Source organism: Eschscholzia californica, unplaced genomic scaffold (assembly GCF_041429995.1).
Source record: "Eschscholzia californica isolate CP2 unplaced genomic scaffold, dmEscCali1.0.p SCAF_1, whole genome shotgun sequence".
Classification (NCBI taxonomy): domain Eukaryota; kingdom Viridiplantae; phylum Streptophyta; class Magnoliopsida; order Ranunculales; family Papaveraceae; genus Eschscholzia; species Eschscholzia californica.
The window spans coordinates 697,272-834,562 of record NW_028238198.1 but is presented as its reverse complement, the minus strand read 5'-3'; the positions used below and the strand labels follow the sequence as shown (position 1 = coordinate 834,562).

Below are 137,291 nucleotides of genomic sequence, written 5' to 3'. Positions count from 1 at the left end.
TTATACTTCTACAACATTATATGAAATTATCGATTGAATTCCTTGTTGGCTTGATTCCGTTGAGATAGGTTGGCAAGGACGGGTTTATCTCTTGATTTAAAAGGAGTAGTGTATGGCAAGAAGAATCTAAAAGACATTTTTTTTGAAGAAGTGTATCTAATCATGTATGTCTCATTATTATAATGAATTTGCGTATAAGATATCATTCTTAAGTTTATCTTAGTCTCAAATATAACAGTTCAAGATTACAACGGTTGGACTTGTTTACAACATTAACTTAAATTCCACATATATTCAGAACAAAAATCAAACGAAATCATTAAAATTTTGAGTCAAGGGTTTATATGGCATGCGTTCAAGTATTCAATAAAGAGAAATTATATTCACCACTCCATTTTGGTCTTTCCGGACAGGGACGGATCCATAGGAGTGCGAGGGGGTGCGACCGCACCTCATGGATCTTCTAAAAAAAAATAGAAATAGTAGTGGTAGCAATTTTTTTTTATATACGTTTCAACGTTTGTATAACTATATACAATATATGTCTAGTAATGTACAATTATGATGTCAAGAAATGTTTGGCTTAGTGGTGAGGGCTTGGGTAGAGTTTGGCCATGAGTGTGTGAGGTAATGGGATCGAAACCTTTTACAAGCATTTTATGTAATTTTTTTTTTGTATATATGTGTGTATTACTATATGGGAAGTTTTATAAGGCCTCCCAATTTTGTTAAAAGGCCTCCCCATGAACCATTTTACTTGCTAAATTATCACTGAGAAAGCCTTTTAACAAAAATGAGGGGGCCCTATAAAATCTCCTATATATATCTAAGGGACGTTTTATAGGGCCTCCCCATGAACCATTTCACTTGAGAAATAATCATTGAGGGGGGCCTTTTAACAAAAATGAGAGGGCCCTATAAAATCTCCCTATATCTAATCATGCGTACGAATGATAGTAAGTAGAGCTTGGCTTAGCGGCTTAACTATTTTATGTTAGTGAAATTGATAATGAGTCGGTTATGCGAATATTTCGAAACATAAACTCTCTTAGAAGTCAATTGAGTTTGTAATCGTTGATGTATTAATATAACTAGGTTCCCACCGCGCCCTACGGGCACGGTAGATTCCTTTTGGCGAACGCCGTCGAGATAGATCCCGTGATCTGACTTCCCGTGTCGAGCATTCATCTACACGTGCATGTTCCAATATGTCTATTTTCACACCTTTTGGCGACATGTGAATATCTGTGATTTGAAATTAGTACACGATTTCATCGGTACATAATTTCAGATAACCGATACTCGCTTGACCCCACATGATGTGAAAATAAACATATTGGAACATGCACGTGTAGATGAATGCTCGACACGAGAAGTCAGATCACGTGATCTATCTCGACGGCGTTAGCCAAAAGGGATCTACCGCGCCCGTAGGGCGCGGTGGGAATCTAGTTAATTATACATTGGTGTCGTCAGTTTGATTTGGTTTGTGTTAATCTAGCCACTTCGATGGGGTTTCACCTTTTTACATTCTAAATCCAATGGAAAATTTTTTAGGTTTGTCTAATCTTTGTGTTAGCTGTGTACACTAGATAACAGTCATATATTAGCTGTCTAATTGTTTCCTAGTTATATAGATTCCTAAGATATATTGCTAGATATGTTTCCTAAGAGATATAATCCTAGCTGTATATATATATGTGTATATTGCTCGATAATGAATAAGATCAATTACAGAAATGTGTTTCAACATGGTATTAGAGCATTGAGTTTTCTTCTTTTTTCATTTTTTTTTTTTTCTCAAAACATCAAGTTTATTTTCAGAGCATTAGGGTTTACAAATATTTCATTAAGTAATTTTCAGAGTAAGGGTCTTCTTTCAGAACATTAGAGGATACATTGCTGCTACGGGTTATTTTTCACTGTTGTCCTATCGTTGATCTGTCATTTGCTGCCTCGTTGAGGTTTTGTTCGTATCATCCCTCTTTCATTCTCTGTTTTGTTGGTTTTCCTCTCACTTTATTTCACTGTTATGGATACAAATAAGTGTTCTACTGTAACGGACGTAGTGCCGGTGCTTTCTAAAATCACAGACCACAAGCTAAATGGATCCAACTATATGGATTGGAGTAAAACTGTTCGTCTTTATCTTCGTAGTATAGACAAAGACAATCATTTGATTGATGATCCTCCAAGAGAGGATTCGATGGAGAAAGGGAGTTCAGGACAAACATGGCTCCGAGAGGATGCTCGTTTGTTCCTTCAAATTCGAAATTCCATTGATAGTGAGGTAATTGGCCTAATCAATCATTGTGAATTTGTTAAAGAACTAATGGACTATTTGGAATTTTTGTACTCCGGCAAAGGGAATCTCTCCCGTACGTATGAGGTCTGTAAAGCCTTTTACCGTGCAGAGAAACAAGATCAGTCCCTTATAAACTATTTTATGGCATTCAAGAAGACATACGAGGAACTTAATGTGTTGCTGCCTTTTAGCCCTGATGTGAAGGTTCAACAAAGACAACGTGAGAAGATGGCTATCATGAGTTTTCTTGCTGGTCTTTCTTCTGATTTTGAGTCTGCTAAGTCACAAATTCTCTCTGGTTCCGAGATGACATCTTTACAAGATGTTTTTAGCCGTGTTCTTCGCACGGAAAGTACTCCACCTGCTCCGCTCAGTAGTGCTTTGGTAAGTAAAAACAGTAACTATGCACCTGTGAGATCGAATAATTATAATGAAACCAAAGGAGGGGGCTCACAAGGATCTGGAAACATCGTTTGCAACTATTGCCGCAAACCAGGCCATACTAAATTTGAATGTCGAAAGCTTCAGTATAAAAATCAGCAAAAACACATGGCTAACGTTGCATTCACCAATGATAACTCTGAAAAATCTATTCTTGTCTCAAGTGATGAATTTGCGAGGTTCACCGAATATCAAGAGTCACTCAAGTCTTCATCTCCTTCCGTCACTGCTATTGCTGATTCAGGTAAACCCAACACGTGTCTTCTTTCTTCATCCTCCAAATGGGTCATTGATTCTGGTGCCACAGATCATATGACAGGTAATTCTAATCTCTTTTCTACTTTTCAACCACACGCTTCCACTTCAATGGTTACTTTAGCTGATGGTTCATTATCTTGTGTTCGTGGGTCTGGCACCATCAATCCTACCCCTTTGCTCCCCTTGTCATCTGTCTTACATCTACCACATTTATCCTTTAATCTGCTATCAGTCAGTCAACTTACTCGTAAACTCAATTGTTTCATCTCATTTTTTCCTGATCATTGTTTGTTTCAGGATCTTATGACGAAGAAGATTATTGGTAAAGGACATGAATCTGGAGGTCTCTACATTCTCGGTACATCGCTACCAAAATCAGTTGCTTGCTCAAGTATAACTTCTCCGTTTGAGGCTCATTGTCGGTTGGGTCATCCTTCTCTTCCTTTACTCAAGAAACTTTGTCCGCAATACAGTAAGGTGTCTTCATTAGATTGTGAGTCGTGTCAGTTTGCAAAACATCATCGTCTTAGTTCGTATCCTAGAGTCAATAAACGAGCAACAACTCCATTTGAGTTAGTTCATTCTGATATTTGGGGTCCTTCTCCTATTTTGTCAAAACCTGGATTTCGTTATTTTGTTACCTTTGTGGATGATTATTCTCGTGTAACTTGGCTATATTTAATGAAAAATCGTTCAGAATTATTTTCTGTGTTTTGTGCATTTTGTGCTGAAATTAAAACTCAGTTTAATGTTTCCTTCGTACTTTGCGGAGTGATAATGCAAAAGAATATACATCCACTTTGTTTAACTGTTATATGCTTCAGAATGGAATCCTTCATGAAACTTCTTGTGTTGATACTCCATCCCAGAATGGTGTAGCAGAGCGTAAAAATAGACATCTTCTAGAAACTGCCCGAGCTCTTCTATTTCAAATGAACGTTCCTAAACCATTTTGGGGTGATGCTGTTTCTGCGGCATGTTTTCTTATCAATCGCATGCCATCTTCTGTTCTTAATGGTGAGATCCCTTATACGACTCTTTTCCCTGATAAACCATTGTTTCCTGTTCACCCACGCATATTTGGCAGCACTTGTTATGTTAGGGATGTTCGTCCATCCGTCACTAAGTTAGACCCAAAATCATTAAAGTGTGTTTTTCTTGGTTATTCTCGTCTTCAGAAAGGTTATCGTTGTTATTGTCCTAGCCTTAACAAGTATCTTGTTTCAATTGATGTTACCTTTAAGGAAGACACACCTTACTTCCCGCCTTCACCTACTCCCATTCGCCAAGAGGATGATGATGATTTGTTAGTCTACACCATTAAGTCCTCCACATCTGTTCAGGAACAAGTGCATGCTAAGCCTCCTATTATACAAGTTTACTCCAGACGAGAACCTTCTGATTCATGTCCTGCACCTGCTCCTTCGTCAACAGATCCCGTTGTAAGTGATGATCTCCCTATCGCCCTGCGTAAAGGTAAACGCCAATGCACCTATCCTATTTCTTCTTTTGTTTCATATAATAATTTGTCATCTTCCTCGTGTTCTTTCATTGCCTCCCTTGATTCTATTACCATTCCCAAAACTGTTAAAGAAGCCATATCTCATCCTGGTTGGCATAATGCAATGATGGAGGAAATGAATGCTTTAAATGACAATGGTACTTGGGACTTGGTAGATTTACCATCAGGGAAACGACCTATAGGTTGCAAATGGGTATTCGCAATCAAGGTCAATCCTGATGGGTCCATTGCACGATTAAAAGCTCGTCTTGTGGCAAAGGGTTATGCCCAAACCTATGGAGTGGACTACTCAGAAACCTTTTCTCCTGTTGCGAAATTGACATCTGTTCGTTTGTTTATTTCTATGGCGGCTACGTATAATTGGCCTTTGCATCAATTGGATATCAAGAATGCATTCCTTCATGGTGATCTTCAAGAAGAAGTGTATATGGAGCAACCTCCTGGTTTTGTTGCTCAGGGGGAGTATGGACGAGTTTGTCATCTTCGAAAATCTCTTTACGGTTTGAAACAGAGTCCTCGTGCTTGGTTTGGAAAATTTAGTTCTGCTGTTGAGACTTTTGGTTTGAAGAAATGCATGTCTGATCATTCAGTATTTTATAAACAATCTGAAGTTGGTATCATTTTGTTAGTTGTATATGTGGATGACATTGTTATAACCGGAAGTGATATGATAGGAATCTCATCTCTCAAGTCTTTTCTTCATACACAGTTTCACACGAAAGACTTGGGGATGCTGAAATATTTCTTGGGCGTCGAAGTTACAAGGAGTAAAAAGGGTATATTTCTATCTCAAAGAAAATATGTCCTTGACTTATTAACTGAGACAGGAAAATTAGGAGCAAAACCTAGTTGCACTCCAATGACTCCGACTGTGCACCTTACGAGAGATGGAGAACCGTTTGAAGATCCTGAGAGATATCGAAGGTTGGTTGGAAAGTTGAATTATCTTACAGTAACTCTTCCAGATATTGCATATTCAGTCAGTATTGTTAGTCAGTTTATGTCATCTCCAACAATTCATCATTGGGCAGCACTAGAACAAATATTGTGTTACTTGAAAGGGGCACCCGGACGTGGAATCGTGTATGCAAATCATGGCCACTCTCATATTGAATGTTTTACAGATGCTGATTGGGCAGGTTCTAAAATAGATAGGAGATCAACTTCAGGTTATTGTATTTTTGTGGGAGGAAACTTGGTCGCATGGAAGAGCAAGAAGCAAAATGTTGTGTCACGATCTAGTACAGAATCAGAGTATAGGGCTATGGCACAATCAACTTGTGAGATAATGTGGATATATCAGCTTTTGACTGAAGTAGGTCTCAAAATTTCTGTACCAGCAAAATTATGGTGTGATAATCAAGCTGCTCTTCATATTTCCTCTAATCCAGTGTTTCATGAGCGAACTAAGCACATTGAAGTTGACTGTCATTTTGTTCGTGAGAAAATTGAACAAGGATTGATTTCTACAGGATATGTAAACACTGGAGAACAACTAGGTGATATCTTTACGAAAGCCTTAAACAGGGTTCGAGTCGATTATCTTTGTAACAAGTTGGGCATGATTAATATATATGCTCCAACTTGAGGGGGAGTGTTAGCTGTGTACACTAGATAACAGTCATATATTAGCTGTCTAATTGTTTCCTAGTTATATAGATTCCTAAGATATATTGCTAGATATGTTTCCTAAGAGATATAATCCTAGCTGTATATATATATATATGTGTATATTGCTTGATAATGAATAAGATCAATTACAGAAATGTGTTTCAACACTTTGAAAGATTAATGAGAAATAGAAAAAAAACACCTAAAGAGAGAGAAAAAAACTATAAACCATCGAACTTAATATGATTAAACTCTTCAACATATAACACAAACAAATACATTATTGTCATAAAAAATGCATTAAACTCATCAACATTTATCCAGAAAAGAATTACTAACTAATAAAGAGAGAAAGAAAGAAAACTATAAACCATCGCACTTCATATGATCAAACTCTCCAATATATAACATAACACAAAGCCACAAAAAAACAAATACGTTAAACTCATCAACATTTATGCAAAAAAGAATTAGTAATTACTCTTCTCAATATTTTCACCAAACACATTTAGTAACGTATTTTATCGTAAACATACATTAAAAAAATAATGAAGTTAAAAAGAAAAACAAAAATCATTTTATATATTAGTAAACTTAAACATGCTTTTACAACCTCAAGCTTTACAACCAAAGACTTTAGTGAGCATTTCTTCAAACACTTCTTGACCAAAATTTCACAAAAATATCAGCGTTTCTTCAAATACCTCCCTGCAATGACAAATACAACTAAGGGGATATACTAAGATTAAAGTCAAAGCTTATCATATCCTAGCAAGATGATCAAATCTCACAACACAAACATCCTAAGCTTTAACAAAAAAACCCACAACAGGAACCAAAACTCGTTAAGATCAAAAGTGAATCAGTTTAACAAATAATTAAAAGAGAGAGAGAGAGAGGTTTATACTTACATCTGCATGTGTTTCATTTCTTTCTGTTGGTAGACTCGGTTGTTCACGATACAAAGCCATTCACTTAAGACTTTATTCCACTTAAAACATAAAATATGGTAAAATCAGTCAATATTTTGTTTGATTTCTAGTCGACCAAACTTCATTAACCAAGTCTGGTCGACCACAATCACTATACAGTAACTGCAAAAACTCATAATACAGTTAATATCTCAAATTTAACTTAATTCCTCTTACCTTCATTTCTTCAAGAAGAGATATAGCTTTCACTGCCTCCCTATTTCTTCAAGATCGAATCCGAGAGTTACCATTAGGTTTAAATGATTAGAAGCTTCATTCGATCTTCCAACAATACAGTAACCTTTCGATAAACTTGTATGGGTAGCTAAATTATCTTTCAACCATTTAATCTCATTTGACTCTTTAATCTTTCGCTTCGTCGATCTTTCCTTTTAAACAAAACCCATTAACCAATGCATTATAAGTAACTATATTTGGTCTAATACAATGCATTATAAGTAACAAAACCCATTAACCAATGCATTGTAAGTAGCAAAACCCATTAACTAATGCATTGTAAGTAACCAATCCATCTTTCAACCATACAATTCTCTGCTTTTTTCAGTTCACCATTTTTACAATACCCATGAAATAAAGTTGTAAATGTTACTTGATCAGGTAAACAATCTAGGGGTTTTTCTAACATTCCATTGAAAACCTTTTTTCTAGCATTAGGTCTAACGGACATTTCATCAAACACTTTTAGTGCATCATTGATCGTACCCAATTTGCAAAAACCTCTAACCATAATAGTATATACGTAGAAACATCAGGTTCGATAAATATACCTAGAAACATCAGCATTAGGTCTAACAAACATTTCATCAAACACCTTTAGTGCATCATTGATCATACCCAATTTGCAAACACCTCTAACCATAATAGTATATGCGTAGAAACATCAGGTTCGATAAATATAAACACCAACCTGATTCAATAATTCTTGCACGGTTAAGACCGGATTGAAAGTCCATATAATTTAACCTTTAAAAGAACTTCTGAAACTCGAAGTATTGTCTTCTATAATACCAACCTGCATTCTTTAAGCATATAACATAACTACAGCTTGGTTCACAACCAAATAAGCATATAACATTATTAGCCTATGAGATGATTATTCACTTAAGAAAACAAAATAAGCATATAACATTTCAAATCCACATACAACCAAACAATATTTAACAACATAAACTACAAAACTAAAAGAGATTGTACCATTGCCCCATGGTAGTCCTGAAGAACATTTTTTGTTTTTTAAACAGTGGCCCCATAAAAATAAGATGCAGAAATTAAAAGAGATACTACCATTATCAGGATCCTTCACAAAAAAAACTGATTTCTCACATACGGGAGACGTAGAAACTGATATCTCAAATACGGGAGAGGAAGCAAAAAAAATAAACGTGGGAAGGAGAAAACGTGAGAGGAAAAAAAGGATTTGTTTGATAATTGACTAAAATAACCTCTGCCACGAATCTTAATTACACAAACTTTTAAACCTTATAAATTTTAAAATATTTCCATTCGTCAGATTCAAAAACCATACAACGAATGGACGGTCAGACTTATACCTTGAGTAACCGACCGAGCTATTTTAATATAATAGATTAATGAATACAAGTAGTTTGTTAGTTATTGTGTTTGCAAAAAAAAAAAATTAAGTATACAAGTTTGCACCCCTAAGTGAAAATTCTGGATCCGTCCCTGCTTCCGGAACCTCCCCCATGATATATATATATATATATATTTTTTTAGAATTCATGATTAGATATATAGTAATACACACATATATACAAAAAAAATTCGAAACATAAACTCTCTTAGAAGTCAATTGAGTTTGTAATCGTTGATGTATTAATATAATTAATAAATACAAGTAGTTTGTTAGTTATTGTGTTTGCATAAAACAAAAAAACAAAAAATATTAAGTATACAAGTTTGCACCCCCTGAGTGAAAATTCTGGATCCGTCCCTGCTTCCGGACCCTCCCCCAGTCCTCCATTGATATAGCGACATATTACCAAACAAAATCTTTTATAAAAATATTTGTCCTAAATCAATAGTATAAAAATATCTATAAATATTATTTCTAAAAATGAATCACTACTTTTTAGTGATGAATATGAATATACTTAGCATAAATTTATGTCATATTAATTTTTTTCTAGTTAATCATTTTCTAATGGGCCTTACATATGACCATTCAAAAGACATTCCCTATTTACTCTTACCTTTATTTGCATAAAAAAAAAAATCTGTCTCAACGATGGTTTACAATTTTTACCTTTTTTTATTTGTTCTGAATAAGTTTTGTTTGCAATTTCAGACAAGTTTTAGTTAGTTATTTTTGTCTGATAGTTTTATCGAGCAAAAATAAAATTAATTTTGTATGGGACATCCAATTTGAATTAGAAAATATGCATGAGGCACGAGAGGGAAAGCCATTTCTTTTCTTTTCTTTTTTTGTGAAGCATAGAAAAGCCTTTTCAATAGGCCTTTCAATATCCATAAATACGGGGTAGTAGTTGCTTAACAAACTTTTCTTTTTTGTTGAAAGAGTTGCTTAATATAAACAAGAAATTGGGCCGAATACCCAATTTTCGGATTTTTTTTGGTTAAAAAGACATCTCATCTTTTTAAAGAGCTAGGCCCCAAATAACTTTTCAAAATGTTCTTGGAGGACAATCTTGTAGGCACTCACATTTTTAAGGTCAGAAATACCCTATTGTCTAATGAAAAATACCAAAAAAACAAATTTCTAATAAACTAGGAAGTTGTTTTCTACCAATGAAAAAAATCAAACGAGCGTGGTTGATTGGACCATTTTTCCGAGTTGATTCTATAAGGTCGAAAACGATTTCCTGATTTTTTTTTTTTTATCATCAATATATTTTAGGTTTTTGTAATTGGATCTCTTTAATTGTTGTTTGAAGATGATTTTGAAGGTTTTGAGTTAGTTTTTTGTGAAGAATTCTAGAGAGAGAAAGTTGCAATTTTCAAGTTCTCAATCTTTAGGATTGAAGTAATTTTTTGCTATGTTAGTTATGATGTTTTGATGTTTATGTTCAAACTTATTTGTTGGATTTATATAGAAGTTGTGGAAGTATAGTTGATGCAAAGAATGTGTTTGATAAAATGCTTGATATTTATCTTCAAACTTATTTGTTAGGTTTATATAGAAGTTGTGGAAGTATAGTTGATGCAAGGAATGTGTTTGATAAAATGCTTGAAAGAGATCTTGTTGCTTGGAATGCAATGTTAGTTAGTTATACATGATTTGGGTTGGTTGAAATAGCTATAAAGTTGTTTGATGAAATGCCCGTGAGAATGTTTGTTCTTAAACAATCATGATAAGTGCTTATGTTCAAATTGAAAATTTTATGAAAGCTTTGGAAGTTTTTCGAAGATATATAAAAAGATGGTGCTAGAGCTTATAAAGTGACTATTATGATTTTGTAGGGGTTTTAGCTAGTATTTTGATACAACATTCTATTAGACAAAATATAATGATTTGTAACAAAGTCAATGTTAAATCAATTCAAAAATTAATTTGCAAACTATTTGCAAGGTGTTTGCAAGGTTGTGCAAGTTGTTTGCAAGGCACTGCAAGCTCATTGCAAGGTTGTGCAAGTTGTTTGCAAGGCACTGCAAGCTCATTGCAAGGCTCTGCAAGGTGTTTGCAAGGTTATCCAAGGTGTTTGCAAAAATCATGCAAGGTGTTTGCAAGGCTCTGCAAGGTGTTTGCAAGGTTATGCAAGGTGTTTGCAAAAATCATGCAAGGTGTTCGCAAGACTCTGTAAAGTGTTTGCAAGGCTCTGCAAGGTGTTTGCAAGGTCATCCAAGGTGTTTGCAAGGCTCTGCAAGGTTATGCAAGGTGTTTGCAAAAGTCATGCAAGGTGTTCGCAAGGCTCTGCAAAGTGTTTGCAAGGTTATCCAAGGTGTTTGCAAAAACCATTCAAGGCGTTTGCAAGGTTCTGCAAGGTATTTGCAAGGCAGTGCAAAGTGTTTGCAAGGCAGTGCAAGGTGTTTGCAGGTATTTTCTTAGACTAGGGTTAGGTTGGTCTTTTCACTGAAATAGAAAATTACATAATTGCCACCAGAGAGGTGAAGCCTAAAAAACTTTGATGTATCTTTTTTAACTAAAGTCATAATTTCTTAAGAAGTTCTAGCCAAATTCTAAACAGACTTATGAATTAATAATCCAAATTTGTCCTTAAAATTCAATATTTGACTTAATTAAATTCTGTCTTTGATTGCAATTATTAATTTATATTTTCTTTACTATAAAAATGATTGTATTAGCGAAGAAAGTAAGAAACTAATTTATTTCCTTATGCCCTTCTTTTCACCTAATTCATAAAACACATTTTGAAACCAAATGATTGCTTAGAGTATTTGATTGTCAAAATTTTGTCTTTGCTAAATGTTGAAAGAACAAGTTCCACGCTCGAGCAATTAACGTCTTAGTGGGACTAATGTCGATATCAATCCACTTATATATTTATATAATTTCCTTTTGTACTAAGATGTAATCATATTAGTATACTTTCTCCGTTTCTCGATCCTTATTACAAGGATTTTTTTGGATTATCTCTACGTGAACCCATATCTTTTTGGGTGGATATATAGATTCATCTATATATTGTTCTGTTATACATAAATTAAACCCGTATCTATCATGTTCTTGTTATTGTTTTATTATAATGTACATACAATAAATACGATGGTAATGTTTGCTAAAAATAACATTTTCTTGTGTTTTACATTTTTTTGACTGTTCCGTCTCTTTGTCAAACAATTTCTTTTTCGGTAGACTTGTAGTGAGTGCAGACCAGATCTTCCGATATGTCCTATCTGCAGGTTTCCTATACAGACCAGAATAAAACTATATTAAAAGCGGTTTCTTTATCTCATACTTGCTCTCTGTTCACCGACTTCTTGTGTAGTAAATATTGCTTCTAATTTTTCGCGTACGTGTTTCCATTGGGCTTATGTAACCTTGCTTGATCCATACACATTAAGAACATACTGTTCTTCTCTATGTTTGTGGATGGGTCATAAAATGTTCCTTTCGTTTGATCATCTATTGTTCATTATTAATTATAGAGTTTTTTGCTAGATTTCGAACAGACAGCCTCAAGAACTTGAATATCACACTTAGATATTAGTAACTTTCTGTAATTAGTTCCAAATAAGACAAAAATTTCATTAAGAGTTTATTTCATTTTAACCCCCAATTTGTGACTAACTTAAGTTTTGTCAGTTTTGATCCTCCCAAGTGTCTGGGTAAATGCATGACATGTGATGGATGAGTAGCCAGACCACATAATATTAAGAGAGGGTTGAATACAGATTGGTCACGAAACAAACTGCAAACTAGTACGCATATAGCAGTCTCATCTGAGATAACTATACGTACAAATATAAGTCATTTCCTTTACACATATAGGCACTTCCGTATCCAAGACCTTTACAACAGACAGGGGCGGACCCATGTGTAGTCCAGACTGGGCAGTGGCCCAGCCTGGAATTTCTACAATTTGATGTAAAGATTAAACAGAAATGAAGGACGACCCTTTTTCGAATTTCTACTTTTTGATGTAAGGATTGAACATAAATGAAGGAGTAGCTTAGTGGTTGGTTACTTAACTAACGCAGTGAATGTCACGGGTTCGAATCCTTGGAAACGCAACTTGGCCCAATTATTGCTCATTTTCTTCTTTGTTTTGTCTCAATTCTCAAAAATGAGTCATATATTTTTACCAATTTCGAAAATAAGCCCTAAAGAAAACTTTTTTTTATTATCTTTTCTCTTTTGTTAGTGATTAAGTATTATCTTAAACCTTTTACCTTAAAATTTTTAATAGTATTATGGAAGATAAAGGTTATTATAAGGGAGAACAAAAGATTTGGTACTTTTACCACTCTCATTTTTGCCTCATATTTAAGGTCAATGTCTCTTCTTTTCATCTTCCTCTTGGAGAAGACAGAATTTTTTTGTAGAGAGGGACTAGTCCTCCGTTGGCGAGCCTCGTTCTCCATCTTTTCTCTTTCTCTCCTTCTTCAAACTAATATCTACTTAGTTTCAGATAACAAAATATCAGGATTTGTACATATATGCATAATAATTTGTGAAATTCGTACACATGTACATAATATTTACATGCTTGATTTATAGTACTTTAAGCTTGCCCAGGCTAACTGGAAATCTTGGTTCCGCCCCTGACAACAGAACCAATTTAGTTCCTAATTTCCAAATTAGTTCCAATTATTTTTTAACTACTTCATCTGTTGCCTTGTAGGAGTATTTCATCCCTTGATTGTCACATATTTTGTCAAATTATTTCATCCTCTCCAATATACTATTTAACCATAAATAGGCGAGCAAATGACGTAGAAGAAATCTAGTGAATATAATGGTCACTAGATGCGTCCTTATGACAAATTCCCACTTACAAAAATCAAAATGATCACTACCTACTCATCTCTCTTTCTCTCTAGATATATGTATATATTTATATATATGATTGGGGAGTTCTCGTGTACTCCGGCACACTCCATAGTTGAGGTGGCTAATAAGAGAAGGGATATTTTGATATTTTTACAATCAAACAAAGATTATGGAAAGACCAAAATACTCCTTATGGTATTAGGGGATGGGTGTGTGTATAAAAGGATGTGCACATAGTAGTTGCAACTCCTTCATAGAATCATAGTACCTCAAAACACAAGAAAGATGGATGAGGTATTAACATGGCTTGACCAACAATGGACTACAATATCGCTACTTTTCAATGACCCATCCTTCATCTTTTCTCTCTTCTTCATCTTGCTTGTGTTCATCTTGTCTGGGTTCAATTTTAAACAGCTCAAAACCAACAAGAAGCACTACAAACTACCTCCATCGCCATGGAAGCTCCCGATTATAGGTAACCTCCACCAAATTAGGTCTTCCCTACCTCACCATTCTCTTCAATCTCTAGCAAAAAAGTATGGGTCACTTATGTTCATACACTTGGGTCAAGTACCAACTTTAGTAGTATCTTCTGCAACTATGGCTGAAGTTATCATGAAGACCCATGATCTTGTTTGTGCAAGTCGACCCCAATCGAAGGTACCCGAACAATTACTATATGGAAAGGACATGGCTTCTGCACCTTATGGTGAATATTGGAGACAAACGCGCAAGATTTGTATATTACAACTTTTAAGTGTGAAGAAAGTTCAGTCGTATCGAGTTGTAAGGGAAGAAGAAATAGCTCTTATGATCAAGAACATCAATCAAAGCTCTTCTTCATCATTGGGAGGTTTGGTGAATTTGAGTGAGTTGTTTCCTCTGCTCACAAGTGACATAGTTTGCAGGGTAGCTTATGGGAAGAAGTATAATGGAGATGGAAAGTGGGAGAGGTTCAAAGAGATGATGGATGAGTTTGCTTCTATAGTGGGTACTCCTTACATTGGGGATTTGATTCCTTCACTTAGTTGGGTGACCTATTTTAATGGTTTAGATGCAAGAATAAAGAAGAATTTTAGACATTTTGATACATTTCTTGAACAAGTAATTGAAGATCATATACCCCACAAAAAGAATAACAATATGATGAGGGAAAATGGTACTAGTTTTGATGGGGAGGGAGAAGAAGAAGATTTTGTGGATATTTTGCTTAGGATTGAAGAAGAATGCAACTTAGGTATTCCTTTCTCTAGAGATAACATCAAAGCCATCATCATGGTATGTTTACTAAAATTCTATTTCCTATTTCCATATCCCAAGTAACCAAGTACAAAAACATAGCCTTAGAGTCTTATTCAGAGTTTATATCTTCGCTTGTGTTTAAGCATTTTTATTAGTTTTAATTTTTCCAATTACTACTTATAATTTATTTATTTTTTATCGTGTAGGACATGTTTATTGGTGGAACTGATACGACATCCGCAGCCATAGAATGGACAATGGCTGAACTAATAAGACATCCCGATATAATGAAAGAAGTGCAAGAAGAAGTGAGAAATACCGCGAGAGGTAAATCTAAATTCAGAGAAGAAGATATAAGTCAAATGCACTACTTAAAATCAGTAATCAAGGAGGCCTTACGACTACATCCTCCAGTTCCTTTATTGGCTCCTCACGAATCAACAGAAGACATTGAAATAAATGATTACCGTATTCCCGCTAAAACTAGGATTATTGTTAATTTTTGGGCAATTGGACGAGACCCAAAATCTTGGGAAGAGCCCACTACATTCAAACCTCAAAGGTTCTTAAATGAAAGTCGAAAAATAGATTTTAGAGGTCATGATTTTCAGTTGATACCATTTGGGGCTGGAAGAAGAGGATGCCCTGGCATTGAATTTGCCATGGCTACCATTGAACTTGCACTTGCTAATCTTCTAAATGAATTTTCTTGGGAAATGCCGGATGGTATTAAGAATGAGGATTTGGATATGGAGGAAGGAATTGGAGTGACAGTTCATAAGAAATCCCCACTCATTCTTAAACCAACACCATATTTATAAATGAATCACTTATTTAAGATTCATCTATATGTTGTTTTATTATACATAAATTAAACCCATATCTATCGTGTTCTTGTTAAGGTTTTATTATAGTGTACTTGCAATAAATACGATGCAAATGTTTGCTAAAAAATAACATTTTCTTGTGTCGTACATTGGGTTTGCAGCAGTGGCGTGGCTGAGATTTTGGGGGCCCGGTGCGAACTTTAAACCGGGACCCTTCATATAATGTAAGAACCAAAAAATATTTACAAGCGATATATTAGTATATAGCTAAAATTAACTGAAGAAAAAAATTATCATGACGAAAATACATTATGTAAAAATATTAATGTATTGCATAACACTAGTAAGAATATTTAAATTATATTTAATGTACGTAAATAAGTCCAAGAACACAATATGAATATTTGAAAGATGCAATTATGAATATTTGAAAGATGCAATTAAAGAAGAATATAGCAAATAAGTATGACTTGGAGAACCCAATTCAACACATAAAGCCAATACCTTTTGCTTAAGAAATTATAGAAAAAGACATACAATCCTATTGTATTTTTAAAAAGAGAGAAAGAGAAACAAAGAAAAATAATGACAATAGGAGAGAGTGAAAAGAAATGAGAAACATAGATTCATAGAGATAAGATAAAGTTAGATAAAATATTAAAGCCCAAATAGAGAAAGAGATTGGAGATGCCTTTAGAATAGTTAAAATGTAATAATATGGGCCATATATATTGGGTTGGGTGCCCTTAAGTATCATATCCTATAAAAACATGTGAGAAAAATGATTTTAGCTTGTGTACGAGGGGACTCGAACACGAGACCTCGCGGGCGCGTGATTATGTTCCAACCATCTGAGCTACTGACGTTTCCTTCCACGTTTCCAACGCTCTATATTTTATATCAAAAAAGCTTTGAGATAATTAAAATGGGGCCCTTAGATGGAGAGGGGCCCTGTGCGACCGCACCGGTCGCACCCCCTCTCTCACGCCCCTGGTTTGCAGTTGTTGCTATGTTTTACATTTTTTTTTTACAAGAAGTCCACATGACCCGCCTTCTTGAACTCTCACTTCAACCGTCTGTGAGAGAAACAAAGATTTCTCTATCCAAGTGACTGAACATGTGAGTGGAGAGAGAAACCTTGTTTCTCTCACAGGCGGTTCAAGTGGGAGTCCCAAGAGGCGGGTTGAGTATACTTTTTATTTTTTCTATTGTTTGGTTTCTCTTTGTCTTTTTTCGGCAGACTTGATGTGAGTGCGGACCAACTCTTCTTATATGCCCTATCTGCAGAACTCCTATACAGACCAGAATAAAACTATATTAAAAGTGGTTTCGTTTTCTCATACTTGCTCTGTGTTCACCGACTTCTTGTGTAGTAAGATATTGCTTCTCATTTTTAGCGTACGTGTTTCCATTGGGCTTGTGTAACCTTGCTTGATCCATACACATTATGAACATAGTGTTCTTCTCTATATTTGTGGATTGCTCATAAAATGCTCATTTTGTTTGATCATTATTGTTCATTATTATAAAGTTTTTGCTAAATTTCAAACAGACCACCCAAGAACTTGATATTCTAATTAATTAGTTCGAAGATAAGGTAGTACTTTCATTAATCTAACTAATTTGAAAATTGTTAGAAAATTATAAAATTTGTAAAAGGATTTACTAGAGAAGGTAGTCAAATCAATCACATAAGCTTCTGAAGAAGGCAACAAGTATATTTTAAATGACATAATTATTTCTCTTTTTTCTTCTACGATGAAGTTCAAATATATAAATCGGTCCATAATTAACTTGATTTTACTTTACTCATTTCATCTAAAGCCTCGATTTCAATTGGCAACCCTTTTTCAAACGCCACATAAGGATGAGATATTGGATAGTCCACTTCTAGTGAGTTCCATCTGCACGTAAATATCACCAAAATCATAGTCAGAAAGACATTATTGTTCTTTCACTTTCACCAAACAAACAATGATAAAATGAATCATTTTCAATTTGTGACATTTACTTGGTAAAAAGCTTTTAGGTTATGAATTAAAAATGTAATCAAATAAAGGATGAGGAAAGTGCAAGTACCTAAAATTAAGAAGAAGATGATGAAGAAATATTGCAGCTTCAACTTTACCAAGATCTGCACCAGGACACAATCTCAGCCCTCCACTAAATGGTGTATAAGCTTTCCCCTTCACTTGTTTCTGTCAAGTCAAATCACAACCAATCAACCATAATCCACTTACAATCCTAAGAGTTCCCGGGCCGGGCTCTCATTTTGGCTCTGAAGCCCAAGCCCATCTCATTAATTTGAACTACCCGGGCTTGTGCTTTGCTCTAATAGCCTGTGAAGATGTCAAATTATGAATTTAGAAGCACAATTTAGGTTTTAAGGTTTAGAGAATATTGTATTATTACATTCCATCTCCATGGATTGAACTCTGTAGCATTTTCATGAAAAGATGAATTTAAATGCACAGCGGCAAACATCGGAAGAACCTTCCATCCAGCCGGAATGAGATATCCTGCAAGAAATTATATAATATATAATTAAATTACTTAACTTCTCGAAAAATTATATTAAAAATCTCAAATTAAAATTTTTGAGAATATAATCACCTTTGAAATCAACATCCTTGATAGCTTTTCTGTGCACAAATTTGACTATATTTCCACATCTTAGAGTTTCATCTATGACCTAATAAATTCAAAATAGAGTTGGAAATCTTATTGAAGAAAAAAAAAATTATATAAAGATATTTAAAGTAATAATACATTTTTGGTGAATTCCATTTGTTTGTAATCTTCCCAATCTAAGGCTCCTTCTGTCTTTCTTTGCCTTACAGCTTGGTGCTCTTCCTGTGTATTCATGAAGGACCCATTAGAGAAAAGAAATGGGATTCTGTCCAGTTACTATCCCAGTTGAATTCGGGTCGTGGTTCGTGGTCAAAAAGGATTTAGAAAAAAATTGTTGTACTTTCTTTCTCTAAATCTTTTCCGGTCAAGTACTCTGACTGAGACTCAGTTGGGATAGTAGCAAGACAGACGGTCACTCGTGTTACAGAAAAAATAATTTTAGAGAGAAAGAGGGGATGGGTAACCTTTAGTTTTTGAAGAGCAAGAGGAGAGTGACCAAGAAAGTAGATAATCATGGATATTAATAGTGTGGTGGTTTCATAACCTCCAAGGAGAAGATCTAAAATAACATAGACTTTCTCTTCATCATTTAAGCTTGAATTGTAAAGAATAAAATCAAAATAATCTCCTCTCTTCACATTCTCTTTTGTCCTTTCTGATATTATGCCTTTTATGGTTGAGTGAATCCTTTTCCTAGCCTGTTTTCATTCACAAATTCAAACACAAGTTAAATAAAGATATTAAAAAGTGAAGATCGTCGTTAGTCGTTCATCTACGGACAGCTATAACGTGATGGCAGCGATGGCAGCCGTGGAAGGAGGATAGAGGAGAAGATAAATAAAGATAGTAAAAAAATGAAAAGTTGTTGGTCGTTCATCTACGGACAGGGGAAGAAGAAAAAAAGAGAAATGATATAGAGGAAAAATATTTTGCATAAAGGTAAGTAAAAAAGAAAGAGAAACTTATGCTAAAATTGACCGACAGAATAATAATACAAAAAAATGTCACGTTACAAACTGTCATCTTTAGGAGAACATTTTGCAGTTATTTATTTTTGGAGAGATAAACAAAATTAACTAAAAAAGATTTAATTTCACGGGTAGTTAGGTTAATATTAATTTAATATAAATATAATTGAGTAAAAACAATACAAATGAACTTATCTATGGTGGATTTGACTAATAAATATGCCCATTAATTTCTAGTGAACAAGTCAACTTTTGATATGAGAAAGACTAATATACTAGTTCAACAAAAAAAAAAAAAAAAAGACTAATATACTTATACTAATAAAAATATACATTTAAATGATATTTGTTAATATAAAATGAAAAGGTAATTTAACTTCTAACCTAAAATAAGCAAAATTAAAAAAATAATCAAAATTAAAATCAGAATGGAAATTTTAAAAAAATAAGTACCTTTACTGCCTTGGCATAGGGGGTTCCAGGGATATATATAGGAGGAGAAATCAACCCTTTCATAAATGTAAGAAAATCTTCTTTGATTTGTGTTAATCTAGCCTCCTCTAATTCCAAACTTAGAACTTGTTTAACAATTATATTGAAAGTGAACTACAATAAAATATTTAAGAATTAGAGAAATACCCTTAATTAAAATCATTATTCATGAAAGTATTGATTTAATTAATGTAGGTACCTTTGTCACTTCCTCGCAAAAAAACAATTCTTTTTTGTTCTTCCAAGATTTGAGAGTCCATAATGTCATGTTTTCCACGTCGTTAATATATTCAATTTTGGACTTACATGTATTAGCTAAGTTAATAGCAAAATTCCTTATCCTTTTATGATGATCTCCAACGATACACAATAGAGAAAGATTTCCAAGTACTCCAGGAATGGAATTTGGGTAGCTGCATTCAAACAGTTTATCTTCGTTTTGAAGAATGAACATATTAAGCTCAGGATCACACGAGACTATAGTGGGATGACCGAATAAATGTGATTTGAAAATGTTCCCATACCTAATTATGATTAAAACAAAAACAAGTAATACCCATATCAAAATTTGAATCAAAAATAAAATTGAAACATATAACTAAGAAAATGAATTGAGTGGCATATATATATATATATATATATATATATGTACTAACCTAGAACAATGATCTTGTAAAAAGCTGCCAATAGTATCTGATCTGTGTGGCTTGAGGAAGCTAAGTGTTTCACCAATAATGGGCCAACCCATGTTGCCTTTTGGTAAATTTTGGGGGGTTTCTTTCACAAACAAGAGAGGTAAGAATATGAAGGCTGAAACTAGTCCTACCAAGAGAACAAATATGACTGACAAGAGAAGTATTCCTCCAACCATTTTTCACCTCTCTCTTTCTCTCTCTCTCTTTCTCTCTCTCTATGGATTCCTCTCTTCTCTTTCTAGTTTTCTCTCTATCAATATGTATTTAAGCATTCCCAAGATTTGCCTTTTATCATAGAAAAAATATTAGTACTACTTTTCTACCACAATCCTTATTTAAGGATACAAACCATATAGAAAGGAAAAAAAAGGCAAATGAATAATATTTTGCAATTAAAAGACAAGATACTTGACCCGATGAGTAATTTTCACTAAAAAACAAAGACCATTCTTTTAACCGTGTGGTCCGTTGTGTCAACAATTTTCACTTACCTAATATTTAATTATCACAACGGTTCGATAGTATTTTAAATAACTTCTACAATGGTTGAGATAGATTGGGAAGGACTGGTTTATCTCTTGATTTAAAAAGAGTGTATGGCAAGAATAATCTAAAGGATTTTTTTTTCTTTTTTGAAGAAGTGTATCTAAACATGTATATCTCATTATTATAATGACGATCATAATAATAATTCTATTTTGCGTGTAAGGTATCATTCTTAAATTTATCTTAGACTGGATATAACAGTTTGAGATACATCCATTGAATTTGCTTAGAACATTAACTTAAATTTCATATATATTCCGAATAAAAATCAAACATATATACTGTAGTTTGTAAAATTTTGAGTCAGGGGTTTATATGGCAGGCATTCAACAATTACCAAACAAAATCTTTTATGAAAATATTTGTCCTAATATAAAAAATCCATAAGTATTATTTTAAAAAAAAAAAAATTGAATCACTACTTTTTAATGATGATCAATATGAATATACTTGGCATAAATTTATGTGATATTAAAAAAGAAAAAATTCTAATTAATCATTTTCTAATGGGCCTTACATATGACCATTCAAACGGCATTCCCTATTTAGTCTACCTTTATTATCTCTATTAAAAAAAATCGTCTCGACAATGGTTTACATTTTTTTACCTTTTTTGTGCGTTTTGTACAAGTGTTGTTAGCAATTTAAGACAAGTTGTAGTTAGTTATTTTTGTCGGATAGTTTTATCGAGCAAAAATAAAGTTAATTTTGTATAGCAACATCCAATTTGAATTAGGAAATATGCATGAGACACGAGGAGGAAAGCCTTGTCAATATCCATAAATACCGGGTAGTAGTTGCTTAATAAAAATTTTTTTTGTTGAAAGAGTTGCTTAATAAACTTACAAATTAATAACCCAAATCTTCCCCTAAAAATTCAATATTCGACTTAATCAAATTCGTCTTTGATTACAAACATCATCCAGATAATGCTTATAGGTTTTTTTTAGTATAACAATGATTTTATTAGAGAAGAAAGTAAGAAACTAATTTATTTCCTTATGCCCTTCTTTTTACCTAATTCATAGAACACATTTTGAAACCAAATGATTGCTCAAAGTATTTGATTGACAAAATTTTGTCTTTGTTAGATGTTGAAAGAACAAGTTCCACGCTCGAGTAATTAACGTCTTGGTGGGACTAATGTCGATATCAATCCACTTATACACTTAAATAATTGCCTTTTGTCCTAAGATGCAATCATATTATTATACTTTCTCGATCCATATTACAAGGATTTTTTGGATTTCCTAGGTAAACCCATGTCTTTTTGGGTGGACTTTGAAAAAGATCAACCTATGGATATATAGCTTCTTATTCAACCTAGGGAGATATTAGTCCAATCGAACCAAAATGCTCCATTTTGATGGCCTTAGAGCAGGCATTCTAGGAAGTATAGCTAACATAAATTGGAAAAAATCTTTACAGAAGGGGGTAAGCTTAATTACCAATTACTGAAGGGGGTAAACTCAATTACCAATTAATTTTGAAGGGATAAGCTCAAAATACCCTTATATTTTTCTTTTGTTTTATTTCATGTTATATATACTACTTTTTGTGTATAGTTTTCTTATTTATTTGTTTTTCCATCAGATAATCGTGCGGAAGGAGAGGGAGTGGAGCATAAATTTATTAACAAATAAGAAGAATACATGAGCATTACCCATACAAACTAAAGTTTAAGTATCTTGGATTAAACTCTACTAGTTCACACCAAAAATATAAATTCTTTTCTAAAGAGAAAATTCACGTTCATTCTTATAATTTTCTTCATGACTAAAAATGACTTTATAATCACATCTCGGATTATGTTGAAAATATCAGAGTACTACCTAAGTTTTTATTGTAACATCTATTACAGTACAAAATTATATCTACTAAGAAAGGCGAAAAATTATTTTCAACAGTATAACAACATGTTAAACACGTGTCACAATCATAAAATTGTTAGTGTTTTCTATTTTATAAGTTCTTTGTAATATCTACATGCACAAAGATATATTATTTTCAAAATCAACAACTCTCTTTTTCATTAAATTTAGTAGATTGTTTACTAACATAGCACTAACCACTACCCATGGCCATGACTATGGGGGTAGAAGACAAAGGTCAATGCATGCATGCATGCGTCATGTGTTCTTATGAACTAGACAAGATGGACCCATTGTTCCCCTGGTTGGAATTTAGCATCAAAACCCTAATTAACTCAAACCCTAAATAATTGTAATCCTAACTATACTAGTAGAGAATCATGTGGGATGCTAAGTTAATGTTTCTCTTTTTGAGGTTTACCACATATTTTTGTGTGATTTATACTCAATCTAGACTTCAATCCTTCACTTACCCTTATCCCTTCTTAAAGATACTGTTAAGGACAAAAAGTATAAAGTTTATATAAGCTTTAAAATAACAACCTTAGGTCAAAGACAAAATTATTTCAAGTTTTTATATTTTTTAATCTCAAATTCCAAAAATAAAATAAAGCACGTCAAGTCGTCAACACATCATCCAAATGTTTTACTTTTTCCCCCTTCTTAAACGTAGTTATTATAATTTTAAAGTTTAATCTACAGTTTTTTGTCATAGTGATATTTTTAAAAATGTCAATTTGTATAAAACTTCTTCTTTGAAAGCACGGGAATTCTTTTTGTATAGATAATCTTCCACAACGTTTACTTATTAAGAACTTTGTCTCCAAACATTAAAGATTAATGAATAAGGAAGTTGTTCTAATCTTTTCAATTTTATTTACATTTTGATTTAACAAGAATTTTGGGAAAAAATTTCTTTTGCTATAATTATCGTCACGATGAGAAAAAGACATACCGTATAACTTACAATATTAACTCGTGTATCTAGTGTTTGGGTTCATGTCCAAAACTAGAATTTAAACATATTAAACTTTATATTGATTTTGATAAGCAATCATCCAAAAACAAAGAATAAAATAATAGTTCGTGAAACAATAAAAAACGAGTATTTTTAGCCTGATATTTGGGAATTGATTATGACTGGTTAACGACCAAATGAAATTTAGGATATACATATACCAGGCCAAATGAAATATATATATACATATATCTCAAATACTCCCAACATTTTAGAGATAGAAAATATTTAGAGATCTGGACGGACCACACTAATCGTTGGCCTGCATGTTAGGCCATATATCACCATCGAATTTTAATAGTGGATAGGGGTAGTAGTTTATCATGAAACGTCTGGGATTATGATTAAGAGTTTTGCTCAAAAGTAAGGATTAGCGGCTACTGTAGTCTATAAGGTTGACAAGAAAGTAAGAGTTTAATGATGATGAAAATATATTGTCAATTTGGTTACCTTTTTATTAACCTTCTGTCAAACTTCCAAACAAAAAAGAAAACCTTGTGTCAAACCTTGTTCATCCAATATAAAATGTGTACAAATATCATATGATATAAAGCATCGTAACATAACGTAATATCTTTAAAAAGAACTACAGTTTTCACTTTCAGTCGCGTCTATGTTGTTGCTGTAGACTCAGGCTTACATTTTTTACAAACCTTGATATTCCGGGATGAAACACTCCAACTTAGTTATAGACACACTTGGATGCCTTGCCTTTGCTTTGGGTCAACGACACCTTAGACCACCTCTAAATTGCGCACACAAGGAATACAAGTGAGGTGTGTGAATTGTGATAGTCTTCATCGCTCGTGAGAGTGTATGGAGTCTGGGTTATAAGTGAACGCTCAAACTTAGTAAATGTCGAGGTCTCCCGCACTGGAACAAAATCTAAGCTTAAGGTAGCGGCCTGTGGAGGTCACGGTGGCTAAGTGAGGACAAAATCGTACATGTGGAGGTCTACCGTGTCGCTGCTTACTCTGATGGGTAAGTAAGGCAAATGGTGCGTTTTAGCCAATCTCGAGGCCTTTTGAGTGGATCATGGGTTGGGGAACAAAACTCCGTACATGTAAATTTGAGCCTGCAACGTCTAAGTCAGAGACGTCTGAGACAACTCGTAACTGCTAAAGTTTGGGGTGTCACAAGGTGGACACTCAACTTCACTGGAGTGTGCCCACCTCACATGGACTGACCCCAAGCTCTGTCCAAATTAACAAAGGGAAGTTTAATAGGCGCCTCTATTATTTTATAGGCGCCTCGTACTCAAGTAGTCAAGTGAAAGATCTCTTCATCTCTTTCTTGAAGCTGGCTAAACCTTAGGTCCTCCCATATCTTCTATATCCCCTTATCTTCAGAACTCTCTCTCTCTCTCTCTCTTCCCTCTATCTCTTTCTCTTCTCATCTAATTTGTCATGGCATCTACAACTATCTTCAATTCCATATCCATGGCAAATGGTTGTTTAACTTCCCACCCAGCACTTATAACAACCAAACCTTCCTACCCATTCTCTTTAAAACCCAGCATTAAACTCCACCTCTCTTCTCATTCACTTCCTTCATGGGTTTCTACTCAAAAGAAATATTCATCAACTCTAGTAACACTAGTAGCACAAACTTCAGATTCGGCTTCACAAGATAATGTAGTTGAAGTAGAAGAACCACAAGAAGGTATCAATTTGGAGATTGAAGATAAGGGTGAATTGACAACTGAAGCTACTGGTTCTGATTTCGAAGGAGACGTCGGCGAAGAAGTAGGGACAGAAGAGAGTGGTGCAGAAGAAGAAGAATCTTATCCTGAACCTCCTGAAGAGGCTAAGCTTTTTGTTGGGAATCTACCTTATGATATAGATAGTGAGAAGTTAGCTCAGTTATTCGATGGTGCCGGAATTGTTGAGATTGCTGAGGTATAATTATACTGTTATTAGCTAGCTACATATCTCATCTCTGCTTCATAGAAATATGGAATTTGGGAGGTTAGGTCTAATCTTGTCCAAAATGTAGGTAATTTACAACAGAGAAACTGATCAGAGTCGTGGGTTCGGATTCATAACGATGAGTACAGTTGAAGAAGCTGAAAAAGCTGTCGAGATGTTCAATCGATACGTGAGTTTTTTATGCTTCATTCTTTGATTTTGAAGTGAAGGTATGGTTTCTTGTTTAGTTTGGTTGATGGTGGTTCTTTATGTATGAAACAGGATATAAATGGAAGATTGCTAACAGTAAACAAGGCAGCTCCAAGAGGGTCAAGAGCACCTAGAGAGTTCCAATCTTCACTTAGGATCTATGTTGGGAACCTGCCATGGCAAGTCGATGATGCTCGTTTGGAGCAGGTTTTCAGTGAACATGGTAAAGTGGTAGATGCCCGCGTAGTTTTTGACCGAGAATCTGGACGTTCACGAGGTTTCGGGTTTGTAACAATGTCATCTCAGACAGAGTTAGATGATGCAATCGCTGCTCTAGACGGACAGGTAAAGTGCTAGAACCTAAACCCTAAAACTTAAAAGTTTGACTTTGTGTTAGTCATTTAATATTTTTGCTATGTTGGATTTGCAGAGTTTGGATGGAAGAGCAATTAGAGTGAATGTAGCTGAGGAGAGACCTCGACGCAATTCTTTTTAGTTTCACTACAAGATGAAACTTTTCGTTTGTTTGTTCTCTTTCTTTTTAGGGTTAATTTTGTAAACCATATATCAGAGGAATTGTACTTAGAATTTTGAAGTATTATTCATATCATGCTCTCACTTGTTTCTTGTTTTCGTGTTTACTGCGTATAACCTATATGTCTGTAATCTTCCCGGCCGTAGCTCTAAATATAAACATGCTAAAATATAATCACAAAAGTATCGATTAAGAAATGGAGTTTTTATTCATCTCTGAAAAGATATACACATAACACACTGATCATCAGAAAGTAGAACTACAAGGGTTTGGTATGAGCTCTTAGCATAAGAAACTGCAACTAGGAAACAGTGATTCTGATTCTACCTATACAACAATGTCAAAACTACTATCATCAATAACCTCGTAACTGGGCATCTCTATTAGTGAGAGGGACATACCGAACTGAAGTTTCGTCTCGAACAGTAACAGAGCCATCCTGATTCTTGTCGATAACCTTCAAATCCTGGAATATGTTTCCTACTGGGATTACTAGTCTACCTCCAGGCTTCAACTGGTCGATAAGTTGTTCAGGAATTTCTGGTGCTGCTGCTCCTACATGAATAGCATCATATGGTGCACATTCCGGCCAACCTTCCCTCCCATCTGTGCCCATCAAAGGTCCTTTATTATAACTCAAAATGAATAAGATTGGGTATCTGAAACTACCAAAGAAAATGATACCTCAAAATCGAACTCAATAACAGGAAGCAAAAAAAGAAAAAAGGTATACCGCCGACATGTACGGAAAGTGAACCATCTTTCAACAGTGGTGCTGCTGCAGTTTTTTGTATGTTCTCGGCGGAAGTAGCAACTAGCTCAGGGATGTGTTCTATACCTACTGCACGGCCTTGTGCTCCAACCATCAATCCAAAACATGCTGTCAAATACCCGGATCCTACATAAAATTGAAAGTTAGAAACATAATACTAGGAGCTTCTAATTTTTCTTTTAAACAAGTTTCGAACTCTGGTATCTGCAGTGAAAAGATATAGGTGGTACCACCCGACAAATGCTTCACTGGAAATATATTACTAGGAGCTGCTTAACTATTGACAAAATGGAAGCGGATAACGGCATTAATACTTTATAGCAAACCTTGGAGAGAAAAAGATTTAAACATCAAACAAACACGCCTTTAAACTGTCAAAAGTAACATAGACAAGGAAGGAAACCTGAGCCAATGTCGAGGGCATGCATGCCTGGCTGCAAATTCGGCTCCAATAATTCAAGGCATGTAGCATGCATATGAGGGGCAGAAATAGTAGCATTAAAACCTATTGGCATGGGACTGTCAGCATAAGGTGCATTCCCATCGGATACAAAAAAGCCTCTATCAATATTTTCCATCACTTCTTCAACCCTTTCCGATCTAATCACTCCATATTGCTTCAAATGTGCAACCAATGCTTTGTTTTTGCTAATGCTACCTCTTGTCAAGAATCTCTGTTGTAAGAAGTTTCGTATAACAAATTCAAGTGAAACTGTTCCATCGATTATCATAAATATAAATGTATTTCAACCCATAAAACATAAGGCATAATCACTGTCTTTCTACTATTGATTGGAACACAATAGATATTGTAGTGGTAGAAAAGCGGCAAGTCAAGGTCATAAATGTGACGCCCCAAATCTTAGGAGTGTCTTAACAGTTATCGATAGTGTCCCTGCTTTTGCCACCTCATGCTCACGTGGAGCCCACCCACGACAAGTACAGGGTTTTGTTCTTGGCGAAGGCTCCACAAGGCACTTACTAAGCTTGAGTGCACACCTATAGTCCAGGCTCTTGACACTCACACGGGGGCTTGAGGTGGCAAAGACGGGGACAATATCAATAAGTGATAAGGCATGGGGAGTCACAATAAACAATAAAACCACCCTCAATTTGTATTCAATAACTCTATAACAATCAATTTACATACCCAAGCAATCTTAAAATTAACTAGTTAAGTTTGAAGATGGAAATTCGGGTATAATTTATCTAGGTGTTTGTTTATTCATATGACATCAAGGAATCAACTTTTTTTTGCATTTTCTTCTTCATTACCTATTTTTTATAGTCATTCACCCCAATGACCCAAAATTACCCCCATTCAGTATGAAATCGTCAAATATATATCTGAAAATTAAGAATCAAATATCTATAATTTTTTGAATTTTCATAAGAATCAACAGATGTAAACCTAATTCTCATTTTTCACAATCAAGAAAGAGAAGGTGTAAAAGTAAGTACCTCCATTCTGAAGAGCAGAGGATTTCTTGTGAAGAACTTATTATTAGGTCTCTGAGAATAGAATGAAGAAGAAGATTTGTTAGTGGCGGAAGAGAGAGGGCGGAGGAGAAGCGGCTGAGGAAGACGGAGGACGGTGGTGGTGGAGAGGAAGAGGTGGTTGAGTGGCGCACAATAGCGACAACCGTATGGAAGTAAAGAGGACGGCATCCTTTCTTATTTTTACCCCTTTTCCACCTTCTCCTCCACACACATATTCCCGCGATTTCTCGAACAAACTGACTCATGCGCTCCACTCACTGCCACGTGCCACACACTGCCCCCGATTGCAAAAATGGTGAATGGCAGATTGCCAGTGGTTGGACACCTTCTCTTGAATCCATGAAATCGTGGGATCGAGTTTCGGTGGAAGCAGTTTGTCATCAAAATTTGTTGGGTTTTAGGCCTCTTTCATGTTGTCGGGTTTTAAGACTCTTTTATTAATTGTTTACATTAGGCGGTTATAGTGTTTATCACATTTTCATGATGTATCAATGCCTTGTAACAACTAACGTACATAGTAGTCGATTTTTCAGAAAAAAAAAAAAAAAAAAAAAAAAAAAAAAGTGGCAAGTACCTTTAAAATTCGAGTGGACAATAACCCGCAAACTGTAATGTGGTTGCACCCAACTTGTCAGGTCATGGGAGGAGACAAATCGACTGACTAATTTGGAGTTAGCTATATCACCATTCAGTATATGATCAGCATCAATTTTTGGGTCATTTAACATTTCTCGCCAAATTATGTGTGTAAATTTTTGGGTCATTTAACATTTCTCGCCAAATTATGTGTGTAAAGTGGTAGTTTCCAGCTTCAAATTGACTCGAATCAGTTTTGAAACAGAATTTCTTGTAATTCATCCAAATGACTAATATGAATTATTTATAAATGAAATTGAGCTAGATTCAAACAAGTTAGATGGAAAAATAAAACGCGACTGAACCATCTAACCATTAATGCATTTTTTTGGTTTTCTTAATTGTGTTGAAGACATATTTTTTTCATTTTAAATTAGAAATATCACAAAATAAGGTGAGCTAAGTTTAACTTGTTAAAAATAAATTTATGATTTATGTGATGCCTTTTAAGGCAAATGGTAGATGGGCCATTTTGTTAGATATGCCGACCGCACAGTTAAAACTAGGGCATCAAGTAAAGAAGGAAATCCTTGTTATGAGATCCTGGTGATTCATGTCTTACATATTGCCCAACATTAAGCACCCACCACCACAAAAATCAAGATATGCCCTTTTATCAGTAATGATCACTCTACCTTCACATTTGTACTATATGGTCACTTTTTTTTTGTATTGTTTATCATTCATATCTTTATACTTTTGTACACTTTGCTCTTCTTGATACTATAGAATAACTTGATCAAAATGTGAAGTTATAGACAAGGTATCAATAAAAGGCAAGAGCTTGTGGTGGGTATCTATTATTTCTATATTTCATGGAAGCAAAGAAGTGATTCCTATCACCTTTTTCATTATTATATAAGCACCTAAATGGAGCAACTAATCAATTCAAACCCAAACAAGTAATTCAATATCCCCTTTCAAACTTCCCCACCCATTTTTGTAGCAGACATGTCTATGCCATCACAGCAGATGATAATGGCAGATACTCTTCAACAACAAAAACTAATCAGAGGCGACCGTCACTTGTTTTCTTCATCGGATGATAACGTTATTACTAGGCAAATCCAAGGAACCCATGCTCCCGATGGTCGAGATGTCGATGTTAGGCCTATTCTCCATCTCTTGGAAGACATCTTCGATCGGGCCACTCCTGCTACTGTTGCAACTGTCAACACCATTGTTCAACAGGTACTACTCTGTCCTTATCTCATTCACGCACACACACACACACACACATATATATATATATATATATAGGATGATAATGATTCACTTATGGGTTTATGTGCAGGCAAACAATCAAGCGCACATTGATACCTGGGAAGATAGGACTCATCAACCGGGTTTCCTTAACATGCTTGAAGCTTTGGCCTACACCATTCATAAGATTTCCTGCGAGGTGACGGATTTCTTACCTGCAAACAAATAAAACTAGATAAAATATTCGTCGTCTGATTCGATCTTTTTTGTGTTCACAGATAGCATGCAAGTGTTCTGGTGGTGGTGATGCTCATTCAACAACTATGAATCTTCTTAGTACATTGTCTAGTTATTCGTGGGATGCCAAGATAGTGATTACCTTAGCTGCACTTGCTGTGAACTATGGAGAATTCTGGCTTCTCTCCCAGACTTATTCCACTAATCATCTCGCTAAGTCGATTGCACTCCTTAAACATTTACCCGATATAATGGAACATAACGATTTACTTAAACCTCGGTTTGATGCCTTAAACACCCTTATCAGATCTATGTTAGATGTAACAAGATGCATTGTTGAGTTTAAGTCGCTACCATCTCAATACATAACTCCTGATACATCTGCTATGTCGACCGCCATTGCCCATATCCCTACCGCCGTTTACTGGACCATGAGAAGCATCGTGGCATGCGCGTCTCAAATCACTAGCTTCGTCGGCTTTGGGCACGAGTATGTTCATCTTATTCATCTTTCAGAACTACATAACTTGTCGTCTGAGTGTACATGTCATTTGCTAACATCGTTTCCTTGTTTTTCTTTTTCAATTAAACAGGTATATAACGTCGACTACTGAGGCTTGGGAGCTTTCAAGCTTAGCTCATAAGTTAAGTAACATACACGATCACCTCAAAAGGCAACTCTCTGTTTGTCACCAACATATAGGTAAACCCAAGCAAACAATTTAGCATTTTTCATGTTTTCTTCAGTAATTAAGCTAATCAGAATTTGAGAATGCAGATGAGAAGAAACATGTTGAAGCTTATCAAACACTTAAGAGGCTCTTCGAAACAACTCATATTGACAACATGAAAATCCTGAGAGCTTTGATTTACCCAAGAGATGATCTTTTACCTCTCTTTGATGGTTCAAACAAAGGAAGGGTAATCCGATTCTAAACCAATTTTCCATTATTACTAGCCCAGTTTCATCGGGAGACATATATATATATACATACATACGTATACATAACAAGTGCGTAATAATACTTTTATTTGATTGATTTGTATGACAAGAACAGGTTGCTCTTGATGTGTTGAGGAGAAAGAATGTGTTACTCCTAGTATCAGACCATGATATGTCTCACGAAGAGCTGTCGATTCTCGAACAGATGTATAGAGAATCACGACACCACCCGTCTAGACCAGAGAGTCAATATGAGGTGGTATGGATCCCAATTGTGGATAGGACCAAACCATGGACCGAAGCTAAGGAAAAAGAATTTCAATCATTACAGATGATGATGCCTTGGTACTCAGTTTACCACCCATCTTTGATTGATCAAGCTGTGGTTAAGTACATCAAGGAAGTATGGCATTTCACCAAGAAGCCAATCTTAGTTGTGTTAGACCCTCAAGGAAGAGTTGTTTGTCCTAATGCACTTCATATGATGTGGATTTGGGGAAGCTTAGCCTTCCCTTTTACTAGTATGAGAGAGGAAGCTCTTTGGAAGGAAGAATCGTGGAGGCTCGAATTATTAGTCGATGGCATCGACCCACTAATCCTAAACTGGGTAAGTCCAATCTTTCAAATCCATTCTCCTTTTTTTTCTCAACTCAAGAAGACAGTCTGGGTATGGTCTTGAGCCTTCCTTGCCCCCAAGGTGGTCTTGGGGACTCTCTCACCCCAAACTAGCTCAAGATGTGAGGCTTCCTTCATATGTATAAAGTGACCACCATCCCTTCCGACAATCAACGTGGGACTAGCTCCAACAATCTTTTCCTCTACGCACTAGGACTTGGAAGACTATCTTCCCCCCTCCACAATGAGACCTGGAAGACTTCGGAAAACCTAAACTCTGATACTATTTGTAGGCGTGATCTTTGGCCCCAAGTGGTCTTGGGGGCTCTCATCCCAGAAGCTAGCTTAAGAGATGAGGCTTTCGCTCACACTTATAAAGTGACCACAACCCTTTCCGACAACCAAAGTGGGACTAGCTCTAACAATCCTTTACACATTGGGACCTGGAAGACTATCATCTTCCCTCCACAGTCCGACCTAAAGACTTTGGCAAATTTAGGCTCTGATACCATTTGTGGGGGTGATATTGGGGCCTTCGTTGCCCCCAAGTGGTCTAGAGAGCCTATGTCACCCCAAAAGCTAGCTCAATAGGTGAGACTTTCCCTCACACTTATACAATGACCGCCACCACGGCACCACCCCCTCCCACAACCAATGTGAGATTAACTCCAACTTACAGACTAACACCCCATTTTGTGTATTATACTTGATTTGACAGATAACAGAAGGAAGATACATTTGTTTATATGGAGGAGAAGATATGGAATGGATTAGAAAATTCACCACAACAGCACAAGCTGTAGCAAAAGCGGCTAAAATTCCATTAGAATTAGTATATGTAGGTAAGAGCAATCCAAGAGAAAGGGTAAGGAAAAACATAGCAAGTATAACAGTCGAAAAACTTGGTCATTGTTGGCAAGATCTTACCTCAATATGGTTCTTCTGGGTAAGATTAGAAAGCATGTGGCATTCGAAAATGCAGCTCGGAAAATCAGTCGAAAACGATCCAATTATGCAACAAATAATGACAATGCTAAGTTTTGATGGAAGTGAACAAGGTTGGGCATTGATTAGTAGAGGTACAGCTGAAATGGCTAAAGCTAAAGGTGAAACAATCTTAACTTCATTAATCGAATTCGATAAATGGAAAGGAGAAATTGAAGAGAAAGGATTAGTTCATGCCTTGAATGATCATTTGAATACACTTCACACACCACACCATTGTAATCGTCTTGTTCTTCCTGGAACTGCTGGTAGAATCCCTGAAGTTGTTGTTTGTGCTGAATGTGGTAGTCCCATGGAGAAATTCATCATGTATCGTTGCTGCACTGATTAAACCCTAAACCTATAGAAATCTCACCTCCCCACAATAATTTAAGCCAAACCCACAAAATCTAAGCCAAACCCACAAAAATCTAAGCCAAACCCACAAAAATCCCCAACCTCAAGAGCCATTAATCACCTTCATTACTACTATAAGCTGGTAAAAATAATATCTCGGGTTTTGTAATTTGTTGTTGTTTGATTTTGTTGTTTGTTTCTTTATTTGAATAAAGTTTACAACTTTGTTGTAAGATTTAGTACAAGTTATTAATCTACTACTATTTGAAAAGTTGTTGATGGGCCTAAAAATAGGTCTTTTCCCGCAAGTATACGGGGTCAAGTTATAGTATTGAAAATAAGATCGAGTATCGTCCCAAGGGATAAGTAGGCAATTTCGGGTATTGACGGCAAGTTTAGCCCAATAATCAAAATGTCAAAAACTAACTTAGACTAACACACACACACCCCATTCATAACTTTGATGATGGATTTGGAAAAGTAAGAAAACGAATAAAACTAAATAAACTAACTAAGAGAGAGGTAAGAAGATATCTAAGGTTATAAAATCCACCGCATAATTTCACTTTATAAAACAAGCACTTAATTACTTAAATCTCTTTTTGTATTTACTCGGGATCCAATATAATGAACTATTTGGATTCCGGATGATATTCTAGATAAAACAATTTTATAATTAAGAATGCATGATTGACTACCATATAAAACTAATTTCCTACACCATCATTCAAGATCTAAAAGGCATATCTCATCTAATAAATCAATAAAAGCATGAAATATCTAATTATAATACATGAATGACAATAAGGTTATAAAATCAACATGAAATGACAATCAATAGGCATTAAAGCACATCAAAGGATTTAATTAATCAAGAACAAGTATTATAAAGATCCAAAATGGGTTTCATTTACAACCTTAGATTGCTAAATTAACTATACATGGAATCTAGAATAACATTCATTGACATTGTAAAATAAATGAAAATACTAAGAAATTAATGGAAAGAAATCACCAAGAATGCTCAAATTCCATATTCCCATGTATCCCCATTTTGATGTCCAAGATTTGCTCCATTTATGTTCAAGAATTGTACTCCAAGAAATCCAAGTAATAGCTATTTTATTGCAACCCAAATAAGAAAAAGAAAGGGAAAGAAGAAATTAGATCTAGAAAGAAGTTGGAAAGAAGAGATGAAGAGGGTTAGAAATGGTGGAAGAATATGGAAGAAAGAATGAGATGACTATTAATGGTAGAAAGAATAGTGGTAGAGAAGAAGATTGAAAAAGATGGATTTAATAGAAGAGAGATTGAGTAAGAATAAAAGAGAGAAAGAAATAGGTGAGAAGAAGTAGAAGAAAAGAATGGAGGATTAGGGTTAGAAGATAGAAAGAGAAGTGGCTTAGAAATTAGGTAAGGAAGCCATTTGAGAGGGTTATTGAAGTCTAACTTTTAATGGAGGAGAAAGGGACTTATTTATAGGTGGGTTTTGGTTTTGGTTGGGTTAAATGGTAGGAAAAGGTAAAAGAAGGGTCATTTTGGGAATTAATGGGTTAAAGAGCAAAAAACCCTAAAATAATTCAAATAGGCTGGCGGCTAGGGTTAGGGTTTTGAAATTCGGATGATATGGTATACCCGGGTGCAAGTTAATAGGGTGAGACAAGGTCAGAAGCCGTCGGATCTTCAAGAACACGGATCTGGAGCGGCCGGGAAGGAGACACGTGTCGGCTGCTGGTAACTTGGCGCGGCATCAAACAGTAGCCGTTGGATCGGAGGACGCGCGGATCTGGAGGGATGGGAAAGTGACACGCGTCCAGAAGCACGGCAGCTATGCTGCTACGGGTACACGGTATAAACAATAAAACACGGGATGCACAGGAGCCGTTAGATCTTGATGACGCGGGAGGTTGCGGCCAAGATTATAACGTGGGAGCGGGACTACTATAGCAAACCGCGACGCGCTACACCGAATTAAGCTTATAAAGGTCACTTCGATGCTGAGCGCTAACACGGGAATTAGATACACCCAACTCCAAAACGCGCCACGTGTTTTCCCGTATACCGCGCGCCAGAAGCATGCCCGAAGATGTCCCGAATGTTGACCAAGTGTGCACCAAATGTTGACTGACTTTGACTTTGCATATTTCACTCATCCGAACTCCGATTTGACTTCCGTTTTCTCCTACGGACTCGTCTCGACCTCTACTTTCCAACCATGCACTGAACTTGACCAAATTTCCAGAATATCCTTGACTCCAAATGACCAAAATACCCTTCATGCATCTTTTCCTCGTTTTTAACCGTTTTTCACATATAACTCCGCAAAAGACACCTAATCAAGAAAACCAACCATTTTATTATAATAAAGACTCGAAACCGACTAACTTGGCTAAATTAAGCGACTCAGATGGGGCATTTTCATGACCCATCAGTTGTTAATTGGGTTTCTACTCAGAAAAGAATGAACGAAGTTATCAAAGAGAATGAATTCGAAAACTGAAAGAAAGCATATTAAAATTAAAACAAAACCTATAATTCCCATACTTTGACATCAACGCCCGTATAGCTCAGTGGTAGAGCGCCAGTCTTGTAAACTGGAGGTCTGTAGTTCGATCCTGCATGGGGGCATTATTATTTTTCGTTTCGTTTTTTTGTTTTGGTTGAAATCATTGTGTAATATAGTGAAAATATGAGATGTCTTTTTTTTTTTTTTTGTTGAAATATGAAAATATGAGATGTCAACGTTTAGTAGATAAAGATTTCGCTTTAGTAGATAGTGAAAATATGAGATGTCAACGTTTAGTAGATAGAGATTTCTCTTTTTGTGAATATCGGTTATAGGTTGTACTTTCAGTAAACGTATGGTAGAAACTTCGAATTTTGTGAGTGTCACTGTCAGGTAGAAGTTTTGCTCAAAGATAAACGGAAAGAATGGATTCAGAGGTCAAAGTGCTAATGAAAAGAGAGAGATTGTGCGTATTAGAGTGGTCAAGAATTGTTTGCTTTATAATGAAGAGCTCATTAGTGGGAGGCGATAAAACGTAATGTCCATACAGAGGGAGTGATTACGGCGTCTGAAGGTGTTGAGCAAACTCTTTGAGCTATACGTTGCGGATATGAGATGTGGTGTAGTTGAAAGATGCGAGCTAGGGTGGTCGTCGAAACTAGTAGGATGTTGTCACGTTTCAAATGCCAACTATATACGAGCTACCGTCTTTGGGTAAGAGACGGCTGTATTTCGCAATCTATGAGGGGACGAAATTTGTAGACTACATGCGGGTGGGGGGGGGGGGGGGGGGGGGGGGTTACTTAGTTGTTCCATAGTGTGAGGTGATCTATTTGTCTTACTTTGGTGAAACATATGAGCTATAGGGTCACAAGCCTTTGGTAATTTTGCACATCCAGTGGGTTGAGGCGTTGAGCATTACTAGACCTTGGTCCCGTTGGCAGCCGAAGAGTAAGCTTGCCTCAGTCAATCGATTGTGGATTGCATGAGTCGCATTATAGTTCCGTTAGATTTTGCGAGGATGGGTTTGACCGTACAAATTTTACATTTTAGAGACACTAAGACTAATAGACCCAATGTGAAATATTAACCAAGCTAATAGCATCTTGTTTCAACAAAAAAAAAAGCTAATAGCATCTCTTTCCCTCACAAATTTGTTCATTAAAAACTTCCCAATATCTAACCGGGAAAATATTTAGAAAGTCAAAAGGTTGTCCAAAAATCTAATTGTGATCTTAACTAATGATTATCTCTTTAATCACCTAGTTAATCCAATAAACTAAATTTCTTAATCACAAGTAAACAAGAGAGCTTGGTCAAGCTCACACCTTTCTCTCTCTCTCTCTCTCTCTCTCTCTCTCTCTCTCTAAAATCCATGGTTTTCGAATTTTACACTAGAAACGAACGGAGAAAAGTTTGAAAACCCTAAATAACCTATTAACACCTGCAAAAGTTCTTAGTTTATTTCTCTTCGGGTGAGAGGCGCTGGTTGGATCGTCATGTAAGTGAACAATAATCAATCAAACTCTAGTTATTTTGTTAATTAGCAGAAATAAGTTTGATTTAATGTAATAATTATTGTTCTTGTTGTTATTATATATTTAGGGTTTCAGATGAAATTACAAAAGCAGCAATAAATCACGCTTTAAGGGCTCTTAGGAAGCGGCATTTGGTTGAAGAAGGTGCTCATTCCCCTGCTTTCACTGCTCTTGCCAAACCCTTTGCTGCTGAGGTAAACAATAAAAATAAGAGTTGGGTTTTTTGTTTCAGTCAAATTTGAGATTAGGGTTTTATTTGTTAGAGCAATGCATGATTTCAGATGCACAAATTAGCTCAAAAAAACTGTTTGATTCTCACATTGTATGCTTTGTTGTTTTCATCATAAACCAAATCTTGTTGCACCACTTGAATATTGCCATCGATATGGGTTTAGGGTTTAGAGTTAACGGGATCTTAGTCTCACAACCCCGCCCGGGATAGAATTCGAGGTATAAACTGGCCATAGGAGTATAGGAGAAACCAATTGCTCAAAAACTCTTATATCCAATATCATTTAAGGATTGGTTTGAACTCGATCGTACCTTCAACCATTGACAACAACTCTAACTAGCATAATTTGTGCTTACCCGAAATGGGTATGCTATATCAAGCAAGATATTCAGAATTAAGATACTTCTGATGAGAGGTATTATGTAGTATTAAGTATCAAAATTGCAAATGGAAAGAAAACCCGGGATACTTATAGTTCTGTATTAGTAGTTACTAGCTAACGTGTGATCGGTAACTTGCTTTGAAGTGGTACCCATACTACTTGGAGGTAATATGTTTACTCAGCTTGGCTAACTTGTCGATGTTGTAGAATTTACGTTATTACTTATTGGGAAGAAAGTACTACTATCCATTTTTGAGTTTGAACTTTGCTGGTCTGGTAATAAATCATCCTGAAGTAGTCCTAAACCTTGTTATTGAGTTAATTATACGTTTTTGATAGAGATCGGAATGGAAAGAGAAGGCAGAAACTCTTGAACAGGAACTTCAACAATGTTACAAAGCTCAATCACGACTGTCTGAGCAGCTAGTGGTTGAAATAGCGGAGTGTAGAAACTCAAAAGCATTACTTGAAGAGAAAGAAGCATTAATTGTTGACCTTCAAAAAGAGATTACTCAATCGAGGTCATTATGTTCTTCTTTTCTACCATTAGTTAGGTTTAGGATGTTGTCTAAATTGTTTTATACGTCTTTTGCAGAGAGGCGATTTCACTTCTAAGGGGCAGTATAGAAGAAAAGATCAAATCTTTAGATTTGTTGGTAAATGAGAACCACGAGCTTAAACTACAATTAGAAGAGATGATAACAAAAGCTAGAAATGCCGAAGCTGAAAACAAAATGTTGATTGAACGATGGATGATGCAAAAGATGGAGGAGGCTGAGCGACTTAACGAGGTAGCTCACATTTTCTTAATTGATAGCTGTTAAGTTTTTCGATATGTTAGCGCATCTTAGAGCTCATTGGGCATAACTCTCCTTGAAAACCGCCTAACAAGGAAAGGATTGCTCAAGCCTTGTCTACTTTGTGAATTCCAATGCCTAGCCAATGTGTAATAACGCTAATAGCACAAATACTAAACATAAATTGTTTCCCATGAATCATTTTTTGTAATAAAGGAAATACATATTACAAACTTAAATTATCTTTTTCGAAGTCATGTAATTAAATAGATCCTGCAAATTAAAAAATAAATGTCTATGGTCTGTTACGAATTACTAATTCTGCACATTTTGTTAGGCTAATGCTATTTACACGGACCTAATGAATCAAGCAAAAGCCAGCAGCATGGAACTATTAGCATGGGAAAAAGTTGATGGTGTCGTCCGCCAATTTGAAGCAGGTGCAGAGAATTATGCTCAATCAACCATTCCTACATCAAGTAAACACATCATCTCTGCCCATCAAGGTGGATGTGGTTCGATTCTGTTCGAGTACGACTCAGGAAAGTTAATCAGTGGGGGGCAAGATTGCAAAATCAAAGTCTGGGATACCAATACCGGATTACTAACCCGTACTCTTAATGGTTGTCTCGGTTCGGTTCTTGATCTCACTCTTACCCGTGATAACAGCTCCATTATTGCTGCAAGCAGCTCGAACAACTTGTATCTATGGGAAACAAGATCGGGTCGAATTCGTCATACTCTCACAGGCCACAAAGACAAAGTATGTGCTGTTGATGCGAATAAAGTTTCAAATCGAAATTTAGTAAGTGCAGCTTATGATCGAACAATAAAAGTCTGGGATTTACAGAAAGGTTACTGCAGCTACACAATGATTTCTCACAGCAATTGCAACACTCTTTGCTTCAGCAATGACGAACAAACAATTTGCTCAGGTCATGTTGATGGAAATGTTCGATTATGGGATAGTCAATCAGGGAAACTTATTAATGAAGTTGCTGCTCACTCGAACGCCATTACATCAGTCAGTTTATCTTAGAGTGGGAACATCATATTGACGAGTGGGAGAGATAACGTTCACAACTTATTCGACATGAGATCTTTGGAAATTTGTGGTAGTTTGAAAGCAGATGGAAACAGATTAGCTTCTAATTGGAGTCGATCGTGTTTAAGTTCAGATGAGAATTACGTTGGTGCGGGATCAGCTGATGGTTTTGTATATATTTGGTCTATATCGAAGAGGGACGTAGTGAGCACTCTCAAAGGGCATTCGTCTCCAGTCCTTTCTTGTTCATGGAGCGGGCTTGGGAAACCGGTAGCTTCAGCCGATAAGGGTGGAACTATTTGTATATGGACGTGACAAGGATTTTTGTCGTACTATTTTACGTGTATTCTTTTCTACATATTAATTAATGCTTATTTAATTTATATAAAAAAGTTTATGAGAAATTTTGTCTAACTCCCTGTAAATTTATTTTTGTGAAAATGGATCACTCACTTTTTGTACAGTTGGGTATTTTCGTAATTTGCGACAGTTTTCCAGAAGATCCATTCATTACATGACTTTTCAACTTACTAAAATTTAAAAAGACCAAATTTCCTGTTTTTTTATCTCAATAGTTTTAGGGTTAATAATTTTTCAAAGAAGTCTTAGGATTAGGAATCTAATAAGTCCTAAAACTTTTCATTCTTGTTTTGAATCTTTCCAACCCTACAAAATTTATTCATCGATAATCATTTTAGGTTTTCCGAAATCATTGCCCCATATAATTTACTAAAATGTTAGGCTTGTTCTGTAATATCTTTTGTTCACGTGAGATTATTGTGACATATACGTCTATAACATATAACAAACACAATGTGGTTACAAGTAACACTTCTCTAATTAGCAACTCTATATTCATTAAAACTAGGAATTGGGTAGTACAAGAAATAGGAAAAAACTTAGGTTGTCTTTTTCCAAATAGTCAATATATTCCAACAATATATTTTTGGTTGTATAGAAATGGCTTTAGAGGATAGAACGGTTACAAGGGATTTGAATTTCTTTCTTATTATAGTGGTAATAAATCGTGTCTCGATAGACCCAATTTCCCACGTAACCCTATCTTTCTCTCTATCACTATCTACCAATCTTTCTTTCTTTTTCCTACTTAACGTGTTTGGCATGTTTTACTTTAACTTAACACAACCCTTCTTCAACATGTATTGTAATTACCCCCCCTTCCCCTACTTCCCTTTACCTTCTTAAACTCTCCTTAATTCCCTCATCAACTTTCTCCTTCATCTTCTCTCTCTCTCTCTCTCTCTCTCTCTCTCAACTCTTTAGCCACTATTATTGGTGTTAGTTGCCCACAAGAAAAAACTTTCAACCCCATCAATAATTTGTCATCACTTGTTTCTTCAATCTCCCATACTCTTGAACTTGAATCAATCACTTATCTAATTCTCTTCTAGCTTCACTTGTTTCTCTATATATATAGACAAGAATAACCCACATTTCAATTCATCTTACTCTCATCATATACTAGTTTTTATTCAATGAAGAGTACTAATAAGCTTATTGTCTTGGTGTTTTTATCATTATGTCTTGTTCTTGGAGTTGTACAAAGTTTTGATTTTCATGAGAAGGAGTTGGAATCAGAGGAATCTCTATGGGAGTTATATGAAAGATGGAAGAGTCATCACACTGTCACGAGGAACCTCGACGAAAAACAAAAACGTTTTAACGTGTTTAAAGAAAACGTAAAACATGTTCATAACTTCAACAAGAAGGATGCTCCATATAAACTTAAGTTGAACAAGTTTGCTGATATGACAAATCATGAGTTCAAGAGCGCTTACGCGGGCTCTAAAGTTAACCACCATAGGATGTTCCGCGGTTCTCGTAGTGAAACCAATGGAAATTTCAGGTACGAGAAGGTAACTAACCTTCCCGCTTCTGTCGATTGGAGAAAGAAAGGCGCAGTTACTCCTGTCAAGGACCAAGGCCAATGTGGTAAGCTTAATATACATTTTTATCATTCCCTTAAGAGGTTTTTGTGTCACATTATAACATATAGTACAACCTAAAAGTGCACATAATTTTAGGAACCTTGTTATTTGTGGAGTTTTTCGAATACAGCATAGGGGTAAAATGGGAAAAATAACAAATGTCGACGCGGTAATGGACTTTTGTATAACTTGTCCTTGTGTAGGCAGTTGTTGGGCATTTTCAACAATAGTTGCAGTTGAAGGTATAAACCAAATCAAAACAAAACAACTTGTATCATTGTCTGAGCAAGAGCTAGTCGATTGCGATACTAGCGATAACGAAGGTTGTAATGGAGGGTTAATGGATTATGCTTTTGAGTACATAAAGCAAAATGGTGGAATAACAACAGAAGAAAACTATCCTTATAAAGCTGCAGATGGTACTTGTGATTCATCTAAGGTAAGAACTTACTTTTGTTCATTATATGGACTTTAAAGGTCGTGAACGGGCCGTTTTGGGCCCACTTATACAACATGTTTAAAGGGCTCGGCCCGTTTTGCAAATTTATAAATTTATGTATGAGGTTTTATATGCAGCAAAATTCTCATGTTGTGACGATCGATGGCCACGAAGATGTTCCTGCAAACGACGAGACTGCCTTGATGAAAGCTGTTGCTAACCAACCTGTCTCTGTTGCCATTGATGCTGAAGGTTCTGATTTCCAATTCTACTCTGAGGTAAAAAAAAAAAAACTTCGCACTACTTACTAAAGTCCTATTATCTAAAATCTGACTTCTGAATTAACTCAAGTCCGATTTCATAATGTTTTTATTTTTCTGACTTGTGATGTTTGACTCGTGTGAATACATGTGAAGGGTGTATTTACTGGAAAGTGTGGGACAGACTTAGACCATGGAGTAGCAGTGGTAGGTTACGGAACTACGATTGATGGAACTAAGTACTGGATAGTGAAGAATTCATGGGGAACTGAATGGGGTGAAAAAGGTTATATTCGATTTAAGCGAGGAATATCGGCCAAAGAAGGATTATGTGGTATAGCCATGGAAGCTTCTTATCCTATCAAGAACTCGCCAAACCCTAGCAAAGGAACCATCTCTCCATCTTCAAAAGATGAACTCTGAAGAAATCATGGGGTTTATGGGAATTTAGAATAAGGATCTTTCTTTAATGATCTTCTTAAGTCATTTATTTTTATGCTTATTATGCATTAAATTCTGTTCTTAATTTATGTTTATTAATCAAATAAGTAAGATTTTAGTTATAATCAGAATCAATAAACAATCTAATCCTTATGAATTGGATTTTACTAACTCAAACCACCCAGGATGTTATTGATACTGGGCTTTCAGTTAAATTTGCACTTCAACTAAGAACCCAAGCCCAACTAGACAAACCCTGTTCTCAAAGGCCCAACTCAACAGCTTGAGAATTGAACTTAGAAATATTGGGCTGCCCATAGAACTTCTCTGTAACCAAACCTTAGTTGAATAATGAACATGAGTACATGAACCTAGTGGTGGGCACTAGTGTTTCACTCTGATCCATGTATGGCCGGAAATAGCAACCCATTAGGCAACCACGTAAAACATGCCATGCCGATATGCCACGGGGAAGAAATCTTCCATAAGGATAGAAACATGAGACCACGAAGATCGATATGCAAGATGATATAAAAAGTACTCCACATAAAAAATTGTGAATAGAAGTGGCAGAGAAAACCGTGTGGCTTTGAATAACTAAAAGAAAGGAGAACACATAGCAACCCAAGAAAAATGTTTGACTAGTTTTGATTATGGACAAAATAAATCATAAATGACCTTGTTTTAATTGAATTAATCTCCCTCTCTCGATCACCACAAGGAAAACCTAATTGGGAAAGCAATAGATCTTTCTATATGATTATGGGTTTAAATTTTTATTTAAATTCCCCAAATACCAAAACCCATCTCTTCATGGGCTCTTTACTAGAATCTCAAGTTCGTTATGTGTCAATCTCGACCGTTGAAGATTTCATAGTACAGATCTTCAAGACCTCGTGAGGGTAGTCCATTCGCATATTTGTATAGATCCTTGATGGATAATTCATTTGCAATTAGATACCTCCTTACTGTACTCATATTATGTACGTAGAGTCAGTCTTCTCAAATGTGACATTATTTACATCGTCTCAGTATTAGAATTTATAAAGTAGATAAATAAATCTCATACAGACTTCTAATTACATTAGTATATGGAAGATTATGTATATGGTTGATGATGAGAGGTGATCAATTAGAAGGTCTTTTAAATGTGGTACTAGGTTGTGTTTAATACTAGCTAGCTTGTACTAAACCAGACAACAACAACCCCCCCCCCCCCCCCCCCCCCCCCCCCCATTGTATACGTGCCTCTCATTTAATGGATAACCTTTTAGAGACCCCATCACTGTCAACCAGCTAAGTTCTTAGAGAGAGAGAGAGAGATGACAGTGGGCAGCAAGCAACAGAAGAAGAAGCAGATTTGCAGTTAAAAGGGAAGGGAAAGCATTAAATTTAATAATAACCCCAACCAAAGGCACCCTCAATAATTGCTCTCTGCACCCCATTGAGTAGATTGACCAAAGTCAATATACTTTGACTCTTGACAGTTATAGGCGCTCTTCTCGGACTGGTTAGTCCGAAGGTATCATACCCAAGGTCTCTGTAAGCTCTCTAACCTTAGGTCGAAAGCATGCTAAAAAATGTCTAGACAACCCAAGTCCAAAGTTATCATACTGGTCAGTCTAAGGATATCAATCATACGCTAGGTCAAAAGTAAACTCAAAATCCCCAAGTTGAAAGCAAGTTTTCTTGAAGATCGAAAGCCGTAGGTATCAGATCTTCATAAACAAAATCGTATCTTCATAATCAATCAAAGGGATCAAACCCTTTTGCTGTTATTCGGTGAATCAGTTTATATAGAGAAGATTTGCATATTTTTAGTGATGCAGGCGCATAAACGTGTGGGGTCCACGTCCACGCGTGCCCACACCCTATTGGGCCATAATAGTAGTTTATTTAGTAGAAGAGAAGTTACTTTAATTTGATATTTCTTTATTTTAAAGTTTCTATGTTTGAGTAGTTTATTATTTTAGGAATCCTAGTTTGAGTCTATCTAGGAAGGTTTATTATCTTATAAAAGGGGATCTAGTCTATGTTATTATTCACCTTGAAGAGAAAATCAATTGAAGTTATTGAGAATTTAAGTTTAGTTTATCGTTTTCTTTAATTGTTCTTAGTTTATTTTATTGTTCTTTAATTATTCCGCTGCGTCTACATCATTTAGTTGAGAGGAAGAAGAGGATAGGAGAGAGAGAAATACGATAGAGGGGACAGTGAGGGCGCTTGCAGAATCGTACAACGCAAAGAAATGGGTGCCAAGAGCAATTTTGCTGGCGCCTTTAGTTCCTCTCACAAACAAACATATTGCCCATTGACCTAGAAATGTATCAGCCAGTCTGTCTACTTAAACCAATCTAATACCATAACTTGGCTAAATACTGCTGACGTGTACTAGATGTTGTACAAGTGAGGTAGGGCCAGTGGGTTGGGCCACACCCCAGCCCTACTGACTAACTGGGATGATCAGTACACAAATCTCTGCTTTCTTTTGAACTATACTTGTTTCTTTCTTATTTAGTGTGAGACAACTAAGCAGTCAAACGGACCAAACTCTCTCTCTCTTCTATTGATTATATTTTGGTTGTGGTTTGTGGAGGACTGAACCATCAAAAGAGACACAAATAAAGTAACGCCGTCAGACCCAACCCTAACTTTGACCTTCCACTATTTCCTTCCTTTACCATAAGGTTATTACCTATTCAATTCATTTACATTGCCTTGTCCTATACCCGTCCATAAGTTTATAGTACTTCGGCACGATACGACTGAGGCCGGCTGAATTCTAACTTATTTAGATTGACAATCTCATTACAATGATGCTACGAAAATAGAGAACTGACAATCGATTTATCTCATTACAATCTCATTACAATGATGCTACGAAAATAGAGAACTGACAATCGATTTATCTCATTACAATCTCATTACAATGATGCTACGAAAATAGAGAACTGACAATCGATTTATCTCATTACAATCTCATTACAATGATGCTACGAAACAAGACAAACTCCGACTAGAAAATCTATGTGATTTGTCCTGATTCAAGGTTCAGAATCATCATAACCCGAATAAAAGTGATTTGTCCTGATTCAAGGTTCAGAATCATCATAACCCGAATAAAAAACCACCTAAGGTTTCGGCCTAGATTTGCCTAGTAGTGTTTCTTGTTTCCTATCATTTTCATCATGTTTGTCTGCTAAGCCGATTGGGATTTTACGAGATTATCATTTTTATTTTTGAGGTAAACCAGAAGAGATTATCATTGTTAATCCAGAAAGCGTAAATGTTAACCTCAAAATCTAGAAACCAAATGATGAGAGGAGAGGAGAGGGAGGGTAGTTCTTTGTTCTTACTACCAAAAAAAGAAAACTTCATTCACTATTAAACTAAACATGCATATTGATCATTTCATAACCTTGTGCTTCATTCATGAGAAAATACATTTCTCATTTTAGAGAGAGAGGAGAGAGAGAGGAGAGGAGAGAGAGAGAGAGCGGAGAGGAGAGAGAGAGAGAGAGAAGGGGTACAAAAAAAAAAAGCAAGAAGTTGGATTGGTGATAGAGTTGGGCTAATTAACTTGAGCACAACTCAAAAGGTTTGGCTGTTGTTTTGGCTCGGAGGTCGATAAACACCCATTGGCTGTTCCAGCTACCACACTTGATGATGACAGACAGTTCCCGGTGGTGGTGGTGGAGGTGGTTTTCTTGACAATCACAACTTCATCATCAATACCACCGCAGTCATTCTCCCAACTCCTACTCCTACCACCATCATCTTCATCATCATGACCACCTTCCAACTTATCATCTTGACCATCCATCTCACTGAAATCTTCTTCCTCCATAACCAACTCACTTTTCTCAGTACTTTCACCACTATCACCATGAACAAGTACAGTTCTTTGTTGTTCTAGCTTTTTACTACCAGAAACGGAAGAAGCTCCACGACCAACAATGGCGATCGGATCAGTCACTTGCTTCCCATCACGAGGAGGCGAAAACACAACAGGAAGATACTCATCTGTTTCACAAGCAAACTTTGAGTTCTTGAAATGCTCCTTCAATGCCTCCAAACCCTTCAAAACAAATCAAAATTCAATCTTTTCAACACTACTCACAACTCTTATTCTCTATCTATATATTTGGGTATCAAGGTGAAACCCTAATAATAAAAAGGTAATGATGGAGAACTAGAAAAACTAGACAGAGTCTAGACAGAAATCCTATGTCGCTTGCCGTGTGATTTGGTGTTTAGCTCATCAGAATCATCGAAAGCACGAATTGTGGCAATCCACATAAATTTCTGCATAGAGTAGTCTGTCTGGTTTTTCTTGTTCTCTAGCATTTTAATGAAAATTACAAACCTGTAAACGAGCATAAGTAACTTGACAAATTTTTCTTGAATTGAAAACCTCCCATGACTGTAAATGGAAAGCTTTATAAAGTCTCAATGCTGCTTGTGGAGATGTTAAATTCACAAACCCATATCCAACATTGCATTTGTTACTGCAATTTAATAACAGACAGACAAAATTAGTCACAAAAAAAAAAAACCCTGAACCCAAAAGTCAATAAAGATCTCATTCAAACTTCAAAAATAGAAATTCCCCACCATAAAAAAAAAACAAGAATTCAAAAAAAGGGTTCTTACTTGAAGTCAATTGGGAGATAAACAAAATCATAAGCAGATAATGGTTGATCATCTTCTTCATCATCTCTAATCTTTTCATTGTAATGGATGCAATGGTTGTCCAGCATATTTAACAACAACTTTTGACTGAAAAATTAGGGTTTAAGATTAGAAAAAAAAATAAACTGATAAACCCCTAAGAACAAAAAAGAAATGAAGAATTTTTATACCTGTACTTGTTTGGGATGTTTTTTATCATGACAGTAGTTCTTGTATCTCTAATACAGCTTGGATCTATCATTGAATCTTCATTAATCAAAAAGTGAGAATCTAGGTTTTTTTGTTTACCCTTCCATGACTTGGTTTTTTGTTGTTTTCCTACTTGTTGATGTTTAATTCCAGTTTGAAAATGATTTTTAATCTTCATACTTCTTCTTGAAGAAGACCCACTACTTCCTTCACTTTCACACCCATTTTTCATTGATAGTGAAGCCATTTGATCATCTAGAACTAAACTATCTTCTCCATAATTTTGTCTCTGATTGTTATTCCAAGTATTTGACCCTCTAATCAACATGGGTTTCTTTTGGTTTTGTTGAAATTCTTGATTTAGATTATTAGGGTATGAAAGTGGATAAGTTGTGATTCTACTGTAAAAACTTGAATTTGAATTCATGTTTTTAGAGAGAGAATTAAAAGGTAATGGATATTGTGGTGTTGTTGAGTTAGATGATGATAACTTTCTTCTATTACCTCCAGGACGACTGAATTCAATTAAAACAGATTGACCATTGATTTCTTTCCCATTCATCTCTTTTAAAGCTTTATCTGCATCTCTAATGTCATAAAATTCAATAAATCTTTGATTTCGTTTTGATGGTGTTTCTCTTAGCTCCTTCACTGGACCTGCAAACATTGAAAAAACAAAGATCAAAACCATGAAAAACTCCAACTTGAAGATGTGGGTAAGGAAGAAATCATGACAAACTCCAAATTGAAGATATGGGTAGGGGAGAAATCATGAGAAACTCCATGCATGAAGATCATGAAGTCAAAAAATGGGAGAAACCCCAAACTGACAAGTAGCAACTAATTTACAGAGAATAACAGAATCTAAAGTTTGAATTTTTACAAAAAAAAAATGCTTATTTTAAGAATTTGATTAAGAGATAATTAATAAAGATATAATAATACCAAAAGTTTCAAAGATTTCTTTGATCTGTGAAGCAGAAACAGCTGGATCCAAATTGAAAACAATTAGGGTTCCTTGATTATGTCCATCAGAACCTGCCATTACCGCCGGTAAAGTGTACTGTGCCCATACTACTCGTCCGGCAATAAGACCTCTTCCAAGTGGTGGTGGTGGTGGTGGTGGAATAAGAAAACTTTCTGTCTCTAAACCACCTCCCCATGGCATATAAAATGAGGAATTGTGATAATATTGATGTCTTAATCGGCTTTGTTGATGCATGTGTTGTTCTTGAATTTCAATCATGGCGGTTTGTGCATGTCTAAGATCATAAAAATGAACGGTCACAATTCCATCTTGTAATAATCTCCTCATCTCAATTCCTCTTATTTCTCCAAACACTTCTAGTTCTTTTCTCACAATTTCTTCAGTCGTGTCTGTTGGGACTGAACTAATTAGCAACGACCGTGTCGCCGACGCTGCCGACGCCGGTGGTGGTGGTGGTAATGGTGGTGCTCCGTTGCCACTTGGTCTAAAATACGCCGGTGATGAAGATGATGGTATATGTTGATAACCTAGACCACCATAAAAGGGTATCAGTTGATGAGGATGAACACTAGGAGAAGGGTATGAGGGATAGTAAATCTGAGGTTGAAGAAGAGTAATCTGGCGATTTTGGAGATATGGGTTTTCGTTGTTTCTTGGCCGGAACTCCTCTGCTCGAGGATCGAGGTTCCCCGGAAGCTTAATGATTCCGTTCTCATCCATAGCTGATATTACGCCGGAAAACAAGTAAATTGTTTTCTCCCCTCCAAAACCCAAAACCCAAAATTACCCGGAATCCAAAACCCAGAACCCAAAATCCAAAATCCCAATCAAATCTTTTGTCACTACTCGAATTTGAAAATTTTCTTTCTGATTCTTGAGTTTATCGTCGTCGTCGTCGTCGTCTAGGTTAGAAGTTAGAACCAGTGAGTGTTGTTTAAGTAGGGAAAAGTGGTTTGCCGGTCATAGAAATAGCAATTAATGGAGGAAAAGACTGATTGCCGGCGGAAGTTTAAAGTCCACTCTCTACTTCTTCACCTTCCCGAGTAAAAGAACGGTCGCTTCATCAAATCATCCTTCTCTCTCTCTCTCTCTCTCTCTCTCTCTCTCTCTATGTATATGTCCTCTCACTCTCTCTTTCTCTCTCTAAAACTCTCTTTCTTCTCTTCTCGAGGAACTCAAAACACAAGGGGGCAGGCACTTAAAGAGTATAATAACACCTCCTCATAGGCCCAAAACAAGACATTTTTTCTTCCTAATTTTCTACCTAAAATTGGATTTGCTTGCTTTAACATACTCAAAATATTTAGGAAAAGTACATAATTAACCCCTCTCCCTCTCTCTTTCTGGATCTTCACTTGGGTTATTCTATGGGAGATTTATTATTATTTCAATTATTATTATTAATTGTAATAAAATGGGTATTGATAGTTTTTTATCATGTCCTCTCCAAAGAGATATTAGATGTTAATTTTTTTTCTTTCTAGGAGGGAGATTTTGTAATTCATTAACAAGTAGATTGTGTGACGGGTTAAAAGTGAAAACAACTTTTAATAAAATTTGAACGTTACAACAAATAACGAGTAACCCAGGTGGTAGTACATCTACTCGACAATGTAGAGATCTTAGGTTTGATTCAATGAAATATGAGCCAGGGTTCATTTGGGTACACAGATAGCTTATATTATGAGCTTTTCTATAAGTCCATAAATAAAAGCGTTTTCTAAAAATCTATCTGAGCAGCGCTACACAAAAAATGTTTTTACATCTTAAAAAGCCAGGATATGACATTTGGTAAAAAAAATGTAATCATCGTATTGTAGTTATTAAACAATATGCTTATATCATTATACTAGGGTATATCCCGTGCCCTAGGGCACAAACACTTGTATCAATCAAATGTTACGAAATATATTGTTATATTTTATTGAGAGAGAGAATTTTATTAGTTATTGTTTTTTGTATTACTTTTTTGTTTCTTTTCTCTTAAATTAGTTATTATTCTATTGAGAGAGAGAGAAAAAAAATTCAATTTCTTTTTTTAACCCTTGAAATTTATTTTGTTTTTGTATTTCTTATATTAATTATTTTATTTTTAAGAAGGAATCGATTATTGTTTTTAAATAGGTAATTTTATTTCTACGAAGGACTATATTTTAAATTTTGAGAAGGGCTTCTAGACAATATCCTTTATTAAAAAAGGATGTTTATCCCAGTCATCCTTTAAAGTGTTGTGGGTTTTGCCCTAGGGTACATCCCGTGCCCTAGGGCACGGACACTTGTATCAGGCAAATGTTACGAAATTTATTGTTATATTTTATTGAGAGAGAGACTTTATTAGTTATTATTTTTTGTATTATTTTTTTCTCTTAAATTAGTTATTATTTTATTGAGAGAGAGAGGTTGTAATTTTTTTTAACCCTTAAAATTTATTTTGTTTCTTTTTTTCTTAAATTAGTTATTTTATTTCTAAGAAGGAAAGGATTATTGTTTTTTAAATAGGTAACTTTATTTCTACGAAGGACTATATTTTAAATTTTGGGAGGGACTCCTAAACAATATACATAATTAAATAAGGATGTTTGTCCCAGTCATCGTTTTCCCTTCTGTTTTATATAATAGATTAATAAAAAATATATAAATATTAAAAATTAAAATAAAATAGCATAAAATTTTCAATTTTTTATAAACAAAAAAAAAGAAATAAAATTTGAGAAATTTGACCCCTATGTAGTGGTGATGGTGCTCAATGGTGGTGGACGTGTTGTGGTGGTGCTTAATGGTGGCGGAGTTATGATAGTGATAGTAGAATGGTGGGGGTGTTGGTGGTTGGGGGGTAAAATTGCAACGACGGTAGTGAAACGGTGTTGGTGGAGGTGGTATAGTGTGGTGGTGGAGTGGTTGATTTGTGGTGATGGTGGTGAAGCGGTTATGGCGTTGGTGTAGTTGGGGCAGAACTGGAGTTTCTGTTAGATTTGAAGTCGTCAGTTATTGTGGCTGTCACATCGTATCTATATATCAATGTCTTTATAATGACTATCGTAAATAATAATAATAATAATAATAATAATAATAACAACGATGATAATTTTGTTATAGGACGGTGCAGACCAGCCTTCCGGGCTGCTAGTGATATTGTCCGTTTTGGCACACCTGGGCTTCACGGTTTTAAAAAGTCTCACTAGAAGAGGGTGCTTAACCTCTTAAGAGGAGCACCACACTCCTGTCTTCTACCAATGTGGGATTGCTTTACAACAAATTTAACTTTATATTGTATGTTTTTTTCACGAAAGAAGAGGCATTTGATTTTAATTTTAGTTGCTTCCTTTCTTCTCTTTTAATATTTCACACATGTGTGCCAATTTGATTTCGAAAGTATCCCCTTTTAAACTACACATCGGAGAAAAATGAGAAACATCTTAAATCACTCAATTTTGTCTCCCTTTCACATACTTCCTTGTCTCTATTTGCTATTTTTAATACCAAAATATCTCACTCCTCTTTTTGTCCATATTTGCTTCATTCACTTTTAAAACCTTATTTTAATCACTCCACCTTAAAATTTCATTTTGTTTTTGTATGTTATCTTTATGTAGCACCTATATGTTCTTTTGTTCCCCATCATCCCCTCTCTCCCTCACTCTCTCTCTCTAACACACAATTCATGGGACCACCCATTTCACTCTATCTTACAAATACTCCCACTTTTTTTCTTCACTTAAAAAAGTTATTGAAAGGGATGTCTACTTCTTCCTCCTTATTTTGCCCTCAGTTTTGTAGGTTCTTACCATGTAAGGCTTATTTTTTATGGGATCGTTTGTTCTCTGTGTTGGTGACTCAAATGTCCACTCCTCATTTAGAGCTCCCCCAAGCCTTTCAAACATTTCTTATGTCATTATCTTAAAGTCATATTCACTGTTTTTAAATCCAAGTCCCCTTCACTTTTTCTTTTTTGTTGTTGCAAGAAGTCATACTCACTTGTTCTACTTCTTTATTAGTTAGAATCATTGTTAGGTTTATGTTTGGTACAACTAAAATTACAGTTTTTATCCTATTTGATTGGATTTATATTGTAGAGAGTTTTGTTGTTTTAACCTAAGTATACTCTTTCTCAAGGGTACACTCACCAACAAGCCACCCATCATCGTATATGACGACTACAATTGTAGAACAAAACAAAGGGAACTTAATTTGTTACATAACGCAGAGTATACATAGAATTTAACAAAAAAAAAATCTATATGTTTAAGACCGAGCCATATAAATACCCCTAATGAAACAAAAAGGTACTCAATTAGCTTTTGAGTTTTGAAAAGTTGGAAGGTTTGTACATTTGGGGTTAAAATGTAATACAAAAATAACGAAAAGGTAGTAAACGTTAAATTCTTTAGAATTGGAGGATGGCCTGGGACGAGAATTAGACAAAACAAGACCATCAATATTTGATTCCCGTTTTTACTACGTCTGTGTTTGCTCCCGTCCCGTTCTTACGCCACCACGCCATCCTTCGCCGGTATTTTCAAGTTTTATCCTTCCCAAGAGGTGGCCGACTCATTGATTCTCGGAAAAGGTGGTGGTGCTGTTCCTCGATGGAAGTTCTTGTTTCCTCTAATTAACCCCTGGATTATATAAATGCTACATTTGTTTTGTTGGTTAATCAAGAAAAGAGTGATATGAAGAGATGAATGAGACAAATGAGATAGAACAACAAGAAAGAAGCAAGGAGGCTAAAAAGTCATTAGAATATGCAGGTCCCATCTTATTAGTTAATCAACTTGGTAATTATAGTATTAGTTGTTCCCAAATTTAGGAAAGCATCTCTTAACATTTAGTGATAGAAGATGGGTTTTGGTTATTCTTCGTATTCTCTCACGAGGTTATTTAGAATTTAGCCCATTATGGGTAGTATCACGGGCGTTCGGCTCATGGTAAGTCGTTTAGTGCACTTAATCGGTTGTACTGATTCTCATATGTCAACTTAAAATTAACATATCTCAACAAAAAAAAAAAAAAAACTTAAAATTAACATGAATCAGTAGATTTTCTTTTCTTTTTTTTCAAGCTCATGATAAGATAATCAAGTTCTATTGGAGCATAATAAGGACATAAAATCCAATTATTTCAAGTTGATTAGAATAATAGGAAGGAATTGAGCCCATAATGCATTGGGACAAGAGATGGAAAAAAACAAAATTAGCAGCCATCCGACCAAACGTGATTTATGTGCATAAAGAGAAAAGCATGCCCTAAATAAACATCTACTCACAATTTGTCTTGCCTATGTGAGTTTAGAAAAAATCAGTGTTGATTGAGTGTTAACATAGTTATCTCTCAACTAGAGAGACCATAGTTCGAATCTTACTGTTTCGTGAACAAGAAAAAACTAGTTTACACAAAGACGAAGTCTGAGGATTGGATCTAATACAGAAGTCAGAAGTACATCTGGAAGACCATTTAAGGGTTAAATTTTGATAACAATAGTATTACTGTTATTTTACAAATGTTAAGATCATTCTCACCCTTCATCACATTCTTACACGTTTCAATACGTCTAAAAACGATCAGAGAACAAAATGAGGATTTGGGTTGGACCTTTTTTCACTGCGGAGGACATTCCGATGAAATGATACAAACATAAGACAGCCCAGCCCAGCCCACCAAGCCCGAAAGTAAGATCTTTTATCCATGACGGGCGGATATTACTTTGGACTTCAACTATAAAAACTTTATCTTCTATTATCCAGAGTCAAGGGTCATGTGGAATTGTTCAGTCTTTGAGGTCATGGAAGAATGATTTGTACCTCTGTGCCAAACCAAACATGCCGAGAGTTCCGCCTGTATGGAGCATCACAACTTTTGCATCCCCTCTGTCTGCATTCTCGGAAAGAACCCTCGCCTGTTCCCAAGCAGCAAGTGTATAGATTGGGTCCAATAGAATGCCAGTTTGACGAGCGACTTCTTGGCAGGACTCAATTTCTCCTTTCAAGACCTTCCCGAATCTGCAAAATGTTAAAGCTTCAATTTTGACCTTCGTATGAAGAACTGTATAGAAGATAAATTTCAAAGACTAGTTTAGCCTAGATTTCAGATTAGACGAATATCTTATCGACAAAACCTATTTACTTAAAGTCAGAGTATAATGCTTACTTTCTTGGTTTAACGCGTTCTACCCAATGCACTTTGCCTTCGCGATCTTCATTTAACGTGTTATAATCCTTCTGTGAACCACAAAACCTTTTGAAATCTGACATTAAGCGATACTCATGATTCTTGTACCCTTCAATAGTATCGGCCAGCATCACTCCAGTTACCTCCCATGGTAGTCTGACAGATGCGAAAGAAAATGAACTATTAGAAATGTATTGCACTAGTCGAGATATATGCATCCACAAACTGAAATTTGAAAAACTTATGTTAAATTCAAAATTACTTTATAAGAATGAAACACACCCAAAACATGCAACTCCAAGAGCTAAACCAACAGCTGTGGTTCCAGTACCAGAATCAATAACAATTTTTAAGGGTTGTTCTTTCCCGAATATATGACTTTGCGATATGTACTCCACAAGACGGATGATACCTACAAGATATGGATTACACCTTTCTGAATTAATCATAAGGGTTGCTTTAAAGCATAGATGCGGAAAATCAGCTTCACTATCAAGAAAGATACTAAAAGCATCAACCATGCTAGTTATCGGGAAAAGAGAATGAATTTGATATTACCTAATAATCCTGCAAAATCCCCTGCACCTTCATTGATGATAACAACTTTCTTCGGATACTTTCTATTAGCATTAAAGGGCACATTATCACCTTCGTTCGCTTTTTTATCAGCAAAAGATTGGTTGAGAATATCGGCGAACCCTATCACAGAGCCATCGTTTCCTGCCACTAAATTTGCGTGGTTACTCAACATTTCTTCCCTCTTAGCATATAGAGATCTTGGAACATATGTGACCTTTCCATACATTGTGGTTATCAGATTGTAACCAGTTGGAATATCGGGTTGCTCTCCACGTAGGAGTAAGTGTGACCGGAGTCCTCTCTCAGCACAAGACACAGCTGCATAATATGTGAGACTATCTTAACTAGCATGTTTTTTCATGGCACAAGAGAGAAGATAATGATATAGAACAATTCTAGAGAAACTACAAAGTTTGCCGGAACATGAAATTCCTACCAACAGCTGATGTATGCGCACTTTGACAGCCTCCGCATGTAACCTAGAAAATGTTCCGATAAGTTTTGACTTGAATCCTAGAGTTCATAAAATGCTAAGACATCGTTTGATAATCCTAAATTCATCATTTGATGGAGGAAAAACATCGACTGACAATTAGCCACAACATAAGCACAAGAAACTGAGAATGTGAAGAGAGGATCATGCGAGGGACTCAAAAGGAATAAGATCTTACCACATCAGTCACAAAATGATTTTCCACCAGAGGAAGCAAGCCATCGAGTTTTCTTGCTTTGTTACCATTCACCAAGGGATGCAACAGATCGTCTCTCACAACATAAAAGGACGGGTCTTGTCTTTTGTTTATGGCATCACCCAAACACGGCATGGTATCATTTAAGAAAGATCGTCCTTCTCCGTTTTGCAGTAGTGGCCCGGAGAAAGTTACTTGGTGGATTTTGGTGTCTGGACGATCCATTACCCATCTTCTATCGAGCAATCCCGACAGGAAGATTTTATCAAAATGCTGCAGAGTGGAAATTCCCTGGCGGTAAAAGAAACATTTTAAATAAATGTTGCAACTAGGTATGAAGTTATTTCTGGACTAAGAAAACAGTGTATAAATTCCACAAGAAATTAGCCATTTGAGCCACTTTCGGGTTGTGTTAGGCGTAATCTATCGGTCTGGTCCATGGGGCTCGCTCCAAAATGGTATTAGGCCTATGTCACTCGACTCACTCCAAAAGTAGCTCAAGAGGCGGGGATTTTCTTCTAAAAAAAAAGAGGTGGGGCTTTTCCTCAAACTTAGGAAGTAACCAGCACCCCCTCCTCCCACAATCAATGTGGGACTAACACCAACATAATCGACATATTATACGTTCGTTAATTCATTTAACTTTGTGTATGTTCACATTATGATGTAAACGTGATGCTTTTCCGACTTCGTCTAACATAAGATGATAAGAAAACCTAATCAAAGATATGGTATTGGGTGTTTTGCCTAGAGTACCTATACTTTCTTCAAATTCAAATAAAAAACCAATACCCCAATCACAATGAAGTTAGTTGATTGGCTCAAACAAATTAGAGGAAAGGAAAAAAAAAACTGTTTTTGATTAAAAATAGTTCACATTTTTTGAAATCAGAACTTGGGTAAAGCTCTTTGAATTGAACTTTTTTTTATCAATCAATTCAAAAGATTAACCTAGATATCTAATAAAGCTAATGAATTAAACCCTAATTTGTCCATTGACCATATATGATTCAGATTTTGGCAATACGAAATGTCAAGGAGTAATCTTTATATGTATTATATACATAAATAATGATGAAAAGAAAGAGAAGAAAGATAAAGGGAGTGTTAATACCTGTATATTATTCTGAGGTCTTCTTCTAGGGCAAAGCTCTTTTTTCATGGTTAAGAGTGAAGAAGGGCTTCTAGGTATTTGATGAAGTTTCATTACTCTTTGTCTCTCTCTCTCTATATCTCGTTTGGAAGCTGGATATTGCCCGTTGTGTCGTTCACTGGCTTTCTCTATCCGGTTGGGACGTTTTGCAGATAGTTGCTGTCTACGTGCTCCGTAGAGGTGACCATCTTGACGCGTCCATCCAAAGAGTTGGTCTGACTAATGGCTGTGCCCACCCACAGCAGTGGAGAGGCTGGATTTTCCATCCCATTAGGTCAAGCTATTGAGGTATATTGTTATTGTGCCTAAACTTTAGAGTTTGGGCATTGTTAAGACACGTTGTCCACCACTAGTCTTAGAGAAACTAGTAATTATGAGCTCACTAGCGGTTTGTCCGGTAGGTCACCAGCACATGACCCATGAGTTCAAGACTTTGAGGTTGAATTGCATGTCTGTTTAGACAGATTTATATTTTTCTGTAACATCGCTATATTTACAGAGAGATAATTTCATTGGGATATATTGGTTCTTACGTTCTAACATGTGAAGGTTGTAAGTGGATTGGACTCGAAAAACTATATTCCTTTCAACAATAGACTTGAAATACTTCGGCAAACCTAGACTCTAATACCATTTGGGGGTTTAGTTCATGAACCTCACTCTCTCTCTCTCAGTGGGAGAGAGACAAGGCAAGAGCACAATCAATTTGGTTTTGCATCTGGCAAAGACATTCACCACACTCCCAAGTTGTCTAGAGCTAACATTACACAAAAAGAAAGCATAATTCATAAACAATCCTAACCTTTTTAGTAGGGTTAACTACTTCATCAATTGAATAAGTGGGAATTTTATTCCCATGTCATACAGATCTCAAGATGGACTTGTTTACATCCACCATATATATTTACTATTTTACTCCCAGAAAAGAAAACACTAACACATTTAAAGAGGTGTACATAAACTTTTTGTTCGATAACCTTCGCTATTTTTGTCTTCTATCTTTCTCTTAGGCAGTGAAGACAAGAAAGATACGATATTTGCATAGACAACTTTCTTAACTAGTAGTCTCCATCTCCCATCATCACTCTTTTTCTCTAATTGACTCTTCAACTTGAATTGCCTACAACATGACAAATGAAAAATATCAAACTCAATTCCAACACAATAGATAAAAATTTCAAGGTTTATTCAATGGATGGACCAAAATTAATTACTACTACTTTTTTCCACTTTTATGTCTAACATTATCAATGAATGGATCAAATATAAATACTATATCTTTTCCACTTTTATGTCTAACATCACGTGTGTACTATGAATTTGGCCCAAGTTGATTGGATCTTCTTTTAAGCATGCCCTAAAATTGGGTTGGATACCCATAGTAGAAGACCCATTGTGACCATACATTGTAAAACTCCATTTAAAATCTCACCCTATATATGAATAAATTTCTGAGTTGAATTTCAGAATATTTATTCTATTCATCTCGTATGAGTAATTCGTCAAGCGATTTCTCAACCTTCCTAAGTTCAATAGTTAAGATCTCGACGAGTCACATGGAAGAAATAACAAAAGTATACCAAAGTCATACAACTCTCTGGGAACCAATCTATCTCTCTCTGAAACCATGCCAACCTACCCTACCCACGCAGCAGCCTAGCGAGCAACTCGTGACATCTTTCAAATCCCTCACCAAATTGAGTTCTCCACTTTTACAAGTGGAATTAGGGAGTGTTTGGTTCCTCAATAACTTCCACAAACCTTACAAAATTCTAAAAAATACCATCAAGAACGATTAAAAAATTGGACGGTTGAGATTTAATTTACCTGCATAAAGGAACTTTGCAGCAACTATCATCACACATAGAAGAGTGAAGTCGTAATAGTTGCCACATTCTCTTGCAATGGCAACATCCACCGTTGATTCTCTTCTTACACGTGGCAAAATGTTTGATCAGACTCTGGAGACGTTGACACGTGGAGAATCTTTTACATGGTCTTGTTTTATAAGTGGGCCCTTTATCATAAGCGGGCCCTTTATCATAAGCGGGCCCTTTATCATAAGGCCCAACATTGGTGCATCCCTCTGTACAGATGTGCTCCAAACACTCCATTGCTTCACTTAGCTGTAGATACAGACTTTGTTCTTCTCTTGTCTTTCTCGTTCGTTTCTTCCTCTGTTAATTTAAACTTCAATCAGATTTCAATACAACGGGGTATTTTTTTTATTATATGAGTCTGACTCGTTTGTCTCAAAATAGAATCAAAATCAATTCAAATCAGTCAATCGAACATATCAAACTAACATTTTGAAATCTAACTCGAGTTGATTCAGACTTCAGATCAAATTTCAAAACTAACTTTGAGAAAAAACAAACATTAGGGTGGTATATTTTTCTCTCGTAATTTTGATTTGACTCGTCTGGATTTGACTTATCTGAATCAAATTGACGAGTATTCCGATAAGTCAGAACAAACATCTGAATCTAACAAGAGTCAGCTCAGACATCAATTGTGTATCATGTCTAACTTAGAGAAGAAAGAAACACTACCATATAACAAAACAAGATTAATTGATATTGTTGTTTACCGATTCTAATTCATCTATGAATTGTAAGATTTCGAGTTCAAGCCAAGCATCATGTTTTCTCAAGAACTTCCACCCTTCTGTTTTCTTAACCGATTTGAAATCTTCGGATAAATATTTCATGCATTTGAGGTATAGATCCGGTGCGTCAAATAGTCTCGCTAGTTGAAGAACATCGACAACGTTTTCCACCATTAATCGATCAGCTAAACCTTTGGTGCATCTCTGTTTCAACTTCGATACTGAGAATAAATGTGATAATGCTAATAAATGAATTCCATATTTATCCATATCTTCTTCTAGGCATCTGAAATCAATAAAACACGAAAATTAAAACTTCATTGGTGATGTTTTGTTTTCGTGTCGTCTGAATCTGACTCGTCTGAATATGAATCGTCTGAATATGAATGGTCTCAAATCGATCCAAACCAGTTACTCAAACGAATCCGACCTCGTAAAGTCATGCATAGACAAATGTTTCTAAAATCTGAGTCGAGACAATTCGAGTCAGATCTGACTTGCAAAAAAAACACTACCGGCTACTTGCCATATACGAGAAGATCAAAACTGGTTCAGATTTAAAATCAATTTGAGAAATTTGAATTTAAAAGATTAATCAGACCTTGATGAGTAGATGAATCGAAGAAAAGCGATAACAGAATTGCAAGGAACACCAAGAATTGGTATATCTTTCTTAGAATTCCGTCTCTTACTTGGTCGATCTAAGATCTTCTCCAAAGTCGTAGAAACAGAAGCCTTCAAGAAAAAAAATTAAACAAGAGATCATCATCAATTTTAGGTTTGATGATCGAAAAATGGAGAACTCTCTAGTAAGTAATTTAAATCCATGAAAGTTTCATCAAGAAAAAAGAAACGAAAATGATCGAGTAAAAGGAAGGAGTAGTGAATTACCAGAATGTTTGAGTTAGCTAGGATGATTAATCCACCGGAAGTGAGAATCCGAACATCAGATACCGGAATTTGGATTGAATTCTGATCAGGTTTGGCCGGTTGCTGGAGAATTCCGATCAAATCGAGGGGAGACATTAATGAAGAAATGTCTACGGTTTGAGGGCAGCTTATTAATTCCATTTGAAGAGTAATGAGAGTTCTTAGTATTTGGGCTATTTCGTATTTATAGACAACTGTCATGGAAAATATCAAAGTTGCCTCCCAATTTCTAGTGGCCTGGCCTTTTGGATTCTAAAAAGGAAAATGAGACTATGCCCGGCACACAGAGTCCGGGCGGGCCGACCTGTCGGGTCATGATCTAGAGAGAGAAAGTGAAAAAAAAATCTCTCTACATCTTGGTCTGACACGTCAGCTCGTTGAAATTCGGTCGGGAATGGTTTCAAACATACCATCACGGTTGTTCAAAAAATATATTATAGCCAGAGACCAAGAGTTCCCATAGATCACTTAGGTTAGGGCCACATATTACCCACGAACTTCAAGATATCTAAACCCATAAAGAACTTGAGATAATCTTAGATATGGCTCTTACTACTAGTTATTTCACTTAGACACATTAAATCTCTTTAGCTAGGTCACAATAATTGTAAACCTCGAAACCACGCCAAACTCCTATCAAACCGATCACATTAATCGGGGGCATAACAAAAATAAATAAATAACAAAATTGTATTGAGATGCTAGAAATTCTTACCCTCTTTCACTTAATTTTAAACAATCTTTTATTTGTCATTTTGAATTTTCTTTGGTGGGTTTTCATAGGAGTTGACTTGACAATTGAAATGGAGTTTGGGGTATAACAAATCTCAGATATAATGAGGGGTAAAGTAATAGGCCGAGTGAAGTTGTCTTGACAATTTTTAGATGGAATTTGGGGGTTAAATGCCTCTTGGCAAATAAAGAAGCAATTTTAGGCTAATAAGTCTAATCTTTTTTTTGTTGTTGAGATTTTAATCCTGACTTCATGACATGGAAATCTCTCTTATTAACGCAACTATGCAGTGGCTTGACAAATTATTTCTCTCTTTAACTTATAGGCTAAATTTATTTGATTGGCTAAAAGTTGTGTCGTAACTGCTGGAAAAACGAATGAGAAGACTTATTGGAAGGGAACGTTTCTCTCAAGAGTTTGCTCATCAATTTTCTTGCGAGAGAAAATATTTCTGTTATCAATTGTAGAATTAAAGAAATACTATTTGATTCTAAAATAAGAGTCGACCACAACCTGAAAGCTGACGTGGCCGACTCCCGTTATTCCAGGTGTGTTTCTCTTCACATACCCGAACCTATGGGAGCCGACTGCCATTTTCAAGGCAAATGACATTTTTCAAAAAATAAACTAAAATTTTAGGAAAAAAAATTTATGGATCTAAAAAAAGGAAATATAATGTACCATCCTTTTTTTTCATCAATTTGTGTTTCAATTCTCAATAAAATCTTTCAATCTTGCTTGCACCTTTTAGGAAATAAATAAAATCTCAAATCATGGTTGTCTCATTCTTTAGGGACAAAGATAGTCAAAGAAAATCATAAGAAAGATATATATGTCTGCTAGGAGTAAGTATTGATACTATGAAACCTAGCTATCAAGACTCAATTCATGTAGTAATTAGCACTAATTTAAACACCAATCTTAGTATTGTTTATTCATTTTCAGTCTTTTGATGCCTGGGAAATCCAATTGAATCCAATACGAAACGGCAAAAGTGAAAATATTGTCGAGAATTATCGTCTATTTTTGTTTCTCATGAAAAAGAGAAGGAAAGATGATAGAATCTCGATAATAAATTTACTTTTAGAACATGGGATCGATCCAAAAAGGAAACATTATTCTCTTTATCTATAAAACTCTACAATATCTTTTTCTGCTTCTTTTCTTCTTTCTCTTATATTTTTCTAAAAGGAAAAAAAGGAACGAGACGCCGAGATAAAAGTGGTCAATCTAGTCTTTCACAACATAACCACTGATGAAATTGTCATAAAATAGTGATTTTCGACAAATCAATTGGCCTAATGTTCATTTGCGCTTTAAGGTATGGTCCGATATAATTTTGTTCAGATGTAGAGTTAATTTGACATATAGTATGTAAGAACTAAATTTGAAATGAATTCGACACTCAAAATCCTATAATTTTGTAAATTACGACCTCCAAGCATGCTTCGAACGATATTTTTTATTTTTTTAGAATGGTCAGCGTGCCTCGAACCTTTGACTTCTAAGGTGGAAGAGTAAACCTCTTACCACTCCAACCAATGGTTGTTGGCCTTGAACCATCTTAGATTCGACTTCCCTCAAGATGGCGTAATTGCATTCATATTCAAAACTCATTTGATCAATTAAATGAACAATAGTCAAGTCTACACCCTAGAAAAAAAAAAAGAAAAAACCACCAAAAAGAAAACTATGCAAAGAAAAAGCAAATACTACCATTAAGTCTAATCTATTGATCATCAATTGGACTTGACATAACTGCATTGTTAATGAATGTTTACCCCATTCTCTAGCCATTGTGTGCACCACTGTTCGAAGACGGCTCATGTTTCTGGTTTGACGTATTTTACACTGATAAGATAACGATAAATGGGTCTATTCCAGACAGATATATTATATCCTACAAACTTGCTACACGGAAAACCTAATAAATAATAGTACAAGTTCTAAGGTTCTAAGGATCAAACTTATTATGAACAGGGTGTCTTCGTCGAGCCCGGGTATAATCTTGAAATAACCAATGATCACCAAGATGTATTTTTGTTTTGATAATTGATGAGGATGACAATGATTTCTTGATAATACTGTTCTTTTCACTATCAAGAAAATCTACTTCACTTGACTCTGCAAATTATGACACTTAAATATCAATAAGTAGTTGTCATTAAATGAGTAAATTAAAAGTAGGGATTATCAAGTAGTACCTGAATATTGTGGTCTGATAGCAAGTGTTTGTTGTAGTTGGGTTACCATAATAAGCAATAAGCTAATGTTGATGATCAATAGTATCTTAAGTAATATCCCCATTAATGAACTTTCACTTTAACTTCTAAGTAGCTATATATTACAACTCCTCTTCTTTCCCTCCAACACTCAACTGTTTATATAAGAGAGACAGAGAGAAGAAAGAGAGAGAGAGAATTCCAGAGAGAGATGATAACCTCATACCTCATAGGTGGAGTTGGAATGGTAGAGTATTGTTGGATGTTAAAAGAAGAGAACATTTATAGGTGTTTGTGCATATTGGAATATAACATGGCTGGATAAGTTCCTTTTTGTTTCTTTCTTTCCACCTAAATGTCTACTACTAATAGTAGACTAAGACCACCACCTCCTTCATTATATGGTTTAGGTAATCCCTCTCATGTGGAAAGGTAGGGTTATGGTTTTTAATCCTTATACCATATTTATGCATCAAGAAAACTAAAATGATATGATGCAACACAAGAATCATTACATAAACAACGAGGAATTTTGAGCATTTTATAGAGAGATATTGTGCGAAAATTTTGTACGTTCTATTTGATTTTAGCCTGCAAGTATCATCGATGGAAAGAAACCTAAGTGGCATTAAACTTCACCTTGATATAACTATCAACTCTTACAATAATTTTAAAAACTACGCGAAAAAGGTAACATAGTAGAACCATTACGGAAAGAAATTATTATTTATGTTATATGAGACGTTACCTAATCAACGATGATGCTTTGCCTGACCAAAATTCCAGTCGAATCTCTGCCAGGGTATTTGGCAGTTTCAGATTTAGTGAGAAAAAAACGTTGAATTTTCTGTCAATAGATCTCCACCAACCAAAATCCTGATAAAATCACTTTCTTTCTCTATATTTCAATCGACAAAGTACTAATGCTAGGATTCTACCAGAATTTTGGCTAGGCATTCACCATTTCTTGAAGTTACATAGCCCAATTGTTTTTTTTTTTTTGTTGAAGACATAGCCCAATTGGTTGATTGATATATTTCTTAATTTGATAGTACAAGACTACAAGCTTTCAAGCCAATTAAGAAAGAATTTTCATGTATTTTTCTACCGAAGGCCCTATAACCCATAAATCCAACACCCAGACATGAAAAAAAGAGAGTCTAGTTTGTAAGACCATGTCGTCTAATAGGCCATAATAAGAGTCTCAAACATGAAATAGCTGAAAAGAGTGTGGGAAAGCTTGAAAATCATTCTCGATCCACATCTATCTGTTGTCTTCTGGAGAAATCTCAGGTTACACCCAATCCCGATTTTCCTGGTAATAAGCTCCCGTTTTCTTAATTTTACTGATATTTCCTTTTATTCTATTACCCTTTTCTCATCTGTGATTATTGAGGATTCAAATCTCATTTTTCTGATGGTTTTTTTACAACATCATGAGTTGAGTTACCTCAGTTTCTGATGATTTTAATGTGTGGGTTGTTGGAGATTCATCATTTTCTTGTATATTTATGATATGGGTATTGAAGATCCATGAACTTTGTTTGAGTTTACTGTTTGGGTATCTTGAGATTTTGTAGTTTTTGTTGTTTTCTGGTTTGGGGAGGTAAGATCTTCCCATTTGAAGGTTGATTTTTGTTATACATATCCATGTTTTTTGAAATCTTCAGCTTTTTTTTTTTTTTTTTTGTGGGAATTCTGCTTATATCATCATCTTAGAGTTGTTAATCTTTTTTTAGGTTTGCTATCTCTAATTTTGTTCTATAATTAGGTCATTATTGGAGACATTTGGATCTCCTGGTGGCAGCCAAATGGATCCAATGTCTGAAGAACAGTTGGATTATGGAGATGAGGAGTATGGCAGTCAGAAAATGCAGTATCAAGGTGGTGGAACAATTCCTGCACTTGCAGAGGAGGATCTTATAGGAGAAGACGATGAGTATGATGATCTCTATAATGATGTTAATGTTGGTGAGGGTTTCATGCAGATGCAGCAATCAAAGGCACCGACTTCAGTCGGAGGTGTTAATGGTGGACTTGCTAACACGAAGACGGAGGTCTCTGGTTCAAGGGTTCCTGAAGCTGGTCCTTCTCCGCAGGTAAAAGTTCCCGGAGTTGGGCAGGGAAGTGGTGATTACTCAAATGGGGTTCAGCAAACAGGAAGGTCTATGGAGATTGCTCTAAATGCACAAGTTGGAAATTCGGGTTTTCAAGGATCGGCACCAATGCTTCCCAAACATGGGGGTGATCTTAATCAGATGCAAGGAAAGTTTCCCACTTCCTCTCCGTTGTTATCCGATCCAGTCACTGACGGTTCTAGAACTACCTCACAAATGCCGATAAATCGAGTGCCTGTGAACCGTCCGGTTGTAGGCGAAAATCCTAGTCGTCCAGCAGCAGAAAATGGTGCAACCATGCTTTTTGTTGGAGAATTGCATTGGTGGACTACTGATGCAGAGCTTGAAGGAGTGTTATCCCAGTATGGTAGGGTGAAGGAGATAAAATTCTTCGATGAAAGAGCTAGTGGAAAATCCAAAGGGTATTGTCAAGTTGAGTTCTATGAATCTGGTGCTGCAGCTGCTTGTAAAGAAGGGATGAATGGCTATGTTTTCAATGGGCGTGCTTGTGTTGTAACCTTTGCTTCTCCACAAAGTTTGAAGCAGATGGGAGCTTCTTATATGAACAAAACACCAGTACAGGCCCAGACTCAGCCACAGGGAAGGAGGGTCATGAATGACAGCGGTGGGAGGGGTGGTGGTACAAATTTTCCTAGTGGTGCAGATAATGGGAGGAATTTCGGTAAGGTTGGGTGGGGACGAGGTGGACAGGGAATGCTTAGTAGAGGTCAAATGGGTGGAATGGTTAGAGGGAGAGGGGCAATTGGACCAAACAACATGATGGGCAATACCGGCGGGATTGGGGGTGGTGCTGCAATTGGGGGGAACCCTTTCGGACAAGGCATTGGAGGTCCTGCAATGGGAGGACCAGCTGGTGGATTGATGCATCCTCAAAATATGATGGGCGTGGGGTTTGATCCAACTTATATGGGTCGAGGAGGCGGCTATGGAGGATTTGCTGGTCCGGCTTTTCCTGGAATGATGCCTCAGTTTCCAGGTTTTAATGCGATGGCTCTTCCTGGTGTTGCACCACATGTAAACCCTGCTTTCTTTGCCCGCGGAGTATCTGCAAATGCTATGGGAATGATGGGTAGCACAGGAATGGAGGGACAACACCCAGGGATGTGGAGTAATCCAATGATGGGTGGATGGGGTGGAGAGGAACAGGGCAGAAGGACAAGGGAGTCAAGCTATGCCGGTGATGATGGAGCATCTAATTATGGGTATGGAGATGCAAGCCAAGAACGTGGAGGAAAGTCAAATCCCGCTCCAACGAGGGAGAGGCCTCCTGAGCGTGATTTGTCAGGGAATTCTGAAAGGAGGCATAATGATGAGAGGGAACAAGAGTGGGACAGGTCTGATAGGGATGCCCGTTATAGGGACGAAAAAATTGGGCACAGAGAGCAGCGACAGAGGGAGCGTGATTTGGATAATGAGGAAGACTGGGATAGAGGACAGCCCACTTCAAGATCTCGGAGCAAATCGTATATGATGCAGGAAGAGGATCACAGGTCTCGATCAAGGGATGCTGATTATGGAAAGAGACGACGTCTGCCATCAGAGTGACACTCATTTGACTTTTCATGCTCCAGGTGGCTGCAACTGCATCCACCATCGCCCTATCTGATTTCTTGGTGTTATAAAAAAAGTAAGTACTTTGACTCGTGCAGTTGGTAGAAATTCATTCCCTCTACTCCGTATTGCTTCCTAGAGGACGTTCTTAGACGCACCAAGTGGGCTTAAAGCGATTACTATCTTATTAGTAGCATACACTGAGAACTTAATGGTTTGGGATTTGGATATATTATCCTGCAGCTTGCTCTTCCGCCAGTTCTACATAATCCTACTACCTATCCTTTTTGTGTGGGACTTGTGTTTTACTGGGGAAGACTGGTAGATACACTAAAAAACATCTTTGTTGTTTTATATATACATGTGTGTGCAATAAATATTACATATATTAACATGCTTGCCTATATTGTCATTGGCGAAAACTTCGTTATTATTAAATGCTGTTCGAAATGGAAACTTATATTTACCGCTCAATGTTCTGGACTTCTGATTTAGCTTGGAAATCTAATTTAACAATTCTTCGGTCATGGTCATGACAATTATTACTTAATTCCGGATATTCTTATATTTAAATGCGACTTTAACTACAAAAGTAATTTTTGTTTTCTACTAGAGTCTGTTCTCCATTGTGTAAGTTGATATCTTGAGTTGAAGGACTATGACCAAACTCTTGGGTCTAATATCTTTGTGCGACTAAGTTGTTGAGTTTATGGAGTCCGAGTTATTAGCAAGTTATTTAGGTCTTAGCTTTGGTGTTTGTTATGGTTGGGCGGTTCTTGCTTGTTTAAGAGTTAGGACCATGATTTCTTAGTGGTAGTGCTTCCATTTCTGTATCTTTGCTAGTTTGTCTTTTGCTGATTCTTTAAACAGGTGTATGATTCTTTCTGATTTTAATGTCGGATTCTTTTTATCATCATATCCAGGGAACTGGAGCAGACGATTCCTTTAAATTATGATTAAGTCAGTTTATATTGATTACCTAGAAGAAGATGAGTTTGGATTTGGTGCTTCCATTGGATTTCTCATATGGATTATTGTGTAATGGTGTTAGCCTCCATATGTATGTTATCGTATAAACAATAGTGTTATTGTATATCACATGTCAATAAAAGTTGACATGGAATTCATTTTGTAAAGACCTGGCTAGTATCTTAGGATTTGCATTGTTACACCTTTTCACTTTTTATGTACTTTCTTTTTTTTCGATTCTGAGTTTGTAAATTTTCGTGCTGCTGTCCTTAAAAGACTGTAAGTTTGTACGCGCGCTCATATATATATAATATATGTAATCATGTTAGCTCAATGTTAGGGTCGAGTTGTATATACACCATGACAGGGGGGATTCCCATTCTTTGTAATTTCACCCCCATAAGAAGATAGATAGTTCTGATTCATTTTTGGTAGTAAGACATATGTTGGGAGATTTGAAGTGCTGAAGGAAGGTTTCATATGCTCTGCTGAGACTTGGAAAGTCTGGTTCTAGGGTCTGACGGCAAAAGGGTCTACCTCCCTCGTGCTGTAAATCAAATTGCGTTTTCTTGTTCTTTTCGATATTATGTTTTCTGTCTTTTCGGCAATGGGTTTATCATATTCAGTTGGTCGGAGTTGTTAGGATCGATCGCTATAGGTATAATACAAGCTTGTGTCCCCTGCTGTATCTGTAATCATGTAAAGTTTTTGTTTTCGTGTACTCCGGGGTTTGTACTTTGTTCAAAAATTTCTTGTTGTAATAGCGAAAGGAATTTCCCTTCATTATGAATTCGATTTCATTTTGTAACAACTTGCTCCCGTAAAGGAACGTAAGTTCTTCACTGTCCTGGGTTATCGATGAACAAAAGATCTGCTGATGTTTTGAGGCTTGGAAGAGCTACTAGGTTCATGTCTGATGGAACTTAGCCCACATAGTGTTCTGCTTGATGCAAAATCGCTTCTGTATCAGATATGTTTACTTTCTTGTTTTTCTGCAATTGTTTGCATGTGTTCTCGAGTCGTGTACAGATTTAAGTCATGTTCTTCGCTTCGCTTTGTTTTGTTAGTGTATTAGTTGGGTTTGTAAGTGTAATTCTTGCAAATGGCGAGTTAAGAGTAACTCGTGATTGTGTTTCATTGTCTTCCTTGTCTCTGTAATGTGCCGATCCACCCGAGTTAGGAGTTGTATACTGATGTGATATCTGTTCCCAAGTTTTACTGTGATTTACCTCTTGTTGGGAGAGAGAAAGAAACTTATATTCCTGCCTCAAAGCGGATAACAACTTTGTCTCGTATTCGAAAAAGTAGTATATAGTTCAGATAGTTTTTTTTTTCTTACTAGGTTGAAATTGGGGTTCATATGTAATTGGTGTTATTTACTAATTTGTTGCTCTTGGTGTTCTCTTCCCTTGCTCTTTTTTTTGGGAATGTGTTGTTTTTGTGCTTCTGTTCTGGAATATCACTTAGAAAAAGACCAATTAAGGTTTTCTTTTTAAATTGTGTTGCTCATAGAAACAATCTTATACATCACATGCATAAGTTCTCATAGTCATAACTAGGGTACAAAATCAAAGACACAAATTTTAACTTGACATAACTTCTAGGTTTACTAATACTTTATATCAAAGGAATTGGATACATAGTAAGGACATAATATGCTCATAAATTTCATTGATCAACATAATATGTTGATGAGTTCAACAAAAAAAAAAAAACATAATATGTTGATTTTTCAACAAAAAAAAAGAACATCATATGCATCTTATTTAGTGCCTAAAAATTATGCGACAACTTCTACGATAAAGGGAGATTTGGTGTTTGGACCCGAGATCCTGAAACCCTCCAGAACATCTGGGTCCGAAGAGAAAACATACAATACGAAGCCCGAGACCGGCCTGCCCTATGCGGGCTTTGTGCCCATGTCAGGCTTTGCCCAAGAAAATTTTGGTTTTTGCCTGGCCCGAACCCTCCTGCCAAGTCTATTGTTCTTTGATATTAGCTACCGAAACCTTGGCCGTAAGTGCCCATGGGCCCTTGAGCCCGACCGATTCCCACCCCTAAGGAGATGAGGGACGGGTGGCTTAATAGCAGAGTGAAGGGCCCCGCCTATAGAACTTATCAAGGCGATCCTGTGTCAGCCCATCACCACCCTGATGAGGGCTGACCACAACCCGAGAAAGAGAACCCGAAGTTCAGATTTTAGGTATCTGATAAATCTTGAAGATAAAATACCTTCTCCGACCATCGAACTCCCCACAGGACACAACCTCGTGGACTTAAAAGAGGAGGGAGATGCAAACTGCTGGACTAATAAAAGTCGCTTTGTGGCTTAGCAGGGGGTTGAGGGGTCGCCTATAGCGGTAAAAGAGAAGGCAAAAAACAGAACCCGGGAAAATTGAGGGCATCAATCAACTAGAGCTCTACTTTTAAAATCGAGACCCTGGAAGTTTCAGATTTACTCATTAGGTTTTCCTTTCTTCTAACACATCCATCATCTTCTTCCTTTCTTTCTTTCTTTCTCTCTCTAGAAGCTGTCTAGTACTGAGAGTAGTAGTAGTCGACTGAAAGTGAAAAGATGGCGTTGGCCTTCGATGATTACGGGAGACCATTCATAATATTAAGGGAACAAGAACAGAAGAGTAGATTGAAAGGTTTAGATGCACAAAAAGCTAACATTTCTGCTGGTAAAGCCGTCGCTCGTATCCTCAGGACTTCTCTCGGTCCTAAGGGTATGGACAAGATCCTCCAGAGCCCTGACGGCGATGTCACCATTAGTAAGTTCCCCTCTCTCTCTCTATCTATCTATCTATCTATCTTTTGATCCATGTATCTTTCTTATAGGGTACTACTACTTCATTTATTCCAGAGATCCCTCTTAATTACAGTATAAACATACCTATGATTTGAGTTTCCGACGAGTATACCAGTAAAGGGTTGCTTCATTTGATCGGGTAAACTATAGTAATAGAGCTTGTTCTGGTTGTGGGTGAGAGATGTAAACAAGTGATAAAGGTTTGATTTTTTGCCTTAGATTTAAGTTTCTGGTGAGTATACCAGAAAAGGGTTGTTCTATTTGATTGGGAAAAGTATTATAAAGCTTGTTCTGGTTGTGGGTAAGAGATGACAACAAGTGATTTTGATTATTCACGATTTTGTTCTGGTTTAATAATTTTTTTTAGATCTAGGATTGATTTTTTTTCCATTTCGATCTGATATGGTCTTGTTAGATTCTTAACTTTTAGCTCTAGAAGTGTTCATTTTGTATATGTTTTCGATTAAAAAGTTTGTGTTGGAATAGAGGGGAGAAGAAGCTGAAGCTGATTTACTACTCCGTCACCCCCATTCTTGCTGTGTTAAGGAACTGTTATTAAGGGTTTACTTCTCACCAAGATATGAGCTCGTAAAACTTACAGTTCCATGCAGTTAATGGTGCTCGTTATTGTTTTTCTGACTTAGTTATTCTGATTGTTTACTCGTTTCAGCAAATGATGGTGCAACAATCTTGGAGCTGATGGATGTTGACAATCAAATAGCAAAGTTGATGGTTGATTTATCCCAGAGTCAGGACTATGAGATTGGTGATGGCACAACCGGAGTCGTCGTTATGGCTGGTGCACTTTTGGAACAAGCTGAGCATCTATTAGAACGTGGTATTCATCCTGTCCGAGTCGCAGAGGGCTATGAGATGGCTTCCAGGGTAGCTGTTGAGCATTTGGAGCGTATCTCTAACAAGTTCAATTTTAGTGCTTCAGACATAGAACCTTTGGTCCAGACTTGCATGACCACTTTATCCTCAAAGATGTAAGTTTATTTACATTGATCTTTCAGATTTCCGAAATAGTATCTCCTAGCTGCTAATTCCCTTTTCTAACCGTTCCTCGTCGTATTACAGTGTAAATCGATGCAAGCGCAGTTTAGCTGAGATTGCTGTTAGGGCTGTTCTGGCTGTTGCAGATTTAGAAAGGAAGGATGTCAATCTGGACATGATCAAAGTAGAGGGGAAAGTTGGCGGAAAGTTGGAAGACACTGAGCTAATTTATGGAATTACCGTGGACAAGGATATGAGCCATCCCCAAATGCCCAAGGAAATTCGAGATGCAAACATTGCTATCTTGACTTGCCCATTTGAGCCACCGAAACCCAAGACTAAGCATAAGGTTGACATTGACTCCGTGGAGAAATTCCAAACTTTACGTCTGCAAGAGCAGAAGTACTTCGATGATATGGTTCAAAAGTGCAAGGTAAGGTTATAAATATAGTTATAAGTCCTTAAACATCTAGAAGAATCAATTGCCGAGCAACACAAAATAAACCTATTTATCTTTAATTTTTTTTCACATTGTGTAGTGTGCTAACTAGTATACCTCGAGCAATTTTGAATGAACTTCTCTTACTATTGATGTCTTTGTTGTCCCGGACTTTTGTTGATCCGATAGGGAAATTCTCCATCTTTTCCCCTCATCTATATTTGAAAAACTTACAGGATGTTGGTGCAACCCTAGTTATCTGTCAATGGGGGTTCGATGATGAAGCAAATCATTTATTGATGCACCGCAATTTGCCTGCCGTGAGATGGGTCGGTGGAGTAGAACTAGAGTTGATTGCAATAGCTACTGGTTAGTATGAGCTAAGTTCTGTATTACTTGTCAGATTTTCTCAGTTATTATACATTTTCCACTTATACGTGGTATATTCTCCCTCTAGGTGGAAGGATTGTGCCAAGGTTCCAAGAGTTAACAACAGAAAAGCTGGGGAAGGTATTTCCTTTTTATTTCTACTTTGTGATTAATTTTATAATTTAGGGTTTCTACTGCTGTTTACATTTTGCTGAGTTGTTTTACCATAATAATAAAGCCTCTCTTTCGGTGTATAATTGTTCCTATCAAGTATTCATCTGATGTTACTTACTCTTTCTGTTCAGGCTGGTTTAGTTAGAGAGAAATCATTTGGGACAACCAAAGACCGGATGCTATACATTGAACACTGTGCAAATTCTAGGGCTGTAACTATATTTATCCGTGGTGGTAGGTTCATGCTTCCTTTTTCTTTCTGTAAATCTGTTTGAGTTTCTCACTTGCTTCCTATTACGAACTGACATGATGTGTTTGTTGGTTAGGTAACAAAATGATGATAGAGGAAACAAAACGCAGTCTTCATGATGCTCTCTGTGTTGCTAGAAATCTAATCCGCAACAACTCTATTGTTTATGGTGGTGGATCGGCTGAGATCTCTTGCTCCATTGCTGTAGAGGCAGCTGCAGACAAGTATCCTGGAGTTGAGCAGGTACAACATTTAATTGTCTCTCTAGGCCCTTTGTGCAACAATTTTTTTTGTTCCGATACCCTCCACTAAAGTGGGACATTTTTCTTGCACTGACTAAACCAAGAAGTTTATGGGGTAGTCTGTTTAAGAGTTTCTGCATTTCTGAAACACATGACTTCAAAAAGTTCGAGTTACTTATGCGCATCCTTCAGTAAAATTATAGCACAAGTGGACAACATACTTCGTTCACTGTAAATTGTAAATGATCAATCTACCATTTCGATTACTGTTTAGTACCTCACATCTAGTTTTATGTGATTTTCTGATAAATCCACATAACAAGTTAGTAAACTAATTCACACTCAAAACAAGGACGGGGTCGGAAACTTATTAGTTATTACTCTCTAGTATGCTATAAATGTGTATATAATTGGGTTTCTCTTTCTTTCTTCTGCTTGCAGTATGCTATAAGGGCATTTGCAGATGCTTTGGATTCTATCCCCATGGCATTAGCAGAGAATAGTGGACTTCAACCCATCGAAACTCTTTCTTTAGTCAAAGCTCAGCAGATCAAGGTAAATTCCCATCTTTTATTTTTACACTTTCTTATTATGAAGTATGAATTAGAACCACTTAAAGCGGGTCAAGAGAAAGTGATTTCATCATATATTTATTCGGACTATCTTAACCATACTTGATGTGGATTGGATGCAGGAAAACAACCCATGCTGCGGAATTGACTGCAATGATGTTGGTACTAATGACATGCGTGAACAGAATGTTTTCGAGACACTGATAGGAAAGCAACAACAGATCTTACTGGCCACACAAGTCGTCAAGATGATTCTCAAGATCGACGATGTTATCAGCCCATCAGAGTACTGATTAATCTCTTGAGCAACTTTTGTTCTTCAATCAAAAATTGTGTAACACTTTTAGCTTTATTCTCTGTTACTTAAAGAGATTGAAACCCCGCCCAGGCAACGATACGTTGTTAGGTATTTCCAGTCATTCAGAGTGCTTCAAGTTGAATTTTGCAAGAGTGAATAGTTTATTAGTTCTAGGGTTCTTACTTCTTAGTATATGATGGTTTGTGGTATTTGTTTATGTATGAACTGTCATCTACTTTTGTGAACACATTTGAGAGTTATTTGAGATCTATGTTTAGCTTAGTACCATTCCTAATTTATTTTTTGCCTGAAAATTTGATGATGGTCCGTTTAAAATCTCTGAGACCGGTTAAGTTTTATTTGCACATACCGCCTTCTTTCCCCCTTTCTTTGGCAAGCTTGACGATTACCACCGTGGCAAGCTCTATTGCCTCTCTACAACTACCCAAGAAATGAAGAAAGTAAACAATCGGTCAAAGCAATCGCAACGAATATAGAGATTAAAGTAGTTCGGTTGGTGAGATCTACTCCATGAGACCATGACGAACAATGACACGATGGTTTCAATTATGAATGAAGAACGGTTTACAAGATGTTTAGGGTTGCAGGTTGTATTACTCATTGCCTCTCTGTCTAAACCGAAATATTATGAATATCCTTAACATTAATAACCGCCATAAACACAAGCCCTGCCACGCGGACCCCTGCTTCTGAGATCAACACGCTCCGGTTAGATGTCTACCCATATCCAAGTCCCTTCAACAAACTTCAATATATCAACCCATATAATAAGCTTGAAGGGGATTTCCCTGTTGCATTCTTTCATGACCCAAAAACAAAAAGAGGCCAATACACTACTAAATCAGGTCAAAGCCAAAACAAAACCCACCAAAGAGAGCCTATTTGATGAAGTCAGAGCAATAAAGATGATCCATAAATTAATTTGTAGTCACAAATAAGTTAACATAAACCTTAGCAAAGTGTATCAATTGCATGAGATTTTCAAGAGCTACCCTTTCTTCTATGTACAAATAAACATGGAAACCCTAATAAACCGACTGAGAAATCAACAGAAACTATTTGAACTAACAAGTAGAGAACCAATATTCATCGCTAACTTAGATCAATATCAACCAGTTCTGGCTTCCCTCTTTCGCTTTGGTTGCCGACTAGTTCTACACCAAGCTGTCCTTTATCACCTGCACCGAACGCATAAAGCTTGCCCGACTCTGTCAGTGCAAATGTATGAGCATTCCAGTAAATCGAATTCGTGAGGCTGATCTGAACAACCCGTTCTTTTACTTGTTTTATCGATGTTACTATCTCCGGGCTTAAAACATTTGTATGCCTGTTTCCCTGTATATCACAAAAAAAGAATAATAAGTTATTTCAGACAAACTGTCTGACTGAAGCTGAAATTCTTATTCAGAGCTCATAGCCTGAAATAACCTTAAATAACAATTGTGCCCCTAACCAGAACAAGTAAGATTCAAGCGAGTCGGTTCATGACAATAGAAAAGAAACAAACACCACCTAAAAGGCTAAAACCACAAGGACGGGCAATATCGATTACCAAACAGTAAGTTTCAAACACATATTAGGAAGAGAAGAATGGCATACTTGTCCATCAGCTGCAGTGTTATGTCCAAGACTAGATGATTCGCCACAACCAAATGAATAGACATCGCCTTCTTGAGATACAACGAAGGTCGTGTAATCACCTGTAGCAACATGAACTGCTTTGACATTATTTAAGGATTCAATCACCTTTGGAGCTGATTCACATTCTTCGTTTCCATGACCTAAGCATCCATAACGACCCCACCCCCAAGTGCAGACACGGCCATCCCGTCCCACAACAGCAGCATGCCAAGCACCTGCTGCGACCACAACAGGCTGAATATTCAGGGTTTGGAACTGTTGTATCAATCGAGGATACCTCTCATCCGTTCTCGAACCATGTCCAAGCTTTCCTCCAAGACCACACCCAACAGAGTAAACAGACCTGATATTAATCGGAACAAGAAGATACAACTTAGATTTGAAGTCCGAAATATGACCAAGTATTAGTGATTAGTCCATTTGAGTCGATAAACGAAGTTACAATTATAAAGCAATACTTACATGCCATCAGATTGACAAGCAAGGGCTAAAAGGTAGCAATAACCAGCAGCAATTTGAACCACCGGAATGTTTTCTAATGCGCCTAAGAGAGGATAAGGCTCCATATCATTTGGGTCAGTTTGATGGCCAAGTTTAGCATCATTTCCCCAAGAAAATGTGTAAACCCTTCCCTCTCGAGAAAGAACACCAGTAAAGAAGTTTCCAATAGCAGCTTGAACCACAAATATCTTCTTTAAGGACTCAATTGGTCGTGGGGTAGTGACAAGCTTATCTCCTTGAGCCCCATACTCGGCTTCTCCGAAGGAGTCCTTGCCAAAGGCGTAAACTCGACCAGCATCACTTATCAGCATTGTCCTGCCAGCGCCAGCAGCGGCTTGGATGATCCGAATGCCTTGCAGTGATCTGCACCCGAGTAAATGGAATTCATCGATTAGTTACTCATAGATCATTATCAACTCCATTAATCACTTCAAGGACAAGAGAATTGTCTAGCCTGATTTGGCGAGGCCGCCATTCTTCTTCTAAGGTACCATGCCCAAGCTGCCCCGAGCTGTTAGAACCAAATGAATAAACAGACCCTTTTGTAGTCACAGCAATGCTATGACCTGGACCAGCTATTGCCTGTGATTTTTCTCTCCTGCAACAAGCTTCTCCTATCAGCAAAAACCTCAAGACCAACTTCCATGATCCCCCACATCTTTGTCTTAGAGCTTCTTGTTCATCAGCCTTCATAGGCTTAAATATGGCTCTTTTCTTGCACATATCAAGAGCAGCAAGCTCTGATATGGATAATCCATGATCAGGGGCAAAGTTTGCAGGTTGCCTAAAGAAAGAACAAGTTGCCTACCAAAACAAAACCCATGATAATTCAATCAACAGCATTATCAATTCTAGCATAACAAACAATGTCGACTAATTATAGAATGGAACAAAAGTTTAACTTGCCTCTAGTTTAGCAAGATCTTGAGGATCTAAATTGCAGCCAGTTAGGACATGGAGGACAATAGATGGATTAGCAGCTAAGGGGAATTCTCCAGGGATGGAATCACCAAAACAATGACGCTGTTGTCGTTGAAACGTCGGTGAAGGAGAGACAACAAGAGAAGCAATGGATTGGTCTACAATGTTATGGTATTGAATAGACGGGGTTCCACTCGATGTTGCATCCATAAGCACTGCTTAAAGTTTGCCAAGGCCGAACACTACTCAACGAAGTAGGATAATTTTAACTGCAGAATGACCATAACAGAACTTTATCACACTTCATTATTGAATCCTTCCAAACTGTCACAAAGTATTTCAAACTTAGAACTATAGAGTCCGTCGCGTGTGTGTGTGTGTATATATATGTGTGTATACAACGCAGAGAGCAACATTGGCAACAAAATTCACCTTATACAAACATCATCAAGCAAAAGACTCAAAGCATAAAAAAGAATAAATCTTCTTTCTTATTGAGTTCTGATTCAAATAACTCATAGGTTTTATAACAAATCTAATTGCATTTTAGACTTTAAAACATCCATTACCCAAATACATTTTCAGATGGAAATCAAATTATGGTAAGTTATAATCATGTAGATGGTATTTAACATGAAGTATAGTGGATCAAATCAACCATAACTCACTATAAACAGGAAATAAGATATATAAAGACTAATTAATCTCAAGTCAAAACAGACAAAATCCAACACAGTCAAAACCCCAAAACAAGGCTGAAATCAATGATATCATCATCATCAAACACATAAACATAAAGGGAAAGAAAAACAAAGGGTAGTCTTCAAGCAAAAGAGAAGAAGAAAGAAAAGAAAAGAATCTCCCGTACCAAAAAAAGAAGAACATCATTTTCTTCAATAATTCAGTCTGATTCAGAAGTCACCCATTAAAACCCAACATAGATAAGGCTTATATTAAAATAATATTATAACAAGAATGATACCAAAATCCAAAAATTAAAAGTGGGGTTACTAGATTTAACTCATTTTCACAAAGAAATCAAACAAAAACAAACAAACCCAGATTAAAAAAACTAGATTTTAGCATATCTAAGATCAAAAAAACCATAAAGATAGGAGATTTCAAACAATAAAGTTCACTAGATAATCAGTTCTCCTTAACTCCATGTAACCACCCATAAAAAAAAGGAAAGATTTGATTAAGAAGAAGAAACTCAATCATTGCATACATATCGAAACAGATCTCAAAAAAGATGAAAGTCAGAAATGAAAATTACATCTGAAAGATTAATTAAAATTATTCTTCTAAAATCCAACCGCATCAGTGAATGTCTTTTTCTCTATGAAAACAAGAGATTCTTAGCTGAAAATGAATGAGTGAATTAATCGATCATAACCCTTAATTTTGATTTTGATTTCACAAAATGGGTATCTTACAGAAATTGGAAATGATTTGAGGAACTTCAGAAATTGGTTTGGTTTTTTTTTTTTTTTTTTCTAATTGTTCTACTACTTGTGCGTGTCGTCTCCCTTTCCTATACGTTTTTAAAGGGATGAGGTGTCCTTCCTTTCCCAAATTCTCAATTATATACTCCACCTATATCTGCCACGTAAGCACCTCTTTCTTTTCACCATAGTTAAGAGCATCTCCAATGCACTTCTCAAAAAAAACTCTAATTGGCTTATGTGTTGAGTCTCAATTGAGATTTTGTTTCCTATGTGGCTAACTTGAGTGTCTCTAATTCAAGTCCTTCTCCAATGCAATACTCTAAAAAACTCTAATAGAGATACATGTCACACATACATTTAATAGAAAAAAGTGGTTGAGAAAGAAAGACTTTTTATTGGTCCAAAAATTAAATTTGATGACCAGGACACTTAAGACTCTCAAAAGAGATCTCAAAAATAGAGTTTCTAGTTGAGACATCTTAAAACTTAGAGCATCTCCAATGCAAAACTCAAAAAAATCTCTATTCATCCTATGTGTCAAGTTCCATTTGAGATTCTCACTCTTCGGTGGCGATAGTAGAGGTCCTCAATTTTTTTTTGTCTCCAATGCAAAACTCTAAACTTATCTTATTTACTTATGTGACATAGTTATTTTTGTAAATAAATAAGAAGTTATTTTAGAAAATATAAAAGACTCGATTTCTATTGGTTGAAAATCAAATATTGATGAGTTGGACAATTAGAGATATCTCAAGAGGACACTCTAGAAATAGAGTGTCCTCTTGAGATATCTCTATTCCACCCTCGACACGTCATCTTAGAGATCCAAATAGAGTGTTGCATTGGAGATGATTTTTAAGAAAAAACTCTAAAAATCCTAAGTGGCACTCAAAGTTTCTAAGATTGAGTGTTGCATTGGAGATGCTCTTAATGCTTCCTCATCATCTTAAGATCTCAATTGAGTTTTGCATTGGAGAGGTTTTTTCTCAAAAAAACTCTAAAGTCTTAGGTGGCACTTAAGATTTTAAGATTGAGTCTTGCATTGGAGATGCTCTAAAACTCAAACCAATTCCGTGCGAACCTAATCTCATTGTTAAAACAAAAAACCATAGTCAACAGTTGGTAGCCCAAGTGATTCAAAGGTGTGGACGTAAACTCCAGAACTTCCTGGAGGTCTCAGGTTCGAATCTCAAAGAAGGTGGAATCTTATGCCAAAGACATGTTGGGCTATAGGCCCGGTCTTGTTTCAGTTTGAGTAGACAGTTATTGAGCTTGTAACTACATACGTAGATCGTAGTCGACTTCCAAAAAAGAAAAACTAATACTAAAAATGTTAGGAAAATGTTCTTATGCCAAAGACATATTTGGGCCGAATCCTAGCGGATATATGTGTCGGGACAAGATATAGAGATAAAAAGATCCTGAAAGCAAACATATTATGATCGAAATTCAACTGAAATATATCTTGATCAGAAAATTTAATGCGACGATTTAAATCTTGATGGACTTAGATGCCATGATTCTATCTTTAAATCTTACCCAATCTTAAAATTGGTTGATATTGTAGGCTGACTTGGTTGAGGTCTTGAGGAGGATTCTTTATGAAGTTTGATAGATGCCATGGTTCTATCACCCTTATTAGACATAAATATAATGAAAAAGACCAATTATTGTTACAAATATAATATTGTTTATTTTGAAGTTTGATGTAGGGATTCTTTATGAAAGGGTTTATGTGCCTATCCAATTGAATTAACTAAAAGTGGTGGAGATTGTAAGTTTGGTGGATAGTAAAGAAGGTGTTTAGAGTTTTATTTTATATTTACAACCATTTATATGTGCTTATTCAACAAAAAAAAAAAAACCATTTATATGTGCTTACACGATATCTAGTTTGGAGATGAAGTACATACATGTAAATATAACATACCATATGATCAAAACAAAAGAATGTTCCCGTGGAACGTGTAAATATTTAATCTCTTTTTTACTAGGAAGCAACGAGAAATAACACAACTAAATATAAGTTTGTTTATGAGAGGAAAATTATAAGGCCTAAAATTCGGGTCAAAATATCTAATGAAGTCCAACTCGAAATAATAATGCATAAAAAACCCAAAAGTTAAATTACAAAACATTTTTAAAAATCTATATAACAAAACAGGGAAGGTTAGTGCTGACTAGGACAAAATAAATGCACCCCATTTACATCAAAACCTTTAAGTCTCCACTCAATGTGAACCCTTAGATCCTTCTTGAATTTGCCATGGAAACCTTCTTCTGCCCTATCTCTTCCTCTGCACCGTTACACACCTCTCTCTCATTTACTCCAATTTATTCTGAATCTCATCGTCTTCTTAACAATGAAATCGACACCTACTGAATCGTCTATCTCCCTAAAAGACAAGAACTTGACAACTTATGGTAATTAGATCCTCTCTCCTCTTCTATGGTTCTCTCTGTCTCAAATGGATTTTATTTTTTCAAACATATAATTGAACAGTCATGGTTTCCCATGGTTTGCCGTGAAATTGAACAGTCGTCTTAAAGTCTCATAGGTATTCCTTTCTTTCTATCTAAGTTTTACAATAAGAAATTTGGTTTGTTGTGATATTTGTAATGATTTTATTCTCAAGATAGGTTTGAAACCCATATTCATTTGGGGATTTTAGGCTTTCTAGGATTTTTCATATTTGTAATAGGAGTTTTTGGTTAGTGACAGAGCTACATTGTTTTGGTACAGATGATTTAGTCGGCGATTTAGGGGATATCGAAATGCTTCCAAATATTAGAAGTTTGGCGTGGATATGTGGATATCGAGTTCTTCCTGCAAGTTTCTGAAAACAACAAAGGAAATTTTAGGTTTTGGTTATTTCTTCACTACTTTGGTCTATTTTGGCTAATTTCCAGTTATGGATAAGTTTATTGAAGAGTTTTCCACATGATTAAGTAAATTTGGAATTTCAAGAGTTTCAATTCCTTTTGCCTTTCATATTAATCTTGTTTCTAGGTTAGGTTAAAGATTGTGGTTTCAATTTGATTCTGTTTTTAGGAAATTACCAGCGACATTTAAAAAACAAATAAGAACTATTTATGCTAAGCAGTCTGGTATTAAATTTTGTATTCAGGCAGTTTGGGTTTTAAGTTTTGCTGCGATCACAAATTTTGTAGATTGTATGTGGTTTCCCTCGAACTAGAAGAAACCTTGATGGTTGCGAATTATTGTCTTCGTTGCTTAGATTTTAAATTGTATTCGAACTATATTACAATACTTGTTGATCATAACTGCTTCGTTTATTCTTAGAATTTGATTATGTGAATTCAATAGAGCATTATCTAGAATAGACGCTGAAAGTGAGTCATAAAAGAAAAATCCCACCAAGCAAGAGAACCAACAGATGATTAAAAATTAACAAATCAAGGATGAACATGAAGATGTAGATAAACAGGAGAACCAACCGACCATTGTTACTGATTTCGCAAATATGCTAACGTTTTGTTATCTTCCCTTAGATTTGCATTAATATCAATATCGGGCATTTTGAGAATTGGTTGGCCTTAAAATTTTCTATCCGGTTATTTCAGGTGTCAGGATTATATAATTTTATCCGCAATTTTACCTTCAAATGGAATATTCTTTGCAGACTTACCCATGAGTGGAGTGCTAAGAGAGTAAAAGTTACAGCTTACAAAAATGTATCATCATTATGGTATCTTAAATATGAACTAATCATATTTAGAACTTTAAGTTTTGACTACTCACATGGACTTCCTTTACTAACAATTTGACAATAGATTTAAACTTCAGTGTTTACTTTGTTCGCTTTTCACCATATTGTTTTTCACTTATATGTCGCTTTGATTTAGGTTGGATTGATTTATGGTTCCTTATTGAATATATCTTAACAGGTTTTAAGATGCATTCCACGGATGGAGGTTCACTTATTGCATCCCTTGCAAGACTACATTCTTGGAATTGAACCAAGTCCTTCCCGAGATACTTGGTTCTGTTGATATTTTCTTTAGCGGAAATTACCCTCTCTAGAATGGTTTCTGGATGGACTTAAACGTCTCGAGATATTCCCTTGTACAAATGTCACCATATACCAATGAATTTCGATTCCTTCATCCGCATATACCTTACCACCTATCTGTCTCTCTAAGGTAAAAGTTATCACTCCGGGCCCGAGGGTATGACATTAGCCAAGTACTTTCATGTTTTTACCGCTTTCCTTTAGTCTCCCTAAATCTAAATCTAAAGTACTTTACATTTTATTTTTCTTTTCTTTAGTTAAGCAACATCGCTAGCTTACGGTTTTTATCACTCTTCATATGTAAATTCATGCTCTAGATATAGAATATCATATCACACTTTAAGTGGGTTGTCTAGATGCTCTAGATATAGAATATCATATCGAAACCCAAGTTTTTTTTTTAGTGGAGGGAAGTATTTATATAATGAAATTATAATATTATCCAATTGTTAAAAGAAGGGAATTTTGTGACCTTTAAAAAAAAACAGGAAATGCTTCAACTTCCAAAATATAAATAGAATTTCAAACTCTTTTGCTTTTTTCTCTTTTTTAGCACAGAAAACAGAGAGATGCTTAGACTGAATGATGCATGTAGTCTGCAGGTCGCCACTGGTAGGCATCAAACAATGTTATTCCACAACTCTGGTTCTTGGATACTCTAAGGAAGCAAGTTACCATTTTCGCACTCATTTCAGGTCAAGGCGTTGAGAGACGAGACAAATGGAGGTGCACGTGGATTTACTGGAAGAAACTGGGTACCTGATATTGAAATTGAAGTTCCTTTCGAGCACAAACCGGTCTGTATTTTGTTAAGTTGTATATATTTGATAACCTCAATCTTGAAGTTCTGCATCATGTTCTTTATATTATTGGGTGTTCATGCTTTTGATCTTGGCTTTGATAACAGGTAAATGAATACTTGATGAGTCATGAAAATGCCTCATCTGAATATCTTAATTTAGACTAGTTAGTCTAATTCGAGCTGTTACTCTGATGTTTTGCTTGTGTTTCCTTACTCAGGTACCTTTTTCAGAGTTATGTGTGCAAAACGGATAAAAGTCGGAGAAATGCAGACTAGGGGTATTTTGGTCATTTTGTGATTCTGATCTCATGATCAGTATTAGTGCTGGGATGCAAAGTAGAGTCCAAGACGAACCCGTAGGCGAAAACGGAAGTCAAATCAGAGTCCGGATGAATAAATTAGAGCAAGTCAAAGTTCGGGTCAAATTTGGTATACTAAAAGTCAAGAGGGACACGTGGCATGCATCCGGCAAGAAATCGAATGGACCAGGGAATGCGCGGGCTACTTTCTGTCACGTCCAGAGGTACACCAAGCTGTACGCGTGACCCGGACAGCCCAACCCGACTCGATGACGTCAGCTGACGTCATCATCTTCTTCTTCCTTTTATAACCGAGAGCTGTTTAATTTCTTGAAAAGGAGATTTTTTTTCAAAATTGAAACAGAAATGGAAAGAAATCGAGAAGATAGGATAAGAGACAAAGAAGGAAAGAGAATAAGAGAGAAGAAAGGAAAGAGAGAAGGGAGACCCGGGTTGGAGAAGGAAGGTTATTTTTCTTCTATATAGAGAGAGAGAGGGTGAGACCAGTGAGGAGCTTCTGACGACCAGAAACAGAGACAGAGAGGGGTCGAAAACAATCACCATCTCGACTGGAGAGTCTTCCTCTGGTAGCTCAACCAAAACCGACTATATTAGAGAGAGAGAGAGTGATGTAAAGGCCCTCGGTTTTAGACAAAAACGGAGTTAGAGAGAGAAACAGGGAAGGAGCTCATCATCATCATCATCATCATCATCATCATCTTCTATCTTTCTTCTTCATCTTCTGTATTTTTCTTTTTGTGAGAGACAGAGAGATTCAGTGATTGAGAGAGAAAGAAACAGAGAGTGATTGAGAGAGAAAGAAACAGAGAGCCGAGAGCTTTAATGGAGTTTTCTTCTTGATTTTTGATTTTCTTTTTTATTATAATTCGTCTACCTTTGTGAGAGAGATAGAAAGAGAGAATTAACAGAGAGATTAAGAAAATAGAGAGAAAACAGAAAGCATAGAGAGAGAAAGAGAATTGGAGAAGACGAGAAAATAGGTGAGAAACTTATTTTCTCACAAGGAAAATATTTCCGGGAAGACGAGAAAATCGTTTTCCCGGAGGGTGCGTTTGGCAGAATCTCGGAAAATCAGAAGGAAATCACTTCCTTAGGCTCTGTTTGGCTGGAAAATTAGTAAGAAATTCAACTTTTCTACTTTTCTTTTCTTTTTCCATATATTTAAGCTTCCATCCTTTATCATGAAGAACTAATTTTCTATCTAGGGTTTAGATGAAGTCGTAATAATCATTTTCTCGACAATTTATTAAAGTTTTTACCATTTTAACGATAAAATCTTCCGGGTTTTTAGACCGTTCATGGACTAAAAACCTGAGTTATATAAAGAACTATCTAATCAGACCAAAATTAATTTGTCGTTAGAATTGTTAGGAAGACGGATTCAGAAAACCCTAGGCTCTCCCCCATTTGAGTTCCTTGTATCATTTGTAATTATTTTCTTTCTGTAATTTTATTTTAATATTTTATTTATTTTACTTTATTACCAAAACCTCATCAAAACCAAAAATCAAGTTACTTCCAAGTCTTAGAATAGGTTTCACTTAGTCTCTGAGGAACGAACCGGTCTTACCGGAATTTATTACAACTTGACACCCGTGCACTTGCGGGTGTAGACCTATTTAGGAAACTTTTTAGGCCCATCAAGTTTTTGGCGCCGCTGCCGGGGACTATGTTTTAAATTTATTCTAATTTTGGAAAGTTTTTATTTTTGGTAAGTTTTGAATTTTGGATACTTTGACTTGCTTCTCTGTTTTTGGTGTGCAGAACACTAAGGAGCTGAAGAGGAGGCGCAACAAGGAGGAGGACCTCAAAAGAAGAAATTTACTGTTTTTATTTTTATTTTTTTGTATTTATTTTGGTGAGAGAGAGACTTAGACTTTTTTAGTACTTTCTTTTGTTTTGACCCTAAATTGGAGGGCTTTTATAAATTGTAACCGAAAAACCAAAAAGAAGCCTCGGGTTCGGACACTTAAGGGAAGAGTGGCCCGGGTCGTCTACAAAGGTCATCGCCCGTCTTGAACGGGAGGTAATTTCTCTGATCACCCACGAATCCCCTGTAAGTGGGTACTTGTATGTTTTTTGTGTGCCTCATTGATTTGACGAACTGCTTAGTTTAATCGTCTTTAGTAAGGGAACAAACCCCATTACAAGATAGGAGTCGGATTTCATCACCGATCTCTTGCCCATTTAGGAAACAACGTTGCGAATCCCAAACCTCACTTAAATTAAAATCTGGTTTAGACATTGGCCTTAGGGTATCGAGCTCATAGGATCTTTGAAACAATTCAGGGACTTAATTTTTATTTGAGCATTCCTAAAGGGAAACTGTCACTCAACTCTTTATAAGGTCGCCTCGAGAAGAGGAAACGTTACCAGGTAGGACGGCTATCACAACGTTTATCGTTGGTCGTCTCCAAGAGTTGTTTGACCGTAGTACTTGGACGGAGTAACTCTCATAAACATTAAAGTTCAGGCTTTGTTACAATGTAGGAGCTGTCTAGACTTTTAAGTGAAATTGACCATCCTGTCAGTCATCTAGACTTTGTTTAGGTTGCTTGGTTGAGTCAGCTTGATTGTGGTTGTTTTCCTTCTAGGATCTTCGTAGTGCTTCCCAGGTTTTCGATTTCAAAAAAAAAAAAAAAAAAAAAAAAGAAGAGAAAACATTGATGAGAAATGGATAGATCGTGGTCCCAACATAATGGCAGAAGGGACGAGAGTTCTTCAAATCTACCATGGTGGTACTTAGCAAATGGGCAGAATAGTAGTAGTCATCCTAAAGACAATGTGCATAATGATGGTCGTAGGGATTATTATCAACCTCAAGAAGGTTATGAACCATATTATAGATATCCTGACAGATCATCTTACATGCATTATAGTAGAGAGTCTTATGCTCCAAATGTGTCCCAACGTCAATGGGAAAACATTGAAACTAATGACTCTTACATGCATTATAACGAAGAATTTTATGCTTCACACGTATCTCAACCTCAATGGGATAACGGTGAAACTATTGATCCTTCATCTCCAGCATCACCTTCGTTGGCCGAAGAAATGAGTATGTTAAAGAAGGTTCATGAAGAGTCTATGAGTGCGCTAAGGAGGATTAATGGAGAGTCTTATGCTCCACACGTGTCTCAACCTCAGTGGGATAACGGTGAAACTATTGACTCTCCATCTTTAGGATCATCTTCGTTGACCGAAGAAATGAGTATGTTAAAGAAGGTTCATGAAGAGTCTATGAGTGCGCTAAGGAGGATTAGTGGAGAGTCTTATGCTCCACACGTGTCTCAACCTCAATGGGATAACGGTGAAACTATTGACTCTCCATCTTTAGGATCATCTTCATTGACCCAAACTGTTAGTGATCTTCAAAAGTGTACTTTCGAGTTTTGTCAGACTTTAGAAGAAAAGAATGACAATACCTATAGAACTCTACAAGAAATAACAACTAGTATTATAGAAGAAGATCACCATGAGAATGTAGAGTACGGTCCACAGTGTCCTGTGTACTATGATGACGAGGATACAATTTTAGAGGAGTATAGTTCTCCCGACAACATCGTTATTGAGACTAAAATCTCAGAAACGATGGAGCCCGATATTGAGATATCCTCCCATTGTATAGAACTTGAAATCCATTCAGACCATAATGAAAAGTTCACTAGAGTTAAAGATGATTTGAAGTCGTTTGACTCAATTGAGGATGATGAATCATGGTTGACCAATTTGCTAAATGAGAGGATTGACTCGCCTGATTTAGGCGAAGATTTAGAATTCTTTAGGGACACTGACGATAACATTATAAAAGAAATTATAGAAGGACTATCTAACTCGACTTCTAGGGATTGTGAGTCTGATAGTAGGGTTTCTCCATTGTAGGAACCCGAAGTACCTGTTTTAGAGAACCCTAGTTTAAGTCCGGGTGTCATTGATAGTCCTCTAGATTACTTTGCATTTTGTCCCTCAAAACCATGTGTAGATTTTGAAGCACTCACTCCCTCTGTCGATCATCCATATGAAGACCCATTCTATCCGGTCTGTGATCTCTCTGGTGCAGTACCAAACTTAACGACCTTATTGTCGTCTAAGTTTGGGGATTGCCCTTCTATCTTGATAGTCTCACTTACACTATCACCAAGTTACGAAAATGTGAGACTATCGTTCACTGAAAACTTTGTGTTTTGGGTGGACCCACAAATGTAACGGTTATTGGTTTACAGTTAATCACATATTTGTAATCCAGTAGGTATAATTTTTTCTATTTTTCGAACCATCTGTTTCGTCTGGCTGAAGACGTTAAACTTAGCGCTTTCTGGGAGGCAACCCATGCAGAGGACGCTGAACCGGGTAATATCTCTCCCTTCACCCTGTTATTTTTGCATAGTTTTCAGAACATTGAGGACAATGTTCGGTTTAAGTTTGGGGATAGGGGATTGAATATTTAGTCCTTATTTCAAAAATTCAAAAGGGTTCAAAATTTTAAATTTTTGATTGAAAATGTGAGTCTAGTTGTTTTTGCTTGTTAATAGTTATAGAGTCTAGTTGGTTGTACTACACTTTTGCTAAAGGTTTTTTCACGAATTTCGAGTCTTGAAGTTGTTTGTGCACTAGCCATGTGAGTGTTAGATAGGTGAAGAGTTGACTTTTCTGAGAGAACTTAATCGATCATTAGTGGAGACTTAACCTATGTGAGATTTTGAGCCTTTCTTGTTGTTTTGAGTGATCTCTTCTTAGCTAATTCTGAGTAGAATGAAGAGCTACTCAACCTCGCAATATTGAAAGAAGAACTCATTTGATCTCTTGAGTTCAAATTTTACAACCACTAGGGATGTCATCAGGAAGTAAACCTTTCTCTTGTAGTCTGAGAAACTTGAAAACAGTGTCAACTAGAGGAAGATAGAAATCCATTTGTTAGAACCCTGAGAATTAGGCATGAAGCAAAATGAAGAGAATATTACCAAGGAAAGAATAATGTCAAGAAAGTAGTATTTGTATTATGAGTCATATAAAAAAAAAAAAAAAAAAAGAAAAAAAAAAAGAGAAAAGAAAAGAAGCAGAAACAAGAAAAAAAATAGAAAAAGGAAAAGAAAAAAATATTTTGTTTAGTTGTATTTGAGTGTTTATCCCTTGAAGTCGTTCTTGAAGATTTGAAGACGTCGAGTTCTCGGGAGTTCTAGTCACATCCTCATTAGTGTCTATCGACCTCTAGGAAGCATTGCTAGATAGTAGATCAGGTGAGAAGAGTTGGTTAGCTTCCCCATTCCGTATTAGTGGTTGTTTCCTTCTTTGAGATCAGTCGTCCACGAAGAATTTAGTCCATCTTTTGTCATGTGTTGAGTTTTCCTTCATACTCATACTCGCACATAGAGTGAGCCATTTCTGAGTGACTTTAATTTTTGAGTGTATGACCGTGAGGCAGCAGTCGAGGCGAAATGTATTGAGAAAGTAATCGAGGTCTTGTCTGTTCGGAACTGAAATGATACTTATATTGGTTGGTCACGTGCACTTCGGGTCTTGATTACTAGTGAAGGAGTTTTTAGCATTTGTATGGTCTTGTTGACTTGGATTTCGTTTCTATTAGCTTTCAAAATTTTCTATCGACTTTACATTTTTTTGTCCATATCATATTTAGACCCTTCTGCATTTTTGAGATTTCTGAATTTTGTGGGTATATTCACTGCAAACCCTCACGAGACAAAACTCGTCCTGTAGGGTAACGTAGAGGTTTAACGGCTTATTGCACGGGCTAAGTGCAATCGTGATTCCCTACGAAAGTGGTGAAATGGGTTTGGTTTTATCTTTCTGTTTTGCTCGAGGACTAGCAAAATCTAAGTTTGGGGATGTTTGATGAGTCATGAAAATGCCTCATCTGAATATCTTAATTTAGACTAGTTAGTCTAATTCGAGCTGTTACTCTGATGTTTTGCTTGTGTTTCCTTACTCAGGTACCTTTTTCAGAGTTATGTGTGCAAAACGGATAAAAGTCGGAGAAATGCAGACTAGGGGTATTTTGGTCATTTTGTGATTCTGATCTCATGATCAGTATTAGTGCTGGGATGGAAAGTAGAGTCCAAGACGAACCCGTAGGCGAAAACGGAAGTCAAATCAGAGTCCGGATGAATAAATTAGAGCAAGTCAAAGTTCGGGTCAAATTTGGTATACTAAAAGTCAAGAGGGACACGTGGCATGCATCCGGCAAGAAATCGAATGGATCTGGGAATGCGCGGGCTACTTTCTGTCACGTCCAGAGGTACACCAAGCTGTACGCGTGACCCGGACAGCCCAACCCGACTCGATGACGTCAGCTGACGTCATCATCTTCTTCTTCCTTTTATAACCGAGAGCTGTTTAATTTCTTGAAAAGGAGATTTTTTTTCAAAATTGAAACAGAAATGGAAAGAAATCGAGAAGATAGGATAAGAGACAAAGAAGGAAAGAGAATAAGAGAGAAGAAAGGAAAGAGAGAAGGGAGACCCGGGTTGGAGAAGGAAGGTTATTTTTCTTCTATATAGAGAGAGAGAGGGTGAGACCAGTGAGGAGCTTCTGACGACCAGAAACAGAGACAGAGAGGGGTCGAAAACAATCACCATCTCGACTGGAGAGTCTTCCTCTGGTAGCTCAACCAAAACCGACTATATTAGAGAGAGAGAGAGTGATGTAAAGGCCCTCGGTTTTAGACAAAAACGGAGTTAGAGAGAGAAACAGGGAAGGAGCTCATCATCATCATCATCATCATCATCATCATCTTCTATCTTTCTTCTTCATCTTCTGTATTTTTCTTTTTGTGAGAGACAGAGAGATTCAGTGATTGAGAGAGAAAGAAACAGAGAGTGATTGAGAGAGAAAGAAACAGAGAGCCGAGAGCTTTAATGGAGTTTTCTTCTTGATTTTTGATTTTCTTTTTTATTATAATTCGTCTACCTTTGTGAGAGAGATAGAAAGAGAGAATTAACAGAGAGATTAAGAAAATGGAGAGAAAACAGAAAGCATAGAGAGAGAAAGAGAATTGGAGAAGACGAGAAAATAGGTGAGAAACTTATTTTCTCACAAGGAAAATATTTCCGGGAAGACGAGAAAATCGTTTTCCCGGAGGGTGCGTTTGGCAGAATCTCGGAAAATCAGAAGGAAATCACTTCCTTAGGCTCTGTTTGGCTGGAAAATTAGTAAGAAATTCAACTTTTCTACTTTTCTTTTCTTTTTCCATATATTTAAGCTTCCATCCTTTATCATGAAGAACTAATTTTCTATCTAGGGTTTAGATGAAGTCGTAATAATCATTTTCTCGACAATTTATTAAAGTTTTTACCATTTTAACGATAAAATCTTCCGGGTTTTTAGACCGTTCATGGACTAAAAACCTGAGTTATATAAAGAACTATCTAATCAGACCAAAATTAATTTGTCGTTAGAATTGTTAGGAAGACGGATTCAGAAAACCCTAGGCTCTCCCCCATTTGAGTTCCTTGTATCATTTGTAATTATTTTCTTTCTGTAATTTTATTTTAATATTTTATTTATTTTACTTTATTACCAAAAGAATTTTTTGATGAAAGGCCCAAATTTTGGGCCCAAATACAAAAAAAAACCCAACAAGGTTTAATATCTCACCCAAAACCCAATAATCCAATAATAACTCATATCAAACCCAAATACACATCCCAATGTGCAATCCGGGCCCAACTCTTATCTCTAAGATTTCCTATTTTCTTCTAAACCCTCTTTTGCCCTCCTATATATATCCAACAACTCTAACAAATCATATCTTTCTCTCTCAAAAATCTGATTTACTTTCTCTCTCCAAAATCTGTTTCCACCTTCTTATCTCTCTACCTAAACCGAACCCCAAACCCTATTTTCCACCTTCTTCTCTCTACAGTCATCATCTCTTCAATCATCATCTTCGTTTTCACCTTTCTCTCTCTAATATTTTCATCATCTTCGTTCAGTCATCACCTACAGACACAAACCGAGATACAAACCCTCTTCTTCATTCATCATATCTATTCATCTTCTCCAGCCATCAACTTGTTCGAATCACCATCTTCTTCTCCTATAAATCCAGGTAACTTTTGATGATGAAACTCTTTTTTATGAGATTGTATGCTTTTGTTCATCCTTCTCGTGTAAAGCTTAGTTTCTGAAGTGTCCGTACAGTTCTTTCGCTGTCCGTACATCTTTTTTGTTTCTGTTATAACTTTAACGTTTGTGTTAACATTTACAAAAATGTCGGAACATTTGGTTACATGTTACAGGTACTTTATCATGTGTTAACACATTTGTTTCATAGCTATTGAATTAGCAGTTTGACCAACATTTGATAGAATGACCAGACATTGCTTCTTGGACCACCTGATTATACCACATATTCGAAGCATTCAGTAGAATGTTATCCATCATTTTCACATAATTTCACACATTTCATTAAATTATACGACATTCTCATTGATAACTGAACATTCCTACGCATGTCCAGACATTCTCTGTGGTGCCGCGACATTACACTAGATGTTCATACATTTGTTAACCTGTTAAGACAATCAATGATACTTTCATAACATTTTATTCAATTTTGCAGTATGGAAACTGAAAGGTCACTTTCTACATCTCAAAATAATGACAAGAAGTTAGTATGTGACTCATGGGGCGACGTATTTACGGAGATTGGGCAAATATTCCCTGGTGGTGTCAAAGCTTTTCGACACGCTCTTGGTCGTTATACCATTGCAACCAAGAACAACTACAAATATATCAAGAATGAACCATGTCGTGTGACTGCCGTTTGTTCCAAACCCGGATGTAATTGGAGAGTCCACGGGGTTGCACCATTGGGATGTAAATCCGTGTTTCTTTTGAAAGAATACGAACCGATACACGATTGTCTCGATGTTGTTCTCAAACCTGCGGATCCCAAACTCTCTAGTAAACTTGTTGGCAGCCTAATGGATGACGACATCAGAAAACACCCAAATTGGAGTACTGCTGAAGTTAAAGAAAAGTTTCAAGACGATTACGGTGTTGAGTTGAGCTATTACTTTTCTTACGGTGGTAAGAAGGTAGCCATGGACAAAGTATTTGGGCAGGAGGGTGATTCCTATGCAAAGTTGAAGTGGTACGTAGATTCTTTGGCGACTACTAATCCCAATAGCATAATTGATTTGCAAATCGAACCCACTACCAATAGATTTGTCCGAGTTTTTATTGCGCTTCACGCATCTATCCTTGGGTTTCAACACTGTCGTCCCGTGATCTATATTGATGGAACATTCGCCAAAACACGTTTTAATGGCTGCATTTTAGCTGCGGTTACCAAGGACGGAAACGACGGTATGTTTTCATTTTGACATCGTACGTTAACATTCTAATGTTCCTGCCAACACTTGACAAAATTTTAAGAACACGATCTACAATGTCGCTGCATCCAGTGAGATGATGCGTCATTTATTGGTGTCACTAGACATTACCACGTATGTTTAGACATTTGATAATTTGCTAATGCACTATTGGTTTATGAATCAACAACACTAATTTTGTATTATTATTTTTTTGTTAGGTCTGTTCCCCATTGCTTACGCAGTTGTGGACATTGAGAATGATCATAATTGGGATTGGTTTCTGCAAAATTTGAAATTAGTGGTGGATCCGATCAAACGTTACACCTTTATTTCGGATAGACATGCTGGAATTCTAAAAGGCGTGAAGAATGTTTTTCCCACCGCTCACCACTCATTCTGTGCTTGGCACTTACGATGTAATCTAAACTTGAGAATACGTAACGGGGCGCGCCAGTCACGTTATTTTCAGAGTCTTATGTTTACGGCGGCACGTGCATTACCCGAGAGCGAGTATCACGCAACCATTGAACAAATGGTTGAGATGGGTGGAACCAATGTGGAGAGGTTTTTCCAATCCCTTAATCCGGAATCATGGGCAGATTCCTTTTTCCCCGGAGATAAGTATTTTGTTTACTCATTTTCAGTTGAAATGTTGAAACACCACGAACCTTGTTACCGGCACACTTTAAGTTTAAACAGTAATTTTTTCACATTTAATCATAGCTTCTGTTATGAAAGGACATTCTTCCTAGTGTTTTGTCATTCCAATTAATGTTTATACATTTAGTGTACGGTTGGAACACAACATGATTTAATATAAGCATTCCGTAAAATGTTGTGACAGACGTTATAATGTTGTCTTACAGGTATGGCGCCATCACTTCCCAACTGTCTGAGAGCTTCAACAACATGGTAAAGAAAGCCCGCGTTCTCCCTATTACAGCATTGTTGGATGCCATAAGACAGAAGATTATGAACAAGATGAGAAAGCATAGAGACGCCGCTATTGGATGGAATACATTTCTTTGCCCATCCATTAACTTGGAGCAACAAGCGAAATACAAAGTTGCGGAGACTTGGAGATACGTCGAGGCAGCCCCACTTATTTATGAAGTATATTCGACTCCACGCCATTCCGTAAATCTTGGTACTCTCACATGCTCTTGTCGGCGTTGGCAAGTAGATTCGCTTCCGTGTCAACATGCAATGTTATGCATCAACAAGACTCGGGGTGATAGTACATGTTTTTACGATCCAGTCTGGACGGTTGAGGCTTACAGAAACACATACCAACATTGTGTTTACCCCGTTCCAAATTATGACGAACCCTATACTTTTGATCCATTAACCAAGACCCTTCCTCCACTAGTTAGAAGGGCACCAGGGAGACCACGTACAACACGGTTGCAGAGTTCCGGAGATGTTACCAGGAGGAAAAGAATATGTCGCAGGTGCAACCAACCCTCTTATCACAACAGTGCAACATGTCGGGCCCAACTGTAGTTCTCATTTTTCTAAATGCTTCAACATCAACGATATGTCACAACATGTTACAGACTGTCTGTACATTGTGTTGAATGTTTTAGAAAAATCTTTTGGTATTTAGTACATATTTTGTTCTATTGTGAAAATGTTATAACATTCTACAAAATGTTCAGTGAATGAATCCTTACATGTCTTACTATTATTTACAATGTGTCAACATTATGGATTTGTTTGAATACATTCGTATTAATGAAGGAACATTATTACATATTTCTCAAACAGTTATCAATTTGTCCCAGCATTGAAAGGAATGTTCTAACATATCTGTGTATGTTCTTCCCTGAAACAAACTCTAAGGGGACAATGCATGTCACACATGTTGTTGTAGAAAAATACTAATATATTCAAATTTACTTCATATTGTTTTAACATAAACATCCCATCCAAAATCATTGTATGTTGTTAACATCCCAAAATAATTTACAAACCATATTTGTTTGTAATCTAATCAAGAATGAAGTCGTTTCGGGTTTAGTGATATGAACATAACCCGTTACCTGAACAACTACTTCATTTTTTATTAAAAAAGATCCTTTACAAAAAAAACATACACAGGGGAAACTACTTCAAGCTCGGGCCATCCTCCAAGATATCGTATTCTCTCTCAAAATGTTGTGGGTTAGCTTGGCCCTTTTCCTTTGTGCCAGGGATACCCAATCTGGGTTTTCTGTACGCTGTTTGGGTCCTGTTGTCGTGCAGTCTGCCACGAGCTCTTCAATTTTTAAAATGACAAACAGACCGCAATCCGGGCTGTTCAAGACACAAACGAAATGTTAAAGCATAACCAATAATGTTTCTACAGTCACAGACAATTCTGAAACATAATGTTAAATGAGACTAAATTATTAATAACTACGTGTTTTTTATCAAATTTCTAAAAACATATAAATTTTTGTTCCAACATTTCCCGGAATGTTGGAACAATTTCCAACTAATTAAAACATGCATCGTAATGTTGGAACAGATAATGAGTGAGAACACTTACTTTTCTCCCTGAGTAGGGAATTCTGGCTCCCCAACGACATCTGCATATTTTTGTTGGGTTCCAAACATTGTGAACCCAACTTCTTCCATTACATCCTCGACATATGCCGCGTACTCCCTGGCATTTTCGTAACAGTCCTTGGCCTTCTTCTTGTCAAATGACATTGAGTCATAATGGGTCCACCTATGGAGAAATACATTGTATATCAATAGTGTCCAGTGCCCCCCCCCTTGCTGCGTCCCCCATTGTTGGTTGGCAGATTGGTGCACACACAAACAAGATCTCCGGTTTCCCAGCATTATTACTCAACGTGCGATTGAGCATATGTTCGATTGAAGCTTGGTTGACCTCCGACTTTATCATTGTCTGTCGAACAAACACAAAGTTATCAAAATGTTCACTCATATAAAAGATGACGATAGGAAAACATTCTAATCTCTTCACTTACGTAGATCTCTGATGGGAGGCAAAGCACACACTTTTCTTTCAATTCCTTGTGATTAGTGACGAAGTAACTGGCCCAGTTGATTATCTGTGAATCGCATTCTAGATTCATCATCAACATGTCGAGCTGCTTTCCACATATGTCGTTTATCCCGTCACTAAACCACACTTTAGTACTGGAAAATGTGGAAAAAACAGTGTCACCTTTTGTAATGACAGGACATATATGCCAATGCTAGAACATTACAGTAAGCTAAAATTTATGTTAAAACACAAACAAGAATGTCCAAACATTATTGTCAGTGCATGAACATTACAGAAACCTACTCGTACCTTTTGTCACTTTTCCTGAGGAATTCTTCCATCAGACCCTTTTCATCTTCCTTGACATTCTTCCAGACTGGGCTTCTTCTCCAGTTTCCTAGCTTCTTAACTTTCTCCTCTTCTGACTTTCCGGCTCCCAACTCTATAATGTCCTCTACATTGATTGTTTTCTTTTTCTCGAGTTGCTTGCCTTTCTCGGTCAAAGTTCGGGTTCTTGGCTGAGTTTTTACCCTCTTTACCAGAGAGTTTTGTTTGTTTTTCTCTTTCGTTTGAACAACCTCAGCCATTTCAACCTGTGGCTTATTTACAAAATCGTCTTCCGAAGAACTTTCATTCTCCACGATCTCGTAGTTTTCATATTCTTTGGCCACTTCACAAACCTCTGAAAAGAAAGCTGAAGGCCAAGTCAGCTGGAAGTCTAGTTCTTCCGTCTCTTTTTCACCTACATTCAAAACACTTGCAAAAGACTTTTCACCTGTCCCCCACCACCACACGTTTAACTAGTCAACATTCGATAGAAAACCAAATCTTAACAAAAAGCATTCTCCAATTCTTGATCAATATATATAAACGTTATCACGGATGTTCCAACATTTTACGTATTTATGTGGGAGAAGAACACTTACTTGTTTGTTTCTTATTTATTACTTAGCCGACCAGTCTATTGTCGTTCGTGGTAAAAGAAAGTCTTCAATTGTCGTGGTAAAAGACATCGTGGGAGTACGATAGAACTCGTTTACTTACCGTTTATCAAAAAACTTGTAACGATGGCGGAACAATTTATGTTCATACCAATCATCTGACAAGTAAGTAAGAATTTCAGAGAAGATAGATTGATTGCACACAAGTTAATACGTTGCTTAAAAAAAAAAAAAAACTAGAAATAAAACCAACTTTAATCTAAACAAAGACAATATTCATTACTTTTATAACAGTATCTCAAATGTTGAAGCATTCTGGTGTTTGCTCCAACATTTCCAAATTCTTATAAAGCAAAGACAGGAATGTCAACAGAAGTAAAGATTTGCGTGAGCATTTACTCACTTGACCCAGCAACTTGGCTCACTTTCTGCTCCTGGTTTTGCCCCTCCACGGAAGATTGACCCCTTACCAACTCATCAGAAATTGCCTTCTTACCCTTATTGTCTATTTCTGCTCCTTCAGTTTGGGCTTCGGCATCACTTTCTTTTTCGATGCTGGGTTCTACGTTTACTTGTTCCGGATTTTTTGGGGCTACTTCCTGCTCCACTATCTTCTCTCCACTATCTCCACTCTCCACCTCTTGTCTAACCTCCTCTCCAACATTCACCTCATCTCTACCAACAGTCACCTCATCTCCAACAGTCACCTCATCTCTACCAACCTCTTCTCGAACAGTCACCTCCTCTCCAACAGTCACCTCATCTCTACCAACCTCTTCTCGAACATCCACCTCCCCTCCGACACCAAAATCAAATTCCAAAACATCATTCTTCTCTCCTCTCTCTCTCTTCATCCTCTCCAATTCCTCTCTTAATACTTCTCTCTCTCTCTTTACCATCTCATTCTCTTCTCTCAACCTCTCCACTTCCTCCTTCAACTTTTCTACTTCTTCGTCATTCATCTCCACCACCACCCTCTCAGTGAACTTTAACAACTCTTCCTCTTCAACAGACTCTGGCACCAACTCCACCTTCACCTACAAGGAGGGATACATATGGTTATTATTCAACACCTCTCAAAAAAGTCATACATTTAATTAAATGTGAACAAATTCATACAAATGTTCCAACATTTGCCACAATGTCAATCAGACATCAGTTATGTTAGAACATTTATTAAAATCACAGAGACATTTTAAGAAATGTTACAACAAATTACCTGCTCCTCTGTAATGCTTTCCAGCTCTTCTTCCAGTCCTTTAAGGAAGAATGGCTCGATCATCCATCGTGCTATTCTAGGACTGACCCCTACTTCTCCAACCAGGTCCTCATGGATCCTGGTGTGCATGCAGTACCAGTACTGCAAATAAATTAAACACAAATAGGTCAGAAGTGTTTTTCTGTATCATCACAAGGAATGGAAACACATTTTTTACATTGCCCAAACATTCTACGAAATGTATCAGCATTACAGAAGCCCCAAAAGATTGATGACACATTTTGGAGAATGTCAAAGCAAACTAACTTGATTTATTTGCACTATAAGAAATTATGAAACATTTAAGTGCATTGTAATGAATACTTACGGGGAGAAGAGTCAGGCATCCTGAAGCTTTTGCCGGGTCTTCCGAGTGCTTGTTTATTCTCTCCATCATGTAGGAGTGAATAGCTCTCGCCCATGAAACTCTTTTCATCATTCTCTCCGTTTGGAGATTGTGATAAAAACTCCCGACAACCGAGGAGCCGGCAGCTGAAGCAAACAGGAATGTGGCTGCCATGTACATAATCCATAGTTTCAAGAACTCAATGGCCGGAGCCTTTGTTCTTGCAGCCACATGCAAAGCCTTTTCGATGCTGGGACCCCCAAAAGATGCAGCCTTTCCCTCAACAATACAGTCTTTGAAATACTTGCTCAAAAACTGGTCCTTAGCCACATCTATGGTGACATTGGTTGGGAATGCATCATATATTTGTCCTTCCATTGGGACTCCCAACAACAAAGCAACATCTCCGGGAGTGAACTGAATCAACTTCCCTCCGATGTTGAAGGCTTGGCTCTGTTTGTCATAGCAGTACAGAAGATCATAGATGGCTTTGTTCGGCTTCTCCATCACATTCTCTGTTCGGAAACTAAAACTGGTCACTGCCTTAAATAAGGCCCCGAATGGTGAAGAAAGCAACATCTTCCTTTGCTCTTCAGTAATATATAACTGCAATTCCCGCGCCACCTTGAAAACTGCTTTAAAATTACATTTGTAATTAAAAGCAGTTTTCTTCTTCTGCTCCATAGGCTCTTTTGGTTGAGGCTCCACCATGGGCTCTCTCTTCTTGGAAGTATATCCTCGGTGCTTCACACAAAAAGTAACAGATATGTCAACACATTCTACAAAATATACAACACTACACTGAATGCTACATCACTATAAATAATGTCAGATCATTTTGGAACGTGTCCACACAATAGAGCCTATGCCAATGCTGGTCTACACAAGAATGAAGGATCACTAATTGAAACAACATTTCAAAGAATGTCAGCACACTAACAAATATGCCAAACCATTATATGAAATGTCAAAGCACAAACATTAAATACAGGACATGGTCAAAGATGTGTATACAATAAGATACCTTTGCTTGTTTAGGACTAGCAACTTTTTTGCCTTTTTTGCTAGGCCAAGCAGAGGATGGCTCTTCAGCAACCCTCTTCCTAGGGCTAGCCCTCAGTGGAGTCTGTTGTTTTTGAACAGGAGCATCTCCTTTCTTTGTGTTTGTTTTCACCATCTTTTGTAATCTGCAAAAGTTGTTATGTTTTGTATAAGACACCCACATGTTTCAAACAAACACAGAATGTATATACACAATCAAAATGTCTTAACATATACTAATTTCTTTTACACAACCATGAATGTTAAAACAAACACCCATAAATGTCACCACAGATACCTAAATGTTAAAACAACCCTAACCTAGAAACTTGATGAAGATTCATAAACACCCAAATAACCTTTCTGTGAAGATGCATGCTTCCGAAATCACAAACAACTATCAAAATGTCTAAACATACTCTAACATTTCTTCAACACAACCCAGAATGATAAAACAAATCATTCACTTCATCAACAAAGACATACCCCCAAAAATCAAAGACAAAGTACTAAATGTCTCCACAGAAACCTAACTTTCAGATCACAACCCTAAATGTTAAAACAAACCGAACCTACAAGCTTGATGAAGAACCATAAACACCCAAATGCTTCCGAAATCACAAAACACCAACCAAAATGTTTTATCACAAACTGTAGAGCAACTTAACCCTAAAACTTTTTTGAAAAACAACCCAAAATGTTTTCTCACAAACTCAAGATCAGACCACTGAACTTGAAATAATAAACCCTAATTCTTTGAAAACACCCCCAAATTTTCGAACACCCCTAAAACTGAACCAACAACCCTAAAATATTACCAACAAACACAGATCTGAAACAACAAACCCCAAAAATTTTCCAACAAACCAAATAATTTACCAACAACAGAGAGATGATCAAGAGTTAGAGGAAGAACAGGGACGTACCTGTGTTTGAAAGAGAGAGAAATCGAGAGAGATGCACCAGATTTGTTGAAAGAGAACGAAATAGAGAGAGAAATTGGTAGATCCGGTTGCTTAAATAGGTTTGCTTGAGAGAGATTCGCCGGTAACGTTTCGAATGAAAGAGGCGTTAATGGCTGTGGTTGTTTCGCTTGAAAAAGAGATAGAGAGAGAGAGAGATGGACCGGTATGAATGAAGAGAGAGAGTTTGATCGAAATAGAGAGAGAGATAGAGATGAATCGTTTTGATGGAGGGAGAGGGTTTAGAGGTTTTCAAGTCAGAGAGAGAGAGTGTTTGAATGAAGAGAGAGAGCGCGGAGACCGAGAGAGAAAGAGAGAGGCTGGCATGTGGGCTCGGGTCAAATCAAGTCAGGGAGAGAAAGAGAGAGGCTGTTGTGGGCGGGAAAAGAGTGAGGGACATAAGAGGTAACCATTGCTTTTGGAGGGATAAAGAGGTAATATCACATTTTGGGTTTTTTTTGAGATATTATTCCCTATTGGGTTGGATTTCCTATTTGGGCTCCTTTTTTGGGCCTTAGATTTATCCTCTATTACCAAAACCTCATCAAAACCAAAAATCAAGTTACTTCCAAGTCTTAGAATAGGTTTCACTTAGTCTCTGAGGAACGAACCGGTCTTACCGGAATTTATTACAACTTGACACCCGTGCACTTGCGGGTGTAGACCTATTTGGGAAACTTTTTAGGCCCATCAAGTTTTTGGCGCCGCTGCCGGGGACTATGTTTTAAATTTATTCTAATTTTGGAAAGTTTTTATTTTTGGTAAGTTTTGAATTTTGGATACTTTGACTTGCTTCTCTGTTTTTGGTGTGCAGAACACTAAGGAGCTGAAGAGGAGGCGCAACAAGGAGGAGGACCTCAAAAGAAGAAATTTACTGTTTTTATTTTTATTTTTTTGTATTTATTTTGGTGAGAGAGAGACTTAGACTTTTTTAGTACTTTCTTTTGTTTTGACCCTAAATTGGAGGGCTTTTATAAATTGTAACCGAAAAACCAAAAAGAAGCCTCGGGTTCGGACACTTAAGGGAAGAGTGGCCCGGGTCGTCTACAAAGGTCATCGCCCGTCTTGAACGGGAGGTAATTTCTCTGATCACCCACGAATCCCCTGTAAGTGGGTACTTGTATGTTTTTTGTGTGCCTCATTGATTTGACGAACTGCTTAGTTTAATCGTCTTTAGTAAGGGCACAAACCCCATTACAAGATAGGAGTCGGATTTCATCACCGATCTCTTGCCCATTTAGGAAACAACGTTGCGAATCCCAAACCTCACTATAATTAAAATCTGGTTTAGACATTGGCCTTAGGGTATCGAGCTCATAGGATCTTTGAAACAATTCAGGGACTTAATTTTTATTTGAGCATTCCTAAAGGGAAACTGTCACTCAACTCTTTATAAGGTCGCCTCGAGAAGAGGAAACGTTACCAGGTAGGACGGCTATCACAACGTTTATCGTTGGTCGTCTCCAAGAGTTGTTTGACCGTAGTACTTGGACGGAGTAACTCTCATAAACATTAAAGTTCAGGCTTTGTTACAATGTAGGAGCTGTCTAGACTTTTAAGTGAAATTGACCATCCTGTCAGTCATCTAGACTTTGTTTAGGTTGCTTGGTTGAGTCAGCTTGATTGTGGTTGTTTTCCTTCTAGGATCTTCGTAGTGCTTCTCAGGTTTTCGATTTCAAAAAAAAAAAAAAAAAAAAAAAAAAAAGAGAAAACATTGATGAGAAATGGATAGATCGTGGTCCCAACATAATGGCAGAAGGGACGAGAGTTCTTCAAATCTACCATGGTGGTACTTAGCAAATGGGCAGAATAGTAGTAGTCATCCTAAAGACAATGTGCATAATAGGAAACCATTGAAACTAATGACTCTTACATGCATTATAACGAAGAATTTTATGCTTCACACGTATCTCAACCTCAATGGGATAACGGTGAAACTATTGATCCTTCATCTCCAGCATCACCTTCGTTGGCCGAAGAAATGAGTATGTTAAAGAAGGTTCATGAAGAGTCTATGAGTGCGCTAAGGAGGATTAATGGAGAGTCTTATGCTCCACACGTGTCTCAACCTCAGTGGAATAACGGTGAAACTATTGACTCTCCATCTTTAGGATCATCTTCGTTGACCGAAGAAATGAGTATGTTAAAGAAGGTTCATGAAGAGTCTATGAGTGCGCTAAGGAGGATTAGTGGAGAGTCTTATGCTCCACACGTGTCTCAACCTCAATGGGATAACGGTGAAACTATTGACTCTCCATCTTTAGGATCATCTTCATTGACCCAAACTGTTAGTGATCTTCAAAAGTGTACTTTCGAGTTTTGTCAGACTTTAGAAGAAAAGAATGACAATACCTATAGAACTCTACAAGAAATAACAACTAGTATTATAGAAGAAGATCACCATGAGAATGTAGAGTACGGTCCACAGTGTCCTGTGTACTATGATGACGAGGATACAATTTTAGAGGAGTATAGTTCTCCCGACAACATCGTTATTGAGACTAAAATCTCAGAAACGATGGAGCCCGATATTGAGATATCCTCCCATTGTATAGAACTTGAAATCCATTCAGACCATAATGAAAAGTTCACTAGAGTTAAAGATGATTTGAAGTCGTTTGACTCAACTGAGGATGATGAATCATGGTTGACCAATTTGCTAAATGAGAGGATTGACTCGCCTGATTTAGGCGAAGATTTAGAATTCTTTAGGGACACTGACGATAACATTATAAAAGAAATTATAGAAGGACTATCTAACTCGACTTCTAGGGATTGTGAGTCTGATAGTAGGGTTTCTCCATTGTAGGAACCCGAAGTACCTGTTTTAGAGAACCCTAGTTTAAGTCCGGGTGTCATTGATAGTCCTCTAGATTACTTTGCATTTTGTCCCTCAAAACCATGTGTAGATTTTGAAGCACTCACTCCCTCTGTCGATCATCCATATGAAGACCCATTCTATCCGGTCTGTGATCTCTCTGGTGCAGTACCAAACTTAACGACCTTATTGTCGTCTAAGTTTGGGGATTGCCCTTCTATCTTGATAGTCTCACTTACACTATCACCAAGTTACGAAAATGTGAGACTATCGTTCACTGAAAACTTTGTGTTTTGGGTGGACCCACAAATGTATCGATTATTGGTTTACAGTTAATCACATATTTGTAATCCAGTAGGTATAATTTTTTCTATTTTTCGAACCATCTGTTTCGTCTGGCTGAAGACGTTAAACTTAGCGCTTTCTGGGAGGCAACCCATGCAGAGGACGCTGAACCGGGTAATATCTCTCCCTTCACCCTGTTATTTTTGCATAGTTTTCAGAACATTAAGGACAATGTTCGGTTTAAGTTTGGGGATAGGGGATTGAATATTTAGTCCTTATTTCAAAAATTCAAAAGGGTTCAAAATTTTAAATTTTTGATTGAAAATGTGAGTCTAGTTGTTTTTGCTTGTTAATAGTTATAGAGTCTAGTTGGTTGTACTACACTTTTGCTAAAGGTTTTTTCACGAATTTCGAGTCTTGAAGTTGTTTGTGCACTAGCCATGTGAGTGTTAGATAGGTGAAGAGTTGACTTTTCTGAGAGAACTTAATCGATCATTAGTGGAGACTTAACCTATGTGAGATTTTGAGCCTTTCTTGTTGTTTTGAGTGATCTCTTCTGAGCTAATTCTGAGTAGAATGAAGAGCTACTCAACCTCGCAATATTGAAAGAAGAACTCATTTGATCTCTTGAGTTCAAATTTTACAACCACTAGGGATGTCATCAGGAAGTAAACCTTTCTCTTGTAGTCTGAGAAACTTGAAAACAGTGTCAACTAGAGGAAGATAGAAATCCATTTGTTAGAACCCTGAGAATTAGGCATGAAGCAAAATGAAGAGAATATTACCAAGGAAAGAATAATGTCAAGAAAGTAGTATTTGTATTATGAGTCATATAAAAAAAAAAAAAAAAGAAAAGAAAAAAAAAAAGAGAAAAGAAAAGAAGCAGAAACAAGAAAAAAAATAGAAAAAGGAAAAGAAAAAAATATTTTGTTTAGTTGTATTTGAGTGTTTATCCCTTGAAGTCGTTCTTGAAGATTTGAAGACGTCGAGTTCTCGGGAGTTCTAGTCACATCCTCATTAGTGTCTATCGACCTCTAGGAAGCATTGCTAGATAGTAGATCAGGTGAGAAGAGTTGGTTAGCTTCCCCATTCCGTATTAGTGGTTGTTTCCTTCTTTGAGATCAGTCGTCCACGAAGAATTTAGTCCATCTTTTGTCATGTGTTGAGTTTTCCTTCATACTCATACTCGCACATAGAGTGAGCCATTTCTGAGTGACTTTAATTTTTGAGTGTATGACCGTGAGGCAGCAGTCGAGGCGAAATGTATTGAGAAAGTAATCGAGGTCTTGTCTGTTCGGAACTGAAATGATACTTATATTGGTTGGTCACGTGCACTTCGGGTCTTGATTACTAGTGAAGGAGTTTTTAGCATTTGTATGGTCTTGTTGACTTGGATTTCGTTTCTATTAGCTTTCAAAATTTTCTATCGACTTTACATTTTTTTGTCCATATCATATTTAGACCCTTCTGCATTTTTGAGATTTCTGAATTTTGTGGGTATATTCACTGCAAACCCTCACGAGACAAAACTCGTCCTGTAGGGTAACGTAGAGGTTTAACGGCTTATTGCACGGGCTAAGTGCAATCGTGATTCCCTACGAAAGTGGTGAAATGGGTTTGGTTTTATCTTTCTGTTTTGCTCGAGGACTAGCAAAATCTAAGTTTGGGGATGTTTGATGAGTCATGAAAATGCCTCATCTGAATATCTTAATTTAGACTAGTTAGTCTAATTCGAGCTGTTACTCTGATGTTTTGCTTGTGTTTCCTTACTCAGGTACCTTTTTCAGAGTTATGTGTGCAAAACGGATAAAAGTCGGAGAAATGCAGACTAGGGGTATTTTGGTCATTTTGTGATTCTGATCTCATGATCAGTATTAGTGCTGGGATGGAAAGTAGAGTCCAAGACGAACCCGTAGGCGAAAACGGAAGTCAAATCAGAGTCCGGATGAATAAATTAGAGCAAGTCAAAGTTCGGGTCAAATTTGGTATACTAAAAGTCAAGAGGGACACGTGGCATGCATCCGGCAAGAAATCGAATGGATCTGGGAATGCGCGGGCTACTTTCTGTCACGTCCAGAGGTACACCAAGCTGTACGCGTGACCCGGACAGCCCAACCCGACTCGATGACGTCAGCTGACGTCATCATCTTCTTCTTCCTTTTATAACCGAGAGCTGTTTAATTTCTTGAAAAGGAGATTTTTTTTCAAAATTGAAACAGAAATGGAAAGAAATCGAGAAGATAGGATAAGAGACAAAGAAGGAAAGAGAATAAGAGAGAAGAAAGGAAAGAGAGAAGGGAGACCCGGGTTGGAGAAGGAAGGTTATTTTTCTTCTATATAGAGAGAGAGAGGGTGAGACCAGTGAGGAGCTTCTGACGACCAGAAACAGAGACAGAGAGGGGTCGAAAACAATCACCATCTCGACTGGAGAGTCTTCCTCTGGTAGCTCAACCAAAACCGACTATATTAGAGAGAGAGAGAGTGATGTAAAGGCCCTCGGTTTTAGACAAAAACGGAGTTAGAGAGAGAAACAGGGAAGGAGCTCATCATCATCATCATCATCATCATCATCATCTTCTATCTTTCTTCTTCATCTTCTGTATTTTTCTTTTTGTGAGAGACAGAGAGATTCAGTGATTGAGAGAGAAAGAAACAGAGAGTGATTGAGAGAGAAAGAAACAGAGAGCCGAGAGCTTTAATGGAGTTTTCTTCTTGATTTTTGATTTTCTTTTTTATTATAATTCGTCTACCTTTGTGAGAGAGATAGAAAGAGAGAATTAACAGAGAGATTAAGAAAATGGAGAGAAAACAGAAAGCATAGAGAGAGAAAGAGAATTGGAGAAGACGAGAAAATAGGTGAGAAACTTATTTTCTCACAAGGAAAATATTTCCGGGAAGACGAGAAAATCGTTTTCCCGGAGGGTGCGTTTGGCAGAATCTCGGAAAATCAGAAGGAAATCACTTCCTTAGGCTCTGTTTGGCTGGAAAATTAGTAAGAAATTCAACTTTTCTACTTTTCTTTTCTTTTTCCATATATTTAAGCTTCCATCCTTTATCATGAAGAACTAATTTTCTATCTAGGGTTTAGATGAAGTCGTAATAATCATTTTCTCGACAATTTATTAAAGTTTTTACCATTTTAACGATAAAATCTTCCGGGTTTTTAGACCGTTCATGGACTAAAAACCTGAGTTATATAAAGAACTATCTAATCAGACCAAAATTAATTTGTCGTTAGAATTGTTAGGAAGACGGATTCAGAAAACCCTAGGCTCTCCCCCATTTGAGTTCCTTGTATCATTTGTAATTATTTTCTTTCCGTAGTTTTATTTTAATATTTTATTTATTTTATTTTATTACCAAAACCTCATCAAAACCAAAAACCAAGTTACTTCCAAGTCTTAGAATAGGTTTCACTTAGTCTCTGAGGAACGAACCGGTCTTACCGGAAATTATTACAACTTGACACCCGTGCACTTGCGGGTGTAGACCTATTTAGGAAACTTTCTAGGCCCATCAATACTCATCTCTTAAAAATGAACCACTATATTCTTGGGGCGAACTTAGTCCAAGATCGTCTTTCTTACGCCTAGGAAACCTCTGGTTGATCACCTTCACAATTTTAGGTGGCCCAATTGCAGCTCAATGCTGGCATGGTGCTCTAGCTTATGGCCACCAAACTCAAACCGTCAGTAACTGATTTCTCAACATCAGATCCTGGTTCCCCTGAGGACTGATACGTGAGATTCCATAGGTACAAGCTCCTTATGACTGCTCTATTTTAAACTTCAACTTGCCTTCACCTCCTCGGCACCATTTCATCCCTTTGCCACGCCGGTGCAAGATTTCCTTCAGACAAGCTTCGCTTCAAAAAGGAACCACTGGAAAAGTGCACCTTCAGAGCTCACTTTTGGGATGCTGATATCAGGTGGAAGGAATAGTTCCTTGCAATTACACTCTCTCTTTCTCAAGGAGCCAACTCTTATTGTCGTTACACAAGTTTCTTGCACCAACGGAGAATGTTAAACACTTTTGCTTCGACAATATCTTTAATTGTTTAAGTGGAAGTATTTATATAATGAAATTTTGTTGTTTATCTCTGTTGGTACGACATTGGCCAAGTACTTTCATGTTTTTACCGCTTTCCTTCAGTCTCCCAAAATCTGAACCTAAAGTACTTTAAATTATGTTTTCCTTTTCTTTAGTTAAGCAACATCGGTAGCGTATGGATTTTATCATTCTTCATATGTAAATTCATGCTCCAAATATAGAATATCTTATCACACTTTAAGTGGTTAGTCCTGATGCTTACATCTTTATGAGGTTTATTGTTTTCTTGGTAATGGATCACATTATTTTTATAACAAAAGAGAAAATCAAACAATTTTGGGAGTGAGATCAAAAATTTCGTAGAAACGGTGTGTTTCTCATTAAGCAAACTTCATTTGATCTAGAAAGAATATAACAGTTTAAATTATTTCCCTAAAATTTCATGAACTTATCCTGTCCTTTGATAGTTTCTTTTGTTCCGGAAAATATATTGTTGCATTTATGAATGCTTAAAATTTTGTCGTATAAAAACAAACTTTGTTGTTTATTGTACTGTTTATTTTCTTTTTCAATATGAATCTTTTACTCATTTTTTGCTTGTAGGTGTGCCAGTAGCATATTGGTGAGATAAAAAAATACGAAGGATGCCTATAATGTGTAGATTTGATGAGTGTAAGATCGTAACACTACTATATCTCTATTTCATTGGTACAATTATTCATGTCATAGGCAACTCGAACTGCATATGACCATACATCCTCAAGATGCACAAGCATTTTACAGGACAAACTTAATTGTCTAAAATCCTTGAACCTTTTAAAAATGCTAATTCATTTGTGATCCGTGTATTTTGTGAATTTAAGTTTTCTGGGTAATTTGAAAAAGTTCCACGCATTTTAGGAAAGTGTGAGTGTTGCTGTCTTGGCAAAATTTCGCTAAGAAGGAAGAAGGCATACCATAAATGTTTCAGATATTTCGACATGATATTTATTGCACTTAAGTTGAATAATATAATGTCAGCTAATTCAGATCTCTACATAGTGATGAAAACCAAAGCCATACTATGTGTGAGGATCCATTTAGGTTTGAATGTCACACCCTGATTTAGAGAAACATATTTCTGAATATCCTTTGTATTAGCAGATCTATCTGTTTTTTGTTTCAAATTAAAGAATGCCAATCAAACGAGCGCTAAAAACATATATTTTTCTGATATTTGTGAAAATATAGCGAGATTTAGCAAGTTATTTATTTTTTTGTCTATGTAGTTAACAAATTATAAATCAGTTGGAGAAATGCAAAATTCATACAACTTAACTATTCTCAACACCTAATGCAGCCCACAACTTAACTATATTTATTAGTTCACAAGGAAGTTATTCGAATACAACAATATATATAAAATAAATTAATCTTTCAAAGGTTATCTTTTCATCAAAGAGTATTTACTCTCAAGTTTTGTCTAGCACACGTAAAGTGCGTAAAGAAACAGTCTGTGCCGAAGGCACGGGTCATGCCTAGTTTCTGAACAAAACACAGTTTGGTCTCAACAATTTTCTATTTGCTCTCAACAATTTTGTAAATGTATGAACAAATTTGTTTTTGTTCACACATAATTAAGAACATAATTATATATGTTGTCACAGTTTCAAAAGTGTTGTCAACAGTTTCAAAAGTGTTGCCAACAGTTTAAAAATTTAGTTTTTTTTACATTATTATTCCCGAGTGGGTTTTTTTTCGTATTTGGACCCAAATCTCGGGTTTTTCTTACATAGTTTCTTTGTTGATCCTGACGAAGATAAAGAAGTCATTTGAGAATTAGCCCTAATAAGTGCTAATAAATTTAGTATTGGACAATAATTTGGACTACCAAAAGATACCATTTTAGCCAGCCAAGCATTGATTCCACAATAGACTAATATTATGGAGGGTCCTAACTCATACTCCACGGTGAATCCTATAGAACCACTTAGCTATGGTGGTCCATGCTTGTGTGATAACAACTAAACAAAATTTGTGGTGGTGTATCATATCGTATTGACATCTCTTCATTTTTTTTCTTCTTTGACATATTTTGGGTTAACCTTAGTTTCAACCAGTTTAACTCACCTTTAATTCTTTATTCTGAAGAACTATAATAAGATCAAAAATTTAATCCCGATTGACCTCTTTATTTAAATCTTAAGAGTGACTCAATCGTCTATTCTCTATAGGCCTACCCATGTAGGTTGTAGTGTTGTAGTGGAACATAACAAGAGCCTAAACATCAAAAGCATGACAATTTTGTCATTTAAACATACATTGCTTGGTTTGGGTTGGTAGGTATGATGTGGCTATTATTTCACTAAGAAAAGAATCTTGAATCCTATTGAAACTACTTAACTTGGACCCCCTCAAATTTCATTTCCACTTTTCTATCACAAGCAACCAACTCTTTACCAAATTCAACATCAAATGGCAACAATAACAACAACTGCAGCTACAATTTCCATGCTCAATCCAAATTGTTTGAACATTATCAACCTTTAACCCAATTTCAAACCCATCTCTCTTTTAATCCTTACAAGTTATCGTCTTCACTAACCAGAACAGCTATCGCCAGTGCCATCTTCTCGGCCCTGAGTTCTTCCGATGCAGCATTTGCAGCACGACAAATTGCGGAGATTGCCGAAGGCGACAGTTGTGCCACATTACTTCTATAGTTCCAGCAGAATGAGGAGTTCAAATGGAGTTAGGTGAGACTTGGTGTTGGGCTGGTTGATTCATCCCTTATTTTTACACCATCTGCTTCAGGGGTTCACTTCTGTTTGGTTGGTTCTTTACAATATTCTTCAACCAGCTCTTAACCAACTCAACAGGATGAAGATCTAAGTAATTAACATATCCTTCTATTGGGTTATGATATTAGGTAGGATCCATGTATGTACAATTATTGCCCAATTAATATAACTCTCACATGAAGATAATCATGCTTAATATCTGTGTTAATTATATGGCTTTTTTTCTTGGTTATTTGAGTGCATTTTTATATGAGCAAGCTGAGAAGAGGCTTATTGTTCTAACCTGTGAAGCTTAGGCCAGTATCCAAGTGGGTTGGGCTCTCTGTTGATAGATTAGGCTTATTTCACATAATTGAACCTTCCCAAAATATTAACAAAAGGAATGAAATAGTCTCACTCTCACATAGTTTGGGAGAGCATCCCGAATTTGGGCTATAAGTTCATGGTCAAATTTAGAAAGTGTCAAGGACTTTCGGGTGATTTTGTGAAGCTGCCAAAAACAAAATTTTGTACCCATATACTTAGATTTGGTGTAAATAACGAAGATAAAATCTATAACTGTTGTAACTTGGAGCGTTAAAAAAAATATTTGTGATATGCAACATATGTCAGGAGAATGTCTATTTTCCTTGGGTTTCAGTGGAATACCTAACAAGAAGGTGGAAGTATTGGAGTTAATCAAGCCCAAGTTGTAGAACAACAAAGTCTTATATATAGAGATTTGAGATAACTCCTATGTTGGCAGTAAGAACGTTCGAACACTTCTGATGTTAAGTTAAAGACACCCAAAATGCGGTGTTTAACTTGGGCTCATGGGATGGCTCATGGAAGAATACCCAAGTGAGATGGGTGCCCACTTCACTGAATAAAGCACATGATTCGTCTAACTATTTTTATTATTATTGAAGGTCAATGCCCTTAGAGATATGTCTAGAATATTGTAGAGTTACCAAACCCGTGAATCTCTTTAAACAAAAAGCGACCACAAATGACAAACCCATGACCTTTTTAGGCGTATAGTACCACAGTGACCAATTAATGCCCTAAATCAATACAAAAACCCTTACCTATACACACACATAGAAGAAGAAGATGATGAAATGAAATCTGGATAACAAAACAATCCATGAAATCCTCCAATTGAACCACACCATGTGTCACTTTTACTAGATTAGATTTGATCATGACATCCTTTGTCCTTTTTTCTAATCACAGTCCCACCTAAAAAAAGGTTATCACTTTTTCATCAATTCATCTACCCTTTTTCTCCTCCTCCTCCTTCTTCATGTTTGAGAATCTCATATTGAGAGAAGAGAGAGACAAACCAATCAATTAGCAGCCTAAAGAGAGAGTTTCAATGAGTTCCAACAAGAAAATCAAAACTAAAAAGAGTAATACTAGTTCATGTAATCCTCAAAAGGTTCCTTCTTTGAAGAAGAAAAAGAAGTATATTCGTCGGCAAAAGACCAAGACCAGAACCAAAACCAAACCGCATAAATATGTAAGTCTTCGCGAAGTAGAACTATTGGAGTCTTCTATATCTCAAGATTCGAAAGAGATAATGAAGAAGGATGATCAAGACAATAATCATCAATTAGATTTGTTTCCACTACACCCACAAAATCTAATTGAAGAAAAAGAAGATCAAGATCATCAAGATAACATCATGGTAGACTTCTTTAATAACACATATGGAGGAGAAACATTGAATAGTCTTCTATGGGGTGGTGGTAACAATGATAATAGTACCCATGATGAGAAATGTTCATCTAATCATCAAGAAGATTCATATTTATCGCCTTCGATAACTTATCGTCATGACGGGGAAGGAGGAGAGAGTAGTGATTTGATGAGAAGTGCTTTGAGACATAGAGAGAGGGAGAAGGATGGGAATGAAGATCATGAAGAAGAAAAGGAGGAGAAATGGGTAAGTTATGAGGAAGTACTAGTGATTGAAAATAACAAGAAGAAGAAGAAGAAGGAATCAATGGAGGAAGAAGTTATGAGTGGTAGTAGGTTATTCAACTCTCAAGATCAAAAACAGAGTATGAAAAGAGTGTTGTCATTGAAACTTGATTATGAGGAGGTAATGAATGCTTGGTCTGATAAAGGTTCATTCTACATTAATGGAGGAGGAGGAGGAGGAGGAGATCATTTCTCCTCTCAGTTCCAGATTGTCCCTGACATCCTTCATCTTCATGACAATGTAAGTTTGTATCTCTTAATATGTTTTTAAGATTAGGAATTAATTAACCTTTCACCTAATCAGTAGAGATATTATACCCGTCGAATTCCATTCAGGGTATGTGTCATGTCACGATCTAGAAAAAGGAAAGAAAGTAAAACACTTCCTACAACTGTTCTCTCTCCAAATCTAGACCGGACACATATGCCGATAGAAATTCGGACGGAACATGCACCGAGCATACTCTCATTTTTCTTACCTAATTTTATGATGGCCTTGGTTTAAAATCATGTTTTTATATATATTTATAATTTGGTGTTTTTTAGTTGTTGCAAGATGTAGATTTGGTGTCTCTGTACATATATTGTGCAAATTTGTATACAAACGAAAGTAAATTAGGGAGATATAACGCAATAAGGATGAATTTGTGCCAATATTAATCTGTGCAAATTTTAACAGAGAGACAAAGCCTTTTAATAAGAGCGAATTTGTGTAAATTTTGAACAGGAACGTGAAGCCGTTTAGTAAGTACATATTATATATCTTTCAACAACAAAAAAAATACATATTGTAGATCTCAACTTCAATGAAGAAAATTAAGGGCTTGAACATATAATTCATACTTGATATTCATAAATAGTTGATGGGGATGCAGGTGAGGGGAGATTCATCAGGTGGAAGTTCATTGTGGAGGGTACCATCGTCCGAGGAGGGAAGTTGCAGCACTGCGGGGATGGATGCAGTTGACGGAGCAAGTGCTGGTGGTGGTGATGTTCATGATGAATACGGGGAGGGGATGACGACGATGATGAAGATGGTGGAGAGAGAGGCGAGGGTTTTAAGATACAAAGAGAAAAGACAAAGCAGACTATTTTCTAAACGGATCCGATATCAAGTTCGGAAGCTTAATGCTGAGAAACGCCCTCGTCTAAAGGTTCATTTTTTCTTTAAGTTATTTTTTCCTCATATTGGTACAAGTATACACTTTTGTGTACACCTATTGCATTGCCCTTAAACATCCGAAAATTATATCTAGAACTTCATACTCTTTCAATAAAGTTAAAATTGCCCTTCGTCTTATTAGTCACATAGGTACGCGATGCACGAGGGTTTATGCACAAGTATACTTTAAACATTTTTGTATTTTCTTCCCCCGTGACATTTTTTGTTTAATTGCGCCTTGAGGACACAAGGACAACGTTGAAGATGTAAGCCCACAAATATTGTAGTTTGGGCTTTACAAAGCCCAACTAAATTGTAAAATCTCCTATACATACATGCCATTAGAACGATAAAGGCACCCAGCCAATGTACTTGCTTGCCCTAGTATTTAAGTTTTGTAAGAGTTTTAGCCAAAGGTTGATTACATTTGTTATTTTTTGAACTAATTTTGCTTTTTTTCCCCGATTTTTGCAGGGTCGGTTCGTGAAGAGGGATTAATTAAGAGTAATACAAGAAATAGTTTAATATTACTAGTTCAATCTGAAATTGGCAATCCCACAACCTTATGTGATCCGTTCTTTATTGTGATTTTGCACTTTTACATTATTTATATTGGATAATGGTCCTCGTGAATATGAAAATAAAGTCTATTTTATATAGTTATGTATCTATAATTTGTTTAGCAACACAAAAATTTTAGGGTTGATTCAGTAGAAAAATCTTTGATTTATTCTTATGAAATTAAAACAGTAAACCGATAGTATAATAGTTCTTATAAATGTACATTTTTCGTAACATTGTTACTCAACATCATTGGCCCAGTAAGGGACATAAAAAGCCTTTCAACAAAAAGAAAGGGACATAAAAAGCTACAAGTAAATAATATCATTAAAATAACCAACCCATTAGCTAGCTTACACATTTTTATTAAACAAGAAACATTAGATTATTAATTAATTGGTTAATTAACAAGCTTGATGATGGTTAGTTGTAAGAAAAGGGAAAACTAAGTAATGATAATTATTTTATACACTAATTGTGAAACAAGAATTTGTAATTTGTTTGTTATTTCTTGAGATTAATTTCATATATTTGATTGCTGGATCTTCTAACATCAACATTTTATCCATATTCTTAACCCCAACCATATGCAAATAATCACTATCTTCTCTTTCTTTCCCTTTGAACAATATTCTCTGTTCTTTTGGTTCTAAGCTTGTTACCATTGATAATATCATCTTCAATTCTCCTGAAAAATCAAATCAAAATGTTTTTTTGATCAATACCCATTAAAATTTGATGCATATAAACTTTGAAATTGAGCTTGAATTTGAGAAGAAAAATGGAAATTTATGATTTGGGTACTTACCAAATGTTGAAGTTGCTTCAATGGAGATATCATGAGATTTAGTAATAGTTGAGATTTTAAGAGTGATTATTTCTCCTTCATCACTTTCTCCATTTTCTCTTTTTTGAACAAGCATTCCTCCTGGTCGGAGTTCCCATTTTATTTCACTTGCTCCGGTGGGGTTGCATCCTTTTCCGGCGACCTCATTACCACTAATTTTACTCACTTTGGAGCTGCTCTTGCTGAATCTCTTTGATCTAAACTTCATCAACATCATCTTCTCTCTCTCTCTCTAAACTCTCTCTTTCTCTCTCTAGGTAGTAAAGAGTTAAGGAGAGGTAAGTGTTTATATAGAAGTTGAGAACATGAGACAGAGAGAATAATGGAGGAGATTTATGAAATTTGCGAGAATATTTTTTTTTTTAATATGGGGATTCACAGAGTATTCAGCCCATAAGGCTAGATAATTAAGGCTTTGTTAAGGTAGAATATTTTATTTAATATAGGGGGTTATACACTTATATATATCTTCTCTAAAGTCCATCTAATCGTAGATCTATCTTATATAACAAAGTTTAATACACTTTGGATTTCCATTTTCATGGGATCGAATTTGAGACTTCCTGTTACGTGTTGGGAGTGAATGTTTAATCACTACACCAAGAACTAGAAGTTGTGGACTATGCTTGTCCTGTTAATGCGAGAATTTTTCTATCTGAATACAACCAATTAAAGTAGTATTATAGGCATAACAACATAGATTAATCTCACTTTTAAGTGTTAAAATAATCTTTTGAGAGTGGTAATCTATCCATTAATCGGCCGTTCTTATCCTGTTTGGTATCAACTCATGTGGGCTGCTGGATTACAAAATTAAAATTCAATAACAAATAAAAGAAAATTTGGTAAATCAGTAAATGTGGGTTTGGGCATGTTGTTAAAAAACCCAACCTAGTGTGTCTAAAATCCAACAAGATTTTGTACAATTTTACACCCAAATATTGGATTTGTGTTGGATTCACAAAATAAAGCCAGCTAATAAGAGATTTATAAACATCATTAAGCTACTTGTATAAAAATATTTCTACATTATGGGGGTTCTAAGCTAATTTTAAAAATGAAAATCACTAAAAATCAAAAGAGTTTCTCAAAAAGACAAAAGAGATCTTTAGTTAGGATCTTAAAAATGAATCTACTCTATTACACATAAATAATATTATAAAATCTTATTTGATATCTTATGATCTTTTCATTTTCCCCATAAATATAGAATTATTAGTTAATAATTTCATTGAAGAAGAAGAAGGGTGTGTGTGTATATATATATATAATGAATATGAAGTTAACAATAACAGAGGCATGCCCAAACAAAACCAATAAACGAGATTGATATTTCACGTGTTCTTTTGATATGTTTGTCTCTTCATTATTTTTCCTCGTATAATTTCATTACAAATATCTATGGTATTAGGCGGAATCAGAATCAATGGCAGAATAGATGGTACAAAAGATTAAAAATTTATTGACCAGAATCCTAGTATTCCTTTAATGACATCCTTGTATTACTCCCATATTGATGAGGCATCAAAAGCTAAAGATCTCTTGAATCAAATCCCCATGTTTAAAACCCCTTATGGTTTGGCATTGAGTGAGGGTCAACTTCTCACTATCTTTGACTTGTCACACTCTCAAATCGACCAACTTAACTTACTAGACAAAATATATCGTTAGCGGTTTCTGATATACGATACTAAGTTATCAAATCGACTAACTTAGTAGACTAAAGAATCGTTAGCAGCTTTTGATCTAGGATACTAAGTCATGGAGTCCAAATATGTACTTGTCCCATCATAAAACCACAATTTTGTCATAACACGATAAAATGTAAAGAAGAGAGACCATCTCGGGGGGAATTTCGAAATGCTAAAGAAAATGTGGAGAAATGAAAAAGTTTAAAAGATGAAGAATTAATGATACTTGGGCCTATTTAGGATTAGAATATAGTATCAAAAAGTTGGTTTTCTAAGTTAAAACTAGCCTATTAAGTATTAAGTGAAGTAGCCCAAGCCCATAAATGACCTCCCTAAGACCCACATAGATATATGGGCTTACTATGTTGGGTTTCTAACTCAAATGAAACATATGGGCTGGACTAGCCCACACCCGCATGGGTAATCCATTTTTTTCTAAACGGGTTGTCACAAGAGTTCTTATCTATAATCTCCCTCCCTCTTTAAACCTTTCATTCCCAATTGAATGGCTGCTACCTAAACCCCAATACTTCAATCTCTTCCCAAACTTCAGTAAACAACTCCAAACTTTGATTAATTCTTCCTTCCAAATTTCATCATATCCAAAGGTAAGAAACTCATGTCACCTCCTGTATAACTAACTGATGAACCCTCAAATATCAATCATAAAGAGATCATTTTTCAGTTGTGATTTATTGATGTTGAATCTATCTTGAGTAAATAATTTTCATTTTTATTGATCTCGAATGGGTTTTTTCATGGTGGGTTTTTGTTTTCATATTTGAATATCATCTCAAAATGCAAGCTGGAAGTGTCTTGCCTGCCACAGGGGACTGTTTTACAGTAACCCACTTAAAGCTTAACCTAGGTATTTCAAGAACAAGGAGTAAATTTAGTTGTAGTAGTAGTTCAAAATTTGATTCAAGATATGGGTTTTTCTCAGAGTACCCAAAACTGAAATTTGTACTTATTTGTGAACCAAAGAGAGATTCTTCTTGTTCATCTATTCCCTTGGCTTTGGCATTGGAAGAAGAAGCAATAGGTAATAGAATTGTCGAAGAAGATTCGATTTTGAGAGATGGGTTGTCTGGGAAATATGATGGTGGGGAAGTTGGTTCTGTAAGTATGGATGATGTGATAGTTGAGAAGCAAGTCGAAATTGGAGGAAAAGAAGAAACTTGTAAAAATGGAAATGAGTGTTGTGATGATCAGAGTAAAAGGATTGATGTTCGAGCATTAGGGGCGAGTTTACAGTTTGCTAAAACTGCCGATGATGTTGAACAAGTTCTTGAGAACTTGGAGGAGGAAGAACTTCCACTTAATATTTATTCGTCTATTATTAGAAGTTTTGGGATAGAGAAGAAAATAGAGCCGGCAATGGCTATATTTGAGTGGCTCAAGAGAAAGAGAAAAGAGACCGATAACTCGATTGGACCTAACCTTTTCATTTACAATAGTGTTCTTGGTGCACTGAAACATTCTGAACAGTTTGGGTTTTTGGAAGAAGTCGTGAGAGATATGAAAGAAGATGGTATAGTTCCAAATGTTATAACTTACAACACTTTAATGGCAATTTGTTTAGAACAAGGACAGGCAGAGGAAGCACTTAACGTTCTCGAAGAAATGCAGAAGAAGGGTTTATCTCTGTCCCCAGTGTCATATTCAACAGCATTGTTAGCTTATCGAAGAATGGAGGACGCAAATGGTGCTCTGAAGTTCTATGTTGATGTCAGAGAGAAGTATCAGAAAGGGGAGATGGGAAATAATATGGATGAAGATTGGGAGGGTGAGATTGTTAAGCTTGAGAGATTTGTAGTTCGAATTTGCTATCAAGTGATGAGGCGGTGGCTCGTTAAGGGGGTTCGTTTGAATACCAAGATTTTGAAGCTTCTTATGGAAATGGATTATGCAGGGTTAAGGCCCGGAAGGGTAGACCATGAGAAACTTGTATGGGCTTGCACACTAGAAGGCCATCACGTTGTAGCGAAGGAGTTGTATACTAGAATACGAGAAAGGGAACCAGAGATTAGTTTATCTGTCTGCAACCACGTAATTTGGTTGTTGGGGAAGGCGAAAAAGTGGTGGGCGGCTTTAGAGATATACGAAGACTTACTGGATAAAGGGCCAAAACCTAATAACCTATCAAATGAACTGATAACTTCTCACTTCGGTGTTCTATTAACTGCAGCTAGGAAGAGAGGGATTTGGAGATGGGGTGTTAGGTTGCTTAACAAGATGGAAGATAAAGGCTTAAAACCAGGAAGTAGAGAGTGGAATGCAGTTCTTGTAGCTTGTTCCAAAGCAGCAGAAACTTCAGCTGCAGTTCAGATTTTTCACAGAATGGTCGAAAATGGCGAAAAACCCACAATTATCTCCTACGGGGCATTGCTCAGTGCTCTTGAGAAAGGAAAACTCTACGAAGATGCAATTCGGGTATGGGAACATATGATTAAGATAGGTATTAAACCGAACTTATACGCTTATACGATTATGGCCTCAGTTTATATTGGTCAAGGAAAGTCCGACACAGTTGAGTCTATAATGAAAGAGATGGTCAAGTCAGGGATTGATCCCACTGTTGTTACGTTTAATGCGATTATAAGTGGGTGTGCACGAAATGGTATGGGAAGTACTGCTTTCGAGTGGTTCCACCGAATGAAAGATTGGGATATATCACCAAATGAAATAACGTATGAGATGCTTATTGAAGCTCTAGCAAGAGATGCTAAACCGAGACTAGCTTACGAGTTGTATTTGAGAGCTCTCAATGAAGAGTTAATTCTGTCTTCGAAGGCTTATGATGCTGTTGTAGAATCTGCTAACCATTATGGTGCAACGATAGACGTAATGAACTTAGGACCTAGGCCCTTAGAGAAGAAGAAACAGGTCAAGGATCGGAAGAATCTGTCGAAATTCTGTGACTTGGCTGATGTTCCTAGAAGAAGTAAACCATTTGATAGAGAAGAACTTCATGCTTCACAAGGGAGACAAGAGTAAAACGGTGTGAACATTTTTGCAACGGAAATTCTTACGGACGGCTCACGCGTTTTGCCCGTGCAAAGGTTGGAGATTCTGAACTCAAGTTTCATTTGCACTACATCTTTCCGTGCCGAAAAGAACTCAAACTAGTACAGATGAAGACTAGCCGAAGTCTGTAGTTTCTTATGAATTTGAAATGTAAATTGTGTAAAACCACAGGAAATGGTGAATATAACAATGTTTCGCAGAATTTTCGGCCCTTATCTTGCTCTTTGCCTTTAGGAGTATGTTGTTGATGTACCTTAAAATAGCTTCAAGAAGATGTTTCTGCCCATCATTAGGTTTTATTTTTGTTTCATTTTTTCTCAAAAGTTCATCGGAGTTACCGAAAGAGAGAATGAGTACACTAACGACTGAGAAAGGTGCAAAAATATCATTTAAGAGAACATAACAGAGAGAAAATACAGTGTTTGGAACTAGTAATTTTCATTACTGATGTTCAAATCTTTAAGTCCTAACATTCAAGGAAAAAATATATATATTCCCCCATTACAACAAAATTTGGGAGTTAAAACTCATTTCAAACAACTACAATTCTCAAAAACAAACCTATTGAGTACTAATTTCAGTACACTTTCACTACTTGCAAACTGTATCCGAAAATGTTAGTAGATTGTCTTCCTTATCCTACTAGGAAACCCAAAATGAACAGTACAAAAGAACAAGGGTAAGAATTGCTTCGACGAAACCTCCACGAGAACTAGTGTCTCTTCTGGTGTATTGAGATACTGGAGAAATATTGAGACCTGCCTCCAATACCTCCAAAATGGTGCATTGATGATTTGAAAATTGAATGAAACACAAGATGCAGGGAAACCACAAATGGGTATTTCCTGTTAATCCTGAGTATCCAGAACAAAATCGATAGGTCGGCTTTCAGTGTCGTCGTTTTGGGACTGAGAAGCAGTGAACTTTGCCTTCTTGTAGCTCCTTGAGCTTCTAAGGAGAAAATCCAGACTCATGTTCTTAGATCTGCGTAAGGGAATACCAAAACTTAGATGTTTCAATCTTACAACTTATGTCTACTACTATCTTGCACGTAAAGATTGTATAGTACATTATAGACCATCAATCATCTTCCCCTAAAAATGAGAAAATTTTAGGGCTTATTGTTGTGTTGGTACTTGTAGAATGGAGCTGCTATCAAACTACAGACATGTACAATATCTTTACAGTTTTGGTCTTTTGGTTGAACCAATCAGGCATAGTTTCCATACAAAGGAGAAGCGAAGTGTTCGCAGATTTAGTGCGTCGATTGTAAATTTGCCTGTACTCGGTCCAACCAAATATGTGTTTGTTTTCCTAACACAGGCAAAAGATGAGCATTACTTGAAAATGCTCACGAGATCATGGGTCATTCTAACATGTGCCCTAATGTCACATGTTAATTATGATTTGGAACTAGAATGTGTAAGAATATATCCAAAAAGTTAAAGTGAAAAAGAGAACTTACTGCGACTTTGTTAGATCACTGCCACCATTATCCTTCCTCTTACCCATGTAAGATCCTGTAACAAATTCTAAAAACAATCAGAAAAGAGAAAGACGTCTGTGGGAGACGAAATATTTGGCCTTACCAGATAACATAGACAACTTTCTTAACAAAAAAAAAAAAAAAGATAACATAGACAACTTGTTATGGATGCTCCATGCTAAAGAATAAATGAAAACGAGTTACGATGCATGAAGGCTCTCGAAATACTTGTCACAGTATCAAGATTATTAAGAGAGTTGCTAATTAGTAGGTCTCGTAAGAAACTATAGCAACACACCATCAGTCCTCCATGTAAGGAGTGACCCCTGACAAAGGGAGAACACAACCAATAAGACTAGGAGATGCGAGATTAACATGACCAGCTCAAAACAGTCTAGTGTATATGGGAATATACGGGATATATACATGGGTATGGGTGTATAAATACAAACATATATATTTATATATATATTCAGCTTATATTTCTAATTGGCTTGTGGACTATGATTCAAAAGAACTATTGAGATCTGAGAAGGGTTTAATAGACCATCAGTGTCATAGATATGCATTTAATTAACCAAAAGACAGTAATTACCGTTTCCCACTGAATCCAGATCGACGTCATCCTCCCCTTCAGAAGATTCAGATGAGGGTGAATTATATGAAGGAGTTCTGGTGCTGGCCTCTGAATTGTTTACTTCACCTTCATCTTGAGAAGTTTCTGCGCTACTGTCCTCAAAAATCGTCTTTGAGGTGGCTAACAAACTCTTCTTCTTTTTCAAGTTGTTCACAACTTCCCCCATTTGGTTACCTTTCTTTGCTATTACACGATCACGGGTAGCTAGTGATTGGACGTCATGATGTCCTTTATTTTTGTGAACTCTTCTAACTGAACTACCAGTATCGGAGCTTGAATCTGCCCTGGCTGCACTGTTATCCTTCAAAGAAGGCTTAGTGTTGGCTCTATAAGAACTTTTTGGATAGGGAGGTACAGGGGCAGCAGTAACAGATGCATTGACCACCTTCGTCCTTGGCAGGGACTCAACCCTATCCTGAGATGGGTGTTTAGTTCGCTCTTCCTTTGATAGAGATACTTGAACTGATAAAGTCCGCTTCTGTTTCTGTGCTCGGTTTTCACTTGAATTAACAGTCTCCTGTTCATCAAGTGTGGACCCCACAGAGTACTCACTAACCTTTTTTATTTTTTTAACAGCTTTGAGCTTCTTACTTGGTTTTCTAATTTGAGCATCTTCCTCCACAAGCCCTTTGACTGGAGCCACAGCTTCAGGTTTGCGCACTTTAGGTACGAAGTACTTGACGAAGTTGATCTCATCACCTTCATTACTAGTAGCATCCTTGCCCATGTGGCTATTAGCTTTATCTGTTGAGGTTTCTTCTCGAGGTCTTTCAACAACTCTATATTCAGGAGGATTAGATGGAACTTGTGAAGACACATCATTCACAGGATTTTGATGCCGGGGAGATTCAGGGGCAGTCTTACTCTCTACTCTGTCATCTGACGAAGCCGCGCATACATTTTTCAAACTTGGCTTCTGCAAGTTGGAATTCTTTTTCTTCTTTTCTAATGGACCAAAAACCTCTTTTTTGCTTCCATCACTTGAAGATGTGAGATCTTCTGAAGTAGAATACGAAGTGTCTCCAGTCTTTTTAACTTTATCGTCACTAGGATCGACAGTCCCTTGAGCGGTTTGAGTTAGCTGCATAGCTTTCTCAGGCTGAGATCTTACAGTAAAGATATCACCTTTTTTTACTCCAGAATCTGAGACATTTACTGTCGCATCGGAGGTCTCCGTTTTCTTCAACTTCTTCCTTTTAGAAGTATTATTCAGAGCCTTCACATCTCGAGAAGCATCCAATGACTTAAGAGTTACCGTATCTTTGTTGATTATTTGTTTCTCAGACCTATCAGCTGCATTATTCTTAAACACTTGCGAAGAGTTTATTTTAGGATCTCCAACCACTGTCTCCGCCTTTTCAGCCTTATCTATCTTATCATCTTCAACATTGGCAATGCCACAGCCACGATCATCGATTCTCAAACCAGCTTTTTTGGTTCGAGGCAAGAGGGTGTCCTTTTTCTGAGTTTCATGAATAAGATTATCACCGTCTGGAGCCTTGGATGCTTTCTTTGATTTCTTTTTTGATTTCTCACCGAGCTTCCCCGTTTTCGTTGCTATATCTTTAAAGTTCATTTCTGCATCATTCTGAACTGCTGAGGGTATTAGCTCACGATCTCCACTTGGTGGTAACACCTTCTCTTTCTTTTCAGTTTTATCAGACAGAGAAGTGCCAATGAGAGCATCATCTCGGACAACTGTGTCAGTCAAAAGCAAAATGTTTGCATTGGGGTTACCAGATTCTTGAACTGAAGACAAATTGAGGCTCTTTACATTTCCAACCTTAACTTTCTTCACCCTTTTAGGTTTTCTCACTCCAGATGCCACTGCTTGTTCTGCAACATCTGCTTCATAACCCATCTTGGTTCCAAAATCTTTATTCTTTTCCACAGCCAAATGAGAATCTACGTCAACATTATCAACAACTGAAAGCTCCGCAGGCACACAATGAGGGGCAACCATTAATGAGCCCGGGGCTGTAATCCCTTCCCTCGTTTCTTGCATTGAAATATCATGCATTTCCTTGCCCGAAAATACACTAACATTTCCACGATCCATACTCTTGACAGTTTTATCAGAAGCTGTTTCTGCTTCAAATATTTTTCCCACATCTCTCTCATTGTGTTCCGATGCTTGCTTTGGACTATCTTGCCTATTACTCTCTTTTAATGATTTCTTTTTCTTTGTTCTCTTATTACCTAAACCTTCCAACGGTGCTATTGATAACCCTGCATTTGTAATCTTTTGTTGATCCTCCAAAGATTTCTCAAGAAATATATTATTCGATTGAGATTCCCCAATTTTCCTGTCAGTCTCACATTCCTCCTCAGGAACAGGATCAGTTTGCAAAGCTTCTCCTGCAGATTTCTCAGGAAAAGAATTGTCTGGTTTGGATGTCTCTTTCTTAGAATCCAAAAGTCCAGCAACATTTCCTTTATAAAGATCCTCCTTTGAGGTGAAACTTTTTTTATCTAAAATTCTCTTATCTACTCTACGTTTTTTCTTCAGAGCAGATTCTTGTTCTAGCGCCGATTCATCTTTCTCGTGTTCAGTATCTATTTCCAGGACTTCGTTTGTCTTCATAACCAGATCATTTTTCTTCGGTTTCCCAGATATTGTTCTCTTATCCGAGAGCACAAATGTTTTATCATTTTTAGGATCAATAATTTTTCTTCCTGCGTCCAACGAAGCAGATAGTTCTCCATTCTTACTTCCATGAGAAACCTGACCCTCAAGAGTGATTACTTTGTTCAAATTAATTTCATTCCCACCATCAATGGTAGGTTCTAAGCGTAAAAGATTTTCTGTTGGCACGACTAGGCCTGAAGCAGCATCAACATAAAGAAACCAAGTGTTGTTAACCCCATTGAAGGCACATTTCACAATCATAGAATCAGAAAGATGGTAAAAGCATGATCTCCGTTTAACCTGTTAGAATTAGAAGATTAGATGTTTCGTGTCAAGGAAGAAAAAGAATAATAATGTTTTTAAAGTTCATAACATATCCATTCCACGATTTTCGCGACGTACCTTTACCGATTGAACAGTGATCTCCCCAATTACCGGAAAACAGCGACAGTGTTCAAAAAGAATTTTCTCTGCGCAAAAAAATTCACAACAGTTTAAAAATAAACATGAAAACACAAAGTAAAACAAGTGTTAAGCAGAACACAAGCTTGCATGAAAATATATGACAGAAAATAGAAATCATCCCTTGCATAACCCCAACTAGTTCTCGTTTTTGGCACAAACACCATCAAAGCAACAATTCAATTTTAGACGGTAGCGTCGTCTCTGATGAAGGCGCAGTCCTTGATCTCATGACAATGACGGAAAATAGAATTCATCACTTATATAAACCCAAACTAGTCCTCCTTTTTGGAGGAGATTAACATCAAATATTCAAATCAACAATTCAATATTTAGACTGTAATGCCCCATGCTTTAACAGTTATCGGTATTGTCCCCGCTTTTGACACCTAATCCAAAACCCAAGCGGTATGGGGTTTTTTCCTGGCAAAGATTCCACCAGACCACCCAAAAGGCTTCGACGCCCACTAAACTTGACTGCTTGAGCATGCACCTATAAACCAGGTGCTCCCCCAAACAATGTGAACTATCACATAGACTGCCTAAAAAGTTGAATCCATCAAATTGGAAGTTCAAATTTCAAACCATAAGGCTTCAGCTCCGAACACACAAACAAATCCTCTCGTATAAGAAATCTTTTGAATATTTGAAACCATGAAAAAAATCAATAAGATCAGTTGTTTATACTCAAAACCCTAATTCTAACTCAAATGCAGAAGATTAAGTATACACATAACCAATTATATACTCTTCTAAGACATCCAAATATCAAAATAACGAGATATCAAGACATTAACAATTAAATGTTATTTGGAGAATCATACTGAAAGTAGAACATAAACAAAGAAAACCCTAGAAATAACGAAGATTAACACGTAAACAAGTTTGAAATTAAAGAAATTACGTTTGAGATGAAGGACTGTGTCTTCATCAGAGACGGTGATGACGAGATGAGTATCGAGATTTGTGTTTATGAAGATAGCATGAGATCGGGAAGATAAATTTCCTTCCGCCATTGAAGATGAAAGGAAGAAAGTTTTCTGAGACGGCAGAAGCCAGATTGTGCCCTTGGGTGAAATTCGCACCGCTTAGGTTTTCCCGCACAAATGAGAAAGTATCTAGTGTACAGGAGGAGTACAATGATAACTCCGGCCACCGAGCTTTTGCTTCGACAAATATTTGCTGACGCTTTGCTCGGGCAATGACGGAAATGCATTATGAAACCATCATTTTGGGTTAATTCCATTTTGGCCCCTTAAAGATGACTAACTCATTAAAATGGCCCCCTAAAGATGACCAGCTTCCAATTTAGCCTCCTTTTTCTAGGGGTATTCATTTAGTATCCGAACAGACCAATTCAATCCAATCCAAACGGATTTGGACGGTTTGGGGACCGATCCAATAGTGATCCGGATTGGTTCGGATGTTAAAATGACAAAATCGAGCGGTTTGGATCGATTTATGGATTTGGTTGACGGATTACCGAACAAACTATTTATTGTTATTTTTTAATATATTATATATATAAATATATGATGGGAATGATAGATGGCTGAGGTTTAATAGTTAAATTAGTTTCATGTTTGTTGATATTATAGCTTAATGCATGTGTAATAGAAAGTAAATAGCGTGGAGAATTGTAACTTAATTCAATAGTTAAGTTAGTTTCATGTTTTTAAGTCGAAAATGCAAAATTTTGTTTATGGTAAAATGTCACAGGTGGTTTGTTTATCCAATCGATCCAAACCATTCATGCATAGTTCGGACCGGTAACCGAACCAAACCATGAAATGATTGGTTCGGATTTAAATTTGAAAAAATCGAACCCTTCAGTTTGGACTTTGGATTGACCCAAAAGTCGGTTATCCAACCGACGTTCACCCCTATCTTTTTCATTTTTTGTCAGATGTTAGTGAACTTTTCTTTTTTATATCTAACATACCCCTGCTCGAATCTTATTGTCAACCATACAATTTTAGAGTCCCAAGACTCATTCTAACATGTCAACCCTATAAAATGTATCAATTAATATCTAAATAACTTTTTATTTAGTTAAAAAAAAATTTAATAGGGAGTGATACTTTCTATTGTTAACCAAATCTTAATTTTCTCTGTAAAAGGTATCAATTAATATCTAAATAATTTTCTCTATAAAAGGTATCAATTAATATCTAAATCATTTTTTATTTAGTCAGAAAAAACATTTTGATAGGGATTGATACTTTCTTTTGTTGACCAATTCTTAATTTTCTCTATAAAAGGTATTAATTAATATCTTATAAAAGGTATCAATTAATATCTAAATCATTTTTTATTTAGTCAGAAAAAACATTTTGATAGGGATTGATACTTTCTTTTGTTGACCAATTTTTAATTTTCTCTATAAAAGGTATTAATTAATATCTAAATAATTTTTTATTAAGTCAAAAACATTTTATAGGGAGTGATACTTTCTTTTGATAACCCATCCTTAATTTTCATTATAAAAGGTATTAGTACCATTAGCCAACATAGCCTCATTCTCAGCAAAAATAGTCTAATTCTCCTCCATTGCTATCAGTTTACCATTAGCCACATCCCCATTTAACTGAGGTACACAATTATGGTTATGGTCACGATGCCATATCAATGAGTTGACACACAACAGAACAGTATTGGGGACGATCTTTCTCCATGGCTTTTGACAACAACAACCAGCCACTATCTCTATGTTTCAAACAATAATATTTGATCTGAAAAAAAATGAAAAGCGGTAGAATATTCAGTCCATCGAAAATGAGAAGATGTCTGTTTCATCAAAGAAAGAAACTAGAGAGAGAAAGAGAGAGAGACAGAGAGGGTTTAGAAATGAGTACCATCCCAAGTGTATAACATGCTTCATTATTTCCGGCATCAGCACAAAGTTGCAAGAACCCAAAGTAAGAACTAGACCTGTTGTTGGCTCTTATGGGAAATGAATTCACAGAACATTTTGACAAAACTGGTGGATTTAGGGCTAAACCTTTAAGCCTCTTGCATCTGTTATTCAAAACAAGAATTAAGATTTACCACAAAAATGTACAAAACAAATCAAGAATTGGTAAATTTAATGATTCGTTTAAAACCAATTAGGCTGTGATTATATGTTAATACAGTAATGGTAAATGTTAATACCCAATTATCAATAATTGGTTTAGCCCTAATAAATATAACAAAACAAATCAAGAAATGGATATTTTAATGTTGTATCAACTTCACTTTTTCTATTGTCATTTGCTTTTTCTATTGGATACTTACATTCGTTATATCTCAAAATATTTCTGATGTTGTTTCAACGGAGAGAAAAAAATATTTTTCAATCGAACCAACAACCACCAAATTTATTTCCCTTTCTTCTTTCAACTTTCAAAATTTGCTCAAAAAATGCAAAGTCTTTTAGTATCGCTCAGAAATTTTCCTGGAGAAATTCTTATACAATTTTCCCTAGTGGAGGGAAATATTGTGAACAAATTAACCTGTAACAATGTGGTTTCCTTGAGAACTACATACAAATGTTATTTTTTTGGGTTATTTCCCAAATGGCCCCCAACTTTGTGACCAGCTTCCTGCCTAACCCCCTAGATTAGCAAAAATACCCATATGACCCGCTTTTTGAATTTCCGTTATAACACCGTTAACCAGTCAATATTTCTCTCTCCTCCATCTCATAACCTCTCTCTGCCACCTCATCTTCTAGCCAACTCATCATCTTCTCCGGCGAAGGTCGCCGACCGACCAATTTTTCGGCCGGCGACCTTCAAAAACTTTAAAAAAAAAAAAAAAATTTATTTCATCTCTCTTCTCTCTCTCTAAATTTTTTTTTTTCATCTGCTCTCTCTCTAAACTCCGGCGAAGGGGTTTCCCGGAGTTTAGAGAGAGAGAGAGGAGATGAAATTTTTTTTTTTTTTAGAGAGAGAGAGACGAGAGATGATATATTTTTTTAAGTTTGAAGTTCGTCGGCCGGAAAATTGGTCGGTCGGCGACCTTCGTCGGAGAAGATGATGAGTTGGCTAGAAGATGAGGTGGTAGAGAGAGGTTATGAGATGGAAGAGAGAGAAATGTTGACTGGTTAACGGTGTTATAACGGAAACTCAAAAAGGGGGTCATATGGGTATTTTTGCTAATATAGGGGGCTAGACAGGAAGCTGGTCACAAAGTTGGGGGCCATTTGAGAAATAACCCTATTTTTTCAACAAATTTCCAGCCAGTTGAGGGAATTGTGGCAACAATAAGTTTCCCTTATATATATATATGTCTTCTTCATTGACGAAAATGCTTGGTAAAAATAGTCGTCGGAGATGTTGTAGTTACTGATCACTTCATGAAGGGAAGATAACGGAAGAGGAGAAGTCAGAGGAAGATTGGGAGAAGCCGAAATCAAAAGAGAGAACCAAGTGAAGAAAAAAGAACTTTTATTATTTCTGATTAATATAACCTTATTACATTTTAGTCCTTCAAATCAGAAAGGTAAAATCGTTCGAATGATGTCCGATTAAAAGTACCTCTGATCAGAAAGGTAAAATCGTTGTGCCTTGGGAGGCACTTCGCCTACACTGTTGGTACATAAAACATGCCGATTAATTAAGGAAAAAGATTACTTGCCTCGGTTATAAGATCTCATTATATATTAAGAAAGAAGAAATTCATAAACCTACTCCGTCTTTATAAAATATAAGCTATATTCTCTATCTTTATTTTTACCAAAAGAATTGTTAAGTTTGTTTCTATAATTAAGAAAGAAGAAAGAATACTAACGATTATATCTCATTTGTATACAACGAATAACAAATATTTTTGAAATCCTTGGTGAGAGGGTCAGAATCCTCGGCAAGGGCTTAAAACCATCCATATACAGTTCACTTGAAATTGTGAAATTGTCCTCACATGATAAAAAGGTGAATAGTAATCAAGAAAATAATGTTCAAGTGTTTTTCACTCATTGCCAAATGATTTTATTTTTATTTTTATTTCGCAACGATTTTGAGTTTAGTAGCTACAAATTTATCATGGTCCCAAAATTAGGTTCCATGGGTTTACAAACTACATGTGCTCCACGCTACCCAAAAAAAAAAAAAAATAAAAAAAAAAAAACATACTAAGTTAAAAAATCTAATACTTCAGAGAGTTGAAAATAGTTCCACACACGAAAAAAATGATTTAGTAACAAAAAATATAATGTTAGAACTCTCTTTCTAGTGCAGAGAGAAAGAGAATTGGGTGAGGAAGGGGAGATGATGATGACCATAGGGAGACCAGAGAGAGAAAAATCTGGCCAGCAACACCCCTGCCTAGGGGTGAGAATTCTACCCGAAAGCCCGGTACCCGTCATGTTTACCCGCGCCCGAAGATGGGTACTACCCGCCCAGCCCGATGATTTTTCGTGGGCGGGCTCGGGTGAAAAGCTCTGCCCGCCACCCCGCCCATACCCGAGCCCGATATGCTCACCCGATGAGTGCTTATAGATGCCAATCACTTTGAGTGTCGATTATACTTCACTATAAAGCCCAAAGTAGATTTAAGGTTTCTCCCAAGATATATAAACTACACATTGAAGCAACCCTAATAGTTTACCACATTGAATCTGAAAAATTCGGTAGCATAGAGAGCGAAAAAGAATCTACGTTGTCTCTCTAGCCGTTTCTCTCTTATTTACTAGACCTTCTTGTGCCAACCTTCTTCTCTATTAAATAAGTTATTAGGATCATCTTCCATCTCTATGTAGTGGTCAAATTTTAAGATTATTTTGATGTGAAGGAAGAACAAAGAAGAACTAATAGAACATACAAAGACAAGAAAAAAAGTGGAAGACAACCAAGTCTCATGTTTGCATATATAGATCTATATCAGTTGTTGATTTCTTATGTTACGGAATCTGAGTATTTCTTTCATTTTTGATTTATAAGTTTTGTAAAGATTTAGTATCAATTTGTTTAGAGAAGCTTATTTGAACAATATCAAATTTTTAGAGTTTCCTGATTTGGTAGAAAAATATCAGATAAAGAAACCCGATGCCCGATTTGCCCGAAGCCCGACTTGCCCGATGCTTTAGTAGGCTTGGGCGGACTTTGATCATAGGAGATTTCAGAAAAGGCCGCCCGAGAACTCGAGTGGGCAGAGGAGAAACTTACCCGACCCGCCCGAGCCTGACTCAGAATTACCCGCGGGTGCCCATACCCGCCCGATTCCCACCCCTACCCCTACCCCTGCCCACTATTGATCTGTTTTCTGATTTGCTTGCCTTCCACGGAAGGAGAATCCCATGGCTACAAAAAGGAAATCTATGTGTTTTATTTGTTGAATTGCATGAAATATCCAATTATGTGAGAACTCATGTGGAGAGAGGACGCCTCTAGCAATATTGGGTTGCGCCCATAGAACTTTTGAAGGTGGTAAGTTCACTATTTTGAAGCTGCCACATGTACTAACTTAATTAAGCTAGATTTGGTTTTCCTCATTAATACTAAATCTAAACAATAAATTATACGATATTTTGGATTCTATCTTTTGGGATTCTCTCATTCACAAATGTCTAATTCATCTACTACTTGTCATTAAATCCTTTAGTAAGCAATCCTTCGATTTCTATATATACATGATCATTATTTCATTACATTCACCAATTTCGATATATCAAGACTAAACTCTCGCTTACAAGGTTAAATCAGACATAACCATGAAGTCTAAGCTTTTCTTTGTCTTCCTTGTGCTCCTCTTGTTCATTGATGCAGGTAAAATAGTCATGTTCATATACGAGTTGGTTTATCTGTGGTAGTTGTTCAATTAGCGTATTGTTATTACCAGAATGTAATGGAAGTAAGCATTGTGTGATTGTGTGTAGGTGTAGAAGCTGCTAACTGTAAAACGTCAGATGTATCAATAACTCAGAGAAGGATATTAAGGAGATCAAAAAATAGGCAACACCAATACAAAGTTGAAGTGACAAATAATTGTGAATGTACTCAGTACAACTTTGTAGCTCGATGTCCTGGATTTGCGAATAATACATTTTACGATGCTAGATATATTGCTCCTCAGGGACCTAATAATGCAAATTGTCTAATCAACCGTGGATATGCACTCTTCACAGGATATAAGATCGGTTTCTATTATTGGGCTCCACAACAACGTTCTTTAACTCCGTTAACTTCTGAAGTTAGATGTTTGCCTCATATTCAATAAATATATTATATGTTGTACTGGTTTGCAATCTAAACATAAATAAAAGTATGTTTGCCTCTTATTTAATACATATATATATATATATATAAAACATGTGGGCGGTTGTGACTTATTTGATGCAACCGAGATAATATTACGGGCCACTGTTCTGGCCGAATTACGACTTGAGTATCTGGTGGTGGATTCGAAAGTGTCCCTTGAATCGGACATTCGGCCAAATTTCTCTAAATAGTTAGTATCTTCATCGATTCAAACACACAACAAAAAGAGGCACCGAGAGTACTATGATCAAAGTTCAGTTCATTTGAGATTTCTAATCAATAATTTTGGTCGTTTTTATTGATGGGAAACCTTATTTTACCTTCTTCGTTCGTAGATATCGTTCTCTTTCATCATCATATTCATTTCTTCTTACTCGTTCAATCATTCTCAAAGCCCTAATTAATTTTTTTTCCCCCACATATTTCCAACTTTAATGACAATTCTTCTTAGTATCGAGTTCGACTAATATTCCTGAAATGATGGATTTTAAATTTTTGCAAAGTTATTTAGATATAAATATCTAAATAACTTTATTTTTTTTTCAAATTTATTCAACTAATATTCCTGAACACTTCGAGATTCCTCCGACTCAATTGTTAAAGGCCGCGGCTTTGGGGAATAAAGAAAATTCTCCGGGGAATAAAGATTTTTCTTAAAACTAGTCAAATAAAATTGACTTTTTATGTTTCTTTTTATTGCTAAGGGGCTTCTAATTTTAGAAGAAGCTATAAAAAAAGGCTCCTCCATCTCATCACCTCTCTCTGCCACCTAACCTTCTCGCCACCTCATCATCATCTTCTCCGGCGAAGGTCGCCGGCCGGAAAATTGGCCGGCCGGCGACCTTCGCCGGAGAAGATGATGATGAGGTGGCGAGAAGGTTAGGTGGCAGAGAGAGGTGATGAGATGGAGGAGAACTTTCAAAAAAATGTATTTTGTATTCCCTATAAAAATTTATTCCCCGGAGAACTTTAAAAAAATCTGGATTCCCTCGAGAATTTATTCCCCGGAGAATTTTCTTTATTCCCCAAAGCCGGGCCTTGTTAAATCTCTCTCGAGACTCATTCTAACATGTCAACCCTTTATTTTTTTTTTCAATTTTCAAAAATTTATTTTTTTCTTCTCTTTTCCCTTCTCATCAACTCTTTAAATTTATGCAAAGTTGGTATTTAATTCAATGTTTTTGATCTAAACCCTCTCTCTATCTCTTGAAAAGCATAACTAGGAAGAATTCTTAATTTTTTTCTTCTTCTTGAAATTCATTTAGGGTCAGTTTGATACGTGTGAAAATAAGGTGGGAAAGTCGTTTTCATAAGAAAATACCATTTTCCGTTGTTTGATAAGGCGAAAAGGATTAGAAAATCGTTTTCTATTAGAAAAAAAGGTTGGTATAAACCCTAAAAGAGTTGACCACCTAAAAGGTGGTAAAACGATTTTCTTACTCAACCAAACCACAAAAACACGATCTCTCTCCTCAGACCCGTCCTCACGTTCCTCTTTCTCCTCTACTCTCTTAACCCACTGTTCTCTCTCCTCTCTTAACCCACTGTTCTCTTTCAAGAACACAATGAAGCAAAGGAATGAAGCAAATCAAATTAACCAATAAAGCAGGATCTGAACACACAAGTGAACACTTCGGTCTCCATCGTTCTCCTTCTCGATCTAAACATAGTGAACTCATGAACACAATGAACACCTTGATTTTCAAAGTCCTCTTTCCGATCTCACTCTACCTCTTGCTATATCTGAAAAGTTTAAATGACACCTGATTCAACTAGTTGCTATATCTGAAGATGAAGCCCTAGCAATGATGATAATGAGAAGTTCACCAACTAATGTTATTGATCTTGATTTTGATTCGTTGTAAATTGGCTTTGATGATGGTGATTATTCATGCCTTTTAAATTGAGAGCCGACAAACTAACATTATTGATCTTGATTTTTTTTGGCATCTCTCTACTAAAAATTCCCAAATTGGGTAAGAAGATGAAGCCATAGGGATGATGATAATGAGATAACCGAATCAAATAAACCAGCAAAACACTCGATTTGGTGCATCCCTCTATCTCTAAAACTCGTACAAATCTCTCACTCACCTTCACCCATGAAACTTATCTCGTTGCCAATGAGCTTGTTCTTCGTAATTTCATATTGGGTTGCTCTGATTTTGTCCTAATTTCTTCATCAAACACAGAAATGGTTTTTGAATTACATGGACTCCTTGTTCTGATTCTGTTGGGTTCAAAAAATGATTTTGTTCTAATAAGATTCAAAAGCTTCAAACCGAGTTAGGAAGAAAAATCCTAAAGATCGATTCCCAAATCGGTTCCCTCTCTAGATCCCAAAAAGAATCACGAATTGGGGAGATGGGAGACGACTGAATCTTTTATTTTGGGTTATGCTAGGCAGCTAGGGGCAATGGTGTGCGCCTTTAGAATCTTATTAGATTTTCTCTAGCAGTGTATTTATTTGGAAAAGAGAAGCCCGAATTCTAAAGGCACCCCCATAAAAGCTTAATAGTTTATAACATTCTAAAGCCACCCCCTGGTTTTCCCACACTCCTACCAAACACTTAAAAAACTCAATTCACATGTGAAAACACTTGTTTTCTTTCCCATCAGAAAAAAAAAAAAATGAATTTCTTACTCAGACACTCTAACGTATCAAACGGACCCATAAACAAACAGAGCATTCATGGAAGTTATCTTGTTCTTATTATCTTCTTGAACTTTTTTCTTCAATTGAAAAATTGAGATTGATCTAATCATAGATTGCATCGACACCTCAATTTTCGGATAAAGGATCATAAAAATTAGTGGGTCTTGATATCTTCTAAAAGAAAGTCTACTAATTACACTAATTTTATGCCAATTTAACTAACATTTGATACCAATACAAAAAATGTAGTAACTTAAGAGTAAGAAACGTGTGGTTATGTAGTAATTTAACCAACTAATAACCGTTATCACAGTTAAACTAGCCAAAGATGAATCACCAGGGGCGGAACTAATAACCGTTATCACAGTTAAACTAGCCAAAGATGAGATCACAAGGGTATGCGTTTACACAATAAACTCTTTAAGATCATGCAATGTTAGCTTCAGAGGACATGGATCACCAGGGGCGGAACTAGGATTTCATACTAGACAGGGCAAGCCTAAAGTATCTAGAAAGTAAACGTCTATATCTATATACAATATGTATGGGTTTACAAGATACAACACAAGGCAATTTTTTTAAGAACATCCTTTCATATCACGATTTTTTTTTACATTTATCATAATAATCTAAATATAACATTAGAGTAATCTTGTTACTTAAATTTACAAATTAACGTAACATTGTATAACTCAATTGAGTACCAAAATGTCGATAGATCTTTATAAATTAGTCTACATCTTAAAGAACAAAAAAGTCACATTATTTAATTTATTAATCATTAATCTAAGGTCTTCGTGTTGTAATTATTCAACGACACTTGAAGTAGAAAAAATTACATAACCAAGAGTGTATCCAAGCAAAAACTTCTCTTGCATATGTGGAGATCAGGTCGGGCAACTGCCCAGCCTAGTCTTCACATAGTTCCGCCCCTGTGAATCACATGGTTAATTGAACTTCCTTGCGTCTTCTTTTTACTTGTTTTACTACTCCTGAATATGAGAACAATTAAATCTGGGTTGTCTTTTTTGTTGTAGTTCGCTTGGTGGGTTAGAGAGAGTTGAGATCAGAAACAATGAATTAATACAAAAATGGTAGAAATTTAAAGAGTTGATGAGAAGGGAGAGAAAGGGGAATGATAGAAGATGATGAAGTCGCCGGTCGTCGCCGGCAACATCCGGCCCGCGACTTTCTGCCGACGACTTATAAAGTGCGTTTGGTTTGAGATATTTTTGGTTTTTCACCGTCTTTCCCGAAAACTTCTATGCTTTTACCAAAACGGTGGCCGAAATTAATTATCGTTGATCATATCGATATTCGTAATCCTGCA

General features: G+C 36.4%; 19 protein-coding genes, 2 long non-coding RNA genes and 1 other non-coding gene across 34 annotated transcripts; 12 read left to right on the top strand and 10 right to left on the bottom strand.

The window, feature by feature from the left end:
* Positions 1-6,591: 6,591 nt before the first annotated feature.
* LOC147562914 (uncharacterized) lies at positions 6,592-7,497 on the bottom strand. Its single transcript, XR_015223089.1, has 3 exons — positions 7,286-7,497; positions 7,049-7,128; positions 6,592-6,845 (listed from the first exon to the last, which is right to left on the bottom strand). It is a non-coding gene; the product is annotated as an uncharacterized LOC147562914 (long non-coding RNA).
* Positions 7,498-13,771: 6,274 nt separating this feature from the next.
* LOC147562913 (cytochrome P450 71A1-like) lies at positions 13,772-15,625 on the top strand. The gene is made up of 2 exons (XM_086664693.1): positions 13,772-14,840; positions 15,011-15,625. The coding sequence occupies exons 1-2, from the start codon at positions 13,845-13,847 to the stop codon at positions 15,623-15,625; spliced, it is 1,611 nt and encodes a 536-aa protein (XP_086520819.1). The 5' UTR covers positions 13,772-13,844.
* A 1,575-nt stretch (positions 15,626-17,200) lies between these two features.
* Positions 17,201-20,679, bottom strand: LOC147562912 (cytochrome P450 724B1-like). Its single transcript, XM_086664692.1, has 9 exons — positions 20,379-20,679; positions 19,922-20,246; positions 19,684-19,836; positions 18,727-18,960; positions 18,401-18,484; positions 18,245-18,323; positions 18,044-18,150; positions 17,711-17,829; positions 17,201-17,535 (listed from the first exon to the last, which is right to left on the bottom strand). The coding sequence occupies exons 1-9, from the start codon at positions 20,591-20,593 to the stop codon at positions 17,421-17,423; spliced, it is 1,431 nt and encodes a 476-aa protein (XP_086520818.1). The 5' UTR covers positions 20,594-20,679; the 3' UTR covers positions 17,201-17,420.
* Positions 20,680-25,107: 4,428 nt separating this feature from the next.
* On the top strand, positions 25,108-26,587 carry LOC147562911 (28 kDa ribonucleoprotein, chloroplastic-like). The gene is made up of 4 exons (XM_086632349.1): positions 25,108-25,750; positions 25,848-25,949; positions 26,042-26,314; positions 26,400-26,587. The coding sequence occupies exons 1-4, from the start codon at positions 25,259-25,261 to the stop codon at positions 26,463-26,465; spliced, it is 933 nt and encodes a 310-aa protein (XP_086488475.1). The 5' UTR covers positions 25,108-25,258; the 3' UTR covers positions 26,466-26,587.
* Positions 26,588-26,691: 104 nt separating this feature from the next.
* LOC147562910 (protein-L-isoaspartate O-methyltransferase 1-like) lies at positions 26,692-29,002 on the bottom strand. Its single transcript, XM_086632355.1, has 4 exons — positions 28,738-29,002; positions 27,680-27,950; positions 27,238-27,402; positions 26,692-27,110 (listed from the first exon to the last, which is right to left on the bottom strand). The coding sequence occupies exons 1-4, from the start codon at positions 28,942-28,944 to the stop codon at positions 26,860-26,862; spliced, it is 894 nt and encodes a 297-aa protein (XP_086488481.1). The 5' UTR covers positions 28,945-29,002; the 3' UTR covers positions 26,692-26,859.
* Positions 29,003-30,168: 1,166 nt separating this feature from the next.
* On the top strand, positions 30,169-34,022 carry LOC147562909 (protein SIEVE ELEMENT OCCLUSION B-like). The gene is made up of 7 exons (XM_086632340.1): positions 30,169-30,603; positions 30,707-30,814; positions 30,894-31,342; positions 31,446-31,555; positions 31,631-31,773; positions 31,911-32,402; positions 33,129-34,022. Exons 1-7 carry the CDS (start codon positions 30,364-30,366, stop codon positions 33,744-33,746), a joined length of 2,160 nt encoding a protein of 719 aa, XP_086488466.1. The 5' UTR covers positions 30,169-30,363; the 3' UTR covers positions 33,747-34,022.
* A 2,285-nt stretch (positions 34,023-36,307) lies between these two features.
* TRNAT-UGU (transfer RNA threonine (anticodon UGU)) lies at positions 36,308-36,379 on the top strand. The gene has a single exon. It is a non-coding gene; the product is annotated as a tRNA-Thr (tRNA).
* Positions 36,380-37,335: 956 nt separating this feature from the next.
* Positions 37,336-40,655, top strand: LOC147562907 (autophagy-related protein 16-like). The gene is made up of 5 exons (XM_086632331.1): positions 37,336-37,758; positions 37,863-37,989; positions 38,749-38,930; positions 39,005-39,200; positions 39,544-40,655. Coding segments are annotated over exons 1-5 (1,209 nt in total). The 5' UTR covers positions 37,336-37,756; the 3' UTR covers positions 40,246-40,655.
* Positions 40,656-41,390: 735 nt separating this feature from the next.
* On the top strand, positions 41,391-43,462 carry LOC147562906 (vignain-like). The gene is made up of 4 exons (XM_086632321.1): positions 41,391-42,204; positions 42,404-42,639; positions 42,777-42,917; positions 43,056-43,462. Exons 1-4 carry the CDS (start codon positions 41,748-41,750, stop codon positions 43,320-43,322), a joined length of 1,101 nt encoding a protein of 366 aa, XP_086488447.1. The 5' UTR covers positions 41,391-41,747; the 3' UTR covers positions 43,323-43,462.
* A 3,223-nt stretch (positions 43,463-46,685) lies between these two features.
* Positions 46,686-50,463, bottom strand: LOC147562905 (protein terminal ear1 homolog). Its single transcript, XM_086632313.1, has 5 exons — positions 49,167-50,463; positions 48,203-48,878; positions 47,994-48,119; positions 47,707-47,848; positions 46,686-47,418 (listed from the first exon to the last, which is right to left on the bottom strand). The coding sequence occupies exons 1-5, from the start codon at positions 49,927-49,929 to the stop codon at positions 46,912-46,914; spliced, it is 2,214 nt and encodes a 737-aa protein (XP_086488439.1). The 5' UTR covers positions 49,930-50,463; the 3' UTR covers positions 46,686-46,911.
* A 4,186-nt stretch (positions 50,464-54,649) lies between these two features.
* Positions 54,650-58,038, bottom strand: LOC147562904 (Pyridoxal-5'-phosphate-dependent enzyme family protein). Of its 2 annotated transcripts, none has more exons than XM_086632302.1 (7): positions 57,757-58,038; positions 56,625-56,933; positions 56,390-56,432; positions 55,933-56,271; positions 55,657-55,786; positions 55,354-55,530; positions 54,650-55,248 (listed from the first exon to the last, which is right to left on the bottom strand). In XM_086632302.1, the coding sequence occupies exons 1-7, from the start codon at positions 57,847-57,849 to the stop codon at positions 55,224-55,226; spliced, it is 1,116 nt and encodes a 371-aa protein (XP_086488428.1). In that variant the 5' UTR covers positions 57,850-58,038; the 3' UTR covers positions 54,650-55,223. The 2 variants fall into 2 exon arrangements, with proteins under 2 accessions (XP_086488428.1, XP_086488422.1); XM_086632296.1 differs by having other exon boundaries at positions 54,650-55,205.
* Positions 58,039-58,583: 545 nt separating this feature from the next.
* LOC147562903 (BTB/POZ and TAZ domain-containing protein 1-like) lies at positions 58,584-61,564 on the bottom strand. Of its 2 annotated transcripts, XM_086664690.1 has the most exons (5): positions 61,295-61,564; positions 61,005-61,138; positions 60,386-60,689; positions 59,623-59,972; positions 58,584-58,915 (listed from the first exon to the last, which is right to left on the bottom strand). In XM_086664690.1, exons 1-5 carry the CDS (start codon positions 61,532-61,534, stop codon positions 58,738-58,740), a joined length of 1,206 nt encoding a protein of 401 aa, XP_086520816.1. In that variant the 5' UTR covers positions 61,535-61,564; the 3' UTR covers positions 58,584-58,737. The 2 variants fall into 2 exon arrangements, with proteins under 2 accessions (XP_086520816.1, XP_086520817.1); XM_086664691.1 differs by lacking the exon at positions 58,584-58,915 and having other exon boundaries at positions 59,619-59,972; positions 61,295-61,486.
* A 3,611-nt stretch (positions 61,565-65,175) lies between these two features.
* On the top strand, positions 65,176-69,280 carry LOC147562902 (RNA-binding (RRM/RBD/RNP motifs) family protein). 5 transcript variants are annotated; one of them, XR_015223061.1, is made up of 3 exons: positions 65,176-65,606; positions 66,060-68,053; positions 68,901-69,280. XR_015223061.1 is itself a non-coding variant. In XM_086632274.1 (2 exons), the coding sequence occupies exon 2, from the start codon at positions 66,100-66,102 to the stop codon at positions 67,969-67,971; it is 1,872 nt and encodes a 623-aa protein (XP_086488400.1). In that variant the 5' UTR covers positions 65,466-65,606; positions 66,060-66,099; the 3' UTR covers positions 67,972-68,451. The 5 variants fall into 5 exon arrangements, 2 of the variants coding, with proteins under 2 accessions (XP_086488400.1, XP_086488415.1); XR_015223068.1 differs by having other exon boundaries at positions 65,298-65,581; XR_015223066.1 differs by having other exon boundaries at positions 65,604-65,894.
* A 1,921-nt stretch (positions 69,281-71,201) lies between these two features.
* Positions 71,202-75,380, top strand: LOC147562901 (T-complex protein 1 subunit epsilon). Its single transcript, XM_086632240.1, has 9 exons — positions 71,202-71,720; positions 72,429-72,747; positions 72,839-73,187; positions 73,430-73,562; positions 73,651-73,703; positions 73,868-73,970; positions 74,063-74,229; positions 74,670-74,783; positions 74,923-75,380. The coding sequence occupies exons 1-9, from the start codon at positions 71,522-71,524 to the stop codon at positions 75,091-75,093; spliced, it is 1,608 nt and encodes a 535-aa protein (XP_086488366.1). The 5' UTR covers positions 71,202-71,521; the 3' UTR covers positions 75,094-75,380.
* A 620-nt stretch (positions 75,381-76,000) lies between these two features.
* Positions 76,001-79,745, bottom strand: LOC147562900 (ultraviolet-B receptor UVR8-like). Of its 2 annotated transcripts, none has more exons than XM_086632251.1 (6): positions 79,459-79,745; positions 78,168-78,451; positions 77,716-78,065; positions 77,223-77,624; positions 76,719-77,103; positions 76,001-76,454 (listed from the first exon to the last, which is right to left on the bottom strand). In XM_086632251.1, exons 2-6 carry the CDS (start codon positions 78,390-78,392, stop codon positions 76,212-76,214), a joined length of 1,605 nt encoding a protein of 534 aa, XP_086488377.1. In that variant the 5' UTR covers positions 78,393-78,451; positions 79,459-79,745; the 3' UTR covers positions 76,001-76,211. The 2 variants fall into 2 exon arrangements, with proteins under 2 accessions (XP_086488377.1, XP_086488386.1); XM_086632260.1 differs by having other exon boundaries at positions 79,051-79,741.
* A 2,037-nt stretch (positions 79,746-81,782) lies between these two features.
* On the top strand, positions 81,783-108,866 carry LOC147562897 (uncharacterized). Of its 5 annotated transcripts, none has more exons than XR_015236180.1 (6): positions 81,783-82,188; positions 82,374-82,492; positions 83,216-83,302; positions 83,540-83,794; positions 84,260-84,465; positions 108,282-108,866. It is a non-coding gene; the product is annotated as an uncharacterized LOC147562897 (long non-coding RNA). The 5 variants fall into 5 exon arrangements; XR_015236197.1 differs by lacking the exon at positions 108,282-108,866 and having other exon boundaries at positions 84,218-84,276; positions 84,360-84,528; XR_015236175.1 differs by lacking the exon at positions 108,282-108,866 and having other exon boundaries at positions 81,853-82,188; positions 84,260-84,528.
* Positions 92,325-95,808, top strand: LOC147562899 (uncharacterized). Its single transcript, XM_086664689.1, has 4 exons — positions 92,325-92,851; positions 93,365-94,113; positions 94,340-94,742; positions 94,988-95,808. Exons 1-4 carry the CDS (start codon positions 92,451-92,453, stop codon positions 95,622-95,624), a joined length of 2,190 nt encoding a protein of 729 aa, XP_086520815.1. The 5' UTR covers positions 92,325-92,450; the 3' UTR covers positions 95,625-95,808.
* On the bottom strand, positions 98,166-102,196 carry LOC147562898 (uncharacterized). Its single transcript, XM_086664688.1, has 5 exons — positions 101,632-102,196; positions 100,689-100,851; positions 99,647-100,408; positions 99,280-99,420; positions 98,166-99,097 (listed from the first exon to the last, which is right to left on the bottom strand). Exons 2-5 carry the CDS (start codon positions 100,839-100,841, stop codon positions 98,456-98,458), a joined length of 1,698 nt encoding a protein of 565 aa, XP_086520814.1. The 5' UTR covers positions 100,842-100,851; positions 101,632-102,196; the 3' UTR covers positions 98,166-98,455.
* A 2,370-nt stretch (positions 108,867-111,236) lies between the features above and the next one.
* LOC147562896 (CCT motif family protein) lies at positions 111,237-115,386 on the top strand. The gene is made up of 3 exons (XM_086632219.1): positions 111,237-113,806; positions 114,441-114,719; positions 115,202-115,386. The coding sequence occupies exons 1-3, from the start codon at positions 112,958-112,960 to the stop codon at positions 115,223-115,225; spliced, it is 1,152 nt and encodes a 383-aa protein (XP_086488345.1). The 5' UTR covers positions 111,237-112,957; the 3' UTR covers positions 115,226-115,386.
* On the bottom strand, positions 115,154-116,363 carry LOC147562895 (BAG family molecular chaperone regulator 3-like). The gene is made up of 2 exons (XM_086632227.1): positions 116,097-116,363; positions 115,154-115,976 (listed from the first exon to the last, which is right to left on the bottom strand). The coding sequence occupies exons 1-2, from the start codon at positions 116,350-116,352 to the stop codon at positions 115,753-115,755; spliced, it is 480 nt and encodes a 159-aa protein (XP_086488353.1). The 5' UTR covers positions 116,353-116,363; the 3' UTR covers positions 115,154-115,752.
* A 1,953-nt stretch (positions 116,364-118,316) lies between these two features.
* Positions 118,317-121,139, top strand: LOC147562894 (protein LOW PHOTOSYNTHETIC EFFICIENCY 1, chloroplastic-like). The gene has a single exon (XM_086632211.1). The coding sequence runs from the start codon at positions 118,625-118,627 to the stop codon at positions 120,821-120,823; it is 2,199 nt and encodes a 732-aa protein (XP_086488337.1). The 5' UTR covers positions 118,317-118,624; the 3' UTR covers positions 120,824-121,139.
* A 133-nt stretch (positions 121,140-121,272) lies between these two features.
* Positions 121,273-127,295, bottom strand: LOC147562893 (uncharacterized). 2 transcript variants are annotated; one of them, XM_086632205.1, is made up of 6 exons: positions 127,224-127,273; positions 126,972-127,185; positions 126,008-126,075; positions 122,935-125,905; positions 122,319-122,373; positions 121,273-121,837 (listed from the first exon to the last, which is right to left on the bottom strand). In XM_086632205.1, exons 2-6 carry the CDS (start codon positions 127,081-127,083, stop codon positions 121,702-121,704), a joined length of 3,342 nt encoding a protein of 1,113 aa, XP_086488331.1. In that variant the 5' UTR covers positions 127,084-127,185; positions 127,224-127,273; the 3' UTR covers positions 121,273-121,701. The 2 variants fall into 2 exon arrangements, with proteins under 2 accessions (XP_086488331.1, XP_086488325.1); XM_086632199.1 differs by having other exon boundaries at positions 126,972-127,295.
* Between the last annotated feature and the right edge of the window lie 9,996 nt (positions 127,296-137,291).

Bases quoted from the DNA above. Each gene is read 5' to 3' on its own strand.
- LOC147562913 (XM_086664693.1), top strand. From the start codon at position 13,845: ATGGATGAGGTATTAACATGGCTTGACCAACAATGGACTACAATATCG. The intron at 14,841-15,010 runs GTATGTTTACTA...TTTATCGTGTAG, and splicing joins ACATCAAAGCCATCATCATG to GACATGTTTATTGGTGGAAC.
- LOC147562912 (XM_086664692.1), bottom strand. From the start codon at position 20,593: ATGGTTGGAGGAATACTTCTCTTGTCAGTCATATTTGTTCTCTTGGTA. The intron at 20,247-20,378 runs GTTAGTACATAT...AATCATAATTAG, and splicing joins TTACAAGATCATTGTTCTAG to GTATGGGAACATTTTCAAAT. The intron at 17,830-18,043 runs GTAATAATACAA...TTGACTTGACAG, and splicing joins TCAATCCATGGAGATGGAAT to AAACAAGTGAAGGGGAAAGC.
- LOC147562911 (XM_086632349.1), top strand. From the start codon at position 25,259: ATGGCATCTACAACTATCTTCAATTCCATATCCATGGCAAATGGTTGT. The intron at 25,751-25,847 runs GTATAATTATAC...TCCAAAATGTAG, and splicing joins GAATTGTTGAGATTGCTGAG to GTAATTTACAACAGAGAAAC. The intron at 26,315-26,399 runs GTAAAGTGCTAG...TTGGATTTGCAG, and splicing joins TCGCTGCTCTAGACGGACAG to AGTTTGGATGGAAGAGCAAT.
- LOC147562910 (XM_086632355.1), bottom strand. From the start codon at position 28,944: ATGCCGTCCTCTTTACTTCCATACGGTTGTCGCTATTGTGCGCCACTC. The intron at 27,951-28,737 runs GTACTTACTTTT...TTCTTACAACAG, and splicing joins CTCTGCTCTTCAGAATGGAG to AGATTCTTGACAAGAGGTAG. The intron at 27,111-27,237 runs GTATACCTTTTT...TGATGGGCACAG, and splicing joins ACTTTCCGTACATGTCGGCG to ATGGGAGGGAAGGTTGGCCG.
- LOC147562909 (XM_086632340.1), top strand. From the start codon at position 30,364: ATGTCTATGCCATCACAGCAGATGATAATGGCAGATACTCTTCAACAA. The intron at 31,556-31,630 runs GTAAACCCAAGC...TTGAGAATGCAG, and splicing joins TGTTTGTCACCAACATATAG to ATGAGAAGAAACATGTTGAA. The intron at 31,774-31,910 runs GTAATCCGATTC...TGACAAGAACAG, and splicing joins ATGGTTCAAACAAAGGAAGG to GTTGCTCTTGATGTGTTGAG.
- LOC147562907 (XM_086632331.1), top strand. The intron at 37,990-38,748 runs GTAAACAATAAA...CGTTTTTGATAG, and splicing joins CCAAACCCTTTGCTGCTGAG to AGATCGGAATGGAAAGAGAA. The intron at 39,201-39,543 runs GTAGCTCACATT...ACATTTTGTTAG, and splicing joins AGGCTGAGCGACTTAACGAG to GCTAATGCTATTTACACGGA.
- LOC147562906 (XM_086632321.1), top strand. From the start codon at position 41,748: ATGAAGAGTACTAATAAGCTTATTGTCTTGGTGTTTTTATCATTATGT. The intron at 42,640-42,776 runs GTAAGAACTTAC...TTTTATATGCAG, and splicing joins GTACTTGTGATTCATCTAAG to CAAAATTCTCATGTTGTGAC. The intron at 42,918-43,055 runs GTAAAAAAAAAA...ATACATGTGAAG, and splicing joins ATTTCCAATTCTACTCTGAG to GGTGTATTTACTGGAAAGTG.
- LOC147562905 (XM_086632313.1), bottom strand. From the start codon at position 49,929: ATGGATGAGAACGGAATCATTAAGCTTCCGGGGAACCTCGATCCTCGA. The intron at 48,120-48,202 runs GTATAAAAATTC...CTAATTTTTCAG, and splicing joins AACATCCCAAACAAGTACAG to TCAAAAGTTGTTGTTAAATA. The intron at 47,849-47,993 runs GTAAGAACCCTT...ATTAAATTGCAG, and splicing joins TATCTCCCAATTGACTTCAA to TAACAAATGCAATGTTGGAT.
- LOC147562904 (XM_086632296.1), bottom strand. From the start codon at position 57,849: ATGAAACTTCATCAAATACCTAGAAGCCCTTCTTCACTCTTAACCATG. The intron at 56,934-57,756 runs GTATTAACACTC...TTTTACCGCCAG, and splicing joins GACCTCAGAATAATATACAG to GGAATTTCCACTCTGCAGCA. The intron at 56,433-56,624 runs GTAAGATCTTAT...AACATTTTCTAG, and splicing joins ATCATTTTGTGACTGATGTG to GTTACATGCGGAGGCTGTCA.
- LOC147562903 (XM_086664690.1), bottom strand. From the start codon at position 61,534: ATGACAGTTGTCTATAAATACGAAATAGCCCAAATACTAAGAACTCTC. The intron at 60,690-61,004 runs GTCTGATTAATC...TATTGATTTCAG, and splicing joins CGATTCATCTACTCATCAAG to ATGCCTAGAAGAAGATATGG. The intron at 59,973-60,385 runs GTAAACAACAAT...TTAAATTAACAG, and splicing joins TCATAGATGAATTAGAATCG to AGGAAGAAACGAACGAGAAA.
- LOC147562902 (XM_086632274.1), top strand. From the start codon at position 66,100: ATGGATCCAATGTCTGAAGAACAGTTGGATTATGGAGATGAGGAGTAT.
- LOC147562901 (XM_086632240.1), top strand. From the start codon at position 71,522: ATGGCGTTGGCCTTCGATGATTACGGGAGACCATTCATAATATTAAGG. The intron at 71,721-72,428 runs GTAAGTTCCCCT...TACTCGTTTCAG, and splicing joins TGACGGCGATGTCACCATTA to CAAATGATGGTGCAACAATC. The intron at 72,748-72,838 runs GTAAGTTTATTT...GTCGTATTACAG, and splicing joins ACCACTTTATCCTCAAAGAT to TGTAAATCGATGCAAGCGCA.
- LOC147562900 (XM_086632251.1), bottom strand. From the start codon at position 78,392: ATGGATGCAACATCGAGTGGAACCCCGTCTATTCAATACCATAACATT. The intron at 78,066-78,167 runs GCAAGTTAAACT...TTGTTTTGGTAG, and splicing joins AAGATCTTGCTAAACTAGAG to GCAACTTGTTCTTTCTTTAG. The intron at 77,625-77,715 runs GCTAGACAATTC...ACTCGGGTGCAG, and splicing joins TGGCGGCCTCGCCAAATCAG to ATCACTGCAAGGCATTCGGA.
- LOC147562899 (XM_086664689.1), top strand. From the start codon at position 92,451: ATGTGCAATCCGGGCCCAACTCTTATCTCTAAGATTTCCTATTTTCTT. The intron at 92,852-93,364 runs GTAACTTTTGAT...TCAATTTTGCAG, and splicing joins TTCTTCTCCTATAAATCCAG to TATGGAAACTGAAAGGTCAC. The intron at 94,743-94,987 runs GTATTTTGTTTA...GTTGTCTTACAG, and splicing joins TCCTTTTTCCCCGGAGATAA to GTATGGCGCCATCACTTCCC.
- LOC147562898 (XM_086664688.1), bottom strand. From the start codon at position 100,841: ATGGTGAAAACAAACACAAAGAAAGGAGATGCTCCTGTTCAAAAACAA. The intron at 99,421-99,646 runs GTAAGTATTCAT...ATTTATTTGCAG, and splicing joins GATGCCTGACTCTTCTCCCC to TACTGGTACTGCATGCACAC. The intron at 99,098-99,279 runs GTAATTTGTTGT...CCCTCCTTGTAG, and splicing joins AAAGCATTACAGAGGAGCAG to GTGAAGGTGGAGTTGGTGCC.
- LOC147562896 (XM_086632219.1), top strand. From the start codon at position 112,958: ATGAGTTCCAACAAGAAAATCAAAACTAAAAAGAGTAATACTAGTTCA. The intron at 113,807-114,440 runs GTAAGTTTGTAT...ATGGGGATGCAG, and splicing joins TCCTTCATCTTCATGACAAT to GTGAGGGGAGATTCATCAGG. The intron at 114,720-115,201 runs GTTCATTTTTTC...CGATTTTTGCAG, and splicing joins AGAAACGCCCTCGTCTAAAG to GGTCGGTTCGTGAAGAGGGA.
- LOC147562895 (XM_086632227.1), bottom strand. From the start codon at position 116,352: ATGATGTTGATGAAGTTTAGATCAAAGAGATTCAGCAAGAGCAGCTCC. The intron at 115,977-116,096 runs GTAAGTACCCAA...TTGATTTTTCAG, and splicing joins TGAAGCAACTTCAACATTTG to GAGAATTGAAGATGATATTA.
- LOC147562894 (XM_086632211.1), top strand. From the start codon at position 118,625: ATGCAAGCTGGAAGTGTCTTGCCTGCCACAGGGGACTGTTTTACAGTA.
- LOC147562893 (XM_086632199.1), bottom strand. From the start codon at position 127,083: ATGGCGGAAGGAAATTTATCTTCCCGATCTCATGCTATCTTCATAAAC. The intron at 122,374-122,934 runs GTAATTACTGTC...AATTTGTTACAG, and splicing joins TCTGGATTCAGTGGGAAACG to GATCTTACATGGGTAAGAGG. The intron at 121,838-122,318 runs GTAAGTTCTCTT...TCCCTTACGCAG, and splicing joins AGTGATCTAACAAAGTCGCA to ATCTAAGAACATGAGTCTGG.